Genomic DNA, 144,179 nt, shown 5'->3' with positions numbered 1-144,179 from the left:
AACTGATCATAAAGGACTCTCCATAAGGCCATAGATGCAGACTGGTAGATGGAAGGTAATGTGACAGGAGTGGAGACCATGGGCTTTGGGTCACTTCCTCATGCAACTTACTTGTGCCTTCAGGTCCTGCTCAGGCCCAATGGTATATACCACTTCCAATTTATTATGGGTGTTGCTGTGCATGTCCAGCTTTATGGCTCTGTGGGTCAGACAACAGCCAGTGCATTATGGGCAGTTCAGGCCTCATGGTGACTTGGTGGCCTATGGTTAAACATTCAGTAACAAGTCAAAAGCTGTTTCTCAAAAGGAGAGTAGTTATCTATAGAGGTTGGCAGGGCTTTGTTCTAAAATCCTAAGGGTCTGCACTGTGATTTCCTAATAGGGGCCTGCCAAAAACTCCAAACAGTATCTCTACCTGCCACTGACACTTCAAGCACCACTGGATCAGCCGGATCATATGCTCAAGTGGCAGAGCTGCTTGCACTGCAATCTGAACCTATTGCAGAGCCCCACTAAAAACTAGCAGCTTTTGAGTCACTTGATAAATGGGCCGGAGTTGCCACACCCAAATGATGGATATGTTGCCTCAAAAATCCAAAGAGACCCACGAGAGGTTGTTGCCTTCTTTTTAGTTGTGGGAGGGGCCAGACACAATAACTTATTCTTCACTTTAGAAGGAATATCGCAACATGGCCCACATCACTGGACCCCTAGAAATTTCACTGGGGTGAAGACATCTGAATTTTTGTGAGATTAATTTTCCACCCTCTAGCACAAAAATGTTTTACCAATAAATCCAGAGTCACTAACACTTCTTCCTTACTAGGTCCAATCAGAATAATGTCATCAGTGTAATGGACCAGTGTGACATCTTGTGGAAGGAAAAGGTGATCAAGCTCCCTTTAGACTAAATTATGACATAGGGCTGGAGAGTTGAAATAGCTCTGAGGTAGAACACTGAAAGTGTATCGCTCACCTTGCCATCTGAGTGCAAACTGCTTCTGGTGGTTCTTTGAAAGAGGCATGGAGAAAAAGGCATTTGCCAGATCAACAGCTGCATACCAGGTACCAGGAGATGTATTAATTTGCTCAAGCAATGTAACTACATCTGGAACAGGAGCTGCAATTGGAGTCACCACCTGGTTGAGTTTTTGATACTCTACTGCCATCCTCCAAGGTCCATCTGTTTTTTGCACAGACCAAATAGGTGACTTGAATGGGGATGTGATGGGAATCACCACCCCTGTATCCTTCAAGTCCTTGATTTTGGCAATAATCTCTGCAGTTCCTCTGGGAATGCAATACTGCTTTTCGTTTACTATTTTCCTAGGTAGGGGCAGTTTTAATGGCTTCCACTTGGCTTTTCCTACCATAAGAGCCCTTACTCCACTTGTCAGGAATCCAGTGTGGGGATTCTTCCAGTTGCTGAGTATATCTCCTCCAATTATCCATTCCTAAACTGGGTAAATCACTACAGGGTAGGTTTAGGGGCCCACTGGACATACTGAGAGATGGATACGAGCCAAGCCCCCATTAATAACCTGACCCTCCATATGCCCCCACTCTGACTGGTGGGCCACAGTGACCTTTTGAGTCTTCTGGAATTAGTTCAGAGCCAGAATCCAGTAATCTCCCAAAATTCTAATTCCCTTTTCCCCAGTGAACAGTCACTCTTGTAAAAGGCCATTGATCCCTTTGGGGAAGGCAGGAGAAAGATTAACAGTATAAGTTTTTGGCAGTGTACTGGAGCCCTTCCTCAAAGGAACCTGGACCCCCCTTCATTCAAGGGGTTGTGGGTCTTTAAACTCACTCAAGTCTGTGAATTGATTGAAAGGCCATGACTCTCTATTCTGTGATTCAAGTTAGAATGCTGTTCACTTGATCTAGAATTCTTACGCTTGTACAGATCAGGTAAATATTTAGTAGATTTCCCATCTATTTTACTCCTAGGGACACCATGACTAAGAAGCCAATGCCATAAGTCCATATGAATCAGACTATTCTAATTATTGCATTGACTCCACTGTCCATTATAATAACCACGCCCATCTTGTCTTTGTCAGTTGAGTGCCACCACTTGGCCCCTACCACCACAGGGTCCAATCAGCCCATTGTAGTTAGGTCTTAATTCAGTTAGGGCAGCTTCCATTGTCAAATTTGACTTACATAAAATAGCAGTCACATCAGCCTTCAAGGATGTTGAGGCTCCCTTCACAAATTTCCTCCACACCATTGTGGTCAAAACGTGTCCTCTGAGCATTCCATGTGTGGGTCTGTGGTTCTAACCTGATAAATCCACTCTTAACATACCAATTTTCCTAAGCCTTTAGATACCTTCTTCTACAGTATACTAAGACAGGTCTGGTACTTAAGCTTGATTTAGAGTAGGCCACCACATAATCCATGCCTCAGTGACCCAACCAAATTAACTATTATTCCTTTCCTATCCTCTTGAGCTGAAACATTGAAGGTAGACTCTATTATTAGTGGGCTCAAATAATTAAACTCAGTCTGATCTAAGTTTATGTCCCTTGCACCACTATCCCACACCCTCGGTAGCTATTCCCACACATATTCCCCAGGTTTCTGTTTGTACATATTAGAAGTCAAGCAGTTCTTTTGGAGTGTAGTGTACCCCTGGGTGATACTTTGTACTTCACTTTTTGGGGCTTACTGGGACTTAAGTCTAGTTATAGGTCTAGAAACCAAAATCTGTGTTGGGGAAGTATTTTGAAAACTTTCAGCATTGTCTTGTAAAGCATCTGCCTCAGGAAATGCCGCAGGCAATGACTCAGACAAAGAGTCTTTAGAGACAGCTGGGTTAATTAAGCTCACTAGATGGGGTGGAGGGGTTAATGGTTTTACTGGGGAGGGTGGTTTAGCAGACGAACATGGAGTAATCACTTCAGATGGGAATGAGAGAGCTGGTTATGTTGGCAGGAGTGATTCAATGGACTTTAGGGGCTCATCATCTCCAGCTTTCTGGTTATCCACCCATATGTCCTCATTTAAAGTTTCAGGGTCCCTTTTCTTCCCAATCGATGTGCTCACTTTAACTTCAGACACCTCTCAAGTTTGACAATTGAGTTGAGGTTGTAGTTCAGCCACTCTTATGATAAGACTCTGGGTTTGGTTTTCAGCAATATCAGCTTTGTTACTGCAAGAAATAAGGCTTTCTTTCAAGGCACAAGTGGAAACATTGAGATCATTTATGCAGCACTTGAGCTTTTATTCTGAAGCCCTGAGCTCATCTCTTTCACCACCATGTCTATCGAAAGTAGGACCAACTAACCAGTTTACTTATACTTCTCATTATGAAAAACTGTGGAAACGTATCACATGCAATCATGAGCACCTCACCTTTCACCAATACCTGATCTATTGGTGTTGATATTTTGCATATTTGTATTGCTACCTCACTTCATGGATTAAGTGCCCTCTTTACTACTGGAAGTGGAGTCATCAGCATCTTTAAGACTAACCAGACTTAGGAACTAATTTAGAAAACTCATCCTTACAATTTTATTTCTCTAGAACCACTCATGGTACCAAATATCTTAGGCTGGGCTCTCTAGAGAAGTAAAAGCAGTAAAATGTATAAATAAATATACAGATTTATATCAAGGAAATGTCTTACACAGTTGTAGAGGCTGGCATGTCCCAAGTCCATGGATCAGGGTAGAGGCTTCTCCTGATTCATGTAGCCACAGGGACTGGTGAACCCAAGATCAGCAGGTCAGAAAACAGGGTTTTTGCTCACAGGCTGCTAAGATAGATGAATCCCAAGCTCAGTAGGCAAGGCCACAGGTAAGCTGCTAGCTCAAGCTCAAGTCCCAAGAACCAGAAGTCAGTTGAACAGGAGCCAGCTGCAAGATTCAGAGTGAGCAAAAGCCCATGAGCCTTGCCAGAATTTCCACTTATATTTGATACAGGCCACATGCCCAAGAAAACTCCCTTTCAACTGATTGGCTACTCACAGCAGATTCCATCATGGAGGTGATCACATTATATCAAATCTCATCGTGGAAGTGATCACATCATACAACTGCCAAACTACATCATCATAACTGCCAAACCTCTGAGAATCATGGCACAGCCAAGTTGACACACAACCCTAATCATCACAAAATCAAAAAAAAACTCAGTGCCATCGAGTTGATTCTGACTCATAGAGTAGAACTGCCTCATAGAGTTTCCAAGGAGCACCTGGTGGATTTGAACTGCCGACCCTTTGGTTAGCAGCCATAGCACTTAACCACTGCACCACCAGGGTTTCCTTAACCATCACAATGACCTACAAATTGGAAGAAAATTTTGGGAAGCTTATATCTGATAAGAATCTAATTTCTAAAACATATATAAAATTTCTACAACTTAAGAATAAAGAAAAATAACTCAATCAAAAATAGTCAAAGGACTTGAATAGACATTTCACCAAAGAGGATATTCAAGTTGCCAACAAATGCATGAAAAGATACTGAACATCTTTAGCCATCAGAAAAATGGAAACCAAAACCACAATGAGATACTGCTTCACTCCTACTAGTATGGCTAAGATAAAAATAATTGAAAATAAAAAACATTGGCAAGAATATGGGTAAATTAAAACCTTTATCCATAGCTAGTGGAAACACAAAATGGCACAGCCATTGTGGAATACAATGTGTCAGTTCCTTAAAAAATTGAATGGAAAACTACCATATAACCTTGAAATGCTATCTCTAAAGTGCTGAAAGAAAAGAACTAACAACCCCAAAAGTTAACACCAGTGAAAATATTTATGAAAGATGAAAGCTATCCTTGCTTTCTCTCCGACAGAAGCAACAGCTTATACCCCATAACAACAAAAAATGATGTGCAATAATGCTCATCATAGCTTTATTCCAAATAGCCAAAAATGAAAAGCAGCTCAACTGTCCATCGATGGTTAAGGATAAATAAATTGTAACATATTGATCAATGGAATACTATGTGACAATGAACTACTATTAGGCATAACAATGTGGATGAATACCACGGACATAAGGTTGAGTAAAAGAAGCCAGTAAAAAAAAAAAAAAGTACATATTGTATGATTCCATTTACATGAATAACAGTAATAAGTAACTCAAAACAGGCAAAAAAAAAAATTAAGAAGAAAAAAGCAAAAGATAAATAAAAAACATTTTCATACAAGCAAACGAAAAGCTCTGAAAAAATTTGTTGTTAACAGAACTGCATTAAAAGAAATGCTGAATGTTGTGTTCTAAAGAATTATCTATATGTGATCAAATTGACAGCAGCAACTCAGAGATTAGAAGAGAACTTTAAGGAGCAGTGAGTTGGTGTTAACAATGGGTGGCACAATTTGAAGAAAGTAACCAAAGTCACTGTATTGTACCTGCAAAAATTGTTGAATTGGTTTATGTTTTGTTATGTACATCTTGACCAAAAAAAAAAAAAAGTAAATGTCAAAAAAAGCTAAATGTAGTTCTTCAGACAGAAGGGAAATAATCCTATAGAATAAAACCAAAATCCAAGAAGGAATGAATGAAATGAAAAAGACACATAAATAGATAAATTTGAGTGAATATTGTCTGTATAAAATAATAATCATGTCTTATAAGATCAAAATGTACATATTATACTGCTTGACATTAATAACAAAAAATCAGGAAGAGAGTAAATGGAGTATAAATATTCTAAATCCTAGCAATGTGTAGGAAGTGGTAAAAGATCTAATTTACATTACATTGTAATTAGTTAAGAATGCATGTTGCGATTTCTAGGATAACCACTAAAAGTAAGGTAAAAGAATGTATGATTAGTAAGTTAATAGAGGGGAAATAAAATAAGAGACATGATAAAGAAGATAGAAAACACAAATTTACTAGTAAATATATTAAATATAAAGGGACTAAATGCCTTAATTAGTAACAAAGATCATCAGACTGGATAACACAAAATATAACAACCCATTCCTTATAAGAGACATTCTTTAAATACAAGGACATAGAAATGTTGTAAGAAAAAGCATAACTTCTTAGGCTGGAATTCCACAGAAGCAGACCCTGAGACAAGAATTTGACTGCAAATAATTTAGTATTAGGTGATGCCAGGAATCATATGTAGAGGAGTGGAAAAATAAAACAGGGAAAAGAAGGCATTCAGTGTATATTAATGAACAGATTAATTCTGGTGGTAACTGAAGCTGAATTCGGCAATGGACTGCTCGGAGGTGATGGAAAATATCTATCATATTCCATTTGTCCCACCTGAGGAGTGAGGAAGCTTAGGTGTTTATCCTTAAACTCCCATTCCTTACTGGTGGAGGGATGCTCAGGGAGGACTACTAACTTCCTCATACTTCTTGCCTGTCCCAAGAGTCGGTTAAGAGAAAATTGTCACGCAGAGTGTTGAAGGTGCCTTCAGAAGGACTCAGTAGGATGCTTCGTTATGTCCTGGAACAATGAATGCTGAAGAGGTATGAGAAGGACATCAACAGTTTATACCACAAATGAAAAAATATGTATACTGGAAACACTAGTAATTAAAAACAAACAAAACTAGTGTAGCGGTACTATATTAACACCAGACAATGTAGGCTTTAAGGCAAGACGCATTACTAGAAGTACAGAATATTTCATATACTAAAAATACCAACCTCTTCCTCCACCTCAGGAAGATTTAGCCTTTAATAATTAATACGAATCCAAACACATAGCTTCAAATATATGAAATAAAATTGATAGAATTAAAAGAGAAAAAAAATCTATAATCATAGTGGGAAATATTATTGTGCCTTTCTCAATAACTGATGAATTAGCAGATGAAAATATCAGTAAGAATAAAAAAGATATGAATAACACAAGTTATGAAATAACACCTTACTTAACTGACAAACATAGAACACTTAAAGTGAAAACAGCAGTAACAGAACACACATTATTTTAGGTGTGTATAGAATATTTATCAAAATTGACTATATGCTAGATCACAAAACAAGTCTCAACAAATTAAAAATGACTGAAGCCATAGAGTATGACCTCTGACCACAGTGGTTTATAGCTATAAATCAATAACGAAAAGCTAAAAAGAAAATCCCCAAAATTGGAGTTGAAGCAAAATATTTCTAAAAGGACGATGAATCAAGGAATAAATCATGATGGAAACTAGAAAATATTTTGAACTGAATTATAATAAAATTGTAATATACCAAAACTTGCAAAGATGCTACAGAAGTAGACTAGAGGAAAATGTGTAGCCTTAAATGTATATATTAGAAAAAAAAAGTAAAAAAATCAAGATTCTGCATAAGTAAGAAAGTAAAAAGAAGAAAATAAAAAAGAGTAGAAAATAATAAAATGGAAAAAACACACACACAACAGAGGAAATGAACAAAGCAAAAGTGACCATTGGAATAATAAAATGTGTAACGCCTAGCAAGATTGCTCAGGACAAGAGGAAGAGTGAGAGACAGAGAGAATGAATGGATAAACAATCAGGTATGAAAAAGAACATATCGCAACATACCCTATACAAAAAAAAAAAAAACACATCCTATAGATATTTAAAAACAAGATGATAGTATGTTATGGATAACTTAATGCCAATAAATTTTTTAAATTTAATGAAATATCAAATTTCTAAAAAACAAAACTTGCCTGAACTGACACAAGAATAAGCAGAAAATCTGAATGATCTATATTCATTTAAAAAGTTAAATCTTTAATGAAAAATATTCCCCCAAACAAGTCTCCAGACTCAAATGGCTTCCCTGGTAAATTCCTCCATATATTTAAGGGGGAAATATCAATCTTGCACAAATCTTTCCAGACAGCAGAAAAGGAAAACTCATTTTCTGATGCTAACACACCTTCATACAATGATCTTACAAAGATATGACAAAGAAGAAAAATGTCAGAGCACTCTCTCCCAAGAACATGCAAAAAATCCTAAATGAAATACTAATAAGTCAAATCCAGCATTATGTAAAAAAGTTAATACACCATGATCAAGATGGGTTTATTCAAAAAATAAAAATCCCTGGTTGGTTTAGAGCTCAAAGACCAATCCATGTAATTCAGCACATTAACAGAACAAAGAATAAAAATTATATGATAATTATATGATAAAAGCTATGATAAAGTTCAGCATCCTTTGTTTTAAAACTCTTAGGAAACTCAGAATACAATGAACTTTCTTAATTTGATAAATATTATAATTTAAAAACTTACTACATACAATGATATGGATGGATCTCACAAACATAATTGAGTGAAATAAGCCACACATAAAAGAGTATGTAATATATGATTCCACCTAATAACGTTCAAAAAAGGGGAAAAGTAAAGCGTTAGTGGTCAGAACAGCAGCTACCTTTGACTAGGAAGAGGCTTTGGGGGAACGTCTGAGGTACTGGAAATGCTCTTTTTCTTGATCTGGGTGCTGGTTATATAGGTGCATGAACTTTGTAAAATACTCAACAATCAATATGATTTGTACACTTTTATGTATATGTGTTATATGTAAATAATGTAGTAAAATAAAATGCATCTGCATGAAAGTACTTTGTAAATTAGTTTTAATTACTCTGCTGAATGAATACGATAAATGCTCAACAGACTTGGAAAAGATAAACAGGAAGTAAAAAAGAAATATAAAAGGTGGACTGAAAGACAGGTGGAAGTGACAGAGGAAGAGGCAGTCACGCCAATATAGCCAAGGGTATAAGCACTTGTGAGGAAAACAAAAATCCTCACAACTGGACCAATGAGCAACATCATGATAAACAGAGAAAAGATTGAAGTTGTCAAGGATTTCATTTTACTTGGATCCACAATCAACAGCCATGGAAGCAGCAGTCAAGAAATCAAAGATGCATTGCATTGGGTAAATCTGCTGCAAAGGACCTCTTTAAAGTGTTGAAAATCAAAGATGTCACCTTGAAGACTAAGGTGTGCCTGACCCAAGCCATGGTATTTTCAATCACGTCATATGCATGTGAAAGCTGGACAATGAATAAGGAAGACCAAAGAAGAATTGACGCCTTTGAATTGTGGTGTTGGTGAAGAATATTGAATATACCACGGACTGCCAAAAGAACGAACAAATCTGTCATAGAAGAAGTACAACCAGAATGCTTCTTAGAAGCAAGGATGGCAAGACTGTGTCTTACATACTTCGGACATGTTGTCAAGAGGGATCAGTCCCTGGAGAAGGACATCATGCGTGACAGAGTACAGGGTCAGCGGAAAAGAGGAAGACCCTCAACGAGGCAGGTTGACACAGTGGCTGCAACAATGAGCTCAAGCATGGCAACGATTGTGAGGATGGCACAGGACCGGGCGGTGTTTCGTTCTGTTGTGCATAGGGTCGCTATGAGTCAGAACCGACTGGACGGCACCTAACAACGACAACAATAACATAAGCACCTGTGGGACCTCTGCCCTGCTGGCTATCTGATTCTCTGATATAACATGGGTCTAAACAAAGAATATACAATGATAACAGTCAAATGACTCCTGAGTACCAAGCTCTGGGCTTTTCCTCAATCCTGCTAGATAAATATTTTTGTGTCCCTTGTATAGGTGAGAATAATTAAGTTTAAAGAGGTAGTTAACTTTTTGTATAGTCACAGAGCTAGCAAAAGCCGAAGCAAGGTCTTGAATTCATGTCTATATGACTTTGGAGACCACATTCTTAAATGCCGTCCTTTACTACTAACATAATAGTGAGTAGTTACTTATTTAGATATATGTTTGAAAACCTAAATAAATAACAAGGCCTAAGGTGCACCCGACCCAAGCCATAGCCTTTTCAATCACCTCACATGCATGCAAAATCTGGGCAATGAAAAAGGAAGACAGAAGAAGAATCGAGCATTTGAATTGTGGTGTTGGCAAAGAACATTGACTGTGCTATGGACTGTCAGAAGAACAAACAGATCAGTCTTAGAAAAAAATACAATCAGAATGCTCCTTAGAAACAAGGATGGAGACACTTTGGCTCTCTTACTTTGGACACATCATCAGGAAAGACCAAGTACTAGAGTGTGAGTTTGGTAAAGCAGAGAGAGAAAAGGAGAAGCCTCAATGAGATAGATTGACACAATAGCAACAATGATGGACTCAAATCAATGCTCATGAAGGTGGCACAGGACTGGGCAACGCTTCATTCTGTTATATATAAGGTCACCATGAGTAGGGCAAGGATCTTCCACTTCCTAAACTGTTTTCATTCAGGAAGTGAAAACAATAAGGCAGAGCAACAACTTGATTTCCTACACAACTGTCTGAAATTAGGTCACCAGAAGAAGTGTTTTCAGGGTTTCCACTTGTAGGTAGAAAAGAGAGTGAGGCTGTAAAATAACACATGTGTTGAGAAAGCCACTCACTAGAGAAAAATATTCCTTTGCTCTTGAATCACTCAAAACGTTCTCCTTCCTCTCAACCTGGCGCTGGACTCAGGCTGATATGACATCCACATCTGACACCAAGACCACACTGAAAGCCTTCTTAAACATTCCCTTTCCTCTCTGTGCTTCTTTCGTTTAGAAACTTAAGTGACTCAAGCTTTCCCTCACATCATCCTCCTGGTCTAAAAATTCTTATTAAAAAGATGTTTGTTGTTCACCTACTGGGTGATTTATATGGCCTTACCTCAATTAATCTTCATCGCACCTGTATGGGGAGCTCCTTGAATTCTCATTTTGCAGATGAGAAGACAGAGGGTCAGAAATGTTAAGGGATGTGTTCAAGGTCGCACAGGTATTAAAAAGCAGAGCCAGGATCTCCCAGATACCAGAGACTATACTCTGCCTAAATCAGGTCCACAGTCATAGGCTGCCGTGAATATCTGGAGTCTTATAGAGAGAGAGGAACATGAGAAACTATAAGAGGCAGACAGAAACATAAAATGCTTAGCTGTCTGGGTGAATTGAAGGGCCAATTATATGTACGTCAGTCGTCTCTTAAATATTAGTGATTAAATTACAATTATTCAGGTCTATTTTACAATGGTTCAGGTGCATTTACAAATACATTCATTAATATGTTGTTAGTTAGCAACTATTAGATGTCAGACACTGGGCTAAGAACTGGAAATTCAGAAGGGATTATTTTTATTACACCACGATATCTATCCTCATGGACCTTACAATCTAATGGGAAAGATAAACAATTAGGTCAGCAACCCAATAAAATGTGTATCTTTTATGACAGGGGAAATTATGACCCAGGTCTTCAAACCATGATCAGAATCATGTCAAGAAGGCATGAAAGTATAAAATATATTTTAGATTTACATCAATGTCTTAATACATTTAGTACTCTTGTATGTATGTGTCTTAATAACTAGAAAATATATTAGTGAAGAATATTTTTCTTTGGATGATGCAGAATAAACAAAAGATTATTCTAATATGACTTGTCATCTGCCCTTGTTTTAGAGTTTTAAAGTAAAATCGAAGCTTACTAGAATGGCTGTAAAAGATCCTTCTGGTCTGGTTCCACTTTCCCTAGCTAACAGGTTATTATGCAAAGAAAAATGTTTTTTGGAAGCACAGGCACTGAGTGTGAGTATCTAAAATTGTATTTTATTTCTTTTTTTAAAAAGTCATTGGAAAGAATACAGGGCACAGAGTTGTCATGAGAATGTAGTAAGGCAACATATATAACCCGACTTTGTTGTTGTTTTTAGGTGCCGTCAAGTCGGTTCCGAGTCATAGAGATCTTACGTACTACAGAATGAAACACCGCCTGGTCCTGTGCCATCCTTACAATCATTGTTATGCTTGAGTCCACTGTTGCAGCCACTGTGTCAATCCACCTCATTGAGGGTCTTGCTCTTCTGCTGATCTGTACTTTACGAAGCATGATGTCCTTCTCCAGGAACTGATCCCTCCTGACAGCATGTCTGAAGTATGTAAGACTTAGTCTCGCCATCCTTGTTTCTAAAGAGCATTCTGGTTATATATCTTCCAAGACAGATTCGTTTGTTCTTTTGGCAGTCCATGGTATATTCAACATTCTTCACAAACACTACAATTCAAAAGCATCAATTCTTCGGTCTTCCTTATTCATTGTCCAACTTTCACACGCATATGATGCAATTGAAAATACCATGGCTTGGGTCAGGCACACCTTAGCCTTCAAGGTGACATCTTTGCTTTTCAACACTTTAAAGAGATCCTTTGCAGCAGGTTTGCCCAATGCAATGCATCTTTGGTTTCTTGACTGCTGCTTCCATGGATGTTGATGTGGATCCAAGTAAAATGAAATCCTTGACAACTTCAATCTTTTCTCTGTTTATCATGACGTGGCTTATGGTCCAGTTGTGAGGATTTTTTTTTTTTAATTTCTTTATGTTGAAGTGTAATCCATACTGAAGGCTGTGGTCTTTGATCTTCATTAGTAAGTGCTTCAAGTCCTCTTCACTTTCAGCAAGCAAGGTTGTGTCATCTACATAAAGCAGGTTGCTAATGAGTCTTCCTCTAATCCTGATGCCCCTTCTTCTTCATATAGTCCAGCTTCTCGGATTATTTGCTCAGCATACAAAACCTACTTGTTACTAATTATATTAACCAGGAATTTTTTGGTTGCAAGTGCCCAAAAATCTAACTCAAATTTGTTTTTAAAATGGTATTTACTGAAGCCAATGACCAGGAAGGGTGAGACCAAACTCACTGCTGGGTCTAAAGGCTTACATGGTGCAGTCTAAATGCTTGCCATCTCTTGGCTTTCATATTCTTTTACCTTTATGATTTCTTACTACTATAAATGCTACAGGAAAGGGAGCAAGCCTCCTTCTCCACTTTTCAAAAAAAAAAAAACCTAACCCATTGCCATCGAGTGGATTCCAATTCATAGCGACCCTGTAGGACAGAGTAGAACTGCCCCATAGGTTTTCAAAGGAGTGGCTGGTAGGTTCCAACTGCCATCGTTTTGGTTAGCAGCCATAGCTCGCAGTGGCTCTTAACCATTGTGCTGCCAGTTTAGTCTATATAAATCCCATGGATTCTGATTGGCCAGGCTTCCCTCCTGTGTCCACCGCTTGGGTCAATCAATGGGCTCACTGTGACTGGATGAAACATTGCCCCTTCCCACTAGTATTCTTCGTGATCATTGGTACATTTAAATCCATTGTTGTGCCTTCCAACCTGAGGGGCTCGTCTTCCAGCACTATATCAAGCAATATTCTGTTGTTATCCAGGTTTTCCACTAGCTGATTTTCAGAAGTAGATTACCAGGCCTTTCTTCCTGGCCTGTCTTAGTCGAGAAGCTCCACTAAAACCTGCCCACCATGGGTGACCCTACCAGTGGCATAGCTTCTGGCATGATAGCAACACACAAGCCACCCCTGTACGACAAACTGACTCCAATTACAGATGGGTGGTGGCCTGTAAATGGTAGTCATTTACACATCTCAGAAAAAAGTCACATCTCAAAAAAAAGGATCAGAGAGGCTATACTGCATCCTGGGTCACATCCATTGAACTCTCCAATGGAAAAATCATAATAAGTACAGAGCTTGGAGGCCTGCAGAAATCCTTTACACTCTGGAAATTATAGAAATGATTTATCAATAATGACACTTGGTACTGAGAGAGATAGAGGCCCGCTATTAGCTGCTTAAGGACAATTGTGTAGCAATCATAATATCTTGTGCTGCATGGTGCTTTTATTTTTCTGTTTCCTCTAAATTACATCATTTTACCCTTAAATATCCCTATGAGTCAGGGAAGATATTATCACTATTTGTCGTTGTTCTTATTATTGATTAAAAAAAAATGCATTGCTTGTTATAGAACAAACACAACCATTTCCATTTTAAAACTGTTTCTAATATTTTTTCAATGAATTCTGGTGCTTAGGTTTCTCTGACTTGAGATGTTGTCTCTAAATAGAAATGGCAAATTTCTTTGACAAATGCTCAGCAAGATGGCTTAGGAAAAGACTCCCACTAAGAAGCAGGAGAGCTGGAAAATACATTTGTAAGTGCAAACAAATGGATTACAAAATCTGTGTTTCCCAAGTCTGAACTTCTGCAGCATCTCAGGTCAGGAGAACCAAGGGATCTGTGAACTAGTGAATGCCACAAGTTACCGGCTGTTCTCACGGGGTCCCGGCAGTTGCCAAATGAATGCATTTCTCAGCGTAAACAGAACCAACAGAAAGTCAGGGCCTCTTGAAATCTGCCAGATTACTCCAGCTGCATGAGAATGAGTTCTTAGCTTCTTTTCTCCCTGTACAGAGTAGAAATTGGGATGCAGGACGGAGTGTTCTCACTTACGCAAATGTCAGAAGTCCCAGATTCTACAACTCTGCTCTTGACCTATTCACATTAAGAAAGTTACTCAGGCCCTGTCTGCCCTACACATTTGTGGAGAGTGGGAATGTCATGAACTTCTGAAGGCGGTATGGTTTGTGTGTGCATCCAGCTTCCCTACATTCTGACTGCTGAACAAGCTATTTAATTTTCCAAATGTTAATTACATCATTTGAAGATGAAATAATATTTTAAAAGGCCTAATACAGTACATGGCACACAGCAAGGGATCAAAATTGTTATTTTTTATTTCCCTAGAGCCAAACAATTAAGTCTGTATATACAATCTGCTAACCAAAAAGCTGGTTGGTTTGAGTCCAGCCCAGAGGTGCTTATGAAAAAATGTCTGGCTATCTACTTCTGAAAAAATCAGCCTTTGAAAATTCTGTGAAACACAGTTCTACTCTGACATGCATGGGTTGGCATGAGTTGGAATCGACTTGACAGCAAATGGTTTGTACTTGATAGATACTCTCTTAGGGTTCTTTAGAGAAACAGAACTGGTAAGATATATATAGAGAGAGAGAGAGTGAGAGAAGGAGAGATTTATGAAGAGGAATTGGCGTACACAGTTGTGGGGGCTGGCAAGTCCAAAATCCTTGGGTCGGGTTATTTACAGCCTGGAAACAGAATTCTTATCCCTTTGTGAAATGGCAAGTTTTGCTCTTAAGGGCTTCAACTGATTGGATGAGGCCCACCCACATTATGGAGGGTATTCTGTTCAGCTTAGGGTCAACTGATCTAAATATCAATCACATATTTAGTTTTGGGTCAGCTGATTTAAATGCCAATCACAAATACCTTCATAGCAAAGCCTAGATAGTATTTGAGCAAACAATCAGGCACTATACAGCTTAGTCAAGTTGACATAAAAATTTAATCATCAAAGATATATAAATACACAGACGATATTATATACTGTTAAATATGTAAATATATGTAACTATGGAGATACTTCTTAAAAATAAAAACTTCATTTCTTTTAAATGATGATAAATATATATAATACATAAGATGCATTATACACTAAACATTTTATACTGTGTATTATTTCAAATTCTTGAAAAAATATTCCCTTTTCAAAAAAAGGTACCATTTTGTGAAGGCAGGGGGTAGGATCATTCCATTTTTTCATATAATAAGTGTTTGTTGAGGATCTCTTACATGCCAAGCACTTCCCTGTGTACAACTCTTAACCAAACAGACGTGGTCCCTGCCATGTATCTAATGGAATTTCAGGTAATTGTAAGACAAGGTTGTTCCTTCCTGGAGAAAGTACCTAGGTAGGGTATTTAGGGAACACATAGGAGGGCCACCAAACCCAGCCTCAACAGAATTTAGCCAGGTGAAAACAGGAGGCAGAGGATTCTAGGTAGAGAAAAGGACATGTGTGCACCAGCTTTGAGGAAGAAGCTGGAAGACTCTCTTTTAGGCAGAATCTGTGGAAAGTGATTGGCAAGAGATGAGATTGGAGATAGATGCCACCACCAGATGATAAAGATTGTTTTTTCCAATGAATTTCATCTTTTTTTCTAAAATGTTCAGCATGTGTATTTACAAAAACAAAGCAGAGAGGGGTTTACATTCTCAACTTGATTTGATAGCCAAAAATACTTGACTTGATCTTAGAAAGTAATCAGTTCCACAGGCCATCCAACAACTGGTGGAAAATCTGGTTTCAAAGTCCAGCTAGGCCACTCACCATTCAGATGTTACCGGGCAAGTCACTTAACAGCCAGGCCTCAGTTTCCCCATTGTTAAATAAATGATAACTGTTATAAACCAGTTAAGCTTTCTATTCAACGAACCACATGAGACAAACATTTTGATGAAAGAAGTGTTTTGATGTCACCTTCTGCACTGTGATTTTATTCATTTATCCTGAAGTCTTGATTCTATCATTATGCTTGTTAACCTGTAGCTATTGAGTCGATTCCTACTCATAGCAACCCGACCCTATAGAACAGAGTACAACTGCCCCATAGGGTTTCCCAGGCTATAATCTTTACAGACGCAGACTGCCACATCTTTCTCCCATGGAGTGGCTGATGGGTTCCAACCATCGACCTTTTGGTTAGCGGCCACCAGGGTTACTCTATCATCAAGTGGTAACAACTTATTAAAAAGATGCAAACCTCTCTGCATAATGCAACTCTTGTCGGAATGGTGAGGGAATTGGAACTCACATATAAGAATCAAGTAGCAAGATGATTTTTGCTGCTGGTTAACTCCAGCCTGGGCTGTGCTTTGCACGGGAAATGAGCTCAGCTTTGAATCCAGCAGATTCTGCTTGTTTGGGTAGTGCTTCTAATCGAGGCATATATATTTTCCTTCAATCACAGGAAAACAAATTGGCAGTGGCATATTGCTTTGATATTCCAACCATTTGCTGGATTTTCAGTGCTCTAAAATGTCTTAAACAGAAGCATGAGGCATGAATAGGCCAAACTAGGGAACCCAGCATTTATGAGATTATTCGAACCTTGTAAAGATTTGATCAGCAAATATGCCAATTGATACACCATAATGTTTTACAACTGCAGTTGTCTTGGTCTATAAAACTTATTATAATTCTAAAGGGATTTTTGCTATCTTTGCAGACATTTCTGTTTTACTGCCACCAAGTGGTCTAGATTAGAACTGGCAGTTTGGCTGGTGAAGTTTCAGAAGGCAGAAGAAAGGTGTTTTTATTAAGCATAGGAAGCAAAGGAAGGATCCTGATAGGCATCATCCTCTCCTGACCCACCCAAAACCTCCAGCATAAACACACACACACACGTGCGCACGCGCGCACACACACACACACACACAATATTCCAACTTGAATCCATAATGCCCTAGAACAGAGTAAGGCCTATGATACCGAAGGGCCATTCTAGTTGTGTGACTTCGAATAATTCTACTTCTCGGGACTTCGGTTTTCTTCTCCCTAAAAGAGGAAATTTGGTGAAACTATATAAGGGTTTTCTAGCTCTAATGAGCCCTCCCCTTCCCCTCCTGGGTGGTATTTCTTGTATTTTAACACCATCTTACCTCAATAAAAGATATTAAAAATATGTATATAATGTATGTAATTTGAAGCAATCAACTGGCATCTTATTAACGAGCCTGTGGCATGAAATTGCATTCCCAGTCCCAAGAGAACTCAAGAAGATTGAAAACTAAAAACTACAACCGTATAACTGAACTAAAAAAACCAGAGAAATATATATGCGTGTGTTCAAATCCACTCAGAGCATCTCAGAAGAAAGACCTGGGGGTCTACTTCTGCAAAATCAGCCATTAAAAACCCTATAGAGCACAGCTCTACTCTGATACACATGAAGCTGCCCTGAGTTAGTTGATTGAATGGCAACTGGTTTATTGGTTATATGTATATGTGTGCCTGCGTGCGTGTGTGCATGTATGTGTGTGTGTGGAGAGGGATTTTTTTGAGAGTCAGTCAAACTTGAGTTTAAATCCAAGCTCTATCACTAGGTGACTTGGCAAGATACTTCTTTCACTTAGACCCTGGGACTGTTTTGTAATTATAATTTAAGAAAATAATAAGAAGTGATGATATAACAAAGCCATAAATAAAGCATTATAGAGCAGAATCCTTTTTCTCTTTAACCTGTACTTATACCTCAATTCCTGGAGGAAAGAATTTCCATCTTTCTCTTTCTACCCCTTACTTAGACCTCCCCAAGGGAGCAACAGTTAATGGGAATGGTGAAACCTGGCATACCTTGGGCCACGTTTTTGGCTAGAAAAGAGAACACATCTTTGAAAGGGAAACTCTCTTTCATACATTGTATTCTGCTGGTGACTTAGCCTGTAATCCTCCAAGTCTCTGACTGAGTACATGAGCACAGAGTTGGCTCTGTAGACTAAACTCTCCTGAGAGGCAGAGCCTAATTTCAATTTGGGGATGGTAAAAAAGGTCCCAAAACTACTTTTGATTTTTAGTATCTACTGCATCGTTAATGTTGTGGTTAGGTACCATCAGGTAGGTTCTGACTCACAGTGACCCTATCTATGCACAACAGAACGAAACACTGCCTGGTCTTGCACCATCCTCGCAATCATTGCTATGTTTGAGCCCATTGTTGCAGCCACTGTGCCAATGGGTCTCCTTGACGGTCTTCCACTTTTTCACTGACCCTCTACTTTACCAAGCATGATGTCCTTCTCCAGGGAGTGATCCCTCCTGATAACATGTCCACAGTATGTGAGACATAGTCTCACCATCCTTGGTTCTAAGAAGCACTCTGGTTGCACTTCTTTCAAGACAGATTTGTTCATATTTTTGGCAGTCCATGGTATATTCAATATTCTTCGCCAGCACCATAATTCAAAGGCGTCAATTCTTCTTCAGTTTTCCTTACTCATCATCCAGATTTTGAATGCATATGAGGAGATTGAAAGCACCACGGCTTGGGTCAGGTGCATCTTAGTGTTCAAGGTGACATCTTTGCTTTTCAGGGCATAGTGGTTAAGAGCTACAGCTGCTAACCAAAAGATCAGCATTTCCATTCTACCAGGTGCTCCTTGGAAACCACATGGGACAGTTTTACTCTGTCTTATAGGGTCGCTATGAGTTGGAATTGACTCGATGGCAAAGGGTTTGGATTTTGGGTTTTTTGCAGCAGATTTGCCCAATGCAATGCATCTTTTGATTTCTCAACAACTGTTTCCACGGGTGTTGATTGTGGATCCAAGTAAATGAAATCTGTCTTAGTCACCTAGTGCTGCTATAAAAAAATACCACAAGTGGATGGCTTTAACAAGGAGAAATTTATTCTCTCACAGTCAGGTAAGCTATGAGTCCAAATTCAGGGTGTCAGCTCCAGGGGAAGACTTTCTTTCTCTGCCGGCTCTGGAGGAAGGTCCTTGTCATCAGTCTTCTCTTGGTCTGGGAGCATCTCAGAGCAGGAACCTCAGGTCCAAAGGACACACTCTGCTCCCTGCACTGCTTTCTTTTTGGTATGAGGTCCCCCTGTCTCTCTGCTTGCTTCTCTCTTTCGTATCTCAAAAGAGATTGGCTTAAGACACTACCTAATCTTGTAGACTTCATCAGTATAATTGCCGCTAATCCATCTTATTACACCATAGTAATAGGATTTACAACAAATAAGGAAATCACATCAGAACATAAAAAATGGTAGACAATCATACAAGGGAATCATGACCCAGCCAAGCTGACATATTTTGGGGGGACACAATTCAATCCATGACAAAAATCTTTGACAACTTCAATCTTTTTTCCATTTATCATTGTGTTGTTTATTGGTCCAGTTGTGAGGATTTTTGTTTTACATTAAGGCTGTGATCTTTGATCTTAGTAAGTGCTTCAAGTCCTCTTAACTTTCAGCAAGCAAGGTTGTGTCATCTTCATATCACAGGTTGTTAATAAGTCTTCCACCAATCCTGCTGCCCCCTTCTTCTTCACATAGTCCAACTTCTCAGATTATTTGCTCAGCATACAGATTGAATAGGTATGGTGAAAAGATACAACCCTGACACACACCTTTCCTGACTTTAAACCACGCAATATAACTTTGTTATAACTGCCTCTTGATCTATGTACAGGTTTCTCACGAGCACAATTAAGTGTTCTGAAAGTCCCATTCTTTGCAAGGTTACCCATAATTTATTATGATCCACACAGTCAAATGCCTTTGCATAGTCAATAAAACACAGGTAAACGTCTTTCTGGTATTCTCTGCTTTCAGCCAGGATCCATCTGACATCAGCAATGATATCCCTGGTTCCATCCTCTTCTGAATCCAGTTTCAATTTCTGGCAGTTCCTTGTTGATACACTGCTGCAGCTGCTTTTGAATGATCTTGAGCAAAATCTTACTTGTGTGTGGTCTTATGATATTGTACCGTAATTTCCACATTCGGTTGGATCACCTTTCTCGGGAATAGGCATGAATATGGATCTCTTCCAGTCTGTTGGCCAGATAGCTGTCTTCCAAATTTCTTGGCATAGATGTGTGAGCACTTCCACAGTAAGACAAATTGACAGGCACTTAGGGGGCACCATTAACAAAACATATTTTGATCCCCATTTGACTCCTTGTATTTAAATTGAAACCCAACGGAGGGAAGTTTACAGTCTTCTGACAAAAGGGACCAAGAAGCTGATGCTGCTAAGAAGCAAGAATCACTTCTGCAGGAGAATACTGGGCTGACCTTGGCAGAGACACATTACCCTGGTAAGTGCACTGGGATGTCAAGTGGAGCTCCTTTCTAGGAGTTTTCTAGAGCCCTGTTATCCCAGCCATAACATACTGAGCTTACAGAGAGGGGGGAAGGTCCCATTCTACAGAGGCTCTATGGATTCCCAGAAATCATAACTACCATACAAAGTATTGGTTCTAAGACAACGAAGTAATGTTGAGCTCCATTAAATTAATGATATTTATCCAATGGGAGTACCATCCCCACAGTGGGCATTTGCTATGTGAAAATGCACCTTTTTATTGCCACAATGGCTGAAGTACACTCCTGGCATCTAGTTCTTGGGAGTTAACCAACCCAAAACCCACTGCCATCGAGTCGATTCCAATTCATAGCGACCCTATAGGACAGAGTAGAACTGCGCCATAGAGTTTCCAAGGAGCACCTGGCGGATTTGAACTGCTGACATTTTGGTTACCAGCCGTAGCACCTAACCACTATGCCACCAGGGTTTCCTCTTGGGGGTTAGGGTTACTAAATTCCCTAAAACTCTCAGGACAGTCCTGTATGATGAAAAATGTCCCACCCAGAATGCCAGTGCTGCTCCACTAACACAGCATTAACTTGGGAATTGCAACAATTATCCACTATTATTTTCATTCTTTGATAAAGCGTTTTCTGAGCACCTTCATGTCAAATTCTGAGTTAGAATCTATGAATCTGGCATTGAAGATACAGCTCCTAGAAATGTTTTAGAAATCGCCTAGAAAAAAGCTCTGCTTTTCATCCCAGTATGCATGTCCAGGGCAATGAGTCTCTCATGAATTTCAGAGAATTCCAGCAGAAATTCCATGAATTCTCACCAACACACCAACACTGTCCATGTGTTGATTTTCTTTTTTCTTCCCTCAAGTATATGGTAACTGCCCTGAGAGCTACTTGAGGATAGGAATTTATCATAGGCACAGATGATGGTGTCCTCTAGGAGGATGTTCATTACCTAACAAGGATGTTATCTATGGTCCAGAGCCTCAAAGGATCAAACCCTCAAGAGACTGTAGTAAACCTGCATTCCTTATGATTTTCCCAGTGTTGAAGCTAAGCTCAGATTCTTGAGGAAGTAGAGGAAAATAGCTTGTATTGTCCCTTTTGTGTTACACTTTGTCATTTGTTCACCAGACAAGTACAGCTTGAATTCCTGTCTCAGTGTCTCCTCAAATCATCTCCTTTGTCATCTACTTCTAGCTGTGTATAGACTTGAGTACATTCTCAAAAACCCTAAATTTCAGATAGATACTGTAGTGTCTGTCCCATTTTAGGTTCAGACCTAGATACACACACAAAATCACTTTATTATTCTCCTTCAGTCACCCCTCTCCACTCCTGGAAAAAAATCCTTATACAAACCCACTCCTTGAGGCCCCTACCCACCAGTTCAGCTCATCAGATACATCTAAATCTCAGTATGGACTCAAGCTAGAACACCTCCTGCCACAACAGATGAACTGAACTGATCTACTGTATTTCCTTAAATACGTTGATTCACCACTACCAGTTGTCAAGCCTTCAATTCTGACTCCTGGTGGCCCCGTGTATGTGTGTCAGAGTAGAACTGTGCTCCACAGGGTTTTCAATAGATAATTTTTTGGAGTTAGAGCACCAAGACTTTCTTCTGAGGTACCTCTGGGTGAACTCAAACTTCTAATCTTTTCACTAGTACCCAAGCATTTAACTGTTTGTGCCACCCAAGGACTCCAAATATGTTGATAGATCATCAACTAATTGCCGTCAGATTGACTCTGACTCATCCTGACCCCACGTGTGTCAGAGAAGAACTGAGTTCCATAGGGCATTCAGTGGCTGATTTTTTGGAAGTAAGTACCCAGAACTTTCTTTTCAGGCACCTCAGGGTGGACTCAAACTTCCAACCTCTCAGTTAGCAGCAGAGTGCATTAACTGTTTGCGCCACACAGGAATTCCTGTTAATAAATAGTAGATATTTATATACATTGGTGGATGGAAGGAAGGAAAGAAGGAAGATGAGTGGGTGGGCAGTGGGCAGGCAGGCCGGCGGGTGCATGTAAAATGCCTCCCAGGTTCTTAATTAATTTTAATTATTATCTTAATACATTTTTCAACAACTTTATTAGTATTAATGAATCCCTGTTTTGTAAAAAAAAGAAACTGATGCTCAAAGTCACAGAAAAATTAGTTTATAGAGTTGGGATTCTAACTCACCTCTGTCTGACTCCAAAGCTCAGGTACTTTTGATTAAGCCAGGCTAGTTCTGCATTCTACCCTAGGAAAAAGTAAAATATTTGCAGGCCATATAAGATGGCATCACATATAGGAGACTATGTACACACATAGTTCTTAATTCCCTAAGTGTGAGTTTCTCCCTCGTCACATTCTGACAAGGAGGCGTCCCTCTGGAGGCTGTGGTTTATAATGGTTAGATGCAGCTTACAGCTGAAGCCAAATGAGGTGTCAGCTGCGTGTCGACAAAGCCTACATCACATGCAATGTACACAAATTTATGCCACTCTAGAGATAATAACAGGCAGATTACAGAAATAAGTAGGTATCTTTCTTTGATTATGTGATGTGGGTAGATAAACTGTAAACACCATTTCCTTCATTTGAAAGTGGTAAATGCAACAGATGGGAAAATTTCAGTTAATACTATATTAGGAATCTTATATCTATATTTTGTTGGTAAATACAATCTTGTTCTGAATCACAGTGATTTTTCTGCAAGTATGAGTGCAGTACGTTCCTAGGGCTTATCATTATCCAATCCCCTATTCCCAGGCACACAGAGGCAGTGCTTCCCAACCCACTTTTGTATTAGATAGAGTCACATGACTCGCTCTGGCCAGTTGGCTGTAAGCAAAATGATGGGCAGGGGAGGGAGGCAGGCAGGGGGGCAGAGAGAGATAGTTGCTTCTAGGACAAAACACTTACTTTCAGGTGGGTAACCTTCTAGCACTTCCTTCCCTTGCCACAGCAATCATGGAAGCATGTGTTAAGATGGAGGTGCCATAGGGTCCCTGTAGACCAGATTGCTGAGCCAACACATGAAGGATAATTGTCCTGGAAAGTTGCCCAAATCCAAAGCAGAATTTGTGTGAATCAAAAATAAACTTTTGCTTTGTGAAGACACTGAGATTTAAGTGTTGTTTATTACCACAGCATAATTTGGCCTCTCCTGAATGACACTGTGGGTGAGGTAATTTCATTCATGCTGTAAAACAGCACATACATCTCTCTGTCCTAACAAAAATAATATATGCATTTTTATCTGGTATTCACCATCTTCTAAACTCTGGTCCAAACCTACCTTCCCAATTTTGTTTTCCACTATTCTCCCAATGGAACTAGACATTTTTCTCTGACTACATCTCACAATTTCTTGCTTTTTATGCCTCCACTTAATGTTATTCCTTCTGCTTAACATGTATGCTACTTCTTTTTCACATGTCAAATTGCTACCTATTTTTAAAGACTCAACTCATTGTTATATGAATGAGTTAAAAATGGCCTCGGTATATTGGACCAACTTGCTTATTTCTTCATAGTAACCTGAGGCCTATTAGCTCAAAAAAATGCCCTCTGGCGCCAAACAACTTTGTTCGCATCCAATTGCTTTTTTAAAAAAATAGATCAAATAAGCAGAATTTTAGACACTTAGAGCCTGTCTGCTTTACATGCCCCAGGAAAATGCATCCAACATCTGCTATCCCTAAAAAAAAAAAAAAAAAAAAATCCCTAGATAAGATAAACCCTAGTTATAAAGACCTTCAGATGCTACTGCCTTTGGAGCTCTCTGACCCAGAGACTCCACACCTTCTTGGCGGAGACATCAACTAAGGTGCACATAAGCTTCTCCTCTCCCCTGGTGTTTTATTAAGCCTTCTTCCACTTCTAGCGGCTCCCTTCATTACTTGCTTCTGGAAGACCTCCTGTTGTAGGGCACCACCATGCATGTACCTGCACACAGCTATCAATGACTGAGCTTCAAAAAAATAGCTTGTTGTACGATGCTCTCTAGTAGTCATATCTCTGTTCTTGATCAGCCCCCAATTCCCTCAAACTCATTACTCTCATACGCTAACGCTTTCAGGAAGTCTTCCCTAATCCCACTATTCTGAGTCATTTTTCTTTCTCTCACACTTCCATATGTGCTTTCTGATACCCTTTCTTACTTTTATCCTGTGTTATGATTACGCTCATGTTTTATCCCTTCAGTTGGTAATCTCAAAATGGGCATTCAAGCCTGATTCATCATTGTATCCTCAACAATTTACCATGGTGCCTTAAAATTACCCTCAATAAATATTTAATAGATATATCAGTGATATCACTACAGTACATTTTATCCTAAAATCAATTTAGGCCACTTCAGGGTGGGATCAAGAAGTATTCCTCCTCTCAACCACTTTCTTAGGTCTCCCAAAGAGGAAAGACTATTACCTAATTACCAACCAAAACCCATTTATGTCGTCGATTCCAACTCATAGCGACCCTATAACACAGAGTAGAACTGCCCCATCGTTTCCAAGGAGCACCTGCTGGATTCAAACTGCAGACCTTTTGGTTAGTAACCGTGGCTCTTAACCACTACAGCACCAGGATTTCCACTGTCCTAATTTTTTTTTTTTTTTTAATTAAGAATGTTTATTAGTAGGTAGCGATGTTTGTCATTGAAAGTTCTACCTATATCCGGGACCCCTCTCCCTCTTCCATGTCACCAAGCATTATCAGGAAATGGCGCAGTTTCCTTCTTCTCCCACAAGCATTCAGGAACTAGGGAGTTTATGCCACTTCAGGCTTGATGGCTAGTAATAACAAGACTGGAACTGGGAGGAGAGTGGCAGCAGCAGCTGCATTAAAACTTACTGAGTGCATAGGGTGTGCCAGAACTGAGCTAAGTCCTTTTATATGTTAAAACTTGCTCTTCCCAAGAACAGTAGAGAGATGGTATGACATGGTGGATAATGCATAATAAGATCTGTAGCCAGGCTGCATGTGTTTGAATCCCAGCCTTATCACTAATTAACCTCATGACCTCGGGCAAGGTACATAACTTCTCCCTGCATCAGTTTCCAGAATTGAAAATAATATGACTTACTTCATAGGATTATTAGGAGTCCCTAGGTGGTGCAAATGGTTAATGTGTTCAGCTGCTAACTTAAAGGCTGGAGGTTTGAGTTCACTATGAGTCACCTCTGAAAATCAGCCATTGAAAACTCTATGAAGCACATTTCTACTCCGATATATGTGAGGTGGCCGAGTTGGAATTGACTTGAAGGCAACTGTTTATTTTTGTTTTTATTTTCCCATAATATTGTTACGATGATAAACCTGTTGATAAATATAAGACCATTAAAATAATGCTCGGTTCATAATAAGTGCACAATCAACATTGCTTTGGTAAAAGAAAGGAGAGAATTACTGTTATTATCCCTCCTTTACAGATTAAGATGCTGAATGTTAAGCCCGTTAACCAAAGACGCACAGGTGGTAAGTGGCAGAGCCTAGTATTGAATCCAACCTTCTGGCCTCAGAGTCAATGCTCTCAAATATGCTATCACACAGCTCTCTGCAGCCTTCAGAAACATTGGGCAGAATATTGTAAAGAATATTTATGCTCCATCTGGCTGGATGTTGGAAAGAATGGACAAGATAACTCGTGAGGTTACTTTCAGCGTTGAGATTGTGTGATTCCATTTTGTTCTTGTAGTTGTATGCCGTTGAGTCAACTCCTACTGTAGTGACCATGTAAGGACAGAGTAGAAATGCCCCCATAGGATTTCCTAGACTAGAAACTTTAAGGAAGCAGACTGCCAGGTCTTTTCTCCCGAAGAGTCACTTGGTGGGTTCGAATCCCTGACCTTTCGGTTAGCAGACAAGAGCTTAGCTGTTGTGTAACCAGGGCTCCTGTGATTCTATTCATAGTTGTTAAAATTTAAAAGCAGATAAAGTTTCTAACAATCCAGGGGAGGGTAAGTTAATGGCTGAGACGATCAGAATTATATTGTCTTGTGTTCTTTCTGTGGTTTAGAACTTCCTACTCTATAGTCATTTTCCAGAGCCATTTATTCTAACTACATTTTCCCAAGCCTCTTTTATTATAAAGGTTAAAAACATGAGCTCCAGGAAAAAAGTACAATGCATTAGAGTCAGACATTCGTGAGTTTGAATCATTGCTCTGCTATTTAGCTGCTGCATGACCTTGGACAAATTATTCAACCTCATATCATGTTAATCTCTATCAGATTCCTGCAGCTTATAATTTTCTGGACACTCTCTCTTCCTTATAACTCAGGCCTCCTAACAACTGTTTTGTAAGTGTATCTGCCACCATCTCCCCTCCCCCAATGCAATAATTGATTGTTCAGATATCTCCTGATCAATCACATTTTCTCCTAGGATCTTGAAAATGGGAGTAAGAAATTCTAGGTTGTGCTGACCTCTTGAATGGAAAGAATGTAAATTCTTGAATTAATATTGGTGACTTTCTTTCCCTTCTCAGGTGAATCAGAAAACACCAATGGGTAGCAGAGAGAATAAACAAAGCTGATGCACAGAGAGGTGCAGAGACAAGAATCAGAAGAACATCCTATTCCATGGTTCCTGACTATGGCAGAAGCCAGAGTAAATTTCTGCACTTGAGTTTCATGAGAAATTCCCATTTTGCTAGAACTAGCTCTAGTGGAGTTTCTCCTGGTTCTGGCTAATCCAGAACTCTGGAATCAGATTCCTCATCAATAGATTAAAGAAAATAAATCAATCCTTGTACGATTGTTACTAAAATTAACTGAGGTAAACACCAAAATTAAATGAGGTACTACACATAAAATGCCTCGCCTAGTGACTGGCACATAGTAAACCTTTCATAAGAGTCGCTATTATCCTAAGCTAAATTGAGCTTGCTTATCCTACTACTATACTATTACAAATTATGCCACGTATAGTTATTTAATTTATTTAATATACATTTATGATCACATACCATGTGCCAGCACTATGCTTGTAATGGGCTATATGATAAACATTGTTGTTAGTTGCCATCGAGTCGATTTTGACTCATAGCAACCCCATGTGACAGGGTAGAATCACCCCATAGGGCTTTCTAGGCTGTAGTCTTGACAGGAGCAGATTGCCAGGTCTTTCTTCTGTGGAGCCACTGGGTGGGTTCGTATGATGAATAAGACATGGTATTTACCATCAATAGGGGCAATTAAGCAAGAGAGAAACTAAGTAAACCAGTAATTACAATTGAGTGGTAGGTGCTGAAACTGTTGGTTTACTAAAGAGAGAGGACCTATCTGTCTGAGGACTTTGGAAATAGAGAGCTTTACAGAGTCTGTCGCGTTGGAGCTGAACTTTAGAGTTAGAAACAGGACCATAAGGAAAACATTTCAAGCAGAAAACAAAAAAGACTACTCAAAGGCATGTAAGAATGAAACTCCATGGAAAGTCTGGGGAACTTCAAGGAACTTGGTGTGGCTGGACTAGTAGGTGGGGAGAGAAGGAGTAGGAAATGTGACTGGAGAAGTTAGCAAGGGCAGAGCCAAGGAGGCATAATAATATGTACATTATTCTCAGGAGGTAACACTAGTAGCGGGGAACACATTCCATGTACCAAATATTACTAAAGCATTTTACATCTGTTAACTCATTTTATCCTTATATTAGAGTAGGTATTGGTATCATCCATGAGGATAATAAAAGTAACAGAAAGACCAAGTAGCTTGCCTAAAGTAACACAACGCTAAGTGCAAAGCCAGGCTTTGGACTCAAACATCAGGTTCCAAAGTTGGCTCATCTAACCACTGTGTTAAACAGTCTTGTTTTTATACAGCCCTGGAGAATGTTTTAGAGAGGAAAGTAGCTTGATCATATTTGCATTCTACTCTAACATTAGGCTGTCCTTGCTCATCCCTTGCTAACCAAAGGGTCGGCAGTTCGAATCCGCCAGGCACTCCTTGGAAACTCTGTGGGGCAGCTCTACTCTGTCCTATAGGGTCGCTATGAGTCGGAATCAACTCGATGGCACTGGGTTGCTCATCCCTTTACCTGCAGTTTCCCATTAGCCATAAATATCACTGGCTTGGGTCCTGTATTTTTCTTGGGGAAAAAAAGTGTAATACTCCATATTCTTTGCAACACAGTTCAGTCTAACATGGTAGAACAGACACTTCTCTGCAAAATGTCTCCTTTAAATAGATATGACTAAACCGTTCAAAAGAGCAGTTCTTTATTGCTTCCTGTTCATAAACTCATTCTACTTTAACCTATTTGGGCAAAAACAAAACATTGGAGACATTCCTCTTCCTTACTGATGGTAAACGTAAAGTCATGAAATTTTAGGGGGCATTCTTTGGTTCTCTTATTACAGCTATTCATCTTTTCTTTGGGGAAAAAAAGACATAGAGAGTTGGCTCTATTGGATGTAAATGTTTCTGTAGAATCTTTCTCTGGTGACTCATAATCTAAAGCTTTTGACTCCAAAGAAGGCAGTTTTAACCACAGTATTTAATCTTATGGAGACATTTATTGCATAGATTTTTGTTTTGCCTTGTTTAATATAAACCACTGGAGAGATGTTTCGTGGTTATGTCATTTCATAAAGCAGAGTGTGAAGTAGACAATTCTAGATAAGAAAAGGCCTTTCCTCTTTAAGAATTCTATCATAAAATCTGCATTCTGTAAGAAACCTAGAGCCTTAAAACAATGACAGTAAAAACATTACTAGTAATAACAATGGCAAACCAACATTCACAGACACACTATAGGGTAGTAACTATGAAGGCTACCTCCAGAGTCAGCCAAACATGGGTTTGTGTTTTGTTTTTTTTTTTCTGTAGCTCTGACTCTTTATAGTAATGTTTCCTTGAGAAAGTTATTTATCATCTCTAAGCCTCAGGCTCCTCATCTCTAAAATGAGGATATAAATACCCTTTATTTCATGATGCTGTTGTGAAGATTAAATGGGTGTTGAATGAAAAGCTCTTAGCACTGTGTCTGGCACATAATAAATATTCACTAAATGTTAAATGGTTTAAAATCAGGAAAGCTGTGCATCAGGTTGTATCCTTTCACCATATTTATTCAGTCTGCACGCTGAGCAAATGATCTGAGAAGCTGGACTATATGAAGAAGAACATGTCATCAGGATTGGGGGAAGACTCCGTAACAACTGCAATATGCAGATTGACACAACCTTATTTGCTGAAACCAAGGAGGACTCTAAGCACTTGCTGATGAAGATCGAAGACTAGTGCCTTCAGTATGGATTATACCTCAACATAAAACAAAAATCCTCACAACTGGACCAATAAGCAACATCATGATAAACAGAAAAAATATTGAAGTTGTCAAGGATTTCATTTTACTTGAACCCACAATCAATGCCCATGGAAGCAGCAGTCAAGAAATCATATGACGAATTACATTGGATAAAAGGCCTCTTTAAAGTGTTGAAAAGCAAAGATGTCACTTTAAGGACTAAGGAATGCCTGATCCTAGCCATGTTATTTTCAATCACCTCATATGTATGCAAAGGCTGGACAATGAATAAGGAAGACCGAAGAATGATGCCTTTGAATTGTGGTGTTGGCAAAGAATATTGAATATACCATGGACTGCCAGAAGAGTGAGCAAAATTGTCTTGGAAGAAGTACAACCAAAATGCTCTTTAGAAGCAAAGATGGTGTGACTTCATCTCACATATTTGGACATGTTATCAGGAGGGACCAGTCTGGAGAAGGACATTATGCTTGGTAAAGTAGAGGGTCATCGAAAAAGAGGAAGACCTTCAATGAGATGGATTGACACAGTGGTTGCAACAATGGACTCAAACATAGCAACAATTTTAAGGATGGATCAGGACCAGACAGTGTTTCATTCTGTTGTACACAGGATTGCCATGAGTCCAAACCAACATGATGGCACCTAACAATAACATCAACAAATGTTAGCTACTGTTGTTATAAATAAGAATACAATTTGTTGAAACCTATTAATGTCAGGGGCTCTGAATACATTATCTCTAAACCTGACAACAATCGTATAGGGTAATTATTGTTGTCTCCACCTTATAGGTACAAGAGTTAGATTATTTGTTTAAGGTCACTTGGTTAGTAAGTTGCTATGAGTCAGAATCAACTGGACGGCAACAGGTTCGTTTTTTTTTTTTTTTGTGGTTAGTAAGTGGCAAAGCAGAGGCACCCTTCAGTCTGAAAAATGTATCAAATTTCACCTGAATACTTTCAGACAGATAGAAGAACTGCCCAACAGAAAGCCTTTCTCCAATGTAATACGTTTCAAGTTGGCATTTATAGACATGTGAATTCAAGGCAAGGTCAAAGAACAGCTTTATTACAATATCTTATTTGATGAAAATGAATTTACTCCTTCAAGTTTTATGACAGAATTTACAGCAAAGCTTGAAATGCCATCCAGTCAATTAACTGCATCCCATATATAAACCTTAACAACCTGAAGTTTAAGATTTTCTGTAATAGGACTTACGGCAACCCCATGTGTGCAGAGAAAAACTACACTCCACATGGAGTCGCCATGAATCAGAAACAACTCGAAGGCAACTGATTTGGTTTATTTTTTGATATTAGTCAAGAATCTGGGTAAAGTTTAATGAAGCCTGTCTCAAAATATCTTAAGCAAAAAGAGAATTTTTTAGGTCCTGTGTTTGAGAAGCCTGAAATCTAGTTTTGGGCATAGCTGGATCTCGGCTCTTTGCTCTCCTATGCCCCTCCGCAAATGGCTTCATTTCCAGCTCTGCTTCCTTCTTTTTGGTGTCAATGGACTCAACACCTTATCCTCATAGCTTAAAACCCCAGAAGACAGAAAATATCTTCTTCCAGAAAACGTCTGTGTTATTGGTCATAAATAAGAAATATTTAAGTCATGGAATGTGACCTGTTCTATGAAGAAGTGGGATGAGAGTGACACTTTGATTGACGGCCCCCACAAAGACTTCTTGGAATGGGAAAGAGGTTCCCAATGGAAAGAGTTCTATTCACAGAAAAGAAGGATGGGAAACTGCATTGAGTTGACAAAATTCCAGTAAGTGCCATACTCACAGAAAGAAATTTCAATGTTTAATTTTTGTTCTGTTCTCTTTCATTTAATTCATAAAATTTTGCAGAACACTTACATTATGGGTTGAATTGTGTCCCCCCAAAATATGTGTTGTAAATCCTAACCTCTGTGCCTGTAGTTGTAATCTCATTTGGGAAGGATTAGTGTAGGATATGTCTTGAGTCAATCTCTTACAAAATATAAAATGAGCAAATTAAGCAAGGAGAGATGTGGGAAGACTAATGCCAAGCCCCACGAAGATCTCCAAAGCACCAGGAAACAGAAACTGAAGAGACAAAGACCTCCCCCCAAAGCTAACAGAGAGAGAAAGACTTCCCCTAGAGCCAGCATACTGAATTCAGACTTCTAGTCTCCTGAACTGTGAGAAAATTAATTTCTGTTTGTTAAAGCCACCCAATTCTGGTATTTCTGTTATAGTATACTATAATCTAAATTTTGTGCTGGGTGTTTAAGAAATACCAAAAAGAAGAAGGAGGGGAAGAAAATAAAGGGTCCGTCGGTAGCACTGTATTGGTTTCCGATGGCTGCTGTAACAAATAACCACAAACTCAGTGGTTTAAAACAACACAAATTTACTCTCTGACATTTCCGTGGATCAAAGTCCAAAATAAGCTTCAATGGGCTAAATTCAAGGGGTAGGCAGGCGGGTGCCTTCTGAAGGCTCCAGGGGACAATCTATTTCCTTGCCTTTTCCAGCTTCTGGAAGCCTTCTGCATTCCTTTACTTACAATCCCTTATGGGCATAACTCCAAAGTCTTGCTTCTGCTTCACAACTCCTAGCTCCTCCTCTGTAGTCAAATATCCCTCTACTTCTTTCTTAAAAAGATACTTGTGATTGCTTTTAAGGCCCACCAAAACAATCCAGGATAATATCCTCATCCCAAAATCCTTAATTTAATCATACCTGCAAAATCCCTTTAGCTGTTAAGGTAATATTCACAGGTTCTGGGGATTGAGTAAAGATTATCAGCCTACCACAAGCATGGTCCAGGAAGGTGTGACAACCAAAAGGAAACAAATAGCCATTCTATCAGGCAAAGAATGACTCATTTTATAACAAACCACAAATGATATAGAGAGTGAAGAAACCACTTTCAGCATCTAGGTTCTGGTTTGGCTTCTTGAAAGGTAATGATAATAATGTTAAGAGAAAACTTTTATATTGCTTATTATTTATGAGACATTGTTCTAAGTGTTTTACTTATATTTACTCTCTTGTTGTTGTTGTTAGCTGCCATCAAGTCATTCCCCAGCACATGGGGATCCCATGCACAGCAGAACAAAACATGGCCCAGTCCTGCACTTAGTTTTCACAATAAGTCATCCTCATATTACACAAGAGGAAACTGAGGGACACAAATTCTCAGTAACTTGCCCAACAGCACTTTGCACTGGCGGAGCTAGGATTTGAACCCGGGCATCTGATTCCGAGGTAGATAAGCCAGCTGACAGAACAGAGCGATGAAAGAGTATTATATGTGGAGAGAACAGAATAAAAAAAAGGCACAAGGCAGGAAAATGAGAACAGATTCAGACTGGTGAATAGACTGGATTGGATGGAGCATAACAACTCTGGGAGAAGTAGTGAGAAACCAAGCTAGTGATTTAGCTTGAGGCCTGAGCATGAAAGATCTTGAAACCATTAACACCCTCCATGGCAGCTAGGAAGCTTTTTCAGACACTTGAGCAGAGGAGGGGCATGTCAGAGCTGAGCTTGGGAAGACTGGGTGGCAACAATGTGAAGGGAGCTATCCTTCTCCTCCACTCTTGTGGCATTTTGCATATTTAGAAAGCACCCATGTGTTTGTCCCCTGGAGAGGGAGCCCTTGCGGGGCAGCGGAGTGTCTGCTCCACCTCTGGATGCACTTATCCATAGATGGTTTAGTAAACCACAAAGCACAGCGCAGCTGGAGGGCAGGTGTCAGCAGGCATGGGTGCTGGAGCTACAACTGCTCCTGCTGCTGCTGCTGATGATGATAATGATGACGGAAAATATATCACTTTGGAGGCAATTTAAAATGCCTTTAACCGCATTTGCTGAAGTCCTTTAGCATAATAAACAGTGCCTGGGAATTTGGGATACGCAGCTGAACATTCAAATCTTAGCTGTGCCACTTGCACCTTAAAACCTGGGGTATTTTTTTAATATTCCATGTCTTCTTTTCTTCATCTTTCAAAAAGGAATAAATTTATCTTATGGTAACTGTTATCTGACTGAAATAAGTGTGCATCTTTAAAGAGTCTGACATACGAATGACATTAAAAAGTGGTTCTAATTATTATATTTTTATTTGAGTCCATCACCAACTCGTTTTTAGGCCTGTTATTATTTTCCTCTATTTTACAGACGAGGAAACTGAATCTGAAGGAAAGGAAGTGATTTGTCCAAAATTACACAGTGAAGGAGGTTGGATTGAAAAGATGGGGTGTGTGCAAATGTTACAAAGGGAAATGAAGCTTAAGAGAAAGAGGGCGACAAGCGTGACCACACAGTGAGCGAGGTGAGTTTCAAGGAAGATGCTCCCAACTCCTGAGGAAGGGCCAAGGCGGAAATTTAAAAACCAGACTTCGTTGGCAGCCTCGCCCTGGGGCATCGGGTCAGGAGGCCCCGCCTGCCTCCCAGAGGTAGGAGGAAACCTGGACCTGCCCAGCAACAGCCCTTGCGTCGTTAGCGACCCGGCGGGAGCAGCCGCCTTCTTCTCGGCCGGCCCTGTGATTGGCCCGGCTCCGGGCTCCCAATCCCTCCACCCCATCCCGGCAGGTCTTGGTGTGTCGGGTTCCCCGGGAGAAGCACCGACCGCACTCCTCTGAGCTGCCTGGGTGGGGAAACGCCGCCTTAGCGGTAAGGCCGCCCCCGCTCTTCTTCTCTCAGGAAAGGTCTCAGGGCTCACGTGCAGCTGCTGTGCAGGGAAAGGACTTGACAACCACAGATTTCCATACAGCTTCAAAGCGATCGCAGGTCCGGCTGGATGGGGTTACCATTGCAGAGCCCCACACACGCTAAGTGAAACTGTGGTAGTATTGGGAAGAACTGTGGTCTAGTTGTCTGACCAGAGTGCTGGAAACAGCTCTGCCCCTCACTCACTCTGTGACCTTTCCCAGTTTGTAAAGTAAGGGTTTGGATTAGATTCTAACCAGATTCCTTCCAGGTCAAACCCCTGCAGATAATTTGAATTTCTAACAGATTGCCTGGCGATTCTAAATGGTGCTGCTTAGGGACCAAGTCTGAGAACCACTAGTAGAGCCACAAACCAAACTCATTGCCTTGGAGTCAATTCCGACTCACAGTCACCCTACAGGATAGAGTAGAACTGCCCCATAGGGTTTCCAAGGTGCGCCTGGTGGATTTGAACTGATGACCTTTTGGTTGGCAGCAGAGCTCCTAACAACTATGCAATCAAGGTTTCCATGTAGAGCAGTGGTTCTTAAAATTTCTTATATATAAAGATTACCTGGGGATCTTGTTATAATGTAGATTCTGATTCAGTATACCTGGGATGGAAATGCAAATTCTCATCAGGGGTTCGAACTGGAAGGAACTGGTTTGAAGCCCTGGATTAGAATGATTTCTAAAGGTTTTCAATCTCTGATAGGCTCTGAAAGGGAGTAGTCAGCTGAGGCTGAGTTTACAGAACTCCTGTTTCCCTCGGCATCAGAACTGTTCAAACACCCATTGCTTATCTCATATAGGATCTCAGTTTCAGATTTAATGGGTTGTTGCAGAAACAGAGGAGGAATAGCAACAAAAATTCCACCTTGCAAAGTACAGAACTCCTTCAGGCACATGGTCTCATTGGACTCACCCTTAATCCCTGAGAACAGGAATGGGATTATCCTGATTTTATAAATGGGGAAACTGAGGATCAGAGCTGAATATAGATTGTTCACTTAAGTCCTGGTTTCCTTTCTCACCTCACAAGTATCCTGTCTGATGTAATACAGGAAGGTAGGATCACCTGTTTCTGTACATTGGCTTTGCAGACATCTTAGGTGTAATTCCCAAACCTGCTAATTACTGGCTATGTGACATTGAGTAAATTACATAACTATATTATGCCTGGTCTCTCAACTATAAAACAAGAAGGGTAGTAGTAAACACGAGTATCTTCTGCAGGCCTTTATTAAAGTGTTAAGTGAATTCCCATCTGTAAAGTGCTCGTTCCTGGTAATGTTGTCATTATCAGTGTGGATGGCACAGTTGCCTAGTGGTAACCAAGAGGAATGATCTGTTTGTTTTCCATCTGCAAGGATTTGAAGGGGTTTTGTGAAGAACCATGTCTTCGGTTTGGAAGACTCCCTATGGATCAGATGCAATGCCTGAGACGGTAGTAAAAATCATTGGAAGCAAACACTTTCGATACCTTGTGGAGAAGCCAAAGATGTAAGTTTGCCATTTGAAAAATATCTGTGTTGCATGGATAGTAATGAAGTTTTCTTTTCTTTTAACAGAGAAATTTACGTTTTAAAAATGCTACCCATGGAAAATTAAGTCATTAAGATGTAACAGTAGAAGTAAAATAGTGTCGATAACTTCCATGTGTGCTGTTTTCCTTATATTTTTCATCTTTGTAATTCCCCACACTCCTTAATTACTTCAGCTGATTTTCCAAATAGATGGGAAATATGAGCATTGTGACATTCATAAATATTAACAGAGTATTGCTGCCCCTTCTCATCGGGTTTGTAATCTACCATATGTAGTAATTTTGGGGGGGTAGGGAAGGAGGGCTGTTAGTCAATTTGTTTTGAATAAAAGGAATGAGATTAATAATGAATCACTAATTGTAAGATTTTCACTTACTCTCGTTAGTGTATTCAGTAATCCTCCAAGCAGGGCTTCTCAGGGCATAGTTAAGAGATCTTTCGTCCCTTCAAAGCTCATGACAGTTACATTCAAGGGAGGTAACTCACATATTATCTCTGAAATTCGTTAGGTGTTTAGTACAGAAGAATACAACAAGCCTTTCTCTTCCAGCTTTTTGGTGGTTCACAAAAATAAAAGAAGGTAGTATACCTGTCTTTCAGATAGTAGACATCCCATAAATATTACCAAGTCAATAGTTGCCTTTCCCTCCTAAGGCTGTTTCGTCAAGTCTTTCCTCTATTTCTAACAAGAAACTCACAGAGCAAACAAACAGGCAAACGTAAAGGACCTAGCATCATTGAACACAGGCACATAAAACAGTGGTTACTAAACCTGGAGATCATCTGAATCACCTGGGAAGCCCTTAAAAATAAAGATTGGAGGTCCAGCCCTAGACATGTTGAATCAGAATCACTGAAGATGAGGTTATTAGAACTACTGTTACAGCATATAAGCTTTAGAAGGGCAAAATGTTTTTACCATTTGTAGCACCCACCAAGAGAGATCCAAAGCCAGTGCCATAATCGATTAGTAATGTCTGCCATAGCAGAGGAACTGCGTTTTGTAGCTCATGAGTCATGCATGTGGAATCTTTATAGAACTGAGTGATATGAGTTTGAATTCTAGCTCTGTGCCTTCCTGGCTTGTTAACATTGGGAAAGTTAACATCTCTGGCCTCAGGTTCTACATCTGTAAAGCGGAGATAAAACAACACCTATCTAGTAGAGTTGTTGTAAGGATCAAATGAGAAAATATATGCAATGCATTTTTCCAATACCTCGTATATTCTGCTAGTGTCAATAAAGCATATATTTCCAAGGATATAAGACATTTAATAAAAAATTGAATCTTTCTCTTTGAAATGCTTATCATCCCTTTTATATTCTATACCTAGGAGACGGGTCATCTCTGTTTCCTAGATGAGGAAACTAAGAAACGGTGATGAGATAAGTGATTATTTCAAGATCTCCTTGTAAACCCCTCTCACTGTCAAGAAAGGTAAACAGTGTTAGTTTGGACTCCCCGCTCAGTTCTTCTTCTACCTGGAAGACTACATTACTACTTTAGTAATCCCATTCATTCCTAAAGTTGTTCCTATAACCCTTCTATCCCAAACCCATTCATTTTTCCAGGCGTTTCGGAATTTAATGTGTTCGTAACAGTGGGGATGCAGCAGTGAGGAGTGGAAAGATCCTTGGCCTTTTAAATAGGAAGAAGGAGCCCTGGTGGCTCAATGGTTAAACACTTGGCTGCTACCCGAAAGGACAGAGGTTTTAGAGGTTTGAACCCATCAGGAGAGAAAAGACCTGGGGATCTCCTTCCATAAAGATTACAGCCTAGGAGACCCTATGAGGCAGCTCTACTCTGTCCTATACAGTCGCTGTGAGTCAGAATCGACTTGACAGCACACAACAACAATCTTATAAGAAAGTTCCTTTTTCCGTTTAATTTTTAAACGTCAGGAACCAGGAAATATATAAAATGAGCTACATTCACTGGGAATAAAGGTCACAATTCTGTTGCTTCCATGACATTGTGAAGAACAGGATATACATATACAAAAAAAACCCAAACCAAACCCATTGCCACCAAACTGCCTCATACGATTCCAAGGAGCAGCTGGTGGATTCAAACAGCTGACCTTTTGGTTTGCAACCATCTCTTAACCACTGGGCCACTAGGGCTCCATATATATATATATATATATATATATATATATATGTGTGTGTGTGTGTGTGTGTGCGCGCGTATGTGTGTGTATCCATACCCATTGCCGGAAACCCTGGTGGCGTAGTGGTTAAGTGCTACCGCTGCTAACCAAAGGGTCAGCAGTTCAAATCCTCCAGGCACTCCTTGGAAACTCTGTGGGGCAGTTCTACTCTGTCCTATAGGGTCACTATGAGTCGGAATCAACTCGATGGGCTTTTTTTTTTTTTTATACCCATTGCCATCAAGTCGATTTTCTGACTCATAGCGACCATGCAGAACAGAGGAAACTGCCTTGTAGGGTCTCAAAGGGGCTGGTGAATTTGAACCACGGGCATTTTGGATAGCAGCTGAGCTCTTAACCACTGCACTTATAGGGCTATGTATGTGTGTGTATGTGTGGTGTGTGTGTGATCTAAAAGTAAGCCACGCTCTTTCTGGTAACCAAAGTTGGCTCAGAAGAACAAGAAAAGTTTACCTTCTTGATACAGATACTTATGAAAAGCATATTGTATTGGAACTGAAAGTGACCTTAAAGGTGTAGAGCATTTCACAGATGAAATGAGGTAACTGAGGCCTTAGTAGACTTAAAGAGAGCTGCTCAAGTTCCCAGCCAGTTGTTAAGAACTAAGATCAGAGTCAAACTCTCCCTAAGTCTTTCCTTATACAGCATGTAAAATAATTGACAGATGACAGATAAATTCTGAACACCTATTGAGTATTTTGCATGAAGGAGGTCCTTCTAGAGGCTTCAAACAGTGTGTTAATCATCCCATAGTTTGTACCATCATAATTTCCCTCCTGGATTAGCCTGCCTCTTATCTTCTCACTCCCAAACCTCTCTCTAAAGCCTTGCTACTCAAAGTCTAGTCCGTGGACCACGAGCACCAGCCTCACTTGTTAGAAATGTGACTCTCAGCCCCTCCCCAGACTTAGTCAGAATCTTCACTTTAGTCAGATCTCCAGACGTTCATACATTATGGTTTGAGAAACCCTATCCTCAAGTAGCTATCATGACTTTTCTAAAACACAAATCCCATTATGTCACTGCCCTGCCTAAAACCCTCAATAGCTTCTCATTGCTCTAAGCATATTGTCCCAACTCCTTGTTTGAATTTATCTAGCCTAGCCTCTTTAATTTAAAAAAAAAAAAAAGTTGCTGTCGAGTCTATTCTGACTCATAGTGACCCTATAGAACGGAGCGGAGCTCCCCCATAGGGTTTCCAAGGTGTACCTGGTGGATTCGAACTGCCAACCTTTTGGTTAGCAGCCGTAGCTCTTAACCATTATCCACCAGGGCTGTTGTTTCTTTACCTCTTCATCTTCATCTCCTGAAATTGGAAATACAGGGCTGTTTTCCTACCACCACCAGATTTACCCATCGCACCTATAGGATCCTAGGGCTCATTTAGGGATTATTATACTCTATGGTTATTTTCTATGTGTTTGTCTGTTTCCCCCGCTTAAGTGCAAATTCTGTGTGCACAACTATATTCTCGGCACTGAGTACAAAGTCTTCTGCATATTCAAAGCCTATTTAATGAATTGGATGCCAAGAAAAGTGAAGATCTAGACAGACAAGACATAGTTGCTTCAAATACATCCAAGTTGAAAGCTCTATGCTGCTGAAACAGGAAGCAAATGTTACCACAGAACCCTGCTGATAATCTCTGATAGCTCATGGAGGAAGATTTGCCAGGTGACAGGAGACAAACATTCTTATCAAAAAGGAGATAAGAGTGGGTAATAAAACCACAGAGCCAGAGACTTGTAGACAATCCCTGGCAAAATTGCAAGCCCAGGGATTATTAGTCATGAAATATATTAGTTGTGGAAACTTAAAAAACAAAAGTGATGATCACTAAGGGTTGGCATGTGTTGGCTAAAAACAGATTATGCTAAACTGGTCCCATTCCCTTTTTTGATGGGGTTACTACATCGCTGTCTAAATTAAGGGAATGATAAAGGTGTGGTATTTGTTGATTTCAGTGAGTCATTTGACATGTTTTTCTCACGAATTTCTGAAATAAGGCAGAGACTTCTGGATTGCATAGTATTGAGAGGGGTGAATTTTCATTGGGGACCATACAGAAGGATTGGTGATTAAAAACTTGATATAAACACAAAGTGTTGGGGGGCAGGGATGGGTTGAGAATATTTGTATGTGACTATGTTCTTATTCAACTTTTTTAAATCTGCAAATGAAGGAAGGCAGTCAAATCATATCATGGTGGTAGAATGCTGAGAAGTCCTGTCAAGAAAATAGGCTAAAACCAACAAGATGAAATTTAACAGAGCTTTTTTTTTTTTTTTTTAATATGCGAAGTCTGTCTTTAGATAAGAGTGTATGCAAATGGTTATATGGATTATATGGTTGGTTTTATTTATGTTCAGGCTTAGCATGAGCCAAAGGTATCCAAGCAGAGGGATGTGCCTCATTCTAGTACGCTACATTTTAGGAGGGACAGCGGTACACTGTAGGATGTCCAGTGGAGGACATTATGAAAGATCCAGGGTTTGAAATGGTGTCCTATGAAGAACATTTATAGACTTTTGGGATTTAATTGTTAAACAGGAGAGAGATTGGATCTATTTCAAGAAACTCCTGTGAGTAGAGATGCTTCCAATGAATAAAGGTGGACTTGGGTTTGCCATAAGGAAAATCTTTGTAGTGATTAGAAATTATAATAATTGAGAGTAGGTGCCTGTCTGTTTTATTAGTACCATATCCCCATAGTCCTAAGCATATACTAAGTATTCAGAAAATATTTGCCGAAATAATTTTTTAAAGGCAATGGATCTCTTGACAAAGCAGCAAGTTCTGACGTATGAGAAATGATCAAGCAAAGCTGGAACAGCTTCCGTCAGGGAGGCTACTGGTAGATCTTTTGCAGTGGCAGAGAATGGACTAGTTGACCTGTATGGTTCCAAGTCAGTGGCCCAAAGCACTTCATTCCATAGATGTGTTACTGTTTGATATAGTGTTGTTAAGGATGGTGGAAGCTGCCTGCAGCTTGTTATGGGGAGGATAGTAAATACTGGAACATATCTAAATATAATTTACAGTTGATGTTTATAACCAAGAAATGCAAATTTCTGGATTTTCCCACGACTCTCCTGAAGCCCATGTGCTGTCATTTGTTATTCTCTCAAAGCCCTTTTAATGACAAATTGTTTTTGGCTTTTGTGAACTCTTTTTAAGTGTTAATGTTAAACATTTTAGAAGTGAAAGCGTATGTATGGAATTCCATCAACATCCTTTCCACAAACATGTACTGAGTGCCTACAGAGTGTCAGGCCTTGAGGATACAGCATTCTGCCCAAGTTCTATTTCTAGGAGACTCACAGCAGATAGCAATGGCTATTCAACTGGGGGAAATGCAGTGGGAAAAGTAGAGGAGGATCATAAGAGTGTATTGAGTCACAAGGGATATTTCCAGAAGACATCTCTGAGTAAGTGGCATTTGAACAGAGACTAAGTGGAGACAAGCAGTGAAAATTACCCAACTCAAAGAGAGTCCTTAACCAGAGTTGGCTGACAGTGAGCTGGCTGAGACTGGACCAACCTTTATCTCCTTGAGGAGGGTTTTGCCAGATTCCAGCTTTCCATAGAACTGGTAGTTTGTTCTTTGCTCTCCTCTCCCAGCAGAAGAGGCTGCAACTTCCCACATGTTCCAAAATCTCCAAATATTGGACATCTGGCTTTCTTAACAACTACTACAAACAGTTGGCACCTGGGTCGGCACCTGGGTTGACCTTCTGTAGCCCAAGCAGATTTTTTTATTCAAGGCTCTCTTATGCTTGCCTCCCAATGAGTGGGACATCATCCCTTTCCTGGAGCACAGTACCCATCTAGAGATGAGGGCACCACATAGCGGCTGCTTTTCTGTCCCTGAGGTCCAGCCTGCACCAAGTGACCTCACAGATGTTTACCTCAAGACCTACAGAGAGAGTAAATCATGCACATATCTGAAGAAAGAGCTTTCCACAGAGAGGCAATATAAAGCCTTTTGGCATATTTAAGGAAGAACAAATAAGCTTATGTTGGTGGAACACATTGAGAAAAGGGGAGAGAGGTTGGAAATGAAGTCAGAGAGGCCGGCATGGTTCAGATCATGTAGGACTGTATGGCTGCATGGGCCATGGTAGGAATATGGGATTCTGTTCTATACAGGATGGGAAGCCATTGAACATTTGAGAGCAGCAGAGGACATAGTCTAATTTATGTTGTCTAAGAATGGCTCTGGCTGCTGTGTGGAGGATAAACTGAAATATGAGCGAAGAGAGGAATTCATTTAGGAAGTCATTACGGCAACCCAGGCAAGAGATGGCAGCAGTGACCAATTATAGTCCCTACATAAACCCTGGGTAAACTTGGTGATTTAAAAAATCCAAGTATCCTACTTCTTCCTCTTCTTTTTTTAGACATAACTGACCATAATACTTTATCTGTGTTTATTGTTTTTCTCACTGTATATTACTTTAATATCCATGGACTCAATATCTCCTTAAAACTGAACAATAATATCAGAGCAGACACTATTACCGCTCTTTTCACAGAAGTTCAAAGTAATGAATATCTTATCATCATACTTCTGTTATGCCTTTCCACTGCATTAAACTGCTTCCTTATTAATCTTCTACAATGGATTAATTATTATTCTAGTCACTGTGGGGACAATAAAGAAGCAGTAGGTATTGTTTTGGACATATGTCTCTAGCACCAGAAATAGCCATAAAACTTTAAATAAGAGTATGTGATAGTATATGAGTAAATAGCAAATGAATGTCACAGAAAATTAAAGAAAATTGCTGCCAATTAATCCCAAATATTGAGACTATGAGACAAAAGTTATTTTACCATTTGAAATTCAATATTTCAAAAAAATCATAAATTTAAAAAACAAAACCAAAAAGAACCCCAAAAAGTAGTCACAACATACACGACAAGAAATTCATCCTGTTAGTGCCTAAAGAGCTTTTACCAATCAATAGGAAAAAAGATGAGCAGCACAATTTCAAAACTTAGTAAAGGAACTAGACAGGCAATTCACAAAAGAAGAAATAAGAATGAGCAATAGATACGTGGGGGGGGGGAAAAATCTACCCGACTGGTAAAAAAAGCCATCTAAACAGCAATGGTATATTTTTTTTTTACAAATCAGACTGGAAATATTTTTACTGTGGAAATATCCAGTGTTAACAAGAGTTTAGAGAAAAAGAATACCTATAGGCTACTGGTTTTTTAAGTATGCTTGTCAAACACCTTAAAAGTACATGTACTTTGGTATAAAACCTGCATCTATGAATCAATTCTGTAGAAACAATTATGGATGGATGGAATGGTTTAGTATCAAAGATATTCACTAGAGTATATAAGTCTGGGTCCAGTAGGAAAAAAATGGCACACTCAAGTTAGAAAAATCCCAGGAGAGTTTGTTTACAAAAGACTAGTTTCAGAGTACAGTGCCACAAACTTGGGCTAACAGTCTCAAACTTGTTACCTCCCCTAGGCCTGAAGGCATGAGAAGAATGGAATGCTACAGAATTTAAATAGAGGGAGAATTCTGTAGCTCTGACTACCTTGAAAAACTTAGTGGCCTTTGGTTAAGAGTCACAGGTAGCCTGAGGCAAGCCGGCAGGGAGGGAGCCACCTGCCAGGGTTACCCTTTGGGTAAAACCAACCAGAATTAGACTACAAGGAAAATCTTGGTAAGAGGTTACACAGGCCAGCTTCCTGAAGTGGAGAAGGGTGCCAAGGATCCAGATTGGGAAAAGGAACATACTTACCAGGGCAGCAGTATTAAAACTGGTAAAAAAAAAAAAAAAAAATTGTAAACAACATAAAAGTTAAATAACACAGGATGAATTAAATAAACGATTGTATATCCATATAATGGAGTTAAGAGCTTGGCTGCTAAACAAAATGTCGGCAGTTCAAATCAACCAGCTGCTCCTTAGAAATGCTATAGGGCAGTTCTACTCTGTCCTATAGGGTCGCTATGAGTCAAAAAAAACTCAACAGCAAAGGGTATTTAGGCATTTAAAATGATGTTATAGAGGCATAAGTGTTGATGTGTAAAGAGACCCATATTATAATATTGTCAACTGAAAAAAAAAAGGATTCTAAAATTATATACTCCTGGTTTTATTTAAAAACAAAACAAAAATGTGTCTGTATATGGAAAATTTCCATAAAGAGGTAATATAATACCTTGCCACATGTCATTTATTCATTTATAATTTTGAGAAAACACAGATTATATTTGTATAGTCAATTTTTTAAATCGATGTCTCTTTACATATGCTTGGTTTAGTTCAATCCCATTAAACAAAATAACATAGCAATAATTATTGGTTACTATTTTTTTTTAATATTCCAATAGACCATGTGGATTCACTCAGGAAGCAAGAAGTGTTATGCAGCATTCTCTCAGAGTATATGGATAGAAGACCTGGCTCAGAAAATGTGCCTTAAAGCACTGAGATAACTTATAAAGAGGCCAGGCAGTTGCACAATCATTTTGCTTAGACTCGCAAAAGCAAAACAGGAGAGAACGCAAATATAAAAGACATTGGATTTCAAACCGGTAAAAATTGGTGCAAAGATTTAAAAGTGGCACAAATTTACAAAGCTCCTGGGTGCAATCCACCTGAGAACCTCCTGGTGCAACAATGTTTTGCTTTTTCTATGAAAATTGAGCCAAGTGATTGGGAAGAATGATACTCTATCAGAGAGGATTTTTGATATTAATTAAAATTAGTATGTGTCCTAAAAATGGGGGATTTCTAGAGCTTGTATTTTACTGTGACTGGGAAATACCAAGATTGGTCAGATAGACTACAAGCCAGTTTTGGAGTCCCTGAGTGGTGCAAAGGGGTAAAGCACTGGGTTGCTAACCAAAAGGTCGGAGGCTTGAGTTCACCCAGGGTCACCTGATGGTCTACTTCCGAAAACTCAGCTATTGAAAACCCTGTGGGGTACAGTTCTATTCTCACACATGTGGGGTCACCGTGAGTTGGCCTTGACTCAAAGGCAACTGGTTTCTCTATGTTTACTTACTTAAATAGATTTTCCTTTATTCCTATTCGTTGCAATACCTTGATCTTTTGAACTGTATAGTTTGGCCTATCAATAAAGAAAATTTGGGAGTTAAGAGTAGGGAGTATTGCTTCTGTATCTGGGTAATAAGGGAGATGTTTATAAAGGGCAGTGAGATAGTGCTTCAATGTACCATAAAATTATCATTTGTCAAGGAAGTGCTATGCACCAGGCTTTATGCTAAATATTTTATATATCTTATCTTGAGAAGTATTATTTTTCACATCTCACAGATGAGAAACTTAACAGGAGAGATGTAAAATAATTTGCCAAAAGTTCCACTGGTTACATTTCACGCTGAATCAAATCCAGGACTGCTGGATATAAGGTCCATACACTTAACCACCATATTGTACTGCCTTAAATTATGGGTAAATTTTGCAAAATTTTGGGAAAGGCCTTCCTTTTTCATTCTCTGTGCTGTTGTTTCTCAAACTTTAAAGTACAGAGGAACCACTTGAGATATTTTCTAAGAACATTTTCTTGTCCTGTTCTCAGAAATTCTGATTCGGTAGGTTCAGAGTGAGCTAAAGATTCTGTTTTATTATCCAGTACCCTGCATTATTCTGATTGATACAGGTGGTCTGAGGTTCAAGTACTGGGAATCTCTGCCATTTTCCCCACAAACAAGCCCTTCTTCCTATTTGCAATGTTCTTCCACCTATTTTCCCTTTTAACTACTATTTTATATGTCTATTCCTTCAGGAGGGAAACCCTGGTGGCATGGTGGTTAAAAACTATGGCTGCTAACCAAAAAGTCGGCAGTTCAAATCCCCCAGGTGCTCCTTGGAAACGCTATTGGGCAGTTCTACTTTGTCCTATAAGGTCACTGTAAGTCAGAATCGACTCGACTTGACAGCAGTGGGTTTGGTTTTTTGGTTTGATTCCTTCATGAAGCCCTGGTGGCACAGTGGTTAAACACTAGGCTGCTAATCAAAAGTCGGCAGTTTGAATCCACCAGCTGCCCCTTGGAAACCCTATGGGATAATTCTATTCTGTCCTATAGGGTTGCTATGAGTCAGAATTGACTTAAAGACAATGAGTTTATTCCTTCATAGAATCATTTCCATTTCCTTTAGGCAAATTTGGTTTCAAGGTCCTCTGTGTTCCCATATCTTTTAAAATATTTCTAATTTTTTCACTTTTCACACTATATTATGGTTCTCCCTTCAAATGTCTGCTTCCCCCACTTAATTCTGAGCTCTTTGAAGACAGCACCATCTGAAGACTATGGTTAGACTGGATGCAGACTAAAACCTATACTAAGAAAGCTAAAAGATAAGACAGATGTAAGAAAACAGTCCAAAGCCGTGATATGAATGTATCCAGTGGTGTAAAATTGCATATAAGTAAAGAAAGAAGGTTACAGAATAGTAGGCATGTTGGGATACTACTTTTTGAAAAATGACAATAAATCATACCAAATCACACTTGCTGATTGAGTGATATCCCCAATTTGAAAACTAATTTTTTTCTGTGAAATATTGTAGTGTGAATGCCATGACAAATAAACTTTGATTATTTTTATTGATTTCGGAGGTTGGCTCAATGTTACGCAGAATGAAATGGGCTACTTGGGGAATTACTTTAGGAATGTAATGAATTTCCTGTCTCTGGAAGTGTACAAACCAAGACTGCATGGCCAGCCACCTAGGTGCTCTATACAGGCACTTTAGGTCCAGACTGGAAGATGGACTGAATGCTTTTATACATGTTGTCTTTAACGTTTTAAAAAAGAAAGCAAAACCCTGTTGTTTTTTAAATCAAAGAGGATCAAAACCCGGTTGTTAAATGATAGTTTGTATATCAAGGAGCCGTGGTAGCACAAGGGTTAGGTGCTTGGCTGCTGAGAGGTTAGCAGTTCAAACCCACCCAGAGGCTCCAAGGGAGAAAGATCTGATGATCTGCTTCTGTAAAGATTAAACCAAAAAACCAAACCAAACCCACTGCTGTCAAGTCGATTCCAACTCATAGCGACCCTAAAGGACAGAGTAGAGCTGCCCCATAGAGTTTCTGTAAAGATTGCAACCGAGAAAATCCTATGAGACAGTTCTTCTGTGTCACATGGTGTAGCTATGAGTTGGAATCGACTTGACCGCAGCCAACAAAACAATTTGTATATTACTGCTATAAAACTGAGAAGCAATATGGAGGAAGGGAAGATCTGGTGGCACAGAGGTTAAGAGCTCAGCTGCTAACCAAACGATTGGTGGTTCGAATCCAGCAACTGCTTCTTGGAAACCCTATGGGGCAGTTCTACTCTGTCGTGTAGTATAGCTAGGAGTTGGAATAGACTTGATGGCAACAGATTTGTTTTTGGTTTTTTTGTTTTGTTCTGTTTTTGGTTTTTTTATAGAGGAAGGAGCACAGGCTTTTAGCCATACAGACCTGATACGAATCCTAGACCCCTTATTAGCAAAGTGACCTTGGGCAATTTAGTTAACCTCTTTGATCATCCATTTCCTCATCTGTACCATAGTAATCATAAGACCTATTCTGCACAATTATTAGAGATAACATGGACCAATTTATGATGGTTGACACATTAGGAGCCATGGTGGAGCAGTGGTTCAGCGCTCAGCTGCTAAGCTAAAGGTTCTACTCTGTCCTATAAGGTTATATTGAGTTTTGGTTCGTTGACATATACAAGCATTTAACATGTTAACTAATATAATTACAATGCTGAAGAAATGATTCTGGCATAGGTTTGGAGTTGGATTAAAAGACTTTTAAGGTCTTTCTGAGAACTAAAATTCTATGACAACAATGATAGGGCTTTGTGGCATAATTAAAAAAAAAACTCACACTTTTTCACAATAGCATTTGCTACATTAGCACAAGCCAAAAAAAAATTTTTTTTTTTTTTTTTTCACATTTCAGCTTCCCCATGGAGTTTGGTGAGATTTTCAGCCAACCCCCCCCCCCCAGTTTCATTTTATGTTTTATTATGCTGTCGTCTTTTTGAAAAAGAAAAGTCTGATTGTGTGGATTCTCTCTTACTACTTCCAAATAAGAACCTACTTTCATTTACTGAAATTAGATCCCCATTCGCTGCTTTGGCACACTCTGGACTGTCTCCTCCAGAGGGCTTGGGGCCTGTTAGGTGGTGCACAGTTGGAAATTGGTGGCATTGAGTCGCTGCCAAGGCTGGCAGACCTTTAAGATGGCATCTGGTGACCTTTTAGCTGAGCCCCCTGGGTCCTCCGTTTGAGATTTTATGTTCTCAGTAGGGGTGTAATCCAAAGCAAATGTGAGATCTGGTGAGTCTGAGTTGCATGGAAGGCGGGGCCAATGGAGGATCCCTATATTGCTTTGGGCAGAGGAAGCTACTAGATGCCCTTGCAATGTTTCTGTCTAACCCTGAGACTCTGAGCCCTAATGGAGGGTGGTACTAAAAGGCTGGTTTGCAGGAAGAGCCCACTGTGAGAGAAGGAACAATTCGACACCTTTCTCCACATTTATTTTTCATCCAGCAGCACAGTAATCCTCTCTAATTGCTCTAGTTCCTGGATGACACTAAACTGTTCGTGGCACCCCAGGGTGCAGCAGCTGAGGTCAGAAGTACATATGCAGGCGCTAGCTGTGTCTTGCTTCCAAGATAGCATTTTTTTCCTTCTTTTGAAGTGGCAGATTTTTATTCTCAGTAATGTAGGTAGGTAGCATACAAGCATAGAAGAAAGAACTGTGAGTTTGTGAACAACATAACAACCAATGTGTGTTGACGAATTGTTTGTGCTAACGACAGACACATGCCGTTTCTCAGCTGGGTAGTCATTTTCATGATAATTTTTAAAGTGTTATGTATTTTTTTTTTTTAGCAGCTTTTACTTTGAACAGATTTAACAGGTTATTTTGGGTTTTGCATCTACTGGGGCTGTTTTAACAGACAGGCAGATACATTTCACATTTCTTAGGCAATTCTGTCTTGAGACTACCCACAAAAGGACTTTGTTTTTAAATTGGTAAATATATATGTAACATAACATTTACCATCTCAACGATCTTCACAGGTATAATTCAGTCACATTAATTGTGTTCATCACGTTGTGCACCCATCACCATTACCTGCCTCCAGAAAAGAATTTTGAAGGTGATTAAAGGAGTCCCTGGGTATTGCAATCGGTTAACGTGCTTGGCTGTTGACCAAGAGGCTGGAGGCTTGAGTCCATCCAGAAGCACCTGGGAACAAAGTTCTGGCTACCTACTTCAGAAAAAAATCAGCCATCGGAAACCCTAAGGAGTACAGCTCTACTCTGACACACAGGGCCTTGCCATGAGCCGGAATCAACTCAACACAACAACTGTTTTTTGTTTGTTTGTTTTTAATTGTAAAAAGATATATTACACAATGTTTGCCAATTCGACGTTTTTTTTCATGTGTACAGTTTAGTGCTGTCAGTTGCATTAATCATGTGTGCAATCATCAGGCAACTAGTTTTTTTTTTTTAAGTAAAGATGATATCACCCCTTGCCTTCCTCCAGAAAAAGTTAACTCTCGGCCCCATGGCCATTTTTGCCTTCACATCCTACATTTTCTGCTACCATTGACGTCTCTACTTTCTGCTCTTCGTATAATTACAAATCCCGTGGATCCTCCCCTGGCTCTAAGTGCAGTAGGATGAGTGATTAGGATCTGAGTTTCTGCAACAAGTTGGACTTAGGTGTAATCCTGGCCCCACTACTAAAAAGCTGTGCATTTGGACAAATCACATCAACTCGCTCAGCCTTAGTGTCCTCGTCCTAAAATAAGAATATGAGCACCTGCCTATAGGATTGATCTGAGGAGTAAATAAACTAATGTATGCAAACAGATTATTGTGTGGTCGTCACGTAGTTAAATGCTCAATAATGCTATCATTTTTGTAACCCTTAAAGTTATTTCTCTTTCACATGAACTCCAAATAGCACTGGTTCTCTGAAATAGCCATTTGGCATTTATCTATATGCTAGCTATGTATGTTTTATATTATTGATATAAATTTCGTATCAGTTTCCAACATCGTATAGAAATATATCTATAAAAGTACACAAATCATAAGTGCACAGCTCACTGAATTTTCACAAATGGGATACATCCATGCAACAAACAGCCACAGCAAGGAACAGAATAGCACCAAAACCCTCAGAAGCCCCCTCACTCTCCTTTCTGACTCTACCCCACCAAAGGTCACCACTGGCCTGACTTATAGAAGCAAGTTTATACTAGAAAATTGTAACTTTATTATTTGTGTTATTTCAGACAGCCAAATGAAATTTAAGTGTCTTAATTGCAGAGACTATTTGTTTTATCTCTTTTCTTTTTATCAGGAACTATTTGTTAAATATACACTGTCATTCTAATATTCTCATCTTTTTCTGTTGTCACTGACTACACCTGTCTGACAGACCCAGTCCTGGATGGGGGCCCCCTCTCTGCTTTCTTTGCAGCTCCATCAGCACTGTGGGTACTCCTGGAGGAGAGCAGCACTCTCTCAGGCTGATGCCGCAAAAACTTGTTGTCTCCAACCATACCTGGCCACTTAGTTATGCTCAGCCAACCCCTCTTATTTTTCTGGTCAGTTCTTTCTTCCATTCTTCACGGCAGCTATTTCAAGCCATTGCCCTTAATTCAGACTTCCTACCCCATCACTTTCCGCATGAGCCCCAACAGGTAACCATACCTTGTATATCAGAGAAATTTCAAGCTGTCAGCAATTTGATTAAGTTCCTTTCATCAAATGTACAAATTTGCCTCTATCCTCACCTATCTCGCTAGGACCCTACCCTGAGTCTTCATTTCTGAATCTGCACTTTCAATGACATCCCATCTCACTTTGTCAAGGTTCATCTTACTTCATTACTTACGTCCTCTCCTTTTCTCCAGCTCAGCTGGCTCTTCACTGTTGGCATTGAAATGTGTTAAAGTCTCTCCTATCTTCAAGCCCAGTAATAATTAAGCCCTATCTGAAATGCCATGTTTCACCCCAGTCAATTCATCTCTCTCTCCTCTTGCAGCCAAACTTCCTCACAGAGGCCTTTATACTTCCTCTTCCATTTCTTGTCCCCTCCTCTTTCCTCAGCCCACATCACTGTAGTGTTTACCTCTGTTACAGCATCGAAACTGTACTTACCAAGATTTCTAATGATATTTTATGCCTAAATCCAATGGACACTTTTCAGGGCCTTCCTTTCTCAACAACATTTGACATCATTGACCATACCTTCTATCAGTGAAAAAGAGGAAGACCCTCAATGAGATAGACTAACACAGTGGCTGCAACAACGGGCTCAAACACAGCAACAATAGTGAGGATGGTACTATGAGTCAGAGCTGACTCAATGACACCTAACAACATCATCATACATAAATACAAACATTACATACGTGGATTTTACATAGTTGAGATAATCATATTTTCCACTTATTTTTATGACGACATTTTATTGTGTCACTAAAATTATTCTTAATGGCTCCATAACCATCCCATCATATGAACATAAAATGAGATCTCCAATCAATCTACCTATGACTAAATATTTAGCATTTCATTCTCAGGAATTCATTTAATAAATCAAATAATTTGAACTTTCTGACTCTTAATATGTCTTGTTAGGTCACCTACTATAAATTTTATCTATTGATATGACCATCAGCACTTGAGTTTTTTTTTTTTTCAAAGAAGTTTGCTGTGTGTAAATATTGCCTTGTTATTACTTTGATTTACATCTTCGTCATTAAGCAAGTTTGAACAATTTTTAGAATTTTCTTTCCTATTTGTGTTTCTTTGAATAATTCCTATGGAGGATTTTTTTTTTTAATTTTCTTTCTTTCTTTTTTTTTTTGTTTTTTCCTTTTTCTCTATTTAATATTAAACCTAAATGGAGGACTGCTAAGACGGAAAAATCTAAAGGTGACGCAATTGAGAGACAAAACACAACTGGCGCTGGCAGCTTGCTTCAACTTTCTTCCTTTTCTAGTTGAAGAAAGAAAATATATATATTTGAAAGTGCTTGTTAGAGTTGTTATTAAGAAATGTGGTAACTGATAGAGTTTATTTTTGACACTGCCCAGTAAAGGCTTTGGAGCAGATGAATAGGTTGTTTTTAGGAGTATGGGGAAGGGGAAAAGGAAAAGATAAAGCCTGAGAAGGTAATAACGTGGCCTCTCCATGGTAAACGATCCACAGACAAATAACCAACGTTTACTTCTACCTTCCTCCAGGCTGGGTTGCCGCTGCTCACTCCACCAAACTAACACCTTCCTTTTCTTGGACCAGCCCAGTGCAATCATAGTCTGCCCTGTGAGTAACAAAGTGCAAAACTGTTTCTTCACAGCAAGGAGAATGAAAACTTGAATGAAACTCAAACAGCACTCCGGAAATCAGTGACTGGTCATGCAAAGCAGATGAACAGAGAATCCCCAGCTTCCGTTAAACCCGCTGCTCAGCAAGTCAGTTGTAACCCAGATGACGTGGAAGAGATCGCGGACCCAGAGAACAACCAGAAATGCATCCTAACAGAAGCTCACAATAGCAGATTTCTGGACAGCAAAGTGAGTAATAATACTGAAGCCTTTCTTGGTAATTTGCTAGGAAAATTCAATGAGGATAGAAACATAAGCTCATACAAACACACACTTTTACAAATGGTAATGAATATATTCTGCATGAAATAGAAATTACAATCATTTGGCTCCTGATCTGACAATGAATTTTGAGGTCATTTTGTATATTGCATCTTTGTTGACCACCAATTCATTTGATTGGTTCATTCTACTTGTGACTGCATCACTGTAGAAAAATAACTCAGTGATATAATGAGGGGTCACTGTACATGCAAATTTGGAATGTGTTTAGGGGTTTTGTCACTTTAACATTATAGGAAGAGATAAAGCATTTTCAAAATCTAATGGAACCATGTCTAGATATTAGAAAATTCCAGCCCTAAACTCTCTTGATAGAAATACATATCACTCATTCTGTTAAGAATCAACCAAATAATGCACAACAAAATAATCTGATAATAATTCATCTAAATCATTTTAAATTTGTAATTAAAAAAGGAAGAATAGCAGCAATTGAAAACTATATCCAAATCAAGACAAAACTAATGATTCATTGATAACAAAGTACCATTTCTAAATATTGCTGGAATTGCAGTTAAACAGATACGTAGAGTAGGAGTTTTGCAGTGTTGCCAAGCATTAAGTGACAGCCAGATATTTTAGCAGAATACTGAATTAGAGTCTGCAGTAAACTCTAACATAACTTCTTTTAGTTTATGATTTTAATAAAAATTTAGCCCTTATTAAATCACTCAGACACCAGCCAGTCTTTAGTCATACGAGAAAATGAAACCCTATGGATTTGTGATCTTTTGCCCATAAGACCCGTGGAAAGGATCACAATTTTGGAACAGTTAGCAAACCCAGAAATGACCTTAGACTGTACTCTGCAAGGTCTAGTTGAGCCCTGAGGTTCAGAAATAAGAGACTTTCCCAATATGATAGTGGCACAGCCTGTGCTGAAACTTAGGCCCCTTAATCCCTAGTGTTGTTTTGGCTTCCCGTAATGAATCCTTGATCTTACAGCCTGGTTGGAACAGGAGGTACTTATCCAGCAGAAGTGAAATAATCTATTATGAACGTCTAAAGACTGAATTTTTTTTTCCTTAATTGTAACCTTGATACTACAGTCATGTGCCACATAATACTGGTTCAGGCAACGTCCAGCCACATATATGTCCATGGTCCCATAAGGTTGTAATAGAGTTCAGAAATTCTGATTGGAGAACAGGACACAGTGGACATAACTGGACATAGGGAGCACAACAGCTTACTGCCCACAACACGACAACACGTGTATCTCATGTCTCTTACATACAAAGTGATTACACTGCCAGGTTTATAAAGGTACAGTACATATATAACCTATAACACATATGTCTTGATCCAAAAAAAGAACCAATCCCATTGCTGTCAAATCAATTCCAACTCACAGCAACCCTATAGGACAGGGTAGAACTGCCCCATAGGGCTTCCAAGGAGCAGCTGGTGGATTTGAACTGCTGACTAATTGCCTTCAAATAAGTATCATCATTTGCTCCTTGGAATAAACCCTGTGAGGTAGGGGCCATTGTTGTTTCCATGATCATTTTACAGATGATTAAATTTAAAGTGTCTGAAAAGAATGGGGATAAGATGCTTACCCAGATTTTCTTTCTTTCCTTCCCCCCGCCTTATGTAGCTCATTGATCTTTCTAATTTTAAAACAGTATATGTAAAAAAATGGAGGAGAATATAAATAAGAAAAAAAACACCAAAAAATACTGTTATCATTAAAAAAAAAAAAAACAAACTCATTGCCATCGAGTTGATTCTGACTCATAACGACCCTATAGGAAACAATAGAACTGCCCCATAGGGTTTCCAGGGAGCACCTGGTGGATTCAAACTGTCAGCCTTTTGATTAGCTGCCATAGCTCTTAACCACTAAACCACCAGGGTTTTCTCACTATTATCATAGTGGTACATTTTCTTTCCTTCTTTTCTTCAAGCATAGACATGCTGAATGAGAATCACTATGTATATACCCTTGTATTCCTGCTCAATTAACTTCACATCAAGAATCCCTCCCCGCCTTTGGCATTAAAAAGTCATCCTAGATATTATCTTTATGGCTCTATGAGAATAATACTCAGAGCTAACACTTAAGTAGCATTTACTATGTGCCAGGCACTGTTCTAAGCACTTTGCATGTATTAACTAATAAACTACTTGCAAGCACCCAATGAGGTAAGAACTCTTACTAGCTTCCATTCATGGATGAAGAAACTAAGAAACATAGAGGTCAAATGCCCCGCCCAGGTCATAAGGCTGGGAAGCAGTAGAGTTACAATTTAAGCCCAAATCTAGATGCTAAATCACCAAACTGTATCCATTCCTTTATTGGGATATAACATGTTTCTTTTAACAAATTCCTTATTTCCAGTTTTTCTCTTATACATAGAAATCTGTTTCTTAATGCTCCTTCAGCCACATCAAGCGGCCCATTCCTGCCATGGACTCTGCCATTGTAATAATAGATAGTGTATTTGTTCCACCCATTATAATGGCTAGCATGTTCAGTGGATAAGGTGTTCTTGGGCCTCCATGACAAAGCTGGCTTCTGTGCTAATTCTGTGGTTCCAAGGGGAGATGATTTGCCCCTCCCGCCCCAGAATGCAACAGGATTTCTTAAGGGAGGCTCAGCGGGACTAACACCCAGCCACAAAACACAGGAAGGCCTCATGGGAAGTGTGGGGACCGACTAATTGGTTCTGTCTGCTGGGTGTATGGTGCCTGCCTGCCAGATGGCAGCCACAGTTGCCTGGTACAGAGACCCTCATTACCACCTTGACTAAGTGGTAAATGGAATCCTGCTGCAGTTAAAGAAGACAGGAATCGGCACTTCTTCTAGATCCTTATCCCTCACACATAGATGAAAATAAGCTTTCCTGCCTGGGACCTAACAGGCAATCTGGACTGGCTGAACTTATTCCAAAAAGGAGGTTGCTGATAAAGATTGAGCTAATGCGTATAAGGACGGTGAATGTGAAACTCTTTTCCAAATTACAGCTTAAGTTTGAAGAGCATCATTAGTAGGAGGTAAGTAAAGCTGAAAATGTTAAGAGAATCAATCATTTCATTATGTGAGAACAGTAAGAGATCTTAGAAATCAACAAGTACAAACCGAGCTCACAAATGAAGAATGAGAGGCCTAGGGAGCTTGAGTAATTTGTCCACGGTCCCACAAAAAAAGACCCTGGCTCTTCTGAGTTAAAAAAAAGACCTAAAATCTTTTTGCCTCTCAAATGCACTCCTTAAGGGCAGATTTTTGAAAATGCATATATTGTTTACATTGTTGCCCAGAACCATCAGCTCTGCCTTCTCTCAGAAAATAAAAAAGAATGTGTGACTAGCAACAAACTCAGTAGCACATTTTTGAAAATAAAATTAGAGTGTGCTTTTTGCATCTGACAGCATGAAAATGAACGTGTTAGTGCTTTAATTTTAATAACTATCACAGTTGATTGACACAGTGTGTTCCTTTCAAAGGCCTTTAGCTTGTTTGACCTTGTTCTCCACAGTAGCCCTGTGAGGTAGGTGGAGACCCATGATGTTATCCCCATTTTATAGATGCACAGACAGATGTCAAAGACAATTCCTTCCACTTGATGTGCATTGGCAATTCAGATTCAACATGTTCAAAGCAGAACCTTCGATCTTGCTCTTCTTCCTGTGGTCTGTGTCTCACAGAATGACCCCACCACTCTCCCAGTTGCATCAGAAAGAAACCTTTCTCTCTCTAACTCTGATATCCAATCAATCACTGAATCCTTTAAGTTCTACCTCCTGTCTGTCCCTTAACCCTTCCATGCCTGGCAGTATGTAGAGTGACTGTGAACTTTTTCAACCTCTGATGTTTATTGGGAAGCTGCTGTACCATTGACAGTGTGTGCTGCCACAAGGCAGGGGTCTTTGTAACTGTTTGAAACTGAAGAAATGGGTTATGTGCTACAAATTACTATTTTTACAGGGTAGGGTATAGGTGCCTGAATTTTTAGTAGGAAAAATAGAAATTTTGAACATTTTTATTTGTTACACTTATGTACCAACAGACCCAGTGGGGACTCGGGGGTATAATCAGTGGTTACTTCATATGTACCACTAAACACTTAGGGTAGGCTCACGGGAGGGGGCAAGAAAAAAAAATCCATACTGTGTACCAAAACTTGAGACATATTCAATGATTCAGCATCCTTTCCATTAATGAAAACACACAGTATCAACAAAAAACACAAAACGGAAAATAACTGGATCACCAAAGCATTAAAAATGTTCTCTTCTGGAGATCAGTTTCTGACATAACAGTATGAGGAGCTCTCCAGTGAAACTGATGATAACTGTAAGAAAAAAAGAAAATTAGAGCCTCTGAAAATGGTCCTATGGGTGAACAGTATATGAAGAAAAAACTATTCAAGAACATCTATGAAAATTCTGTAAGAAAGATGAGAGTTTATGGTATTTGGACCAATCTGCTTCCCTCCCTCAGCTCAGTGAGGTGGAAGACTCCACTCCAGACTGCTGCAGCCAAGAACACAAAAGCAGGATGTCAGCTTTTCCCATACTGCCCCCTGCTACCTGATGCCGAGGCTAAATCCTCTCAGGATGTAGTTGAGAGGTAGAATCTCTCTTTTTCCTTACAGCCCACTGCCCCCATTCATGGAATGGAGGCTCTATTTGAGTACAGCATGATAAGAATACTGGGGCCCTAATCATTATTGCACTGGCTAGGGAGGTGTTCGATTCTGTGCCGGGGAGGCAAGCCAAAAAGACCCTAAACTGCTGCCCTCCACCCTGCTTTCTGCTCCTCACCAAGTGTTCAGCTCCTGGAGTAGTGGGAATATCACTCAGAAAGAAGTTTGTCATTGTCTGCCCTCCCGTGTCTAGAGCCCTGGCTCAGACATTTTGCCTGGGGAGAGAAAGAGGCAATACAACAGAAAGTTTCTAAACTCTTCCCAAAAGAACTGACTTTAAGCCTAAAAGGTGTCAAGAATAGTGGAGGTTGTGGTGAAAGGCAATTGAGAGATAAAGAGAGAACCAGGGAGTAAGAAAGCTGAGAGGAGCCCTTCTGTGACTGGAACAGAAATCCAACACTGACCTCAGTTTATAGAGCAATTCATACTCCAGGACATTATTGCAAACAACAGAGCAATCAGCTGGCAGTTGGTATAGTTTAACAGCTAAGTGAGGTCAAGAAAACAGTGAAGGGAGCCCTGCCAAAGCCACTGTCATCCCAGGGTGACCGTGGAAGTATCCAATTTCTTCTCCCCTAGGAACAATATCAGAGGTTGAGCACCCACCCAAAAACCCATTGCCTTCAAGTTGATTCTGACTCATAGCGACCCTACTGGACAGAGTAGAATTGCCCCAAGGCTATAAGCTTTACAGAAGCAGACTGCCACCTCTTTCTCCCAGTGGAACAGCCGGTGATTTGAACCACGAGCCTTTCCATTAGCAGCTGAGTGCTTAACCACTGCACCACCAGAGCTTCTTGAGGTTGAACACAGTGGGAGTAAAATAGACTTCACTGAAATAATCCAGTCAGTCACTAAAGAAAGAAACTAGTAAATAACAATAGCAAGGCCTGAAGAAGAAAGAACAGTACCCAGATTTGCTATAATGTATTATCTAAAATATCTGGTTTCCAACAAGAAAAAATTATAAGGCATGCAAAGAAACTGGAAAGTGTGATCAATACACCGGGGAGGTGGGGGTAGGGGGCTGGGGAAGAAGCAGCAAAAAAATTCTGCCTGTGATAGGGATCAGATGTCTATCAGAAAAAGACTTTAAAGTAGCCATTGTAAGTATGCTCACAGAACTAAAGGAAAGCATGTTTAAGGAAGTCAGAAAGGTATGATGACAATATTGCATCAGATAGAAAGTATCAATAAAAACGTAGAAATTATTTTTTAAATACCAACTGGAATTTCTGGAGTTGAAAAGCACAATAATGGAAATGAAAAATTCACTACAAGAGCTCAACAGTAGATTTGAACCGGCAGAAGAAAGAATAGAGAGCTTGAAGATAGATCTTGACTATAACTCAAAAACCAAATACGATAAGAAAAACAGTAACAATTTTTGACTATACAAATATGGCCAAAACCATTGCAGGCAAAGTACATAAACACATGGCAAACGGGGGGAAAAAATCTGCCATTTCTATCATAGGCAAATATATCCCTAACATAAGAAATTCTTTTTTCTAAAAATTAAGAAGTAAAATGATAATAAACTATTAGAAAAACGGGCAGAATGTATTAATTAACAGTTCATAGAAAAAGAAATGTAAATGTCCCTTAAATGTATCAAAAGATGTAACCTTAGAACAAGGTTACCTGCAAATAAACACTAATCTAAGGTATGATTTCTCTCCTATTAGACTGGAAAAAATCCAGAAAACTGGCAGCATATTTTGTGGTAAGGCTATGGGGAAATAGATACTCTCCTACACTGCTAGAGGAAATTTAAAAATAAACAATTATTTTGGAAGGGAATTTAGCAATAATAAAATTCCATACACATTTATTTTTTGGCATGAAATTTCTTATAGATTTTCAGAAATCTAACCCAGAGATACACTGGCAAATGTCAAAAGATTTAGGTGGAAGTAGTTCATTGTGATATTACTTATAATATCAGAAGACAGGAAACAACCTCAATGCCCACCAAAAAGGAACTGGTTCAATAAATTAAGGTACATCCACACAATGAAGTACTATAAAACTATAAAAAGAAATGAAGAATATTGCTACATAGATAGATAGATGATAGATAGATAGATAGATAGATAGATAGATAGATAGATAGATAGATAGATAGATAGATAGATAGATGATAGATAGGCAGGCAGATGATAGATAGATAGATAGATAGATAGATAGATAGATAGATAGATAGATAGATAGATAGATAGATAGGCAGGCAGATGATAGATAGATAGATAGATAGATAGGCAGGCAGATGATAGATAGATAGATAGATAGATAGATAGATAGATAGATAGATAGGCAGGCAGATGATAGATAGATGATAGACAGATTAGATAGATTAGATAATGATAGGTAGATAGAGAGATAGATGGATAGACAGATAGACAGACAGATTAGATAGATAGATGGACAGACGGACAGGTAGACAGATAGATTAGATAATGATAGGTAGATAGAGAGATAGATGGATAGACAGACGGATAGACGGATAGACAGATAGACAGATGATAGATAGATAGACAGACAGACAGATAGATAACCTCTGCTGTCAAGTCAACTCTGACTCTCAGCGACCTTGTGTATGCACAACTAAAACAGAAGCTACAATGTCCTTTAGAACCTAATCTCCAAAGTGGCATACCCTCTCTTCTACAATAATCTATTGGTCACCTAGAAAACCCAACCCAGTGCCGTCGAGTCAATCGGTCACCTAGACAAACCCTAATAGAATGGGGGAGGAGACCACACAAGTAGTAAGAATACCAGGAGGCAGGGATCACCAGAACCACATGAACCTAACTGTGTATCAATTGACAGTAAAACCAACAGAGTGGAGCTACTTTAAATAACTTTAAAACATAATGACTTCACTGTATGTCCCTAATGGGATATATTATATACTTTTTAAAAAATATATTTTAAATGTTTTCAGTAACCATTATGTTGATACTGTTATTCTGTATGTATACTGGAAGATAAAGCAAATGAATGGTTATTCTGGTATCGTTTTGACTTTGGATTTGGAGTATGGGAGAAATGAGATGTAGATATAATATTGATGAGATTATGTAAACTCCCTAATGTCCTACATTTAAGTTGGAAATGTGAGCATGAACTTGTTATAAATACTGTATTTCCTAGTCTGTCCACCGGAAAAAACCTAGAAACAAATGACAAACCCGGTAGTAATGAGCACTCTAGCACCCGTGTTCTAGTCCATAAATTCTGAAGGCTGACTCCAGGTTTGACCTCGACCTCAAATGCCTGCTTATACTAGAAGCAACAAAGATATCAAAGACCTTCCAAGACCTGTCCAAAAAGAAAAAAAAAAAAACACTCAGGATCTAACACTTCCACTAGCCAAAGATGGAACAATTTGGGCATCAATAAAAGCAATAATTGCAATATATTGAACTATCTAATATATTTAAATCTATGAGTTCTTAGTGATTAAAAACAAACAAACAAAAACTTCATTGTTCCCTCTGAAGAATGCTAGGAAACAAATTATACACTCATTATTTTGAATATAAACCCAGTGCCATTGAGTCAATTCTGACTCATACAGGGTCGCTATGATGAATTTTGAATATAGTAAATAAAAAAAGAATCAAGCATTTATTCAGTCTGACTTTCGTATGCAAACGGTATCTTAGATAACCAAATAGTTGATGAGTGAAAGTTTCTGTTTATAGAAGTATTCCTATTAATAAATGAAGAAGTAATGACAGAATAAGAATATTGTCTTTTTTTTTAAATGAAACAATAGACTTAAGCAATCAATATCAGTGCCTGCTGACATCATATAAAAAAAGGCAACCAAAGAACGTTTGTTTCCATGGGGGAGTGCGCCACCTATGAAATAATCTTTCTAAAAAAAAATTGAACTTGAGTATGATAAAGACATTTGATCTGAATACTATTTTACAGGTAATATAAGGGAAAGAGGAAAACGCTAAATACAGTGAGATGTAATCAACAAAATCCAGATTGTGGAAAACTCTATGGGGCAGAAAATAGCTTCTTCAGCAAATTCATTGCAAGTAAAAATTGAAAAAAAAGAGAGGAGAGGAGAGGAGAAAGGAAAGGGAAAGAAAGGAAGAATTAAAAATTTTAAAAAACAGGCAATACTAATCAATCGCAATACGTGAATCTTACCTGGTTTCTGTTTTGAATAAACAACTATAAAAATAAGATTTATCAGATATTTGAAGGAATTTGAACACTGACTGTATATTTGATGATATTAAGGAATTATTGTTAATAAAAAATTTTTTTTAGTGTGATATTATTGCAGTTGTATTTAAAAAGAGTCCTTATCCTTAGGCCAGTGGTTCTCAACTTTAATACGCATCAGAAATACTAGGGGAAAAAAAAAAGAAAACCTGTTTCTGTTGAGGCAATTCTGACTCATAGTGACCCAATAGGACAGAGTAGTACGGCTCCTTAGGGTTTCCGAGGAGTGCCTGGTGTATTCAAACTACCGACCTGTTTGTTGGTCAGCAGACATAGCTCTTAACCATTACACCACCTAGAGTGTTTATTAAAACTTAGATTTCTGAGCCCAACGCTCAGAGATCTTTATTCAGTCAATCCAGAGCGGGTCTCAGCAATTGGCATTCCTAACAAGTTCCCAGGTGATGCCGAGGCATTTGGCCCAAGGGACACATTTTGAGAATACTGTTTTATAGATAAAAATGAAAACCAAACCCAGTGCTGTCGAGTCGGTTCCGACTCATAGCAACCCTATAGGACAGAGTAGAACTGCCCCATAGAGTTTCCAAGGAGCGCCTGGCAGATTTGAACTGCCAACCCTTTGGTTAGCAGCCTGTCAGTTGACAATTGCTGAAGTTGGGCAATGAGTATATGGAGTTTCATTATACTATTCTCTCTACAGGTGCCTGTATTTGAAGTTTTACATAATAAAAAGTTAAAATATAAGTTTCTACAAATGTAAATAAAACATTCAAATAATTACTTATAATATTTATTATGTTAATTTGTTGAAACTTTAAATCACATGTTATACATAGAATCGATTTGGAAATACTAACTTTTTCTAATTCTACATTTCTTAAACAATCCTTTTCAAACTTTTCACATTCATCTTTTCCATTGTTTTCTTCATTATCACTGGAGCTCCTTTTTGAGTCACTTAACGCTTTCTAGAATACAATAAGACCTTGGTCTAAGCTGTTTGAGAAACAGAACTTTTCAATTTTTTTTTTTTTTTTTTGCTGTCTCTGGAAATTCTCTCTCAAGCCTCAGCTATTCATTGCCCAATAAGACAGTTTGTTGTGTACACTTGCCTTGTACAAGAGTATTCATCATTTCCACTTAAAGTCATTTTATTTATAAGCAATCTCTAAAAGACTTGTTTACACTTCCAGCACTTGCAAATTTCAACACCCCAAGAAGAGTTACTAAATCTGTGTTAAATTTCTATGCTTCATTTGTGCCAATTCTTTTAGGTAAACATCGCAAAACTTGCATTGATTGAAGTCATTTCAGGATATTGTGTCTTCACCAAGCAGTATTTTGTGATTCCAAAGCAAAGCGAATGAGAGAAACCTATAGTATCAGAGGCTGTAGACACTCTGGAAACTCAAGAGATCATAGACAGGGTGATCCGTAAGCAATATTTACACATTTTACCTTCTTTGACACTTTAGGGACACTCTTTGCTTTTGAACAGCAAAAGCCAATGATTATATCAGCAAAAGGAGAAATCTAAAGCCCAGCATGTACTTGGCCTGAACAAGACATTATCAACATCTATGACTCTCAGTGCCTTTATTCGCTCCACAGATTCAGCTATGTTCTCCATGCTGTGAGTCAGCCATATACAAGACAGAGTCATGGCCCACATGGAGTTCATATTCTATAGGAAGGAGACACACAAAAATAACAAATATATAGTACACTTTTAGAATTTATAAAATATTTTAAATACATTATAACACGCATTCTTCACAGCATTCCTAGGAAGACAATAAATATACTGTATTTTTCCCGTTCTTTAGATGAGGACATAAAATTTAGTCTGTGACGTCAAGGCCAGAAACACTCTGAGAGCAGGAATCATAATTGTTCACCTCTGTATGTAGTGCTGAGGAAAAAGGAACTCAGTAACTTTTGGTGTTTAAATTAAAGTGGGCTAAAGAACACATTGACTATTGTAATGATGAAGTATTGATGAGTGCTTCTTTAGAACACCATTATCTAGAAATGTATCAGTTCTCAAAGGCAGAAAATTATTTACAGATATCTGAAAATAGAAATGTTTTACATTCCAAATAACTTGCCAAGAAATATATTCTTCTGATAACAGTGTATCAGAAGTACATGTAAAACACTTAAGCAAATATTTTTTCACAGTGAAATTGCTCTGTGGACAAAATGTTCAATCTCTCTCATCCTAGGGGAACAGTGAAAAGCAAAGTTTGAATCTTGTCTGCACAAATTATAGGAAGTAAATTTTGAATAGTCTGATTGTCTTAGTTAATCTACTGCTGCTGCAGCAAAAACACCACTGGTGGGTGGCTTTAAAGAACAGAAATTTATTGTCTTACAGTTTTGGAAGCTAGGAGCCGAAATTCAGTATGTCAGCAGGTCAGTGCTCTCTCTGTCCACTGTAGAAGAACACTTCTTGTAACTTCCAGTTTTTGGCAGACCCGAGCTTTTCTTGGCATTCCTTGGCTTATAGATGGATCTTCATGGTGTCTCCCATTGCGTGTGTGACTCTCAGTGTCTGTTTTCCCTTTTTATAATGCACCACTCAAAATACATTAGGCTGAAGACCCATCCTGTGCTGTTATGGCTGCATTAACAAAAGAAAACCCTGTTTCCAAATAGGGTCACATTCACAGGTACAGAGATTAGGACTCAACATATCTTTTTTTGGTTGAGGGGACACAACTAAATGCATAACACCGATATACTTGATACTCTGTGAAAAACATTTCCACGGCTCCCCATTGCCCTCAGTATAAAGCATAGACACTAACAAGATTACAAGACCCTTCACCATCTTTTCCTGCCTCCCTCTCTAGTCTTATTTTTTGCTCTTCCCACCACTTAAAGTACAAGCTACTTTTAGTTTTCTGAAACCATCCATCTCTCTCCTATATGCACACACCTTTGGGATTATCTAAATCTAGTTCCCTTTTTCTTCAGTCTTCTTTTTTCTCTTTTCCTTCTTCCTCCCCACTCCTTAGCCTATCAAATCTAAATCTAACTCATCTTTCACGTCTGGACTTAGATATCACCTCTTCCAGCAGGCCTTCCCCACCACCAATTTCAGGTTAGGTGGCCCCATAGCTATTTCAGTAGTGGCCCTTATCTCCCCCACCCCACCTCCCATATTGTATGGTCACGGTCACTTGTTGTGCCTCCCACTATCGGCAAGCTCTGTGAGAGCAGGGACAGGGTCTATTTGGTTCAGTGTGTGACATAGTGTAGTGTCTGGCCCAGACCAGGCAAACCATAAATACGTGTTAAATAAAGGAATAAAATTACTTAACTTCTGTAAACCTTAGTTTTCCAGATGTAAAAGTGTGCTAATATTCTCTACCTCATGGGGTTTTCTAAGGATTAAGTTAAATGACGTGAGCAAAATCCTATATGGCGCCTCATATAGAGTATGTGGCCAATAAATAACTCTTCTTATTCTTATGCCTATTCTAGAGTTCTCTGTCGCTCCTACCCACTCTCTGCCCACTCTAGAGGGCCTCTTGATTTTTCTTTAAAATGTTTCTTGATTACAAAGCCGCTGTAGTTGCTATCCATCCTGATGGACTATTCAACATGACTATAGATAGTGTACAGACACTCAGTTTTCAGTGAGTCCTTCTGATGGTGTCTCCTTTCAGTTACCTGATATTAAAAACGACCATGGACACAGCAAGAGAAAAATGGGATTTTTCTCATTGATCCTTGTTTCATTGTTCATTCTCTCAAGAAAAAAAAAAAAAAAATCCAACCCACTGCCATCGAATTGATTCCAACCCGTAGTGACCTTACATGACAGAGTAGAACAGCCCCATAGGGTTTCCAAGGCTATAAATCTTTACAGAAGCAGACTGTCACATCCTTCTCCCGTGGAATCTCTGGTAGCTTGGAACCACCAACCTTTCAGTTGGCAGCCAAGTGCTTTAACCACTGTGCCACCAGTGTGCCACCAGTGTTGTTTCATTCTCTTATAAACTTTAATAGCATTGCTCTTGGGATGTAATATTCTAGCATTTAAATCTCTTTTATTCCGTTATTGATGAGGCTCACAATTGCCTTTTTTTCCCTCCCTGAACCTGCTAATTAAATCAGCCTAAGGATGGATGGCCTTGGAGCCCTGGTGGCTCAGCAGTTAAGGGATTGGCTGCTAACCAAAATGTCAGCACTTCAAATCCACCAGCCTTTCCTTGGAAAACTTACGGGGCAGTTGTACTCTGTCTTACAGGGTTGATATGAATTGGAATTGGCTGAATGCCAATTTTAAGGATGCCCTTATTTCTAATAAGAACCTTATATTTGCCTTTAAACATCTTATTTTTTTTTCTGTCACAGATAACTTCTTTTTTGCATAAACTAAACAGTATCTAATTGTTAAATTTTTTTTTGCCAGACGTGTTAATCACATAATACTGAAATTGGTTTTGAAAGAAGCTTTCTTCTTTGGGGACACAAAGGCCCCATTAAGTGGGCTGAGGTTTATTTGGAACTGAGAATATGTTTTAGGAAATTGGTTGGATCACTCATATTCTTCCTTCAATCCCCCTCCTTCCGCCTTCTGCTTCTTGCTCTAATTTGTCTCGATCTCTTAACCATTCCCAATCAGGTAAATCTCCACTGCAGCTCTGTGCCAACTGGAGACCAGTCCCTATCCTACATCCATGGCCTTCCCAGGAGAAGCCTTAGAGTCTGGTCCTTGGAACAGATGGGAAGGGACAGCTCTGACCAACCTGAGGTATGTATACTAAGAGCTGTTGGGTTGTTTCTCTTGTGGATGAAGAGGTATTATTTGTTGACTATATATTTTGATGTGGAGAGAATGATGTCACAGTCTGAGGATGGGCTGATGGACAACAAATTCCTCTCATGACTTTAGACCCATCTATCTGGCCGACTTTCCAGGAAGCTTCCCCTGAAGAGCCCACAGGCAAACTCCACGTGTCTTACTCAAACTCCTCACCTTTCTCTCACCCTTCTTTTTTCAAGGCTTCCTACACACAGGAAAGACCTCTGTGCTCCCAGTTACCTCAGCAAGGATCTGGGCATCATCCTTGATCTGCCTTCTCCACCTCCAGCCCTAAATACCCAGGCTAATGCTTCTCTAAGACCTGTTATCCCAAATTCTCATAAAGTCATAAACGTTACTTTTAAAAACACAGGTAATGTAACAGCCTTCTAGCAGTATATCGGTCCACTTGCCATTGAGTCAACTCCAGTTCATGGCAACCCCATGTGTATCAGTGTGGAACTATGTTCCAGGCGGTTTTTAATGGCTGGTTTTTTGGAGATAGATCACGAGGCCTTTCTTCCACTATGCCCATAATTGGTTGCAGATCAGACCACTGTGGTCCTGTAAAACCAAAAAAAAAAAGAAAACAAACAAACAAACAAAAAACCCATTGCAGTTTGCAACCCTATAAAACAGAGTAGAACTGCCTCATAGGGTTTCCAAGGAGTGGCTGGAAGATTTGAACTGCCAGCTTTTTGGTTAGCAGCCAAGCTCTTAACCAGTGTACCACTAGAGCTTCAGTAGATACTCTGAAATGGTTTGCTTCCTTTCTTCTCCTGAAGGAAAAGTCTGAGGCATTGTAAACTATTGAACAGACCCAGAATGAATACTTACTTCAGGTGTTACCAACTTGCCCTGTTCCAGGTCAGGCCTGAATGTGGACACTCAGATTCCAGCCCTGCTGCACCTCTGCTCTTTGCATTGGCCTTCAGCTATCTCATTTTAGAGCCAGCTGTGTTGATTTTTTTTGTACATTTGTTTTGTTTTATTCACTGTTTGTGTCAGGATATTATCCAGTGGCCAAGTAGAACAACAAGAGAAGACACTTTTCTTCTTTCCCTGGTCAGAAGAGAACTCAAGTCATGTGCTTTGAGTTCCAGCTTATTAGACAAGATTCAGAAAGAGCTGAAGATCCTGGACCCTACCTCTTCAGGACATCTTCTCCAGTCTCAGCTAAGCCACCTCTTATTGAGGCATGAAGTCCCTCTGAAGTTACCAACAATCAAGATCCTTTGCCAGAGATTTTCAGGGAGGGGCTCTCCTGAAATGGTATGGCCATCATGCTGTTTTATGTGTGGGTTCCATTTATCTCATTTGTACAGAATTGAGAGGTTGGTTCCTTTCTTAAAAATAACCTTTGCTATTTACTCCTAAGGTGAAAAGCCCATTTATATCCACATATGGAAATTTCTAGATAGAATAGACCAGAATAAAAAGTAGATTTGGATCGCCTGTTTAATTTCTCTTTTAAGGCTTTCCTGTATCAACTTTCATTTTTTATTCTTAACACTATTGGGTCAGTTACAAATTCATGGTAATGGGCACACATGAGTTCATTCACAAGCTGACTCAGCCTGAAGGCCCCAAAGTAAGAATGGAGTACTTGACCGAGATTTTGTGTGTGTCATGAAAATTTCCTAGAGAGCTAGAGGTGAGAAGTATCTTCAAAATATAATTTACCACCACCATTTTACCAGTTAGGAAACTGAGGCCCAGAGGGGTTGAGGAACTTGCTCAGGGCATCCAGGAATTAATGGCAGAGCCAGGACTGAGACACAGGCCCGCCAACAACAAAGCCAGAGTTCTCTAGGCACTAGGTTTCCTAGAGCTCACACCTGGGGGCGAATGTGAAGCATGGTTCCAAATTTAACCAAGTTCAGGAAGCTAGAGGAACATATCCTAAAATAGGAAGAAGGAATGGCAGTGGCCAAATCATTAGTGGACATGTGTGAATAGCAAGGCAATAAACAAAGAACACAGTCCTCAAAAATGGAGGCCTGTGTTTTATTCCTAAATCCACCATCATTAACTCTCTGATACCAGCCATGCTACTTAATTTCTCTGATGCCTCATAAAGGTATTCTGAGGATTTAGTAATACGACAAACACAAATGACCTCTTCCTGTACCCAGCATTTAGTAGGTACTCTAAAGTTAGCTCTCTGTCCTGCCATAACAATGTTTCCTTTAGCAATACAGCATCAACTTATTGGTGCAACCTGTATCAACCATCAGTTCAATGGAGCTATCCAGCCTGAACCATAATTTATCTCTCTAGCTTCACTCACCCACTGCAACCTCTTCCATTACCCTGGAATTGTTTGCCCACCAGAGTCCCCAGGATGTAATCCAGCCCAGCAATGGAAATTGATTATATTTCTTTAGTCCTTTCCTACATAGAAAAAAGGTCTAATAAGGCCTTGTTTACACATAATACAAATATATGTGCTGAATATATCTAATCTATCTAATACATATGTTTGGATCTACCAGTTGCTCCTTGGAAACCCTATGGGGCAATTCTCCTCTGTTCTATAGGGTCACTATGCATCAGAATAGACTTGGTGGCAACAGGTTGGTTTTTTAATATATATTATATATATATTACCATATATTTTACATATATATGTATATTATATAGATACATAGGCACCCTGGTGGTGCCGTGGTTAAGTGCTTGCCTTTCAACCAAAAAGTCAGTGGTTGGAACCCACTAACCACCACATGGGAGAAAAGATCTGACAATCTGTTCCTGTAAAGATTACAGCCTATGAAACCCTCTGGGGCAGTTCTCCTCTACCCTATAAGTCAGAACTGACTCGATGGTACACATTAACATATCAATATATAATATGTATTACATATTAATACCTATAATTTCATAGATACATAAAATAAATTTATAATATGTCTTAACATATATATGGAGCCCTGGTGTGCAATGCTTTAATACTTGGCTGCTAATGGAAAAGCTGGCAGTTCAAACCCACCCAGTGGCTCCATGGGAGAAAGACCCAGTGATTTGCTCCCGTAAAGATTACAGCCTAACAAACCCTATAGGACAGTTCTACTCTGTCACATGCGGTCACTATGAGTTGTAGTTGATGGCACCTAACAACAATAACATTACATATATATATATGTTTCAAAGGCTGTAAATCTCTGCAGAAGCAGACTGCCAGATCTTTCCCCCTCGGAGCCTCTGCTGGTTTCAAACCTCCAACCTTTAGGTTAGCAGTTGATTGCTTTAATCACCAGGCAAATCAGGGCTGCATTATTTGGATAGATAGAATATACATCTGATAAATAGTACACACACACAGGCACACACATGCACCATTTGCTATCGAGTCAGTTCTAAGTCATGGTGGCCCCGTGTGTGTCAGAGCAGACCTGTGCTCCGTTGGGTTTTCAGTGGCAGATTTTTTGGCCGTGGATTACCAGACCTTTCTTCTGAGGTGCCTCTGGGTGGATTCAAACCACCAACATTTTAGTTAGTAGCAGAACACTTTAACCCTTTGTGCCACTCAGGAACTCCACATAATATATAGATATATACCACATAAAACAAATAGACTATATATGTAATAATATGTTTGCTAGCTAGATAGATGATAAAGACTAAATTATGCTGTACTAACAACCCTAAAGTCTCAATGGCTTAAAACAACCAAAGTTTATTTTTCATTTACATTATATGTCCATAAGAAATCAGTTGTGGGCCCTTCTCAACTCTGTCATTGTCTTAGCTCCAGGGCCCAGGAGCTAAGATAAAGCAGCCACTCTGGAATATTTTTGGTCATGATGGCAGAGGGGAAAAAAAGAGAACTCTGGGGGGTCTCACATCAGCCCAGAAGAAGCACACACTGCCTCTGCTCACAAGTCATTGGCCAGAACTGGTCACATGGACCTAACCACAAGGCAGCCAAGAAGTACAATCCATTTGTACTTCCATTTGTCCAGAAGGAAGAATGAGTATTTAGTAAATGGCACTCATAATGACCATGTTATATTTTTAAGTGGTTTTAAAACTTTTAATGTTAAAAATGTTTCAAATGCACTTTACCTCAGTAGATTTCTTTCCCTTGCACTTAAGTTAAATGAGAATGCTCTGTTTTGTATTAATTTTCAGGTAAATTATGAAAAGCTACTTTGTTTTTTAAAAGTTGCAGCTTCAAATGACCCACAGCCAAGCAGAACAGTTTTGGACAGTGACCTGAGGAAAACCCAGAGTCCTACCAATCAGAACCAAAGGTATTTTTCCCCCTTTCGGGGACCACATTGTTCCTAGACTTCTAAGGCTGCTAGGGATCTTGGAGGCCATTTGCTATAAAACCTTGCCCAAGGAGGGGAGGGAGGGAGGGTGGGAGAGGGTTATTTACTGATTAGTTAGTAGATAAGAACTACTTTAGGTAAAGGGAAGGACAATACTCAATACAGGGAAGGTCAGCTCAACTGGACTGGACCAAAAGCAAAGAAGTTTCCGGGATAAACGGAATGCTTCAAAGGTCAGCGGAGCAAGGGCGGGGTTTGGGGACTGTGGCTTAAGAGGACTTCTAAGTCAATTGGCAAAATAATACTATTATGAAAACATTCTGCATCCCACTGTGAAATGTGGTGTCTGGGGTCTTAAATGCTAACAAGCAGCCATCTAAGATGCATCAATTGGTCTCAACCCACCTGGATCAAAGAAGAATGAAGAACACCAAGGTCACACGATAACTATGAGCCCAAGAGATGGAAAGGGCCACATGAACCAGAGACTTACATCATCCTGAGACCAGAAGAACTGATGGTGCCCAGCCACAACTGATGACTGCCCTGACAGGGAGCACAACAGAGAACCCCTGAGGGAGCAGGAGAATAGTGGGATGCAGACCCCAAATTCTCATAAAAAGACCAGACTTAATGGTCTGACTGAGACTGGAGGAATCCTGGCGGTCATGGTTCCCAAACCTTCTGTTGGCCCAGGACAGGAACCATTCCCGAAGGCAACTCATCAGACATGGAAGGGACTGGACAATGGGTTGGAAAGAGATGCTGATGAAGAGTGAGCTACTTGTATCAGGTGGACACTTGAGACTGTGTTGGCATCTCTTGTCTGGAGGGGAGATAGGAGAGTAGAGAGGGTTAGAAACTGGCAAAATTGTCATGAAAGGAGAGACTGGAAGGGCTGACTCATTAGGGGGAGAGTAAGTGGGAGTATGGAGTAAGGTGTATATAAGCTTATATGTGACAGACTCACTTGATTTGTAAATATTCACTTAAAGCTCAATAAAAATTATTAAAAAAAAAAAAACTTGCCCAATACAGAATCACTGTGCTCTTCACCAAGACTTGGTTTATGCTTTTAGTTTTCTCTTTGTCATGTGCAGCCCTGCATCAAAAGTTATTCGCTGTGATTGCATATGTTTCTTAACACTGAGCATGTGTGTGTGTGTGTGTGTTAAATAATACATTATTGTGTTTTCAGTGAAGGTGTATACAGCAGTTTAGGTTCCCATTCAATGATTTCTACACACATTGTTCAGTGACATTGCTTACATTCTTTACTATGCATGAACGTTCTCATTATTTTCTTTCTGGTTGTTCTGTTGAGAGTGTGCGTTTTTATGAAGTTGCAATGTGAAAATTGAAAACTTCATTATAAAATAGGACATGATTGTGTGCTGCTGCAGAGCCCATCTATAAAGTATGTTTGCAGAGACACATCCTGAGTCAGTGCACTCCTGGGTTACAGGCACTAACAGAGAAAATTTGAGGTACAGGAAACAATTATCCCTTCACATAAAGACTCCAACTAAAAATAGGATGTGAGAGATATCATTCGAGATGAGGCAGAGTAAAGCATGACATTATTTGCTGAGAGAAGTAACAAAGTACGGTGGTTAGGAACATAGCCTCCTTGCCAGATGCCTGGGCTCAACTTCTGTCTCTGCCACTTAGTGGCTGTGTGACATTGGGCATGTTATTTAACCTTTCTATGGCTCCATTCTCTAACTGTAAAATGGGCATAATAACAGACTTCACTTCATAGATTTGTTTGTGACAGTAATTGGGTTAATAAATGCAAAGATCTTAAAAACAGTATCTGGGACATAGTAAGTGCTATATAACTGTTATTATTTTTAAACTATCCTTTCAAAAGAAACTTTTCAATTACAAATAGTAATGTCACATGATATTGGAGTAATTGCTTCACTCTAGGAAATAGCCAGAATTTCCTGTAAAAATGTCCCTGAGCCAAATGTTGGACTTGATCCCCTTCTACAATGTACCCTTTTGATGATGATACTTCATTCAACAAACATTCACTGAATACCAGCTGTTTGCCAGGCACACTTTATTGAACAGAATGAATTCAGAGGTTGGCAAGGCCCAGTCTCTCCCTCCAGGGGTCAGAGTCCAAAGAAAATGGTACTGCCATGTGGGTATGCTAGCCAAATGTTACTGTAGAAACAATTGTCCTACAAGAGCCATAAACCCTAGAAAATTTTAATAATCAGCAACCAGCTTTCGTGTAATACAAATAGTGAAATTGTGGACCTGAGAGGTGATAGAATATGCACTAAAGCACATGGCCACTGTCACAGATTGAATTATGTCCCCCAAAAGATGTGTGTATCAACTTGGTTAGGCCACGATTCCCAGTATTGTGTGGTTGTCCTCCATTTTGTGATTGTAATTTTATGCTGAGAGGATTAGGGTAGGATTGTAACACCACGCTTATGCAAGTCACCTCCCTGATCTGAGGTAAAGGGAGTTTCCCTGGGCTGTGGCCTGCACCACCTTTTATCTCTCAAGAGATAAAAGGACAGGGAGGCAAACAGAGAGTTGGGGAACTCATACCGCCAAGAAAGCAGCACCAGGAGCAGAGCGCGTCCTTTGGACATAGGGTCCCTGTGCCTTAGAAGCTCTTCGACCACGGGAAGATTGAGGACAGAGCCGACAGAGAGAGAAAGCCTTCAGCTGGAGCTGACACCCTGAATTTGGACTTGTAACCTACTGGGCTGTGAGAAAATTAATTTCTCTTTGTTAAAGCCATCCGCTTGTGGTATTTCTGTTATGGATGCACTAGATGTCTAAGACAGCTACTCATTGGCAGATGTTAGCCTTATGAGTCCAAGACAGGCAGCCTTTTCTGACCCCTCAACTAGGTTAAATGCCTTTGCGATATGGTCCCATAGTTTTGTTGTTCCACCCCGCCCTTCAAAACAGTCACTGCACTTGCAATTACTTATTTGACGCTTGGGGTTAAGAGCATTGGCTATCCTGGCCAACTCTCTGTCTAATATAGTTCTAAAATAATTCCTGGCTCATAGGAGATGCACGATAAATATTTGTTGAATTTAATCAGCACCTCCAGTGATCTAATAGAACTTGCTTCACTTCACCTGCAGGGACACCTGGGTATCTGTTTAACAACAACAACAAAAAAGGTGCATAACAAAGTCATTTTGAGCTCATCAGAGGTGGTGTTGCTTTATACAAACCAAACAGTGAGTTTGTGGAAGTGCAGGGCTGATGGTCTGTAATGAATTCAGACTCTTTCATAATGAATGTGCTGCTCAGGAAAATGCCTCCCTCACGTTCTGCCAGGTAGGGCCTTTAATGGGGCAGCTCTGTGATGTTTAAAAAGATTCCAGCATCGCCAGTGGCAGCAGGGGTGGCAACAGCTCTCATCTTCTAAGTTGGACCAGATGAACTAAACTCTTGCAGCAGGCCTTCTGAGAAACCTCCCCAGCTGCAGTAAATGGGTTCCGTACAACAGCTGCCCATTCGGTATTCAGTGTACTGAGCCGGGGCCGAAGGCTAATGGATTCCTACCCCCAGGAACTGGTGTTGCAAGAAAAGAGGGAAAGCTTCTGATTCAAATCCAGAACAGATATATCTGATCAGCAGGGGCTGGGTCATGTGCCTTAGCAGAAAAGAGAGGCAGGTAAAGCAAATAGCTGGCATTTTCCTCTGCTTGAGTGGGAGGTAGACTCTACCGCATGAGCAGGGACCTATCTATGGAAAATAGTGCCTATGGCAATTACTTTCAAATTGCTGCATGATCTCTCACAGCTGGTAGTGGAAATTGTGATGGTCCATAGAAACTGCTCATTAATGCCCCTCCTCAGGCAGCATCCAGGGCATAGGCCCTACCTGCCATACCTTCGTTACCCCCCTGCCCTAGCTGGGGGATTCCCTTAGCAAGGGAAAGAGGGTGCAGGAGAATCTTGGTGACCAAAACAAAGACAAATACCCACTACTCCCCTCCTGTACCAAACTTTTGGAAAACATTATGTGTTATTAACTAGTTCAGAATAGTATGATTTTTGGCCAAAGCTAGAGTAAAAGTCAAAAGCAAAAAGAAAATACGATATGACCTTCAGGAAAAGTTATCATCAGTCACCACTGAGTCAACTTGAACTCATGGCAACCTTATGTTTCCCTTATAACATCTTACATTAGTATGGTATGTTTATTACAATTCGTGAACCAATGGAGTCCCTGAGTGATGCAAACGGTTAATGCGCTCGGCTGCTAATCAGAAGATTGAAGATTTGAGTCCACCCAGAGATGCCTCAGAAGAAAAACCTGTGGATCTACTTCCAAAAAAGCAGCCATTGAAAACTCTATGAGCACAGCTCTACTATGACACACATAGGGTTACCCGGAAAAGTTATACACATCTAAAAATAATCAATTCCAGGTATCACACATGATCCCTGGGAAACTGTGAGGAACAAAACAGACATGATCTGTGTTTCATAGAGCAGTCTATTAGGAAAGCCAAACTTTAAACAATAACTAAGGAAATATATATGCAATTGCAATTGAGGGAGACTTCTTGAGGAAAAGAACAAAGTACTATGAAAGAATCCATCGGGCAGCGCTATCCTGGAGCCTGCTTGTCGTTCAGGGATGTCACGTTAGTAGCTCAAAATTGGCCATAGTGGGAATATTTTCACCATAAAAATTGGTAATGCTACAAATTAAGGCTTTTGGTAGGACAGCCAGTTGTTAACGATTTACTAGCACACCACAGAAAGGAAGTTGACACATGTATGAAGACTAGAGGATGTCAGACAAGGCCTTCAGGGGAGGTGGCATTTAAATTGAGACAGCAGAAATCAGAAAAAGCTTCACAGAGAAGACTTTTCAGTGGGACAAATAAATTTGAATGTTAAATGAGTAAACATCTCAAGTTAGTTGGTAAAATAAGTGATTACAACACTTACCATCCTGTAGTTTTTCACCTGTTATTTAAAGTATGTCCCGTGATGTGAAGAATCTTAATAATTATGTTTATTTGCATGCCAGATGGTAAGTAAATAATTACTCCCAAAACTCATTTGGATTTTCCAGATATAAAGAGCAGGAAGTTCATCTGTTTCAGGACCTCCACCAGTATAGGTTTGCGGGTTACAGAGGTCTGGCAGAATCTGCTTTACTGCATGGCAATGGATATAGTTTGGAAATTTGATTTGCTGTAAGGAATTATCTAGGCTTAAAAAAAATTAGATCAAGCAGATAAAGTAAACTACTACGATCACTTCTAATTCTTTCAACCTGAAAAACAAGAAAAGAAGACTAGATAGATGGAGTATCAGTTTTGCTCTGTCTCGAATAAATTGGTTAGTGCCTTCTAAAGAAGAGACTGTAGAGCTTAGCAGAATGGAGCAGCTCTGAGTTAGTCCATGAAATCTCCAAATACAGTCTCTTGACCAGGTTACAGAGATATAGAAGGCCTTGTTAGGTGGGTTCTCAGGTCACAAGCTGTGTACAGGGGTGAAGGACATGGCATGAAGATGCGTAGCTGCTTTGTGTGAATTGTCTTTTCATAGCCTTTCTTCTCCCCTATAAAAAAAAAATTTTTTTTTTTTTTTTTATCCAACCCCAGCACTTCACCCCAAGACCCTAATTCGCAGTCAGAAGTGAACAAGAGCTTGTTAGAGATTTTGAAGATAGCACTAAGGACAGCCAATGGCAAACTCAACACAGACTGCCTAAATTTGAGTTTTCGAAAAGAAGATCGCTCATTCTCCGGGTGCCTTCCGCCACCCAAGGTAACCAAAATTAGATTTCAGATTTGTTCATCTCTAAAAAGCTACTTCAGGGCATTGAGCCCAGACTAATAAGATAGTAATGATTTGTGTTCTGCCTGTAGATTACATTACACAATTCTTTGTTTTCGTGCTCTCAAAAAGTAAAACAAAGTAAATAAGGAATTGTGAAATGTGCAGAATTGATCCAGGAATCATTTACATTCAACTATGTTCTATGTGTTAACGATAGGGAATATGACAAGACCCAAATAATATTTCACAATTTATTTTTCCAAGGCCAAATGTTCATTTCTGACATCCTCTCCCAGCTTCCGTGAGGTCAACATGTAATGCCCCATTCATTAGGAAGACCATTGTAGGGACTGATGAATTTATTTCTGATAAAGAGTAGCATGATGTTTGGAGTATTAATGGTCAGTGCAGATGTGTTTCATAGAAGAGAATCCAGAACCGTATTAATTCATGTGTCTTCTTTAGCTAACACACCCCAATCATGAGGCTACTTCAGATACAAGTGAAACAATAATTACCACTATTACCACAGCTCCATTAACACTTTGCCACTATCTCCCTTTATTGGGTTCTTCCAGTGTGTCAAGCACTGTGCTAAATACTTAAATTATTTCATTTAATTCTTGAAAAGTTAATACTTACAAAATATAGGTAGGTATTATCATCCCCATTTAACAAATGAACAACAACAACAACAAAAAAAAAAAACGATATGACAAAGGCGGACTTGAATTACCCAAGAGCAACAGCTACTAAATAGCAGAGGCAGGATTTAAAGCAAAGAAAAGTAGTAGAAATTGAGAGCCAGAATTGGAACTCCATTTAGGTAGAAGATATCGGGAAGATTCCATTCAGTCCAGTATAAACAAGTTAAAGTTCTAGAAAAGTAAGAAGAAATGGAAAATACAGGCAAAATTAAAAATATATATATGCTGTAGGAAAAATTAGAAAACACCTTTTATCTGGGTAGACAGGAATTGGAGTTGATGTCAGAGAATTTAGAAAAAAAAGTGATGTGTTACTAAGGAAACGAGGACAGGATATGCTGAAAGTGGTCTCATTCTAGGGCAAAAACAGCCTTCTCAATGACTTTGTTTATAAGACCACTGTGCAAAGCCATAGCTCATATTATTGTGTGTGTTCATGTTTAACTAGAAAGATAAATAGAACACTACAGGAAAGTCCACTTATCATAAGTGGCTTTTACTCTGGTCATGAAAAGATGTAGAGACAGACCAAAAAGCAGCAATTCTGTATTAGATTAGAAACCACATAACACCATTTGTGAAGCTTGGATGTCCTCAGGTGATACTTATAGAATGCTACATAAATGACTTGAAAATTAAAATACTTTTACTTAAACTCATTGAGGCTCGGATTATTCATCTGGAAAAAACTAGGTTCCAAATATCTACCTTCTGTGGCTGTTGGAATTAAATGAGATAATTATGGGAAAGCACTTAGCACAATGTCCGATATATAAGTGCACTTATTAATTATAACTTTCTTTCCTTATTTAAAAACAAACAAGCAATGACAACAACAACAAAAAAAAACACTATTTGCATGAGATTCTTACTTCAAAACAGCCTAAGGAAGGAAGACCTTTCCCAGAGTCAAATAATGGCCACACCAACACTGACTATCTGATCAGGCCTTGAAGGTTCTTACCCACCACAGCTGGCCCTGAAAGATTAACTTTGTGGTTCATATCCAAGGAAATGGGACACATTTTCCTTGAAGCTGGTTTGGTTTTTGTGAGCCATCTGGCATCTCTTAAGACATCTGGAACTCACTCAAAGTATATTACAGTTCTGGGAGGCATGTATAACAGAATTCTGATTCCTCAGAACGTGAGGCAAATTGAGGCCCAGGGGCCTTGGATAGAGAAGCAGCAGCAGTCACGCCCCAACTTCTTTGCTGCTGGATTCAGGACTTCAGAGTAGGCTGGGGAAAAGCCACATCTGAGCTGGAAAGGTTCTCCCTTTTGACCAGAGTTCTTAATCACTTTGAGATGTGCGTATGCGTTGAGCTGGGGTGGAGGGGAAGGGGGAGACACAAATCACAGACCTCTTTGAATTTCTCATAAAATGTATGTACCTTAAAAAAAAAAAGAAAAAAATTTTTTTTTCTCCCCAGATTGGGGGTGGGGGTGGGGAGAAGGAGAACGTACATCGAAATAGTCACCATTTCAGAAGGTTTGCAGACCACTTGTACCTTTCCAGATAAATAAATGCAGTCTTAAAGGATAATTTATGAGCCTTGTCACTAAACTTAATGGAATTTTGACCACACAGAAAGAATAGTATAGAAACATCAAATATCTGTCATCATTCATCCTGTGGACTCACTTATCCTGTTCCTTCTAGCATATGTTTGGTGCAGTGATAACTTCTGGCAGGCCTTCTGAAGCAAAATGGAGCCACATACATTTATTTTAATAACTACTCTGAAGTCAGGTGTAGATTCAATTGGCCTGTAGAACCTAAGTAATCATGCAGGCTCAGTTTAGCCCTATACATAGTCCATAGTCTCCACCTCTTGAATTCATCCTCTTTATGCTTTACATCACAACCCATTGTCATCAAGTCGATTCTGAGTAGAACTGTCCCAGAGGGTTTCCAAGGCTGTGATCTTTACTGAAGCAGACTGCCACATCTTTCTTCCGTAGAGTGCAGCTGGTAGGTTCAAAGAGCTGACTTTTCAATTAGCAGCTGAGAGCTTAACCATGGTGCCATCAGGGCTCCTTTTATATCACACTCCCTTCCCCCCACCCCCCAAAAAACTATTCCCAGATCTTTCTCCCAAGAGAAGCAAACTAGAACTCAAGTTGCTCTACCTCTAGTTATTCTTTGCTTCGTTTGCATGTAGCTTCCTTTTCTGGAGGGAGTCCTGTTACTAAACTAACTAGAGTTTGTGAATGAGAAGTTCGTTCTTGACCATAACCTCAGCAGTGTGTGGCAAGACTCCAGCCATGACAGTGGCTTACCTGGTAAATCAGGATTGTAAAACATTCTACAGTTTGGTAGAGTTCTTTTTTGTATTTAGTTGCTTCTCTTCCCTAAAATTACAACATTATTTCTACTAACTTTGAATCATTTCCTTCCTTCAATACAATAGCCATCTTTCTGATCAAAATGGCATGTTTAGTCTATTGTTACCTTTGACGTAATAATCACTCGATGTGTTCTGGCCACTCCAAGACTATTATGATAGCAGTTCCTGCATTCTTCAGGAGCTCGGAGGAAAGGTGCCATTTTAAGCATGTCAACACAATACTGTGTGACAAATGCAGTGACGGCGGTAGTTTTGAATACAGAGAAAAAATACCAACCTAGTCTAGCATGAAGGCTCTTCAGAGGAAATGATACGAATACTGAATCATAGCAGACAGGCAAATGTAGGTAAAGAATGGGTGAAAGAAGCAGACAGAAAGGGATGGAAAAGGAGTTCTAGGTAAAAGGAGCAATTGGAACTGAAAAGTATTCATTAAATTTAAAATCATGGACATTATTAGTGACTTGGTGTCTTAGTTTCCTAGGGTTGTCATAACAAGGTACCACAAACTGAGTGGATGTGAAGAAAAAAAATTTATTGTCTCACAGTTCTGGAGGCTAGGAGTCCAAAATCAGGGAGTTAGCAGGACCATGCTTTCTCTGCTCTAAGGGAAAATCCTTCCTTGTCTCTTCCAGCTTCTGGTAGCCCCAAGTATTTCCGGGTATTCCTTGGCTTTTAGATGCATCTTCACATAGTCTCTTCCTGTGTGACCCTGTCTCCGTGTCTGTTCTACCCTTTTATAAGACACCACAAGAGTAAGGATCCACCTTACTCCAGTATGACCTCCTTAACTGATTACATCTTCAAACAACAACCTTATATCCAAACAAGATCACATTCACTGGTAGAGGGCTTAAGGTTTTGGAGGGGACACAATTTCATCCACAACACTTGGTAAAAGCAGGTTAAGGGTTAAGTAGAGTGCTGTGGTAAAATGCATATGGAGGTATAAATGGGAAGGGAGGAAGTTGAGACAGTGCCTGTGCACCATTCTTTCAAGGAGCATTTTAGGAAAATCAAGTATTTACTTCTCATTGATGTCCAGGTGATTCCAACTCACAGCAACCCTGTAAGACAGAGTAGAACTTCCCCATAGGGTTTCCAAGTCTGTAATCTTTATGGAAGCAGATTTCCACATCTTTCTCCCAAAGAGCCGCTGACAGGTTACCAACCACCGACCTTTCAGTTAGCAGCCAAGCTCTTAACCATTGCACCACTGGGTTTCGTTCTGTTGTACATAGGGTCGCTATGAGTCAAAACCAGCTCAATGGCACCTAACAACAACAAGTATTTACTTCACATACCATTTTTTCAGTAACAAACATCGTTTACTTTTGATTTTAAAAACTCATTTCATTATTAGACAGAAGGAACTACACATTATTTTTTTCTTTTTGACTACGTCACAACCCATTGTCATCAAGTCAATTCTGAGTAGAACTGTCCCAGACCCTTAAGGGTCGTGATTATGAATATTCATGTTTAAAAGATTTTGGTAATAATCCTGAATAATACTAAATTGCTAGACTTTTCGTGTATATGTTTCTATTGTATCCTCTACAGCTGTCAGCCGTCGTTTCTTCGCAGCTATCAATCAATCTGTTTCTAGGAACCCTGATGTACTATTTCTAACCTGCTGTTCATCTTAGCCTAGAGAAAAATTCAGTGTTACTGGGGAAATAAGTTGTTTTTAGAACAACCTCTTAATACTGTTGTTTAAAAATACATCAATATGTTCTAAGCATGAGGACAATTAGGTTCTTATTTATGGAGTAAAATGGTAAAATGTGACCAATATCTATCTTTCTCACTTAATTTTTTGCCAGCCTCCTTTCATATACATACACTCTACTCTTCAGTGACTCCAACTCTTTCATTCATCTACCCCCTCACTCACCCATGTATTCATTTATTCAACAATTATCAGCTAGGTAATGGTGATAAGAAAATGAATGAAACACAATCCTAGCCCTCAGCAAGCCACTGTCTTGTAGAGAAGCTCAACAAGTAAACACATAATGACCACCCAGTCTGATGGGTATATAAAACTACAGTAGAGTAGATAATGTCAAAACACATGCAATTTCTGAAAAGCACCATGCTCTTTCTCATCTCTTATTTGCATGTGTTTTTTTCTCATTTTGAAATTCTTCCAATCCCTTATTCTGACAAACACTTATTCATCATTCAGGTTCAAAATCAATCTTTTTTTTTTTTTTTTTCTCTTTTAGCTCCCTGACATTACACCTCAACACCTAGTAAGTAACATACGCAAGCTTCAAACCCAGATTTGTTGTCTCTTTTACCACAAAGAAAAATGAAGATGACCATCTAGTCACTATACTAAACCCATTACCATCGAGTCAATTCCAACTCATAGTGACCCTATAGGACAGAGTGGAACTGCCCCACAGGGGTTCCAAGGTTGTAATCTTTACGAAAGCAGATTGCCACATCTTTCTCCCGCACAGTGGCTGGTGAGTTCAAACTGCCGACCTTTCATTTAGCAGCCAAGCACTTATGTCATTATATTAAACTTCCTCTCAAAATTATAATAGTAGTTACTATTTAGTATAGTCCATTGAATTAGAATTAGCCAATTTTTTTTTGTTATTCCTTTCCATCTCTTTCTCTATTTGTCTCTGTCTCTCTGTCTCTGTCACCTTTCTTCTTTACGTCATTTCAACAAACAATCAAATGCCTACTAAGAGCTGGGCACTATTGTAAGCCTTATTTCGTTATGTGATCTTCACAGAATACTGGGTAATAGAAAGTACCATTCTCATTTAGTAGATAGGTAATTCGGCATAGGAAGATTTAATAACTTCCTAAAATCACACAGATCACAACCAGCAAACCTGGTATTCAAAATAAGGTTTGTTTGATTCCAAAGTCTGTATGTTTAACCACTGTGCTAAACACCCAACACATGCTATCATAGCCCTAAAAGCTAACGTATCTGAATCTAAGTATCACCAACACAACAATCTGAGAGCTGAGCTGGCTTGTTAGCCAGAATCAGAAAATGTTAAGCACTTGGGAAACTGTAATGATACTTTATTCATTCATCCAACAAATATTTATCAAACATCTGATTTCTAGAATAATCCACATCATTTATTTGCTGTGTGACACTGAGGAAGTCACTTAATCTCTCTAAGTCTTAGTTTCCTCCAAATAAAATACAGTAATATTACCAAAAAAAAAAAAAAAAAACCTTTGCCATCGAGTCGATTCAGACTCACAGCAGCCCTATAAGACAGAATAGAACTGCCCCATAGAGTTTCCAAATAGCTCCTGGTGGATTTGAATTTCTGACCTTTTTGGGTAGCAGCCTTAACACTTAACCACTATGCCACCAGGGTTTCCATAGTAGTATTAGCCCTGCTAAGACCACAGGCTTATTTTGTTAATCAAAGTAAGTGATACAAAAATACTTCGTAATTTTCCTATATAATGGATTGTAGATAATCCCTTTTCCTTGACCACCCATCTCATGATTGATAAAGATGTAAGATCAGCATTTCAAGTATCAGTGACTTCTGAGTTATGAGCTATATCTGTGTGTTAATTAAATAAAAATTTCTTATTGCTCATGATAATTCTGTTGGACATTTTTACCCTAAACAATATCCTAATGGTAGGATGCACTCCTGGATATTAATTCATTGTCTAAATCATATAGATTCTAATTATGGAAGGGACATTCAACCTAATTTCATTCTTGTGAAACTCCAAATCCTTTCTTATTTGCAGGTCAGAGCTATATGTGGGAAGCATGGGCTATATCTGACCTTGAGCTTCCTGGAAATGTTGCTTAACCATCAAGATTTGGGTTACCAAAATGAAATAAAGTAAGTTGAATTTTTATTCACATAGTGCCTTAAGGCACTGTCATGGATTCAATTATGTCCCTCAAAAATATGTGTCAACTTGGTTAGGCCATGATTCCCAGTATTGTGTGGTTGTCCTCGATTTTGTTATTGTAGTTTTTTGTTAAAGAGGATTGGGGTGGAATTGTAACACCCTTGCTGAGGTCACATCCCTGATCCAATGTAAAGGGAGTTTCCCTGGAGTGTGGCCTGCACCACCTTTTATCTTACAAGAGATAAAAGGAAAAGGAAGCAAGCAGAGGGGAGAGACCTCATACCACCAAGAAAGAAGCACCAGGAGTGGAGCAGGTCCTTTAAACCCGGGATTCCTGCATGGAGAAGCTCCTAGACTAGGGGAAGGTTGATGACAAGGACCTTCTTACAGCACCAACAGAGAGAGAAAGCCTTCCCCTGGAGCTGACGCCCTGAATTTGGACTTCTAGCCTACTAGACTGTGAGAAAATAAATTTGTCTTTGTTAAAGCCACCCACTTTGTGGTATTACTGTTATAACAGCACTAGATGACTAAGACAGGATTTGTTATGGAGAGAGTGGGGTGCTGCTCTAACAGATACTAAAATACAGAAGCAGTTTTGAAACTGTGAATGGGTAGACCAGCAGCAGCAGCAAAGTGGTAGCAGCAGAGGACCAGAAGTGGAAGAGAACTGACAGCAACAGAGAACCAGCCGCAGCAGAACCAGGAGATCAGCACTAGACAGTGCTGGAGCCAACCCGTGGAGAGAGAGAGAGAGCTGAGTGTCTTTGTGCAGGAGGCTTTTTGGCGGAGTGGGGTTACCCCGGGCACTTATTGGTGGAGCTAGGCTTGCCGCCTCACAGAGCAAGAGAGCTGGGCCTTCTGGCCAAAGTTTACTGGCAGAGTGGGGTGCCACCAGGCACTTATTGGGGGTGCTACCGAGCTTTGGAACACTTGCCCTAGCAGGGCAGATGCAGGCATGAGGCCTGAGGAGCCTAGAGGCCAAGGAACCAGGAAGCAGAGGCTAAAGAGACAAGGAACACAGGAAGCTGAGCTGCCTCAGTCTTGAAAGGCATGGCCAAAACCTCTGGGGTTTCAAAGCGTGGAACCATGGCCTCTGGTGTTTTTAACGGTGGTCACCACTCAAATGGACTAGGAGAATGGTACACCTAAAGCCAAGGGAGAAGAGTTGCCATCCCAGTGGGCCTGGAATGCAGAGCTGAAGCCCAGAGCTGTGAGTCCTCCACTAAGAATCTGGAGAGTATCGCCAATACCTAGAGCCTGGAGGGCAGGGTCTTTGTGTAAATGGTCTCAGAGAACAGAGGATTACTCGCAAAGCCGTGAGGGCAAATGTAATGTGTTCTGCCGACTTGCTTGGTGCCTATTATACCTTCTTTCCCTCCAATTTCTCGCATTTATAATGGAAATGTCTAGCTTGTGCCTGTTCTACTGTTATATTTCAGAATCAGATAGCTTATATTCTAGATTTCAGAGATGAAGAGGAATTTTTGGATTTTGGACTTGGACTTGATTTAATGCTTTTGCAATGATATGATGGGGTGAATGGTGTCTTAAATGTAGCAAGGATGAGAATTTTGGGGGGTCAAAGGGTGGAATATCATGGATTGAATTGTGTCCCCCCAAAATATTTGTCAACTTGGTCAGGCTATGATTCCCAGTATTGTGTGATTGTCCTCCACTTTGTGATTGTAATTTTATGTTAAAGAGGATTAGGATGGGATTGTAACACCCCTACTAAGGTCACATCCATGATCCAATGTAAAGGGAGTTTTCCTGGGGTGTGGCCTGCACAACCTTTTATCTTAAAAGAGATAAAAGGAAAAGGAAGTGAGCAGAGAGGGGCAGGACCTCATACCACCAAAAAAGAAGCACCAGGAGCAGAGTGGGTCCTTTGGACCCAGGGTTCCTGCTCAGAGAAGCTCCCAGACCAGGGGAAGACTGATGACAAGGACCTTCTTCCAGAGCCCACAGAGACAGAAAGCCTTCCCCTGGAGCTGGCACCTTGAATTTGGACTTCTAGCCTACCAGACTGTAAGAAAATAAATTTCTCTTCGTTAAAGCCATCCACTTGTGGTATTTCTGCTATAGCACAGTAGATGACTAAGACAGGTACCATAGAACTCTGACTTTAAGACACTGTTAGAAGTTTGATATGGGAAGCAATTTATTGCATCTCTTGAAGATGGATTACATAATGTTTGATTTTCTTAAGGCCAAAGGGTTTCTATGACCATAGAGAAATAAGACAAGAAATTCCCACTTCCAGCCATTAGGGCCTATCAGCAACCAGATTTACTTACCCTCTCACTTTAAACTAACAACAACAAAAAAAAAGGACAAAATATGTTAAACAATGTTTTTTAGACATTGGACATCAGACAGCACATAACAGTGACCCCTGAGAGAAGGAAAACAAACAAAGTGAATACTACAATTTTCCCAACTTATTACACAGTGAGGAGGAATCAAAACAAAGCCCAGCAGTCTTCCTGAGTTAAGGAGACAGAGGTTGGAGTTCAGGGAGACCAAGGAAGCTAGAATTAGCAGTAGCAGAAAGATTTCTGTGGAAATCTGCAAAGAGTTGCCCTCGAGTCTTCATGTTAATACTGTCTAATATATTTTTTTTAGTAAACTACCCAAATCCAAGGAAAGAAGCACACACATACAAAAACAATTGTCAGATCTCACACCAGCCTATAAGTGAAGGTGCAGTGTTTGACAACAATAGCATAAAGTCTAGGAGGGGAAAATGAAAATATACTGTGATAAGGTTCTTACACTATTAGTGAAGTATAATTTTATTTGAAAGAGGATGGAAATGAGAAAAAAAAAAGATGAGACAAATAGAAAATAAATACCAGAATGTTAGATTTATATCCAACCTTATCAATAATTATGTTAAGTATCAATGGTCCAAATACACCAGTTAAAAGGCAGAGATTGTTAGATTTCCTTTAAAAAAAAAAAAAAAGCCCCGATTAAATGCTGTCTTCTGTACTGGGTACTACAATAAACCTATTTTAAATATAAAGACTTAAACAGGCTAAAAGTAAAATATGGAAGAATATATGCCATGCTAACCCTAATAGAAAAAAAAAAAAAAAAAAGCTGGATTGGTTACATTAATATCAATTAAAGTATGTTCCAAAGCAAGGGATAGTGCCAGAAAGTTAATCAAGAGGACATGACAGTCCTAAAAGTTCAGTCCATTAACAACTGAGATTCAAAGTACATGAAGCAAAAACAGAACCGAAAGGAGAAGTAGACAAATATACAATTATAGTTGAGAATTCAACACCTTTATCTGAAATGGAGCCCTGGTGGTGCAATGGTTATGTGCTTGGCTGCTAACCAAAAGGTTGGCAGTTCAAATCCACCAGCCACTCCTTGGAAACACTGTGGGGTGATTCTACTCTGTCCTGTAGGGTTGCTATGAGTCAGAATTAACTTGATGGCAATGGGCTATCTGTAATTAATATAGCAAAAAAAAAATCAGGAAGAATATAGAAGATTTGAACTACACTATCAACAAACTTAACCTAAGTGACAATTATAGAACACTCAACCCAACCAGAGCAGAATACAGATTATTTTTAAATGAACACAGAATATTTAAATGGTAAACCAAATTCTGGGACATGAAACAAAGTCTCAGTAAATTTTAAAAGAATGAAATCAAACAAAGTATGTTCTCTTGCTACCATAGAATTAAATTAAAATCAATAATAAAAGAATCTTGGAAATCTTGAAATATTTGGAAATTAAACAACATACTCTAAATAAGCTATGATCAAAGGAAAATTATAAGGTAAATTAGAAAATACTTTGAACTGAATAAAAGTAAAAACAACATACCTGTCATCCTTGGCTTCTTTATTTTTTCTATACAGTCCAGTAGTAAAATCTATTAGCTCTACCTTCAGAATGTATCCAGAATCTGATCACTTTGTCACCACCTCTATTGTTACTACCTTAGTCCAAGGTACCATTTATCTTTTTTTCTGTATTACTGCAGTAGCATCCCAACTGGATCCTGCTTCTACCTTTGTCCTACTAGTTTATCCTCAATAGAGCAGCTACTTATTTATATACAGTGAGCTATTATAACCTAAACCAGATCATATCACTGCTCGGCACAAAACACTGCAGGAATCCCCCAAAGGGCAGCTCGAGAAGACAAAGTAAAGTATTATGATGACATGCGCAAAGACCTGGAGATAGAAAACCAAAAGGGAAGAACGCTCTCAGCATTTCTCAAGCTGAAACAACTGAAAAAAAAATTTAAGCCTTGAGTTGCAGTTCTGAAGTATTCTACGGGGAAAAAATTAAACAACTCAGCAAGTATCAAAAGAAGATGGAAAGAATACACAGTTATTATACCAAAAAGAATTGGTCAACATTTCAACCATTTCAGGAGGTAACATATGATCAGGAACTGATGGTACTGAAGGGAGAAGTCCAAGCTGCACTGAAGGTGTTTTGGTGACAAATAAGGCTCTGGGAATTGACTGAATACCAGTTGAAGATGTTTCAACAAACAGATGCAGCGCTGGAAGTGCTCGCTCCTCTATGCCAAGAAATTTGGAAGACAGCTACCTCGCCAACCAACTGGAAGAGATCCGTATTTATGCCTATTCCCCAGAAAGATGATCCAATCTAATGTGGAAATTATGGAACAATATCATTAATATCACATGCAAGTAAAATTTTGGTGAAGATCATTCAAAAGCAGCCGCAGCAGTATATCAACAGGGAACTGCCAGAATTCAAGCCGTATTTAGAAGAGGACGTGGAACCAGGGATATCATTGCTGATGTCAGATGGATCCTGGCTGAAAGCAAAGAATACCAGAAAGATGTCTACCTGTATTTTATTGACTATGCTAAGGCATTCGACTGTGCGGATCATAACAAATTATGCATAGTATTGTGGAAAATGGGAATTCCAGAACACTTAACTGTGCTCATGAGGAATCTGTACATGGATCAAGAGGCAGTTGTTTGAACAGAACAAGGGGATACTACATGGTTTAAAGTCAGGAAAGGTGTGTTCCAGCATTCTATCCTGTCACCATACCTATTCAATCTGTATGCTGAGCAAATAATCTGAGAACCTGGGGTATATGAAGAAGAACGGGGCATCAGGAGAAGGAAGACTCATTAACAACCTGCATTATGCAGATGACACAACCTTGCTTGCTGAAAGTGAAGAGGACTTGATGCACTTCCTGATGAAGATCAAAGACCATAACCTTCAGTAAGGATTACACCTCAACACAAAGAAAACAAAAATCCTCAATAAGCAACATCATGATAAACGGAGAAAAGATCGAAGTCGTCAAGGATTTCATTTTACTTGGATCCACAATCAACACTCATGGAAGCAGCAGTCAAGAAATCAAAAGATGCATTGCATTGGGCAAATCAGCTGTAAAAGACCTCTTTAAAGTGTTGAAAAGCACAGATGTCACCTTGAGGATTAATGTTCACCTGACCCAAAACATAGTGTTTTCAATCTCCTCATGCATGAGAAAGCTGGACGATGAATAAGGAAGGCCAAAGAAGAACTGATGCCTTTGAATTGTGGTGTTGGTGAAGAATATTAAATACGCCATGGACTGCCGAAAGAATGAACGAATCTGTCTTGGAAGAAGTACAGCCAGAATGCTCCTTAGAAGCAACGATGGCAAAACTATGTCTCACATACTTTGGACATGTCAGGAGGGATCAGTCCATGGAGAAGGACATCATGCTTGGTAAAGTAGAGGGTCAGTGAAAGAGAGGAAGACCCTCAAGGAGATGGATTGACACAGTGGCTTCATCAATGGGCTCAAGCATGGCAACAATTGTGCAAATGGCTCAGGACCGGGCAGTGTTTTCGTTCTGTTGTGCACAGGGTTGCTATGAGTCGAAACCGACTGGATGGCACCTAACAAGAACACGTGATCTGTTCCCAAATCACTTCCTTACCTCCATCTACTACTCCTTTCGTTCATTCTGTTCCAGCTACACTGAGTTCCTTGCTTGTCCTCAAACACAGTAGACACACTTTGACTTTAGTGCCCGTGTTCTGCATATTTTTCCTACCAGGAATGCTCTTTCCCCAGATACCTCATGCCAACTCCCTTCTTGAGGTTGTTGCTCAAATATCTTTCTCAATGAGGCCTACATTAACCACCCTATTTAAAGCTGTAACCCCTCCACTCATTCACCCCTCTTCTTTACCTATTCTCCTTTTGCTTTCTTCTATACACTTATCAACTTCTAATTATATAATTTATAAATTTATTATGCTTGTTGTTACTGTCTGTGTTTGTCTTTCCGATAGACTATACTCTCTAATGCCATGGCAGTGGGAGTTAAGGTCTTTATTTTATTCACTGATGTATTCCAAATATCTAGAGCAGTGTTTAGCACATATAGATGCTCAATAAATATTTATGGAGTTGGACTGAATTCGGGGAGGAATCGAGTATCAGAATACTCTCAGGGATGCAAACATCTAAATTCTGCTTAGGCCCTGTCTCATGGCAGAACTGAAGGAGGCCTTAACTAAACACCTCATCAAAATCAGGTTCCATGTGCTATGCTTTCTCATACAACCCAGCAATTTTCTTTCCCAGCAACTTACCACTATTTATATTTTTATTTGTGTGATTTATTAGCTTAATATCTAGATAGTGACTTCATGCTGGCAAGAACCATGACTTTCTTTCTAACATTATATTCCCCCAAAATTGCCTAATACTTGGCACATGGTGGGTATATGAGAAATATTTGATGAATTCATTTAACAAACATTTATTGAGTGCCTATTCAAGCACTATTCTAGGCACTGAGATTATCAGGCATAAATAAAGCAAAGCCCTTTCCCCATGGAGCTTGCATTCTAGTGGCGAAGAAAGACAACGTGGTGATAAGCGTAACAGAGAAAAGTAAAGAAGAGTAAGGATTATGAGGAGGACCAGTTGATGAATACATGAAGTTAATGGGTTGAGCCTAGCCAGTGAATTTTTACCAGACCAGGACTAGACATATGATTTCCCTTACCTGAAACTTGGAGGTGGGAAAGATGAATAGAATGAGTAACAAAAGCAGAAAAGTAAGCTAGGACCTGAGTAGGAAACCTAGAAGCCAAAATTGAGAATCCCAAAGACGTACCCATCTAGAGGGGGAAATAGAAAGTATCAAAGCTAACATTATACCTGGCACATAGTAGAGGTTCATTAGATATTTGTAGATTAAAAGTTGGTGTCCAGAACCAAGATTCCAGGAATAAGTGATATGGGAATAAGAGTGAATGGGGAGTAGATGAAGTTAGTCTAAATATTACTGTACCAATATTCTCAATTCCCCACTGCTTTATGTGCTAATCAGAGAGGCAAACGATTTCTATATTCACCTATCTTTGACCTTTGAATGTTCAAGGTGTTTGCCTTTCCGATACACTATACTCTCATCAAAACCATGAGAGCCAGTGAAGAATTGTACTGATAAAAGATAAACCTGTTTCATCCTTAAATAGCTATTGGCTGAATCATCTTCTTTTGAATTAAACCCATTCCGTTAAGGGCTTTGTATACAAACCTATATCCTTAAGAGATTAAAAATGCAATTTAGACACACATTTTAGGAGCTGAATGTGCGAATCATTATTTTAGTACATATTGTCCATTAATCTGCTGTTCAATTGGGAACCCATTTGGAATGTGGCTGCTTGCTAATTAGCAGGATTCTAGTGCCGAGCTGCTTCCTGATTAAATGTCCTTTAGAATCAATAAAACATCAGGAGGGATTATGGCGATGTGGGATTAGCCCCATCTAACCAAATAAAATGAGTTGTGTTCCCTTCTTAAAACTGTCACATTGCAAGAGCTTGATGAGAGGAGCAATTTTGGGAACGCTGTTGCAAAGTTGTTTTTTTTTTGGATGTGGGGATGTAGTTTAACACTGACTTGGTTTTGTTTTTGTTTTTTGCCATTTTCCTACCAATTAGCAGAGACGTTAGTGAATGACTGCCAGGGTAAGGCGATTTTGAGAAAGACTTGATTACGATTTCAAATCTCTACTCTGAATCACTCTTATGTAAAATGAATTCAGGTTGTGTTGGATGGAAATTATTATCCCTGTTCTTGGCCAGGAACATGTAAGTCAGAATTAGCATTTAATGTTTCTGTGTGACTTTGCAATAAGTGGTAATTAAAAAGGGCAGAGAGAGAACAGGAGGCAAACTAATACTCTAAAATTGTGTTGGCTAAATTAAATGCTTCAAACCCAGTTTAAAACACGTGCACACAAGCCAGATTGTGTTGGGGAAGGGGATAAATAATGAAGCCTCTATGGAAGCTTCCTGAATAGAGTGGAACACTTGACACAGCCACAAGTAGGACTTATCATACACATCTGGCCCATTATTGAGAGTGCAATTAAGTTGAAAAAGACTGGTTTGCTAATCCCAGGAACGACCAGAGGATTTTAGGAGATAAAGGAAACATGAGGTGTTCGATTCAGCAATTACTTTTTAATGGGAATAGGAAAATTGTTAGGTAGCAAGCAAGCTCTTAGAGATGTGGCATTAGAACCCAAACCTGGCTTTTAAGAGTTTGTTAATTACAGTCCTCTCTTCCTGAATCCCATAACTCACAAAGAATGCAGATTCTAGCAATAATAATGCTATCGTTGTTGTTAGAAATCATTGCCATTACTAGCCAACGTTTATACTTCAGGCAGTGTTCTAAGGGCTTTATAAATGTTAGCTCCTTTAATCCTTGTATCTGCCCCATGAGGGAGGCGCTATTATTTTTCAAATGAGGACACTGAGGCACAGAGGTAGCTAAAACCAATAAGTAACTTGCAGAGCCAGGATTCAAATGTAGGCTCTCTGGCTCCAGGGTGTTGACTCTTAATTACTACACTATACCACTTCTCCTGCAAGTCCTCCAGAACTCAGCTGAGAAGAGTATGGGGTAATAGTAGGCACAAGGACTTTGGACAGACTGCCTGAGTTCCAGGGCTGGCTCCATCCTTGGACTTGGCGCTTATTTAGTTTCCTAGGCTGTTGTAACAGAAATAGCACAAGTGGGTGGCTTTAAAAAAAAAAAATTTTTTTTTCTCACAGTTTAGGAGGCTAAAAGTCTGGACACCAGCTCTAGGGAAAGGCCCTGTCCCTCTGTTGACCCTGGGGGAAGATTCTTATCTCAGCATCTGTAACCCTGGCATTCCTAGCTTCCTTGGCAAGGATCTGTCTTTCCCAGTTTGTACTTGCTTGTCCCTGGGTCTGTGCTGCTCCTTATAACTCAGAAGTGTTTAGAATTAGGAGCACCCGACACTGAAATGGCCTCATTAACGTAACAAAGAAAACCCTTTTTTCAAAACAAATTATATCAACAGATGTTTTGAGAGGACACAGTTCATTCCATATCAGTGCTGAGCATAGTTTCGGATTTAAGCAATTTAGTATCACTTGCCCTCTCCTCCAAAACCCCAGGAGAGGTGTAGGTACAGATACAGAAAAGAGAGGATCCAAGGGTAGGTATGATCCAAAGAAGCCCAGGGCCTGGGGGCAACTTTCCCTCACCGTGTTAACCCCTCTACCATCACTTGAGCCCTCATCTGTGGGGAAGGCAGCATGGCCTCTGGAATCACATAGGCCTAGGGGAAAACCTTGGCTCTGAAATACACTGGCTTTGGGAACTTGGGTAAGTTAACTAAGTTCTTTCATCTGGCAAATGAGAGAAAGAATCCTTTTGTCTGGACTTGAGAGTTTATCCTCTCTGCCTCAAGAAGGTGTTGCGCTTTTCAGTTGACAGAAAAACATGAGGAATACAACTTAGGCTACATGGACATGAAGGAGAAAGCACAGGAAGATGGTCCATTTCAATGAATGTATCAGCAGCTGAGTTAAATAATATTACCAAAATAAACTACTAATTCAATGGGGTACGGGAATTAATACATGTGCAACGAATACATCCCAGGCACTGAGTTTTTTTTTTTTTTTAGTTGTGATTTCGGTGAAAGTTTACAGAGCAAAGTCATTCCTTGTGGCATTGGTTGCCAACCCCACGTTTTGTCGACACTCTCACCTTCTCCATCCCAGTTCCCTGTTTCCATTCATCCAGTTTTCATGCCCCTTTACATGGGTTTTATCATTTTATACACCCAAAACACCAGAAGTTTGTTTTTTTATAACCATTCGACAGATGAGTAAACTGAGGTTCAAAGGTGTTAAGTAAGTTGCCCAAAATTTGGACTTTTTTGAATCTTCATTGTCCTTAAAGGCTAATAGTCTCCTCCTTATAGTATATTCTCTATTCCTCAGTTAAATTACAAGATTACAGAATTCTGGAGAAACAGCTGTAATTATGAAACTCTTCAAATCCAGAAGTCTATCTGGGACTGAGCCCATGATTCTGGCAATCTGAACAGAGCTAATACTCTTCAGCTGTCTTCTATGTTGTGTCTCAGCTGAGCTTGGTGGGACTTGAAGGAATTAATTAGGAGAGAGATAGGGGAAGTGTAAGTAACAAGACAAAGGGAAGAGAAAGCTTAGCAAATCTGGAGAACTACAAACTCTTCATTATGGCTGAAGTATACATTTTGTAAGGTGAAGAAAGATAGCAAATAAGCTTGGGAGGTAAACACAGGCATACCTTTTGATTTAAGTCTATATGAAGCTCTTAGAATAACATGACACCTTCATCAAGATTAGAAGGGTGATTCAATAAAGTAGTCCCACAGTCTGAGTGTTTAAGGTTTTTGTTGATGTTTTGTTTTTCATATATAGAGATTTTTTTGTATAAAATGTCTTCTGCTGAACAGCCCCTGACTAAAATCCCTATGAACAAAGAAAGAGACAAAAATTACACCAGTAACAAAAGCTAATAGGCACTCTAGTGTGAAGATATAGACGGCATCTCCACTGATTATGAGTAAACTGAATTTTGGAAAATCCATGAGTTGCCTGCCCCAAGCTTTGCCTTGCCTGCCTATAGTAAGTGTAAAGACCACAGTCTTCTTGATTTACAGACTTCAAGTCTTTACCAAAAAATTAAATAAGTACTGCTTTCTTTAGTAGCCTCTATACTGTTCCCCACCTTGTCTTCCCTTCCTCCCCACCACAAGGATGCAAACATGTGTACTTACCACACACCATTTGCTTTACCTATTCAGAGAGTTCATCCTTTACGAGTGACAGAGAAGAAAGTTGGAGTGAGGGAGATGGGAAGGGGAAAACCTGTCTATGGTGTTTGCATCTAGTGAGATCTAATTTTTGAAAATAAAGTAGTGTGGTTGGGTCAAAGAGAGGGAGACCAATGGTAGTTGCATATGCTAAGAAGTATATAGATTATGACATATTACACAATTTAGGTTATCTGAAAGCCCTGGTGGTGCAGTGGTTAAGACCTCAGTTGCTAACCAAAAGGTCAGCAGTTCGAATCTACCAGCTACTCCTTGGAAACCCTATGGGGAAGTTCTGCTCTATCCTATAGGGTTGCTATGCATTGGAATTGACTCATTGGCAATGGGTTTGGTTTTTTGTTTTGTTTTTGGTTTGGTTTGATATTCAGCAAATGTGGAAACAAGATCCCACTACCACCAAGCCCCTGAGAGGCACTGGGAATTGGTTAGAGTTGAAACCCTGCTCTTTGACTGCACATCTAAATGAAACATGAGTAGGGTCAAGGGAAATCTATGTGACTCACCTGCTGGGTTGTACTGAGTCTGAACAGGTTCTCATTTAAAGCTTAGTAAAAGAAAAAAAAATATATACATATATACACACACACACACATATATATTAGGCCTAATTTAAAAAAAAATACTGCAGAACATAGAAAAGGAATCATAGTCCTGCAGACTCTAAAGAAAAATAAACCTTTGAATATCATTTACTCTAGAAACTAGAAAAAAAAAAGGAAAATCACTAGTGTTCTTTGTGGGATATAAGATGTCTTATCTTCTATTGAAATGAATTGGAAAGTACTAAACATAATGAGATTAAAAAAAAGATATAAGAATAAAATTTAAAGGCACAAAAATGAACAAGAAATGAGAAAGAACTTGAGGAAGTATGAATGATCTCAAGGAAATTAAAAAATTTATAGAAGAATTAGGAGATAATCAGGAACCCATAAGAAGCAACATTAATGTCAGAGAAAATCTAATACATAATGTAAAACTTGAGAGGCTCCAATAAAATCTAGAGGGAAAGAGCAGAGAAGAAAATGAGGGTGGATAAAAAATACAGACGAATAAGAGCAGATATTATTATCTCATTGGTACTGTAGAAAAAAACTGAAATAGAAATTAAAAAAAAAAGTCACAACTGAAGAAACTTCCTAGGGGTGGGGGAAAAAAGAGGATTTCTCAAGTTGAAAAACTGAAAAAAAAAATTTGTTTCAAGCCTCAAGTTGCAATATTGAAGGATTCCACAGACAAAATATTGAATGACACAGGAAGCATCAAAAGAAGATGGAAGGAACACACAGAATCACTGTACCAAAAAGTTCAAACATTTCAGGAGGTAGCATATAATCAAGAACTGATGGTACTGAAGGAAGAAGTCCAAGCTGCACTGAAGGCATTGGCTAAAAACAAGGCTGCAGGAACTGACAGAATACCAATTGAGATGTTTCAACAAACAGATGCAATGCTGGAAGCACTCACTTGTCTATGCCAAGAAATCTGGATGACAGCTACCTGGTGAACCAACTGGAAAAGATCTATATTTGTGCCCATTCCAAACAAAGGCGATCCAACAGAATGCAGAATTACTGAACAATATCATCAATATTATACTCAAGTAAAATTTTCCTGAAGATAATTCAAAAATGATTGCAGCAGTACATCAACCAGGAACTGTCAGAAATTCAAGCCAGATTCAGAAGAGGATGGGGAACGAGGTATATCATTGCTGATGTGAGATGGATCTTGGCTGAAATCAGAAAATACCAGGAAAATATTTACCTATGTTTTATTGTCTATGCAAAGGTATCCAACTGCGTGGATCACAACGAATTATGGATAATATTGCAAAGAATGAGAATTCCAGAACACTTAATCGTGCTTACGTGGAACCTGTACATAGACCAAGAGGCAGTTGTTTCAGCAGAACAAGGGAATACTGCATGGCTTAAAATCAGGAAAGGTATGAGTCAGAGTTGTATCCTTTCACCTTACTTATCCAATCTGTATGCTGAGCAAATAATCTGAGAATCTGGACTATATGAAGAAAAATGTGGCATCAGGATTGGAAGAAGATTAATTAACAACCTGCGATGTGCAGCTGAAACAGTCTTGCTTGCTGAAAGTGAAGAGGCCTTGAAGCACTTAGTGATGAAGATCAAAGACTACAGCCTTCAGTATGGATTACACCTCAACATAAAGAAAACGAAAATCCTCACAACTGGACCAGTAAGAAACACCATGATAAATGGAGAAAATATTGAAGTTGTCAAGGAGTTCATTTTTCTTGGATCCACAATCAATGCCCATGGAAACAGCAGTCAAGAAATCAATCGACTTATTGCATTGGGCAAATCTGCTGCAAAAGAACTCTTTAAAGTGTTAAAAAACACAGATGTCAACTTATGGACTAAGGTACACTTGACTCAAGCCATGATATTTTCAATCACCTCATATGCATGTGAAAGCTGGAAGATGAATAAGGAAGACCAAAGAAGAATTAATGCATTCAAATTACAGTGTTGGCAAAGAATATTGAATATACCATGGGTTGCCAAAACAATGAATAAATCTGTCTTGGAAAAAGTACAGCCAGGATGCTCCTTAGAAACAAGGATGGCAAGACTTTGTCTCACATACTTTGGGCATGTTATCAGGAGGCATCGGTCCCTGGAAAAGGACATCATGCTTGGTAAATTAGAGGGTCAGCAAAAAAGAGGAAGACCCTCAATGAAATGGATTGGCACAGTGGCTGCAACAGTGGACTCTAACATAGCGAAGATTGAGAGGATGGTGCAGGAACAAGCAGTGTTTCGTTCTATTGTATGAACCAGAGCTGACTCAGTGGCACCGAAAAACAACAACAATACTTGTTTGCATATTGAAAGGATAAAATATGTATATGTGTCTATCCTGACAAACCTTTTTGCATTGTAAAGCCAAAAAAATTATTCAAGGATCCAGGCCAAAAACAAAATAAAACTGAACCAAACCAAAGAAAGAAAGACGAATTATAGATCAAAAATCAGACTTACCCCAGACTTATGCAATAATAAATCTCAGAAGACACTGGAGCTGAGTCTATGGAATTTCAAAGGTGAAAAAAAATGTAACTGAAGCCAAATTACATTCATGTGTAAAGCCATATAACATAATGGTTAAGGGTGCAGGATTTGCCTAGAGAAATAAGAGCAATCACACGAATAGATATATGCACACCCGTGTTCGTTGCAGCACTGCTCACAATAGCAAAAAGATGGAAACAACCTAGGTGCCCATCAACAGCCAAACGGATAAACAAATTATGGTACATACAGACAATGGAATACTACGCAACGATAAAGAACAACGATGAATCCGTGATATATCTCACAACGTGGATGAATCTGGAAGGCATTATGCTGAGTGAAATTAGTCAATCACAAAAGGACAAATATTGTATGAGACCACTATTATAAGAACTCAAGAAAAGGTTTAAACACAGAAGAAAACATTCTTTGATGGTTAGGAGGGTGGGGAGGGAGGAAGAAGGGAATTCCCTAACTAGATAGTAGACAAGAATCATGTTAGGTGATGGGAAGGACAACACACAATACAGGGGAAGTCAGCACAACTGGGCTAAACCAAAAACTAAGAAGTTTCCTGAATACAACCAAATACTTCGAGAGACAGATTAGCAGGGGCTGGGGTCTGGGGACCATGGTTTCGGGGAACATCTGGGTCAACTGGCATAAAAAAGCTTATTAAGAAAATACTCTGCGTCCCACTTTGGTGAGTGGCATCTGGGATTTTAAAAGATTGCAAGTGGCCTTCTAAGATGCATCAATTGGTCCCAACCCACTTGGAGTGAAGGAGAATGAAGAACACCAAAGACATAAAGATAATATTAGCCTGGGAGACAAAAGGGCCACATAAACCAGAGACTACATCAGCCTGAGACTAGAAGAATTAGATGGTGCCCAACTACCACCAGTCCCTGCCGGAACTCAAATTCACTTAAAAAGACCAGACTTAATGGTCTGACTGAGACTGGAGGAACGCTGGACGCCATGGCCCCAGATGCTCTGTTAACTCAGAATTAAGACCATTCCCAAAGCCGGCTCTTCAGACAAAGGTTAGACTCTACTGTAAAACATAAAATAATACTCATGAAGCCTGTGCTTCTTAGTTCAAGCAGATACACAAGACCAAATGGGCAACTCCTGTCCAGAGGCAGGAGGAGAAGGCCAAATGGGACAGGAGCTGGTTGGATAGACATGGGAAACCCGGGATGGAAAGGGGGAATGTGCTGTCACATTACAGGAATTACAACTAGTGTCACATAACAATATGTATATAAATTTTTGTACGAGAAATTAACTTGAGCTGTAAACTTTCACCTAAATCGCAGTTAAAAAAGAGTGCATTATTTGGACTCGAACAGCCAGGGATTGAGTCCTGACTTTTCCATTGATCTGTGTGTCCTTGGGCAAGTCATTTATATGTCTCATAGGATGATTGTCTCCATTAAATAAGATAATGTCCACAAAGTACTCAGCAGACTCACTAAAGAAGTTTTAACTGGATAAATTCAATTGAAGTTAAAATTTGAACTCAGGTCTACTTGAGTCTGAATCAGACTCACAAACCCTGTCTTCCAGTCCTGACTTCTTGACTTCAATTTGACTTTGGCAATTTGGAACCCGTTTTTTTTCTGATTAGAATTACGGTGCCTATTATAGCAACTAGAAGCTATTCTGACATTTAACTTGTCATGGTTCTTTCAATGTCCTAGGGTAACATTACAGAATATAGGAGAAGAAAACCTTTTACTAGAAGGCTTTTAAGGATTTAATCAGTCACATAAGTTCTATATGCTAGTCACATTACACAATGCCCCAGTTCAAACTTTTCCCATAGTCTCCTTCTGCTACTATTAGCACATAATCAAACAGGCGCAGGAGAGTTTCTGATGACATTTTTTTCCAGGGCTCTTATCTCATATTGTATATTCCAAATTTCTGATAAGTCTTAATTCTGTTTTGAAAAATAAATGTTATGTAATGAATACATATCAATGGATATGAGTTTTTGTTATTATTTTTTTGTTTTTAATCAAAGGGTCAAAAAATGCTCTAGGCATAAACTTTCTAAAAGACCCTGGAAAGAAATTGTAAGAAGTGTAGAAGACAGAAATAAGTTCTATTGCAGTTCATTTCTAGATTTGTGCTAATATCAGATCTTCATATGATTATTAATATCCCTTGTGGACTGATAAACAACATTTCAATAAATGTTTTACAGTCACGTCACTAAATATTGTTGATTGCTGCTTGGTGCCCTCATCTACCCCTTTTATCTCCTTTTCTGTGATGCAATACTTCCCATGCTTAAAAAAGTCACATGAAAATACAACTCTTCTAGAAAACCCAGAATATATCCCACAACTTGCTCTTTATTTTTGCTTGAATTTTGATGGGCAAGAAGGAGAAAAAAATCTTATCACAATTATGTTGCTAGCAACAGAAACTGCATTTGGCTAATATAGCAAATATGTGTATATATATACACACACTTTTTCTTTTAAGGATATGATGTACTTTATTTGGGAAAAATAAAACTTCGGAAAGGACCAATTTTTTTGTTCCCAAATTAAAAGAGTACATTTCCCAGGCTTCTTTGGCATTGAGGGTCTGATATTGATTTAAGTTCTATCAACGAGATGCAATGCATGAGATTTGGAAGGCAGAGTGGGCGAGAGGGAGATTTCATTTATGGTTTGTCTATTTTGCAGTAGTATAGTGACTCCTTACCCTAGCAGACATTAGTGTTTGTACTGCCTAGTCACTAGCTTCACAATTAAGGGCAAGTGAGACATCAGCCAGATGCCTGAAAGTCCCTGATCTCTAGACCACATTTGTGGAGGTCTGAATATGAACCTAGCAACAGCCCCCAGCCTCCATCCCTTCAGCCCTTGCAATAATTTTGTGTGAACTTAATTCCCTACATTAAGATCCTTTCTAATAGAAATACCTGAAGTAGTTTCTGTTTCCCACACTGAACCCAGAATGACACAGGTATCAAAAATCTCTCTTAATATAAACTTCTTGGTATAAACTTAAAGATTCATTGCACATCCTTCTAAGGCAATGATATTGATGATCAATATTGTTATGTGTTTGTCATTAAAACTACTGTTTCCTTTTCTTGGACAGGTGGCAGAATTTTGTTGAGTTGCTGAGCAGAGCTTCCTCTGATATGTTGTGTGATTTGCCTGCAGGTGAGTTCAGTTATTTTGTTGTTCAAGGCATCTCTGCAAGACACGGAAAATGGTTAGCGAAGAAATCCTCTTATAAAACCGCAGATTCCTGAGACAACTTCCATTTCCTGGAGCTGTTGTTTGTTAAGCTCTTTAGCTTCAATAGTTTGCTTGTTGGGTTTCATATTATTCCTCCTGATTTGTAAACAGCTTACCAGTGAAGAAAAACTAGGAGTGAGAATTGCTTTAATGGCTATTCTTTGCCAGTTGGGTCATTTTTGTTGTTTTTAATTGCTGTAGAGTCAATTCTGACTTATGGAGACCCCGTGTGTTGGTAGAACTGCTTCATAAGATTTTCTTGGCTGTGATCTTAACGGAAACAGATTCACCAGGCCTATCTTCTGTGGTACCACTGGGTGGGTTCGAACCACCAACCTCTCGGTTAACAGTCGAGGGCAAACCATTTCCACCACTTAGGGACCTCATTTGGGACATAAAAACATGTAATTGTCCAAGTTTTATTTTGTCATGACTCATTCTCTAGTGGTAGCCCCTTAAGACTAATGGAAAAGACAGAAAAAAAAAAAAAAGGAAGAATTCAGGGAAAAAAAATAGGAACAAAATGTCAAAATAAACTCACAACTAGAAATCATACAAAAACAGCAATTAGAAATCCAAAAGATAAACACAAGACTTCAGAACTGGACGGTGTGATAGAAGGGCTGAGGAGCAGGTTTGGAACAATGGAAGACAGGATAAGAGAAATTGAAGACAAATTCCCAGATATGACTTTTTTTCAAGGAAAAATCAGAAAAAACAACAAAGAAAAATGAAGAAACCTTGAGAATTATGTGGGATACAATCAAAAGCAAAAACTTGTGAGTGATTGGGGTTCCAGGACAGGAGGAGAAAATGGAAAACACAGAGAGGATCATTGAAGAACCACTGACAGAAAATTTCCCTAATATCATAAAAGATGAAAAGCTGACCATACAAGAAGCTCAACAAACTCCATATAGGCTAGTCCCCAAAAGTAAATCACCAAAAAAAAAAAAAAAACTCAGTGCCCAAAAGTAAATCACCAAGGCATATCATAATCACACTTGCTAAAACCAAAAACAAAGAATCCTGAGAGCAGCTCAAAAAAACAAAGTCACATACAGAGGGGAAACAATAAGACTAAGCTCTGATTACTCAGCAGAAACATGCAGGCAAGAAGGCAATGGGATGACATGTATAAAACCTTGAAAGAAAAAAAATTGCCAACCAAGAATAATATATCCTTCAAAACTCTCACTCAAATATGATGGTGAAATTAGGACATTTCCAGATAAACACAAATTAAGGGAATACGTAAAAACCAAACTGAATTTAAAAAATTACTAAGGGGAGTACTTCAGTTGTAGAACCAAAAACATCAGACAACAGCCTGAATCTGGGACTCAAGACCGCATCAGCCAGATACCAACCTAGATAATGAACTCTCAAGAAGAAAACAAAACTAAAAGATTTACAACAGGGAACCAGAGAGGTTAATCTGTAAATGACAACAATGTCAGAACAATAAAAGAAGGAATAAATGGTGTAGGTATAGAACTTTCAAATGAAGAGGAACTCAAGGTGATAACAAGTAATAAAAGACTGGTTCAAACTTAGAAAGATAAGAGTAAACTTCAAGATAACCACAAAGAAAGTTAGCAAACTTACTCATCAAAATAAAGAAGAAAAAAACATACATTCTCAGTAAATACAATATCTACAAAAAAAAAAAAAAAATTCACAAACAAAAAGAATTCAGCACAGGAGAGTAAGAGGAACAAAGAAAATGTCAGCACCAAAAAAAAAAAAAAAAAAAAAGTTCTACAATATGACAGCAAAAAACTCACACCAATCAATAATTACATTGAACATAAATATCCTAAACGCACCTATAAAGAGAGTGACAGAATGTATAGAAAAAAACAGGATCCACCAATATGCTGTCTATAAGAGACACACCTTAGAAATAAAGACCTAAATTTATTAAAAATCAAAGGATGGAAAAAATACACCAAGCAAACAGCTACTAAAAAATAGCAGAAGTGGCAATACTAATCCCAGATAAAATAGACTTTAAAACAAAATTCACCATAAAAGACAAGGAAGGGCATTATATAATTATTAAAGGGACAATCCGTCATGAAGACGTAACCATAATAAATATCTAGGCATACAGTGACAGGGATCCAAAATACATAAAACAAACTCTAACAGGACTGAAAGAGAAATTGACAATTTCACAATGATAGTAGAAGACTTCAACACACCCCTCTCGGTAAAGGACAGAACACCTAGAAAGAAACTCAGAGAGATACAGAAGATCTAAAGGCCACAGTCAGCAAACTTGACCTAATAGATACATATAGAACACTACACCCAACAACTGCAAAGTACACATTCTTTCCCAATGCACATGGAACGTTCTCCCAAATAGATCACATCTTAGGCCGCAGAGCAAGCCTCAACAAAATCCAAAACATTGAGATAATACAAAGTGTCTTCTCTGACCACACCACCATCAAAGTAGAAGTTAACAACAGGAAGAACAAGAAAAAAAAAATCAATTACATGGAAACTGAATAACACCCTGCTTAATAACCACTGAGGAATAGAAGAAATCAGAGATGGAATCAAAAGATACCTAGAATCAAATGAGAATGAAAACACATCGTACCAAAATCTTTTGAACACAGCAAAGGCGGTGCTCAGAGGTCAATTTATAGCAACAGATGCACACAGCAAAAAAGAAGAAAGAGACAAAATCAAAACATTAGCTGCACAACTTGAACAAATAGAAAGAGAAAAGCAAAAGAAGCCCACAGCCACCAGAAGAAAGGAAATAGTAAAGATCAGAGCTGAAATAATGAAATAGAGAGAAGAGAAAAACGATAGAAAGAATGAACAAAACCAAAAGTTGATTCTTTGAAAGCAATAACAAAATCGACAAACCACCAACCAAATTGACAAAAGAAAAACACGAGAGGATGCAAATTACCCAAATAAGAAATGAAATGAGGGACATTACAACACACCCAACTGAAATAAAAAGGGTCATATCAGAGTATTGTGAAAAACTATAACAAATTTGAAATCCTAGAAGAAATGGACAGATTTCTAGAAACACGCTACCTACCCAAACTAACACAAAATGATGTTGAACATCTGAACAGACCCATATTAAGAAAAGGGATTGAAAAGGTGAAGAAAGAAAAAAAAAACAAAAACTCCCAACCAAAGAAAAAAAAAGCCCTGGCCCAGATGGCTTTACTGGAGAATTCTAAGAAACATTCAGAGAAGAGCTTACACCAGTACTACTCAAACTATTTCAGAACATAGAAAAGGAAGCAATACTGCTGAATTCATTTTATGAGCCAGCATAACCCTGATACCAAAACCAGGCAAAGACACCACAAAAAAAGAAAATTACAGACCAATATCTCTCATGAATACAGATGCAAAAATTCCCAACAAAATTCTAGCCAATAGAATTAAAAACCATATCAAAAAAATAATACACCATGACCAAATGGATTCACACCAGGTATGCAAGGGTGGTTCAACATTAGAAAATCAGTCACTGTAATCCACCACATAAATAAAATAAAAGAATCACATGATCACTGCAATTGAGGTAGAAAAGGCATTCGACAAAGTCCAACACCCATTCCTGATAAAAACTCTCAATAAAATAGGTCTAGAAGGAAAATTCCTCAACATAATAAAGGACATATATTCAAAACCAACAGCAAACATCATTCTTCACGGAGAGAGGCTGAAAACATTCCCCTTGAGAACAGGAACAAGACAAGAATGCCCTTTACCACCACTCCTATTTAACATTGTACTGAAAGTCCTAGCTGGAGCAATAAGGTAAGAAAAAGAAATAAAGGGCATCCAAACTGGTAATGAAGAAGTAAAACTGACCCTATTTGTGGATGATAGGTACTATACATAGAAAACCCAAAAGGCTCCATGAGAAAACTACTGCAACTAATAGAAAGCTTCAGCAGAGTAGGAGGATACAAGATAAACATACAACAATCAGTTGGATTCTAGTAAACCAACAAAGAGAACTATGAAAAGGAAATCGGGAAAACAATACCATTTGTAACAGCCCCTAAAAAAATAAAATACTTAGGAATAAATCTAACCAGGGATGTAAAAGACCTATACAAATAAAACTACAAAACACTGCTGCAAGAAACCAAAACAGATCTACATAAAGGGAAAAACATACTATGCTAACTGATAGGTAGACTCAACATTGTGAAAATATTATTACTACCCAAAGCAATCTACAAATCCTGATCCAAATACCAACAGCATTCTTTAAAGAGTTGGAAAAACTAATCATTAATTTTATATAGAAAGGGAAGAGGCCCTGGATAAGTAAAGCATAATTGAAGAAAAAGAATAAAGTGGGAGGCCTCCCACCACCTGACGTCAGAACCTACTATGCAGCTACAGTAGTCAAAACAGCCTGGTACTGGTACAATGACAGATACATTGACCAATAGAACAGAATTGAGAACCCAGATGTAAATCCATCCACCTTCAGTCATGTGATCTTCAACAAGGGTCCAAAGCCCATCAAATGGGGAAAAGAGAGTCATTTTAACAAATGGTGCTGGCAAAACTGGATGTCCATCTGGCAAAAAAAAAAAGAAACAGGACCCATACCTCACAGCAAACACAAAAACTAATTGAAAATTGATCAAAGGCCTAAATATATAAAACCAAAAATAGTAAAGATCATAGAACAAAAAAATAGGATCAACACTAATACATGGCATTAACAGGATACAAACCATAACAAACAACACACAATCTCCAGAAGATAATTATGTAACTGGGACTTCTAAAAATTAAACACTTATGCTCATCAAAAGACTTCACCAAAAGAGAACTTACAGACGGGGAAAAAAAAATTTGGCTGTGACAAATCTGACAAAGGTCTAATGTCTAAAATCTGTAGGAAAATACAACACTTCCACAAAAAAAAAAAAAAAAAAACAACAAATAATCCATTTAAAAAAAAAAAAAACGGGCAAAGGATATAAACAGTCACTTCACCAAAGAACACATTTAAGCAGCCAACAGACACAAAAGGAAATTCTTTCCATCACTAGCCATTAGAGAAATGCAGATCAAAACCAAGATGAGGTACCATCTCACCCCACCATTACTGGCATGAATCAAAAAAACTGAAAGTAATAAATGGTGTAGAGGCTGTGGGGAGATTGGAACTCTTATGCACTGCTGGTGGGAATGCAAAATGGTACAACCATTTTGGAAAATGATATGTTGCTTCCTTAAAAAGCAAGAAATAGAAATACTGTACGATCCAGCAACTCCATTCCTAGGAATATATCCTACAGAATTAAGAGCCATCACACGAATAGACATATGCACACCCATGTTCACTGCAGCATTGTTCACAATAGCAAAAAGATGGAAACAACCTAGATGCCCATCAACAGATGAATGGATAAACAACTATGGTTCGTATACACAATGGAATGATGAATCTGTGAAGCATCTCATGACATGGATGAATCTGGAGGACATTATGCTGACTGAAATAAGTCAATCACAGAAGGACAAATACTGTATGACACCACTACTATGAAAACTCATGAAAAACTTTACACAGAAAAAGAAAAAACCTTTGATGGTTAGGAGGGAGGGAAGGAGTAGGAATGGAAAAACACTAAATAGACAACAGATAAGTGGTAATTTTGGTGAAGTGTAAGACAGTAAACAATAACTGGGAAATCCAGCACAACTCGTACAAGCCAAGGTCATAAAAGCTCCATAGAAACACCCAAACTCCCTGAGGGACCGAATTTCTGGGCCGAGGGCCGTGGGGACCACAGTCTCAGGGAACATCTGGTTCAACCGGCATAACGCAGTTCGTAAAGAAAATGTTTTACATTCTACTTTGGTGAGTAGCGCCTGAGGTCTTAAAAGCTTGTTAGTGGCCATCTAAGATACTTCTCTGCTCTCACCCTATCTGGAGCAAGTGAGAATGAAGAAAACCAAAGGCACAAGGGAAAGATTTGTCCGAATGACTGATGGACCGCAAGTACTGCAGCCTCCACCAGACAGAGTCCGGCACAACTAGATGGTGCCTAGCTACCACCACTGACTGCTCTGACAGGGATCACAATAAAGGCTCCTGGACAGATCTGGAGAAAAGTATAGAACAAAATTCTAACTCCCCCTGCTCCCCAAAAAAGACTAGACTTACTGGTCTGATAGAGACTGGAGAAACCCTGGGAGTATAGCCCCAGACACCCTTTCTTTCAGCTCGGTAATGAAGTCACTCCTGAGGTTCACCCTTCAGCCAAAGATTAGATAGGTCCATAAAACAAAGCAAGACTAAATGGACACAATAGCCCAGGGCAAGGACAAGAAGGCGAGGGAAGAGGGGCACAAGAAAACTGGTAATAGGGAACACAAGGTCGAGACGGGGAGAGTGTTGACATGTTGTGGGTTTGGCAACCAATGTAACAAAACAATATGTGTACTAATAGTTTAATAAGAAGCTAGTTTGTTCTGTAAACCTTCATCTAAAGTACAATAGGAAGCCCTGGTGGTATAGTGGTAAGAGCTCCAGCTGCTAACCAAAAAGTCGGCAGCTCGAATCCACCAGGTACCCCTTGGAGACCACATGAGGCAGTTCTACTCTATCCTATAGGGTCACTATGAGTTAGAATCAACTCAATGGCAATGGAAAGTATGATAAAAATAAATAATAAAATCTCTAAGATTTATATATAAGTATGTTTATTGCAGATTTTTTTTCTGGTAATTTTTTTTTTAATGGAAACAATGAAAGCGTTCTTCAGAAATCATTTAATTAAATTACAGTACACCCAACTGATAAAGTTTTATGCAGCTGTAAAATAACATGGATGGACTGCTACAGGAAGATTTCCAAGGCATATTATTAAGTGAAAGTATAAAAATGAATTGGGCAAAATATTTAGTAATTAGTACATTTTAAATATGACAGGTGAAAAAATATGCATTGATATTAATCTGCTATCGCAATTACTCTATTTACTACATCCGTCAACCATTTACTGATTACTCTTTGGATCAAAATACAAGGTACTGAGAGAGTAGCGGTAGAGCGGAATCCCATATCGGTCTGTATCCAGGCAGAAAAACAGAAACCTTGCTAGGCATTTCAAATAGAGGGGATTTACTACAGGGGATTGGTTATAGAAGTGTTAGGAAGCTGAAAAGGGAATAGTGAGGTAACCCAGATATTACTAACTGTAGGATGCAGCTTCCAAACCTAGGCCCGGGGAGACATAGGGAAAGGAATACTATTCTCAGAATCTAGACCATGGTGCTGCTACCCAGCTGGTGCTAAGATCCCCAAGAAGATGCCAAGCAACTGTGGAAAGGATTTCTGAAGGGATGCCACATGGTTCTTGAACCTCAAAGGGAGCACCACATAGGTGGAGCAGACCCCCTAGGTGAGGCTCAGACCTCTAAGGAAGTAGTTGGTGCTTGGATTCCTGACAGAGCACCATGTGGCCAGTGCTGGGATGACTGAAAGGGTGTCATGTGGCTGTTCACCTGAGCTCTGATGCTTCACATATGGCTGGTGCTAAGAGTGTTGAAAAACATAACAGTAGCACTTCCCAGATGTTGGAGAAATGCTCACAAAATCCAAAAACAAGAAGAGAGTATGTCTGCCCTCTCTCCACATTTTAATATCCTTTCAAGTATCTCCCATTGGGAGACTTTAGCCTGAAGCCAGTTGGCAAAAAAATCTGGAAAACATAGCTGTAGATTCCCAGCCCCAGTGTTACAAAGTATAGAAGGGTGGGATGGGGATAGGAGAAAATAGGATAGCAACAACTCAGGGTTCAAGTTTTTGTGACATGACGTATACCTTTAAAGAACTCACAGCCTTGTTGAAAGACAGGACAAATACATCAAAAGATGATAACAATAAATATTTTAACCAAATATTTTCTCTAACTCTCTTATATAAATGAGGTAATATGGTATAAGAGAAAAATACCTGAAAATAAGGGTTGAAGTCTCACTTCTGCAACTAAATAACTACCTATGTTGGAACATTTTACTTCTCTCTGACTCACTTTTCTCATCTGTACAGTGGGCAAGAATAATGAGAAAAAAATAAAGAAAGGGAGAGAGAGAGGGAGGCAGGGAGGGAGAGAGAGAGAGAAAAAAAACCTTCCCTTTTGATCTCATAGGGCGATTTCAAGTCTGACAATTTTTTTAGACAATATAGTGCTCTACAAAGGAAGAGGGTTGTGCTGGTTGCATTGCTGTGGTTGTATTATTATTGTGACAGCCTGCTAATTACTGACAAAGGAATGACTCGATCTCTTCCCATTTCTGTATTGCTGGATCTATGATGATTAAATGCTCTTAAGCACAGCACTGAGTGAGCCATTTTGTCTGATCTATAGCCCTATATGTAGATACTATAAAAGTGAAGAGGATACATTACACAGAAATTCAAGAAAGCTACTCATTATGTGTGTGTAGAACTGTAACATTTTCTCATTCCTGGGGTCTCTTTGTACTCAAATATTTCAGGATAACCTGATTACTGTACTTTTACGCAAGTACTCTCACCTTCTGTGTTTGTTTGCCAACTGCGCCCTCCCTCTGAAAAGTATTTTCGTAAATATGCTGCATTAATTTTTTTTACAGCAACGTGTAAAAAAAATTGGCACAATGGCATTTATGAAAATTCTTCACAGGGGGAGGGCACAGTTGACAAACAAACATAGAGGGCGTGTGTCATTTCCATAAAATACAGTAAAAGGACACATATTTGCATTTATATATACTACCTTGAATAAGGAAGACTAAAGAACTGATGCCTTTGAATTATGGTGTTGGCAAAGAATAATGAGTATACCAAAGACTGCCAGAAGAACAGACAAATTTGTTTTGGAAGAAGTACAGCAGGAATGCTCCTTGGAAGCAAGGATGGAGAGACTTCCTGTCACTTTTTTTGAACATGTTATCAGGAGGAACCAGTTCCTGGAGAAGGACATCATGCTTCGTAAGGTAGAGGGTCAGCAAAAAGAGGAACACCCTCAATGGAATGGATTGACACGGTGGCTACAACTATGGGCTCAAGCATAACAATGATTGTGAGGATGGCACAGGACCAGGCAGTCTTTTGTTCTGTTGTACGTAGTAGGATCATTATGAGTTGGAACCTACTTGATGGCACCTAACAACAGCAATGATTATTAGATAAAGGCTTTAAACTATCTGTGAATACGATTAATGACAAGAATGGACTAGCTTATAGCACACCAAACTTCCTGGTAAGAACAATTAGAAGACTAGATAAAATACAAAAAAAATTGCTGAAGGCTCTGTTAAGCAATTTGGAATTCAGACAGAAGGCGGGAACCCCCTCTGGAGGAAGATAACATCATACAAACTCTCTAGAGTTTTTCATACACAACGCCTAGCATTCATGAAAAAAAAAAAACAGGAATGATGCAAAAGAGTTCATGGATTTTGAAATAACTGTATGGATGACAAGATGGAGAATTTCAGCAATGAATTTGAATCTATATAAGAAGTCAAATGGAATTTCTAGAACTGAAAAATACAATAACTATACTTTTAAAACTCACTAGACATGTTTAATAGAAGATTGGATAAGCTGAAGAGTGTGTTAGTGAACAGGAAGATCATTAAGTAGAAAATATCCAGATTGAAGCATGAATGAGAAAAGAGATTGGTATATACAGAGAAGTATATGAGACATAGAGGAAATGGTCACAATTTCCAACATGCATGCAACTAAAATCCCAGAAGGATAAGAGCAAAAAAAAATAGAGGTGAAGCAATTATGATTGGGAAGTTTATAAAAATGATGAAAGACACCAAGCCACCTATTCAAGAACTGCTATGAGCTCCCACAAGGACAAATACAAATCAAACATACCTAGGCATGAAGTGGCAAAACTGCTGAAAATCAGAGTCAAAGAAAATTCTAAAAGCAACAGTGGGGAAAACAAAGCACATTACCTTAAGTGGATCAGTAGTAAGACTGATGGCTAACTTTTCAATAGAAAACAAAGAAATGATATGTTTAAAGTACTTAAAAAAACTGCCAACCCCAAATTCTATACCTAGTACAAATATACTTCAAAAGTTAACACAAAATAAACTCGTTTTGACAAATAAACTGAAAGTTTTTGTTATCATTAGACCCATAGTAAATATGTATATATATATATATGTGTATGTAAATAGAAGCTCTTTATAGTGAAGGAAAATGATTCTAGATGAAAGCACAGAAATACAGAAAAGGCTGAAGAGACAAGGAAGGAGCCCTGGCAGTACAGTGATTAAGCACTTGCAAGGTTGGTGGTTGGAACCCATCAGCTGCTTCACAGGAGAAAGATGTGGCAGTCTGCTTCTGTAAAGATATAAAAAAAATACAGCCCTGGAAATTCTATGGGGGCAGTTGTACTCTGTCCTGCAGGGCTGCTAGGAGTCAGAATTGACTCAACAGCAGTGAGTTTGGTAAAGAGACAAGGAAATGGTAAATCTGAATGTATATTGACTGAAAAAAAATAATAATAGTAATAATATTACAGTGCATTACGGGATTTAAAATGTAAATGGAATTAAAACGCAGATAATTTTTTTAAAAAACTGGAAGGGTGAATAGCATTCAAGTATTCTAAAAAAAAAAAAATTTTTTTTTTTTTTAAAGACCCTGCTTTTTTCAGAAAGTGTTAAAGGTACTAAATTGTATTAAACTCTAATGAGTCCAAGATGCTTGGCTTTATTTCTAGGTTAATCCTAAAAGAATATTAAAAGAATGTATAACTAACAAGGCAATAGAGGAAAGGAAATGGAATTTAAAAAATATCTTATTCATCCAAAAGAAGTCCAGAAAGTAGGGGAAAAAGAGTAAAATAGAATAAGGGGGATAAAGAGAAAAATAGTAAGATGATCCAACTATATCAAAAGTTACATTAAATAGAAAATGTTACATAAAATGTTACATTAGTTACATAAAATAGAAAATGATCTAATTAAAAAAAAAACTAATTGCTATACCAAAAAGAATTGGTCGATGTTCAACCATTTCAGGAGGTAGCATATGATCAGGAACTGATGGTACTGAAGGATGAAGTCCAAGCTGTGCTGAAGGCATTGGCAAAAAACGAGGCTCCAGGAATTGACAGAATAACAACTGAGATGTTTTAACAAATGCATGCAGCGCTTGAAGTCTATGCCAAGGAATTTGGAAGACAGCTATCCGGCCAACTGAGCAGAAAAGATCCATATATATGACTATTCCAAAGAAAGGTGATTCAATCAAACGTGGAAATTATTGAAAAACATCATTAATATCAGTAAAATTTTGCTGAAGATCATTCAAAAGCAGCTGCAGCAGTACATCGACAGGGAACTGCCAGAAATTCAAGCCAGATTCAGAAGAAGCTGTGGAACAAGGGATATCATTGCTGATGTCAGATGTATCCTGGATAAAAGCAGAGAATACCAGAAAGACGTTTACCTGTGTTTTATTGACTATGCAAAGGCATTTGACTGTGTGGATCATAACAAATTATGGATAACATTGCGAAGAATGGGAATTCCAGAACACTTAGTTGTGCTCCTGAGGAACCTGTACATAGATCAAGAGGCAGTTGTTCAAACAGAACAAGGGGATACTGCGTGGTTGAAGGTCAGGAAAGGTGCGTGTCAGAGTTGAATCCTTTGACCATACTTCTTTAGTCTGTATGCTGAGGAAATAATCCGAGAAACTGGACTATATGAAGAAGAACAGGGCATCAGGGCTGGAGGAAGACTCATTAACAACCTGCATTATGCAGATGGCACAGCCTTGCTTGATGAAACTGAAGAGACTTGAAGTACTTACTAATGAAGATTAAAGGCTGCAGTCTTCAGTATGGATTACACCTCAACATAAACAAAACAAAAATCTTCACAACTGGACCAATAAGCAACATCATAATAAATGGAGAAAAGATTGAAGTCAAGGATTTCATTTTACTTGAATCCACAATCAACACCCATGGAAAGCAGCAGTCAAGAAATCAAATGACACATTGCATTGGGCGAGGGTGCTGCAAAAGACCTCTTTGGAGTGTTGAGGAACAAGGATATCACCTTGAAGACTAAGGTGCACCTGGCCCAAGCTATGGTGTTTTCAGTCACCTTGCATGCATGCAAAAGCTGGACGATGAATAAGGAAGACCAAAGAAGAATTGATGCCTTTGAATTACGGTATTGGTGAAGAATATTGAATATACCATGGACTACGAAAGGAACGAAAAACCTGTCTTGGAAGAAGTACAGCCAGAATGGTTCTTAGAAGCAAGGATGGCGAGACTACGTCTCACATACTTTGGACATGTTATCAGGAGGGATCAGTCCCTGGAGAAGGACATCTTGCTTGGTAAGGTAGAGGATCAGGGAAAAAGAGGAAGACCCTCAATGAAGTGGATCGACACAGTGGCTACAAAGATGGGCTCAGGCAACAATGATTGTAAGGATGGCACAGGACTGGGCGGTGTTTTGTTCTGTGGTACGCAGGGTCGCTACGAGTCAGAACCAACAGGACAGCACCTAACAACAACAGCAGTTGCTAGAAAGGATAGGAAAACAAAAGCCATATTTATGTTGCTGACAAAGGTACACTTTAAATGTAAGGATGCCAACAAGTTGAAAGCAAAAGGAGTAAAAACGTATACCATGCAAACAACTAACCAAAAGAAAGCTGGTATAAGGATATTGCCATCAGATCAAGTAGATTTTAAGGAGCATTATTAAAGGTAAAAAAGAATAATGATAAAAAAGAGTCAATTCTCCAGAAAATCATAGCAGTTCTAAATTTGCATCACCTGATAACATAACCTCAACATATATAACGCAAAACTGGCAGAACCAAATCCTGAACCTTGCTGGGAGATTAGTGTTCCTTACTAAGTAACTGATAGAACAACAGTAACAGCAAAAAAAAAAGAAAACAGTTGTGGTTGAGTTGATAACGACTCATGGTGGTGACCCCATGTGTTTCAGAGGAGAACTGTACTTCATAGGCCAGGCCTTTCTTCTGAGGCACCTCTGGGTAGATTTGAACTGTAAATCTTTTGGTTAGTAGGTAAGTGCTTTACTGTATGTGCCACTCAGGGATCAGAAAATGAGTTAGGATATAGGAGACATGAACAACATAGTTACAAGATATTATAGGCCATTCTCTCTAAAGAACATAAATCCAGAAATTCTAAACAAAATAAGAGCAAAAGATGTCTTATAATAAATATTTGCAAGAATGCTAAACTCCATTTGTCATCGGGGAAATGCAGATTAAAACAACAATGAACCTAAATATAGTTGGCACTGAACAAACATTGGGACCCCTAGTGGCACAGTGGTTAAGAGCTCAGGCTGCTAACCAAAAGGTCAGCAGCTTGAATCCACCAGCCGCTCCTTGGAAATCGTATGGGGTAGTTTTACTCTGTTCTACAGGGTCACTATGAGTTAAAATCAACTCGATGGCACAGAACAACAATAACAAATGTTTGCTAAATTAATGAATGAAAGAGTGCTTCACACCTGAGAATACTATTGGAATTTGCTTGGGACCATTCCTAGCTGAGGCATCCCTGGATGACACAAGGGATAAGCACTTAACTACTGGCCAAAAGGTTGGTGGTTTGAACACAGAGGTCCCTCAGAAAACAGGCCTGGCGATCTGCTTCTGAAATGTCACAGCCTTGAAAGCTCTGTGGAGCAGCTCTAGCCGGCGCACGTGGGGTTGCCATGATTCAGAATCGACCTGACCACAACTAACAAAAATCAATTCCTTACTGAGTTAGAATGCCAAAGCTGCCGCAGCTTTTGTTGTCTTAAGCAAGTAACTGAACCTCTTGTTGCCTCAGTTTCCTCTTCTGTCAAAAACAGGTCATTTCTGCCTCACAGGGTTATTTCTTAGATTAAGGACAAAACATGCAGAAAATGTCTAGCATATAATGATAGATAGTTAACAGATATTCATTCCCTTCTCACAAAAGCTTCATTCAGTCGGCCCCAGAAGGCCAGAAGCTTTTATTTAAATCAGCTTTTCTGTACTCTGGCTTCACTTTAAAATTACCTAGGGAATTGTTTAAAAGTACTGGCTGGGTTTCTACCCCTGGAGATTCTGATTTAATTGGTCTGGTGTGAGGCCTGAGTGATGGTAATTTTTAAAGCTCCCCAGGTGGGTCTAATGTGCAACCAGCACTGAAGACCACTGATTTCAAGTCATTAGCCGGAGTGAAGGAGAGGGCTGGCTGTGTCACCATCAGTCCACTGGAAGCCCTATAAAACCTGGCCCTTCCAACACCTGGAAAACTCTAGAAGCCAGGTTGGCTTATTTCCTCCAGTACACATCTTCAACTGGCAGACTAGACAGATGGTTATTATTTATCCTTCCTGCTACGTTAGAAAGAAAAAAAAAATTAGCTCTGCCTGAGTTGGGGTTTTCAAACAATTTTTACATGTGCAAACAATTACCATTTATATGTTTATAGGTATTAGGAAGGAGAAAGGGAAGTTTAAAAGAGACCAGGTGGACTAGCGTGCCTTTTCTCCTAATGGAGCTTTTTGAAGTTCAGACAGTAAAGAGGAACTGGGCTGGGACAAGGTCTAGGTTCTAGATCTTATTCTAAAAGGGATAAGGCATGTGAACAGTGCCCAGCAACATGCCTGGCACATCGTAATTAATGTCAGTCCACTCCTGTGGGGGAAGGTAGAGTTGCTTAATATCATGTAATAGTAATAACACAACAACAGATAATAAGACTTTGTACTGAGCATCTTCTCTGTGTATTACGTTATGTAGGCAATTTTATTTTATCCCCACAACATTACTGTGAATCGCTGGTATCATCCCCTTTTCACAAATGACAAAACTAGGGTCTGAAAGCTTGCAGCAGGTAAAGGGAAGAGTCAAGATTAACTTTCAGGTCTGTCTGGCACCAAAGTTCATCTTCTTGCCCTTCTGCCAACCACTGCTTCTAGAATCCCTTTAGCTCTCCAACGCTTTGGCTCTGAGTAATTTGAGTCTTTTTTCGCCTAAAATAAACAACAAAAAAAAAATTTTTTTTAACATACTGGGTTAAATAAGTAGGGATCAGTGCTACTCGGTGATAATCCGTTCCCATGACAACTTAGATTCCAGCTGATTCAATGAGCTCAGCCTTCAAGGGGGCTACTGGAACTGGCTGCCATCATAACAATCATGAGCATCTATTATGGTTTATCCCGTGTAGCATCTGTGGTAGGCATGGGAAGATTAAAGAAAAAAAAAAAATGCAGAGAGAAGTCCTTCCTCTCCAAGGGCCTGAAAGGGAACTGGGAGAGCAACTTTCATTAAAAAAAAAAAAAAAAAAAAAAAAATTTTTTTTTTTTTTTTCATAGGCAGTGCCTTTATTTATCAAACTCCAAATGAGGGCACACATCATTCAGTTCTTCAACCAGCATACACTGGGCACTTACTCTGTGCTGGGTGCTGCGGCTTCAGAGAAGATTATGAAATCACACTGCCTTATCTCTCAAGAAACTGAGGGAGAAAATTCATAAAGATTCATAGGTGCCATGTTAAAAGTCATCTAGCAAGAGGCTTTTTAATCTGATGTGAATGTACTTACATGAACATGCTTACATAGATAATACTATTAGATAACATATACTAAGCGTTTGCTGTGTTCCAGGTACTTGCTCTGCATTTTCTGACTTATTTAGCCCTCACAACAACCTAGAGGTGTGATTTTCTCCATTTTACAGGTAAGGAAACTGAGGCACAGAGAGGGCACTTAACTTCCCAAGGTCATGCAGCTAATAAGGAAAGGAGCCAAGATGAGACATCAAACCCAAAACATCTGGCTTCAGAGCCTGTACTCCCAACTACTGTGTTACCCTACCTATATCTTGTAGATACCCTTATATCTTTTGTTTAAAATTATTGACTGAACCATGTTCATTGAAAATAGTGAGACCAAATTCAGAAATAATATATATTATAATTGCATATTTGAAGTATTCGCTGAATATTTAGCTGAGACTCCCAGCAATCTGTGCTGTGTGGTTGTTACGAGGATTTGTAAAATAAATAAGGAGCCAAGTCTGATGAAAAGTGTGGAATGATGAAAGCAGAGACCAGCAATAAGTCTTAGCGGATTTCAGCAGAAGGTCTCCGTGTCTTTTTCCTGCATGCTATGAAAACCTCTTTTATTCACAGAGGCAGTTACTGGGTGGTACAAACAGTTCATGTACTTCACTACTTACCAAAAGGTTTGAGGTTTGAGTCCCTCCAGTGGTGCCTCAGAAGAAGGACCTGGCAATCTACATCCAAAAACTAATCCTTTGAAAACCCTATTAGGAACAGTCCTACTCTGACCCACATGGGGTCACCATGAATCGGAACCAATCCCATGGAAACTAGTGGTTGTGGTAGGTTCACAGAGGCAGTGGCCTGCTGCAGGTAGCACCTGGGTAACAGAATTCCCTGGTTTGGGAATGCTGCTCATACCTCTTTTCCTCCAGCATCTCAGACCATTGAAAGGAGCAAGGAAGGAAGAAGAAAGGGGTTGTGCCTGCCTGCATGGAGAGAGGGGCAGAAGTGCTTGCTTCTCTGTTAAGAGGCAGGACAATGGGAAGCCCCCCTGATTTCAGGGCCTTTCTATCGGCCACTATCTCTGCTTCTCTGCAACTCTCTTCTCCACACCCACCCACCACCACCACCTTTGCCTGGAGAAACTCCTATTCATCCTCAGGTCACCAGTTTAGGTGCCACCACATTCATTCAAGAAGCCATCCCTGATCGGCTACCACTCCCACCCGTGCCACAGAAAAGGTTTAAATACTTTCATATTTCCCCATATTTTTCCTTTGTAGTATTTATGTTTGGTGTGGTTGTTCATTGCCATCAACTTGGCTCTTACTCATGGTGACCTTATGTATAACAGAACGAAATGTTGCATGGTTCTGTGCCATCTTCATGGTCATTGTAGGTTTGAATCCGTTGTTGTGGCTATTGTGTAATCCATCTCACTGAGGGTTTCCCTCATCTCACTGAACTTCTACTTTACCAAATATTATATCCTTTTCTAGGGATTGGTCTTTTCTGATGATGTGTCTAAAGTAAGTGAGCCAAAGTCTCACCATCCTCATTTTCAAAGAGCTTATGTTATTTATGGTAGTTTGTAAATAATAATGTTTCATAATTAAGTTCTACTCTGTCCTATAGGGTCGCTATGAGTCGGAATCGACTCGACGGCACTGGGTTTAATTATTTAACCTCAGCCTCTACTATGTGGGCTCAGTCAGGGCAGGAACCATGTCTTTCTTCTTCAGCAGTGTGTCCTCATCACCTAACACAATGCCAACCATATAGCAGAGTCTCAATGTTTTCTTTGCCTGGATGTATAAGAAAAGACCGTACTAAACCATTCCATTTTTTTCTCTTTTACTCAGGAAAGAATGAAAAGGAAGTTGCTGCCACTCCAGTGGAGCCTGAAGTTCCCAAGATGTCTCAAAGCAAAACTGAACATATGGTATGCACCTGGATAAATGGGGCTCAGGCAAAGTCTTCACAGATCCTTGGCCTGCTATTCTCTGATGCTGGGTGGGGTCCTCCCCTCTGAGTTTTTGGTTCCTACCCAAGCCCTCTATGTCAGACTGATTTTGATTTCAAGGCTCTCTCCAGGCACAGAGCTGAGGCAGAGGAAGCCTAGAGTGTGGGTTGGTTCCTGTCCTAGTTAGCTTGCCATTACTTGGTGAAGGGCTTGCCACCTGCCCCAGTAAACTGAACAGGCAGCATCTACATGGGTGTCCTTCCAAATTCTGTGACCAATCCACCAACTGCCATCAAAATAAGGCTGGTATGAGGCCTATTTTGACATCTTAAGTTCAGCTTCCAGAAACTGAGGGTGACCTTTTCCCCAGACATCACACTTTTAAATGTAATGGGCTCTTTGATTAAAAAAAAAAAAAAAAAAATCTGGCAAGCATTTGAAATATGTTTTAATATTCCCAGCACTTAGCCAGGAGAAGATGCAGACAGAATTGAAAAACAGCCTGAGTTTCTCTGTTGTTGTTTTTTAAATACCCGGATTAGAACATAATTAATCTCAAAATGATGGGAAGCCTCTTCATGCACTTCACACTTTGAAATATTTTAGAAAATAGTATCCATTTCGGCAGGCCTCTTGCCATGCAGGAAACAACAGCAAATGCTTTTCTCCTTGAGTGTTAAGTCTGTTGTGAATAAGATTATAAATAAATAAATACTTTGCTCTTTTATTTTGCTCGTTGTTGGAGGATTTTACTGTATCTCTGCAAGAACTGATTCTTCTCATATTCCTTGCCCCACTTTTTTAGAAAGGGGTATTGAACTGAAGCACAGGGTTGGTAAAGCAACTGTCCTGTGGTCCAATAGAAAATCATTCACTCATTTACTTATTCATTTAGTAAACATGTCTTGAGAACCAACTATATGTCAGTCATTAACCACATTCTGGGGATACATCAAAGATACTCCCACAGGCCAAGCCCTCCAGGTCTCTGGTGGAGGAAACAGATCATCAAACAGACAATTATAAAATCCAGGGATAAGTGCTTTGATAGATAAAGGGCCTACAAAGAATCACCCTTTGCCCACCTTGAGGCTGTCAGGGAAGGCTTCACACAAGAAGTAAAATATGAGCTGGGTTTTAAAGCATGTGTAGTAGTTTAACTAATCAAGGAATAGGTGGCAAAAAAAAAAAAAAAAAGATGTTTTATGATAGAGGGAACAACACTATGAAGTCATAAAACAGCTTTTTTTTTCCTCCCCCCCCGAAAATTGCATGGTTTTACATGGCTAGAGAAAAAGATGTATATGCAAGACTTAAAGAATATAACGGTGGGGAGATAAGCAAGAATGAGAATATGAGTGGTCTTATTTGCCAAGCAATGAATTTGGACTTCATTCTGACACAACGGGAACGAAATGTCATAGGGTGCTTTAGTTTGTTAGATGAACCTAATTCAGGTCCATACCAACCCCCTTTCATTTGTTTTTAGTGGTTAAAGAAAGTGGTATACTGTCTGCAGAAATATAAAGCTATTTCAAATTAATTTCTCGGGACCAAGGGCATTTTCCTTTGTAGTATTTATAGCAGCGGTTGTTGTTAGTTGCCAAAATTATACACCAAAATTTGCGGAAATGTACACTTATCTAGAATATCTAAAGCTTTCAACAGATTTTTCAAAGTGGTCCAAAGCTCTAAAAAGTGTAAGAACCACTATTCTAATTTACTTTATGATAACTACCCATTTTTCCCCTAGTTGATTTACCAAAGTAGAATTATTTTATATTAATCCCTTAAAACTCACTGGTTGTTGGTTATCCATGTGGGTACAATTTCCTATAGCATTTGATTGTTTCAAACAAAAGAAATTTGTTCTTCACGTTTGCCAGCAGCAGCTTAATCCATGTTTGTAAACAAGCTCAAATTTGGCTTAGTACAATTACTATTCTTTAGAGCCATGGGATTTTCACAGTTTATGCATAAGAAGTTGATGACAAAGATACAGAGTTGGAGAAATTCAGGCAGTTTAAGTTAGAGGAGCACAGATAATGTACAAAATTAGAGGCAGGATTTTATGGTGTGTTTTTGGTTTGTGGGTGGGTAGCTGGTATAGTTGGGTTGCAGTTGCTCTTAGTTAACAGAATCAACTCTACTAGCTAATTTGTTGCAGGTTACCATCCAGTTGACTCTGATTTATGGCAACCCCATGTGTTTCAGAGTAGAATGGCACCCCTGGAGTTCTCAGTGGTTGTGATGTTCTTGAAATAGGTCACCAGGCCTTTCTCCAAAGGTACCTCTGAGTGGGTTGGATCCGCCAGCCTTTCAGTTAGTAGCTGAGTACTTGAGCACTTGAATATTTGCACCACCCATAGAGGAGTATTTTATAATACCTAAGGGCAGAAACGCAAGAATGAACTAAAATTAGGGACTCAGGCATCATCCCAGCTTCCTATATGTCTTGTCTCTTCATTCCGTTGTCAGCTTTGTGTCCTCTCTCTCAATCTCTCTTACCAGGCCAGCGTTTTCTCATTTCCAGTACACAAAATAGAAAACCTGTTAGACTTCCAACCTCTCACACAGAGAATGATTTCCATTTCTCTATTTCTTTGGCTTTATTTCTCATGAATAAGTCCAAAATTCCTGGACAATGGACTTATTGACTCATTCTACCTAGATGTCCAGCTTTGAAATATGTATTCAGGGACAGATTGCCCAATAAGCAAGGTACACATAGGTCTACTTGCCCTTACTTACTAATCTATAGTGTACAACTTCACCTGTTTCTCACCACATCAAATTGTGAACTACAGATTAGTAAGTAAGCACAAGCAACCCCATGTGTACCTTGCTTATTGTAAGCCTGTGCTTATCTTGTTTATCAGCTACTCCTCCCCTAGCTGTATTTAGAACATGGCAGTTCCCTCCACAAACTGGACCATTGGCAGGAGGGAATTCCTGGAAAAGTGAGGCTGGGCATATCAAACAATAGATGTCCACTCTTTACAGGGTATGTGGCAGAATTCTTTATATGGCATCCAGCAGAGGCTCATTTGTGTATTCTAAGAAAAACACTTATTGCACCTCATATTACATACCGGCCAAGATGAGCTGGATATACCCCCTGTGTTGTGTCTTCCATTTACTGTGTGATGTGTAAGTTGCTTCCACTCTCTGGGCCTCAACTTCTTCTGTTAAATGAACAGGTCCAACAGAACTAAAGATGCTGAATGATGCTCTATACTAGGCCCATGAGCCGAGGATAACATTACTATTGTTCAGCCACTCTTTGGAAAGAATTTCACACTCATGATCCACAAATTTCCCTAACAAGAGGTTATAAGCATCACCTGGAGCCTAACCCCTATGAGTCCCACTAGTACAAAACAGAGTGGATCATTATGAAATGTCCCCATCAGTTATAGAACTCCTTGGCTTGTGCAAGTCAGAAATGAAAACTAAATAAATGTCATGATTTCAACCTTTCCTTTAAAACAAACTCAACATAATAGTTTATATCCAGCAACACTTGGCAGATAGGTCCTATTGCCCTGTGGATTTGAAACGCATCCTCTTAGCTTTACAAAGCCAGACCTTGCAATAACTCTTGCTAGCTGTGTGGTCTCATCGTTGGCCAAAAGACTGGAGAAGCTCTGGGTGGTGAATGTGTTGCCAGTGAGGTGTTTGTGTTGTTTTGGTAGAAAACGCCAGAAGAGGAGCCGCAGCCAGAAAGCCCTCCTGCTGATACTTTGGCCCGGGAAGATCCTCTGAGCTCTTTGAAGATCAGACCAGTGTCCCAGCCTTTTGTGGATCTCGACATGAAGAATGACCCTGAAGAATGTGAGGCGTGGATAGACAGGTTCAGGAAACTGGAAAATGCACTCTACTTGTGTGATCTGAGTAACACAGGTGAAGTATGAACTTTAAAGCAGACATACCTTTCTATTTGTGTTCTAGTTTAAAAGTAGACAGCTCACTTTTTTTTTTCACTTATTGAATAAATATAAACTGTATATAAGGCATGTGCCTGGCACTGTGCTAAGTGAAATCAGGAAATTAAAAAGTTGAATCAGACACAAATCCTCCCACCAGGTTGCTTATGGTCTTTTCATGTTTTTGATCCTCCCTTCACTCTACTTTTTTTTTTCACTCTACTGCCAGAGACTAGTTCACAATTCATTCTTCTAATTCGGCTGATTAAGATACTTCAGGGACCCCCTGCTGCTAACAGGATAAACTCCAAACTTCTTTGCAAGGCAAAATCTGGTTCCTGTCCTGTCTCTTCTCTTACCATTGCTATTCTCTTGACATATCCTACCCAGTCATAATGAATTACTTGCCTTCCTACACCTGTACTTTGCTTTCTCATGTGTCTGTGCCTTTTCTTACCCTGAGCTCTCCACCTAATTGGTCAGTCTTTCCTCTACCTAACCCAGTCCCTGCCAACTCCCCATTTTGCCCACCTGTCTAATTAATGCCTAAGCATCTTTTAAGCTTGAACTCAAGCACTGCTCCTCTGAGATCCCCTGATTACCCTAGACAGATCTATGCCAACCTTCATGTGGCTTCTAATGGTTCTTTAACTTCCATTATCATATTTGACGTATTTTTTTATTTGGAAGTTTATTACTGTCTCACCAGTAGACCATATTCCTTTTTTTTTTTTAATCTCAAATACCTTGAACAATTCTGTTCAACATTTTTGATGGAATGAATAAACAAATGAATGTAGATGAGTAACAAATCCAAGATGAAAGATGATAAATGCAATTAGAGTGTACATGCTATGTGGGCATTCAGAGAAAGGAGAATTTGTTCCTGGTAGAGTGATCTGGGAAGGCTATATTAATGTTAAATTGATCATTACAGATAAAATGCAGTTTGCACACAAGAAATGAAATAGAGGGGCCTTTCGGGTAAAGGTGCAAGGTTAGTTAAGCAGGGTTTTATGTGTAAAGCTCAACGCAAGGAGTTCTGTTTGGATAGAATATAGGGGCTGTTCAGAAAAATATTAAATGCTGAAGGTGGGAATATAGAATGGGTCTAGATCTTGGGAGATCTGAAATGCCAGATCAGAGAACTTGGACTTAACTGAGAGTTTCTAAGGAGGAGTGTGCCATGACAAATCATACTGCAGAAAAATTCTTGAACGACTGTGGTGAGAATGAAGGAGAAACTGGAGGCAGTGAAAGAGAAAAGTGTCTATTGCAATGTTCATGTGAGGGAGAACAAAGTCCAGAACTAGGTCAGAGACCTGGAGAATAAAGAACAAGGGGAAGATACAAAAGTAGATGGACTGAAGCTGTTGTATTTAATCAGATCGTGTGGTTCATGAACAGTTATCCTACCCACTCTCTCTTTTAGTTCCCTCCAGAAGAAGTAAACATACAGCAATAGTAACATCCATCTGGTCATTCTCTGCATAGGCGTGCTTGTTTTTCTTTTTACTTTGTTTTTAATTGCTTTGGATTTCCAAAGAAACTCAATTCTAGACCACATGATGTATACTACTGTATAAGATCAAAGGACTTTTGATAATTATACCAAAGAAAGAAAAAAAAAAAACTACAATTTTAAATGAAAAATTCATCTAGCTGAATTAGAAAAGTTTTTGTTAAATATGTGTTATGAGCCCAGCACTGTTCTAAGGCTGGATCAGGAGGAAAACCAGAAAGGATGAGACATGGTCTGTGGCCTCCAAAAAACTTACAGTCACTTTTAGATAAGACAATAGTTCAATGCCAGTTTTTAAAACAAAAAGGCAGCATATGATAAAGTTTTATAATTGAAGGCACAAATGAGTATCAGAGTCCAGAGGAAGCTTACCATCTAATATGGGCTGGGATATTCAAAGAGCACTTGATGAAGAGGGAGAACTTGAGCTGACCCTTGAGGAGACAGTTGGATAGTTGGGTAGGGCATTCTGGATTGGAAAACATCTGCAAAGATTTGAAGGTGGGAACGAGTATGATGAGGAAGAGAATGAACACAGACTAGAAGCTTATGTCGTATTAGATAGTAAAGCTGAGACCCTCCTGTGACTCCTGAGGGCTAGGGTGGGGCTCTGTTCTCTGCTAGGTATCCATCAAACATTCAACCAGAGGAGAACACAATGAAAGCTGAGGTGGATTGTTTAGAGGAGAGACTGGAGAAGAGATCAACAGGTTATTGAAATAATCCTGTGTCTAGATATTTAGATCAAGCCTATGAGATATGAGAGTGGTGATAGGGTTACCAAAAAAAAAAAAAGGAGATAGAAAAGACATGAAATGATGAGTTGTGATGATAGATGATGGATCATAAATTTCATTGCTGAGACACTCCCTAAAGACTCGGACCTCTCTCATACTTGTGAACTGTTCTGGGGAAGAACGGAGTTTTGTTGACTTTGGAGCCGGATTCCATTAGACTCGGAATGACTTTCCCATGACCTCCTCGCTATTTATGCCTGTTTTCTCTGTTTCTATGAAATTCATTAGTTCCTTAACAGCCAAGGAATGTGTTAGCCAGATCTGGGAACATCTACAACTGTCTTTAAAGAGGAAAAAGGATTAACTGAGGTCATTTTGTTGGTTTATTAACCACAGTATTTAGCAAATCACCATGGCCCCATTCTAGTGCTGAGCAGATGATACCTACTTTGCCCACTGATGAATCACTCCTCTTTATTATGTGAGAGGAAATATGTAGGCCAGGGTGTTCTTCATCCAGGGTGAAGGCAGATCATCCATCATCAAATCAGCGTTTCTGGGAAACTGTTTTGTGCATATTCTCTAATGGAGGTTGTCAAGTAAATATCCTTGGGGAGAGGGAAAAGGAATGGCAACCAGGGGCAGATTATTCAATAGGCAAGGGAAGCATTTCACGTGTAAAATTGTGCACTAAGATTAGTAAGTAAGCACAAGTAAGCCCGTGCTTACCTTGCTTTCTGAGTCATCTGCCCCCATCAGGGGTTGTACATTTGAAAAGAAGTTTCAATTCTGTAGGAATGTGCTGTGGAGTTGGAAGAGAGACAGATGCTAACCATACCTAGAAGCAAAATCTTTGATGTGGTGAACAAATGTGAAATTGTTAGCTACAGATGATCTAGTAAGCAGGGTAAGTACTGTGCTTACCTTGCCTATTGGATAATCCTCCCCTGGTGGCAATGAATAACTGGTCATGTTTTCTAAAGAAAGAAGAATGATTGGGATAAATATTGGGGCAATTGGTGGATTTGGAATTTTCTCAGTGAACTAAAGTCTAGATAGAAAATATTTTAGAGTTCGAGGAGACTCCACCAGTTGCAGAATCCTAAAGGCCAGTAGCTTATAGTCTCTAGCCTGTTTCCCCACCTATAATATAGGATAATAATAAAATGTACTTCCCAGATTTAAGAAAGGATCAAATGAGATAAGAGATTTGAAGTTTTTTGTAAACTGTAAAATGAAGTGGATGTTAAAGACATTCATATTATCATTGCTTTTATTTTGATTTTGATGGCAAAGTGAAGGGCTTTATAACACTAAGATGGATTGTAAGGGTAATTTTATGCAGCTTTTCTGGGCCCCCCCAATGACAAAGTAAATTGGACAGATACAAATTTTAGTCAGTGGTCTTACATTTGACGCTAGGAAGCTCTACTAATGGTAAAGCTTAGAAATTAATAGAAAATACCCCACAGTGGTGATTCTTAGATGTATTTTGTAACAATACTCTTAACTTTTAATTAACATACAGCTAAATTTCATTAATGTAATAATTTATTAAATTATTAATAAATACATGATTATTAAAATATAGTCTTATATATTTTAAATAATATTTATGATATAATTATTATAAATATCCTATAATAATACCTGGCATCAGTGACTGCTTACTAGTACTGGACACTGTGCTAAGCAGTTAATATTTTTTTAATTTTCCCTGTTTTGCAGTTGAGGAAACTGAGGCTCAGAAAGTTAAAGTAACGTCCCTGAGGTCTTACAGTCAGAAACTTAACTCCAAAGCCCATGATTTATGTTTCCAGAGGCAGGGTATGGGAGAATGTCCAGAAGGATCACACCCAGGCGGGGCTGAGGGCAGTCACCCAATCCAAAGAACTTGAAAGATGCACTTGGCCAACTTGAAAGAAAGAATTATGTGGAAGAAAGGATCAACATTTTAGTAGGAGAGATAGACAAACCAAACAGGATAAGATAGGATAGGGTAGGATAGGGTCCGGACAGGGTCGGGATAGGATAGACATTAGGACCCCACCTGTATATAGCAAATTGTTAAGAGCATCCATTAAAGAGTAGTTCTCAGGGGAGCATCACACCCAAGCCTTTGCACATTTAAATACAAATAGTTCTTAGTAGCTTGAACAGAGATGGCAAGAATCTACCAGAGCATCACCTCAAATGAACTAGTAGTGGCTTTCTACAAAATGGACAAGGGACCACCTCTGGATTCTTTGAGAAAAAAATGTTACAATCACTATTGTGGTTTGTATGGGTACAGGAGAGTAGAAGAGCAACATGCCAGCAATACATCTTTCATTTCTTTAAAAGATATTCAAAAGATTTTATTGGCTCCTGTGAAAACCCTGGTGGTGTAGTGGTTAAGAGCTACAGCTGCTAACCAAAAGGTCAGCAGTTTGAATCCACCAGGGCTCCTTGGAAACCTTATGGGGCAGTTTTACACTGTCCTATAGGGTCGTGTTAGACGGCAGTGGCTACAGGGTCGTTATGAGTTGGAATCAACTAGACGGCAATGGGTTTTGGTCTGATTGACTCCTGTGGTATAAACCATATCAAACCCACTGCCATCAAATCATCAAGTCAACACTGACTCATGGAGACCCTGTAAGACAGAGTAGAACTGCCCCCATAGGGTTCCCAAGGCTGTAATCTTTATGGAAGCAGACTGCTTCTCCCACAAAGCAGCTGGTGGGTTCAAACTGCTGGCCTTTTGGTTAGCAGCCAAGCTCTTAACCACTTCGCCACCAAGGCCCCTTCTCCTGTATCATAAACCTTCATAATTCAAGGAACATATTTGGGAAACAATATGACCCCTATTTTTAGCAATCTCTTCCTCCTCATTCTATAATGTGAGTAGTGGTTAAATGCATGGACTTGAGCAACCCTGAGCATGTGACTTACCATCTCTATGCATCAGTTTCTTCCTCTGTAAAATGGATTGCTGTAGGATTAACTAAGTTAATATTGGTAAAATGCTTGGAGCAGAGCCTTGAGCATAGTAAATTTTATATAAGTATCAGTCATTATTGTTATTTTTATTGCACTATAGTTAATTCTCTGTATACCTCATCTCTCCAATTGGTCGGGGAGCTTCCTGCGGTGACAGTCCACTTCTCTGAATTTCTCTATATTCCCAAGTGCAGTATGTGACACATATAAGCCCACAATTTGGGGCTTATGGATGAGTTATTGATCTTTGCGATGCTGTACACCTTGTTTAAACTCTTCTCACCGACCATTGAAATCTAACCTCAACATGGGAAAAAGCAATGTTTTCAAGCAGACTGGCATTGGTATTGGTATACAGAATGGGTAGGTACCAAAGAAGATCCTTTGATGATAAGGACCACCATCTACATTATACAGATTCAGGCTCTGAGCCGCGAGAAGCTATGCGATTTACCTATGATCACACAGCAAGCTGGAGAGAGTCACAGTAAACAGCTTTCCAGAAATGCATTAAAATGAGCCATTTAAATCTCGCATGTTTAGCAACATGTTTGCATACTTCAACAAGATAAAAATAAACCAGAACAATTAGAAATTGTTTTTAGCAGGCACCCACCTCTTAAAAAAAAAATTAGCCTCTGAAGTTTTATGCCTGCAAAGAACAAGCTTAAATAGCTTTCGAATTTATCTGCGGGTTTTATTGGACCCCATCTCCTCTCTCCCCTAAAATCACCCCCAAGTTTCCCCTGAAATGTAAAATGTATATCCAGCACTGTAAATATGATTTTTAGGGTGTCATCTGATTTTTAAGAAACTTAAATTTTCAAAATATTACCATTTTAGTGTTTACTTGGCAGCCATTCAAGCTCATATGTTTTCTCTTTTTTGTTTTCTCCTTCTTCTTTAAAAACCTTCCACCCACCCAACCCCATCATAGGAGCCCTGGAGAAGGAACGAGCCAGACGCCTCATTCACAACTACAATCTCATTTACAACCTGTCCCTGAGCCCTCGGAAAATCGACCAGGCCTTGCGGAGATTTCGTTCAGGAGAAAATATGCTCTTGGAGCCAGCACTTCGGTACTTAAAGGAACTGTGATAACAAGCCCATATTGTGCGGACAGATGTTCCCCTTATCTCCCTTTTCGCCCAGACACGTGTCTCTCCGGCCTGAGCATAGCGGTGGAGGCATTGTCAGAGTGGACGCTTCTGACTTGAACTTGGTTTCTGGCTATGAGGCTGGATCATAAGCAGCTCAAAGTGATCAGAGGAAACCAGGTTTTCTCTTCCGATGTGCAAGAATCCAATTACTTTAAAATCCCCTTCTATTTCAATCAGGTTTATTATCATGATAATTACATTTTTTTTTTCTACATTGCTGATCAAACTGTGTTTCTGCAAACCCGCAACTCCATATGGTAAAAAATGTGCTAGATGTTGTCAGCTCCCAAAACTGTCTGGCACATAGTAGGCCTAAATACACTGTTTCTGGCTGAGTAAGTCAGTCCTGTCCCTAGTTGCCATTCTAGGAGGGCTCTCCCATTATAAGGAAAATAAACGTATTAGCAAAATATCACCTTAATGCTAAGCAGTAGAAGCAGAATCCCAAATGAGGTTTTCTGAACAAGCCCAGTGTTTTCTCCAATACAAAACTAGCCTGTGTTACACTGTCTCCAGGGATATTTTCCAAGAGTACTGGGTAGAAGATTTGAAGGAGTATTTGCTCCCTCAGGGCAGGGAAATCTGGTGCAACCTTCTACCAGTTCCCATGGTTCTTCTATCCTTAACCTGCTCCCCGACTTTGTACCTCCCACACAACACACACAAGCACATCACACCACACAGGTAATGTGAGCTTATGGAAGGAGCATTGGCCTGGGGCTTCAGAGGCAAAGGTGTTCCCAGCACCATCACTAACACTGGATGACCTAGATACTGACTTTCAAACTGGTGTGGGAGACAAGATAAAGGAGTCAGGTCAAGGGAAAAATCAAACAGAAAGGACAATCATTTTATATAGTAAGGTGCCTCATGAAATCATATGAACAAAACCTTAAGAACAAAATAGTTTGAATCCATAAATCATCTTTAAGGGCCTTCTAGGAGCCCTGGTTGTGCAATGGTTAAGCACTCAGCAGTTAACCAAAAAGTTGGCAGTTTGAACCCACCCAGTGACCACGTGGAAGAAAGACCCAGTGATCCATTTCCATAAAGATTACTGCCTAGAAAACCCTATGAGGCAGTTCTACTCTGTCACCTGGGGTCACTATGAGTTGAAAATTGACTTGACAGCACTTAACAAAACAAAAAAACAAACCAAAACCCCTTGCTGTCAAGTTGATTCTAACTCATCGCGACCCTATAAGACAGAGAAGAATTGTCCCATAAGGTTTCCACGGAATGGCTGATCGATTCCAACTACTAACCTTTTGGTTAGCAGCCAAGCTCTTAAACCACTGCACCACCATGGCTCCTAACAACAACAAGGCCTCTTAATCCTGACATGCTTTAGTTTATGATCCTTGAGTTACCAAGAAAAATGCCCCTTGAGGCAGAAGGACCACCCCTTTATCATCCTAGAACTCTTAAACCTGCTAAACATGAGCGTAGTAAGACATGGAAAGTCAGAAATGGATTTCTCATGCCAACAAAAAACCAAGTGAGGAAAATTGGAATATTAGATCAAAAACGTAATATGCATTGGGCAACTACTGTGTTGCTGAGAATTTGACATATTTGCTTCATCCAACTGTGAGAATTCTATAATGCAGGTTTTACAGGTCCGTTTCACAGATGAGAAAACAGAGGTTCAGAGAAGGGAAGTGTAAGAAAGCTGTTGGGTTGTTCCAGTTAATAATTGGCAAGAGGGCTAGGGCCTCAGAAGGTCCTGGTCAGTTGGATGTAAGACCTAAGCATGTCTCAGTGGCTGCAAGTGGGTTGCAGAGGGAGTCCGGGTAACAGGAGACCCTAGACATGAAGATGAGTTTATTAGAATAAATTATGAGGCCCTGAATTTTACCTTGCCAATTTCTTTATATCCACATCAGTATGGTTCCTGATACACAGCTTTAGCACCCACAGTTATACAAGTGGGGGGGGGCGCACCATTTGCATAGAACAGAGCATGAAAATTGCCCCAGGAGCTGTGTGACTACAGACCACGTATAGCCTGTGCTCACACAGTGTTGATTGAATGAATACATCTGTAGTGGGGTAACCATGGCTAAATCTAAATCCACAGTCACCCCCACCCACACACGCACCCACTACTTCTATGGAGAGTAGAACAAGAACAGGCTGGAAGAGTAGCCAAAATCCAGCTCTGGCACTTAGTAGGTTGTAGCCTTGGAAAGTTGCCTAATCTCCTTAAGCTTCAATTTCCTCATCTGTAAAATGGGAGTAACTGGATCTATTTCACAGGAAAGTTACAAATACTGAAAGCAGTGCCATTTGCATGTAACAGAAATGTATTGTACGTAATAGAAACGTATTTTTCTTATGCCCCTTCCCCTAGCTGCTGAGCATGCAGGAAGCTTCAAAAAAAAAAAAACACTTTGAACAATGGTCTGTGTGAAATGACATAGGGAGGTCGGGCTGCTACTACAGCAAAAACAAATTTTAAGATGTATCTGCCTTCTACAGCAAAATGACAATTGCCTTTGGATCATCTCCTGTCTGGAATTCTCTACTACTTTCCCCCCAAAAGTCTGTGTATGTGGCGGGGAAGGGGGGAGTGATGTTCCTTTGCAAGCCTAGCACATGGCTAAATACTCATCAGTTTTTCTCTGAGTGAATATTAAAAGAACCAAACTTCAACTTGAGTCACAGAGAAGAACTTAGCTATCAATGTGACAATGAGGAAAACCACTGGACAGAAACAGGAAAATAGTATGAAGTCATTAGTACCTGTACTTCAGATTATTGTTATGACCTCTATGCTAGGATTTCACCATGGTTTGCTTATGGAAAATCTGTAACTTTTCTTTCAAATCAATGGTGTTCTGTGTGCTCCCCATGGCTTGTCATTGTGAACTAATAAACACTGCATCAAGAAAGCATGGCGTCCATGATCTTAAAGAGTTTTTTTTCCAGCAAAACCTTTCTAAATAGGTGTTTACATGTAGTTGACTGGTCAACCTCCAGTATGCCCTGGAGAGATTTGATGTGAACTGTGGCTGCCCCAACTTTCCTAAAAGTCTCAGCCTTTAAAGATAGAAAGAACACTAAAGACATAACCAAGACTGGATCTCATCGGCTGGGTAGGTTCCTTCCCAGCTGTGTGATCCTGAACAATTCACTTAACCTTTCTGCACTAATACTACCTACCTCATGGGGTCATTCATATAAAACGAGATAACGTGTGCAAGTTGTCCAGTACTACGCATGGCATAGACATGCTCCATAGGGGAACTAGTTTGTTATTTTGTTCTTACATAGTATTTCACTTTACCCTATTCATTGGGCTAAATCTTTAAGTGCCTTCGCCAGGTATAGGCACCTTTAAAGCCAACAGTTGGCTCAAGTGTGAGGTCCTGGAAGGCAGAAACCAAGTCTTCCACATTCCTGTTCCTCATTCTCTCACGTGCACTTACTCCTCATACAAGCCAACTAGGTTGGCGTTACTTCCTCCATTGTACAGATTAGAAATTGAAGCTCAGGGAGTGACAGCAAACCCACAGAATTCTCTTTAGTATGTATGGTCTGTCTCCTCCACGAGTCTGGAGTTAACTCCAAGCCACAGCCACGGTCTTTCTCATCTTTGTCTTCAAAACAGAGCCCAGATTCACCACCAAGTGGGCACCTGGTAAATGTCTGTTGAATGGAGCCCCCACACGAACATTTTGAAAACCCAGCAGCTTTCTGCCTCTTCTAGCTCCCTAAACTTCATCACAGCCTTTGGGGACTGAAATAAAGGATGTTTTCAGGGCTCTTTGGCATGGGGTGTTCACACAACCAGAAGCACAACTGTAGAGATGGTGCCATCCAAAGAGTTTGCTAAGTGCTTGCTGACTCTTCAGAGGAATTTCCCAAGATCATTAAGAGAAACAATAACAGGGTTTGATATTCTAATTGGGATCAGAAATTGGACAGCTTTGGAGCTGGCTAGAGAACCGTGAAGGTCTGAAAACAAATGCTTGCCTTTCTTCTCTCCCTCTCTTTCCTCCCGCCTCTTGTAAGAGCCTCTCAGCTACAGTTCCAACCTTCCTTAGCAACAAAGGCAGGGTTCCCAGAGCCAGGGTGCCTCTGGAATGCCAGCCGTTCCCCTCATTAGCATCCAGGGGCCCTCATCTGCCCACACAGTTGGTTGCAGGACTGTGCAAAAAGGCAAAGTGTTTTGGGGAGGCCCAGCATTTAGCGTGGCTTGTTGGGAAATGGGAAGCCTCCACAAACAGTTTCCAAACAAAAGTATCAATATTATTTGTGGAGCCATCAGACTGACTGGGGCACAATATGGCCCTGGTTCGGTCAAATGCTCTCTTCCCGGTTTAGTGCGAAGGCTTTGTGGGGGTCTCACCAGGCAGCTCTTGGCCCTGAATGCCAGTATGTTGGCTATTCTCCCTCCTCCTCCCTCTCCTGTCCAGTCTCAAACTCAGTTTATCCACGTTGGACAATGGGTGTACTCCAAGTGGCAGTGGCGAGAGGGTGCACAGAGGAGGGGGTTGACAGAGGGTAAATGTCAGATGGCAGGAAAATCAGGAACAGATGGTGCTGCTGGAAATGGATTCCAGATGAATTCAAAAGCAGATTGTGCTCTGACAAAGGCCTACTGAGACTTATCTGGTGGAGAGCAACTGGTGCTTTGTATAAAACTTGCCAAAACACACACCCCGTTCTCCTATGCCATCTTCCACAGTTATATGAGAGAGACACCTATTCAGGTTCTGTTTCACCACAATTCCAAAACACTGATCAATAGGCCAATCCCTGGAAGATTCCAAACAGCAAAACTATTAACCAAGATACTGGCAGAGCTAACCCTAAAGAGAGTTTCCTTCAACCTCCCTGTGCTTGTATACCTTCAGGGATGGGGATCTCACTACTTGTCATCTTTTCTTCTCCAGATAGCTCCAACTTGTTCTTCTAAAATCTAACTTTTAATCCATTTTTCACCCTTGCTTGGGGTCAAGAGAATGTAAAGTTTGATCAATCATTGCAACAATAACTGCACTAACTTTGTGCCCGGTCTATCTAGGCATTAGGGCTAAAAAGAAGAAAAACTTGTTTCTCTCCTCCAGAGTTGGCTAGACTTGGGAAGAGAGTTAAAGGAGAGAAGCTGGAGAAGAAGGCACTTAAATACAGCTTGGGATGATGAATTAGATTTTTCCAGGCGAGTAGGTGTGGAAAGTGACCTTTCCAGAAAAGGGAAGAGCATGTACAAGCTACATTTAATTTCTTTTCCACCTGACAGAGTTTAATATTTGCCATTCCTTTCCCCAGCCACACACATACATATTTTAGGTTGTATGCACTCTTCCCTCATCCCCGATAAGCCAGGATTTGGAATCCTTTCCTCGTCATGGGAGTATTGAGCACAGGACCCAAGGGAGAGCAGCCCCAGGTGAGCAGTATTTTTTCCTGTGACATTTACAAGACTAGGAATTTAAATCCTCTGAGTAACTGCCAACAACTGAAGATGTGACTCCTCCCTGAAATTGTTGGGCAATTTCACAGACCTTAACAACTCCGTAACCACAAAGGGTGGTACTTCTGGGTCCCCTGTGTGGTTATTTTATATTTTTCAAAGTAATTACTATTCAAAACTTGTTTCCTCTCCTCTCCTTAGAGGATGATACTTCCCCATCTCTGTGATTTGTGATCAAACCTTCAGTGAAAGATTGTTGATACCACCCTAGTGAAGCCAGTCATTTACCTTGGTTCACAAAATTGGGTAGAAGTAATGGTAGAAGCATCAATTCTTCTTCAGGCTTCCTTATTCATTGTCCAGGTTTCTCGTGCATATGAGGGAATTTAAAACATCATGGCTTGGGGTCAGTGATATTTTTGAAGAATTGATGCCTTTGGATTGTGGTGGTAGTGAAGAATATTGAATATACCATGGACTGTCAGAAGAATGAACAAATCTGTCTTGCAAAAAGTACAGTCAGAATGCTCCTTATAAATGAGGATGGTGAGACTTCGTTTCATTTACTCTGGACATGTTATGATGAGGGACGCATCCCTGGAGAAGGACGTCAAGCTTGGTAGAATATGGCATTAGCAAAAAAGAAAGAAGCCCTAAACAAGATGGATTGACACGGTGGCTACAACAATGGGCTCAAACATAGCAATGATTCTGAGGATGGCATAGGACCAGGAAGCACTTCTTTCTGTTGTACTTAGAGTCACTATGAATGGAACAGACTCCATGGCACCTAACAACAACAACAATGGTAGAAGTAATGTTACTTTTAAACGGTGGCTTTAAAGGTTATTGTATGGTTCTTCCATGTTCTCTTTTTCCTCTACCACAAGCCAGCAATTTTTTTTTTTTTTCACAAGCCAGCAATGTCTTAGATAGCAGCCTAGGACCTGGAATAAAGACAAAATGGAGCAGAGTAGAAGCCAATACATTGTGGACAGATAACAAACAAAAAATAAACCTTTCAGCATGAACAAAAATCAAGTCATTAAGACTTTGGGATTGTTTGTTACATGACATAACTTGGCCTGAACTTACCGATACACTCTGGCAAGAAAGAGGAAGAGGGACAAAATTCTCAGCAAGAGCCATTAGAACTCAGCAGTAGGAAAATTACGTATCCAGATTCTTCTGGATTTTTTTCTCCAACTCAGCTGTGGAGCCTTCTTTTAAGATACTATGGCAGAGATAGATAGCTGTCTACTAATATTTGTTCTTCCCCACTGGTAGTTGCTGAAGAAGGAAAGTAGCTGTCCAGGCTACTTCTTGGAGTTAGATATGGCTTTTTGACCAGGTCTCACAATGAAATGTGAACTGAAGCAATATATATTCCTTTTTGACTAAACATTTTAAGAGGTGGTTGGACCTTTTTCACTATCGTTGTCCTTCTACCATGCTCTTAATAATTCTGTTTCTTCACCTGCTTTCAGGTATTGATAGGTCTGTGCTTCTCAAAGTATGTTACCTGGGGCCCTAAGACCAGGCAATGCACCTCCAGATGGGTATTTTATGTTCAAGTAAGTTTGGGGAGAACCGTAGGCTATGTCTTTCCCCTTTGGTGAATTTGAATGCACAACGCATAATGCAATTCAAACAAACAAAAAACTCCGTTATCCTTATTTAATCTAAACCTATTTATAGTACATTGTATTTTCTAATAACATTTTAATATCCCTCAGAACTAGCATTCTATGAATGACACTATGGGAGATACTGTCCTAAGTGAATTTCTAACACGTTAAGTCATCCAAGCAATCTACCATGCTCACTTTTTCAGAAAATGCACATAAAGCGTATACTATTCCCCAGGCCCTGTGCCACCAAAGTGCCATTTTTGATGAGTAAATGAAGCAAGAGTTATGAAAGACCAGTCTGTAGCTTGGCTAACATCTTGCTAGCAGTAATTATCTCACTGCATCCTTTGTCTTGACACTGCCCATCTCTCTTGCGCCATTTGCCAATATATGTCCATCTTTATTTCACCTACACTGGCCGCTCACTGTTTTCTAAAGATATTGTGCATGTTCGTAGTTTTTTGCTTTTGCACTTGCAACTTTCTCTCCTTGCAATACCCTTTTTACTCACTTGTGACCGCTGAATTCCTTTTTATTCTTCAAGATCAAAATCATATGCCCCTTACTATATAAAACTTTCTGCAACTCAAACCCTGATCTATACTCTCCACTTCTAACTGCATATGTATATACCCCTGAAAAAATAGCCCACCCAATTAAGCTGCCTCAAGCTTAGACTATTCCCTCCAGGGCTGACCTTGATTACCAACACTTCTTATTCTTTACTCAACCATGGCACCACCTGCCCTCATATTCAGCAGTTGGGAGTAATAGTGAAGGGACAGAGAGGCTGGCAAGAGGGTGTCTTAGTTGCCTAATGCTGCTATAACAGAAATACCACAAGTGGATGGCTTTAACAAACAGGAATTTATTTTCTCAAAGTTTAAGAGGCTAGAAGTCTGAATTCAGGGTGCTGGTTCCAGGGGAAGGCTTTCTGTCTCTGTTGGTTCTGGGGGAATGTCCTTGTCACCAATCTTCCCTGGGTCGAACAGTTTCTCAGAGCAGAAAACTTGGGTCCAAAGAACACACTCTACTCCCAGTTCTTCTTTGTAGGAGGCCCCTCTCTCTCAATTCACTTCTCTCTCCTTTTATCTCTCAAAAGATAAAAGGAGGCTATGCTCCAGGGAAACTTGGATCAGGGCTGTGACCACAGTGAGGATGTTGCATCCCGCCCTAATCCCATTACAACTGACTGGCTGATCACATCAGATCACATCATGGAGGATGATTTCACGATTACATAACTGCCAAACCTCCGAGAATCATGGCCCAGCTAAGTTGACACATATTTTGGGGGACACAATCCAATCCATGACAGAGGGATAGTCTACTCCTCCTTGGAGCCAAGAGTGGGAGAAAGAATAGGGGAAGTTATAGGATGGTAGACTTTGGTTTAACCAGAGAAAAGGCATATTACCGATCAGAACTGATAAACAATGAAGTGGGCTGCTTTGGTGGGAGCTTCCTGTCCTCAGAAGCAATCAAGATGAATGAAAATCTGTCAGTGATGGGAAATATGAGTGGTTCCTTCTGAGTATGGGATTCTATGAATGATAGTGTTTATTTAGGTTATAAGCTTCTGAGAAGTTGCCATATCTTAGACATCTTATCCCAATGGCAGAAAGTGAGGGGAAGACACCACTACCCCTAGACTGGACTAGTTTTCTCTACTCTTTTATAGCCATCATCACATTTGTTATCACTTATTTAACTATCATCTTTCCTGGCTGACTCAAGATCCACAAGACCCGATCTGTATTAGTTTCCTAGGGCTATCATAACAAAGTACTAAATTCTGGAGGCTAGTAGTCTGAATTCAGGGTGTTGGCTGTGTTGATTCCTTCCGAGGGTTCTGAGGGAGAATCTGTTCCAAGCCTCTCACCTAACTTCTGGTGACAGCTGGCCACCCTTGGTGTTCCTTGACTTGTACATCACACCAGCCGCTGCCTTTATCTTCACATGGCTGTACTCCCTCTCTATCTCTTTCTCTGTGCCTTTTCTCTGCTTTTATAAGGACATTGCTCATACTAGATTAGGATCCAACCTACTTCAGTGTGACCTCATGCTAACTGATAGCATCTTTAAAGACCCTATTTTCAAACAAGGTCACATATACAGGTACTTGGGGATTGCAACATAACTTTTGAGAGGACACAATTCAATCCATAACACTATCTAACTCCTATTTATCAGCCAGACCTAACGCAAAATCCAGTGCACAGTGGGAGCTTCCAGAGTCTGAGATCCAATCTACACTCTGCCTCTGGAAGGAGCATTAAAAAAAAACTAAACCCATCGTCATCGAGTTGATTCTGACTCATAGTGACCCTACAGTACGGAGTAGAACTGTCCCATAGAGTTTGCAAGGAGCACCTGGTGGATTTGAACTGCCATCCTTTTGGTTAGCAGCCATAGCTCTTAATCACTACATCTTAATCACTACATCTTAGGGGCTCATTATTCCCCCACCCCCTGAAGGGACTAATTCCTCACCAAGTTACCTATGAGAGCCTATGCATTTTCCAGGGGATACTTCCATGGGTTCCCTCTATTCTCAGAAAAACATATAAGAAGCGATTAGGGTGGGGTGAGGGGAGGCAGGTGAAACTTGAAAAGAGTGGTGACCATTGTGCAAATGAGGATGCTGGGACTCTGAAAAGTTTCATGACTTTACTCAAGGTATAGATTGAGTTGGAAACAGAGATAAGGACCTGCCTTCCCTGTGCAGTTCTCAGTGACCATTCCTTCCCAAACCTGTCCAGTCCTTCACCATCCTTGTTTATTATTCAGCTGCCAGCAGCAGGTCTTCCCCATTCCAAGAACCAGACTGACAGAATGCAAGGAAATTTGTTCCCGTGAAATGGTGCAGCTTGGAATCTGTTTCTTCTGCCTTGTGCCAAGGTTCACCGAACCCAAGGGAAGAGGAAGGAAACTCTCAATATTGAGTACATGCTGTGGGCCAAATTCTATGATATCACCTAAGCTTCTTGACAGCCGTCAGAGATGGGAATTATTTCCACTTTCTGAACGAGGAAACTGAGGCTCGGAGGCTCAGCAAAAGAGTGGTAGAGCCATGATTCAAACACAGGTCTGTCCAGTTCCAAAGCCTACGATCACTCCTACTCTTGGGCGCCTGGAGGGAACAGTAATGGCCTTTGTGCAGTTTCCCTCTGGAGCTTCTAATTACCTTGGGCCTCTTGTGTCTGGAGAGGAAAAAGAGGAACTCACCTTTGTCTGCTTTCTTTCTTTCTTTTTTCCATTCAATAAGTACTTACTGAGCACCTATTATGTGCCCTCAGTGAACAGTCTGAATGGATTTCTCAAGGTGTGTCCAGACCTCTTAGGTAATGCTCCTATCCAAAAATCACTGACCAACTGGGATTTCCTTCCAATACTGATGATCTTCTGGAATTCGTGTGTTGATAGCTTCTCTCCTTGGTACTTAGACCAAAAAACAAAACCAAACAAAACCCCTCGCCACTGAGTCAATTCCAACTCATAGCCACCCTATAGGGCAGTCTAGAGCTGCCCCATAGTGTCTCCAAAGAGTGGCTGTTGGATTTGAACTTCGACCTTTTGGTTAGCAGCTGAGCTCTTAACCACTGTGCCCATGTGGAGCCCTTGTGGCACAGTGATTAAGAGCTTGGCTGCTAACCAAAAGGATGGCAGTTGGAATCCACCAGCTGCCCCTTGGAAACCCTATAGGGGCAGTTCTACTCTGTCCCATAGGGTCGCTATGAGTCGGAATTGAATTGATGACAATTAGTTTTTGTTTTGTTTTGTTTGTTTGTTTTTGGTTAGTTCCATTTACTTCTCTCCCCAGCTTAATCCCACTCACTCTGAGAATGTCATTCAGCCAATTCCATGGTTTCCCTCAACCCTTTCTGGGAGCCTGATGAGACATTAGCAATTTATACATATACGGATAGTGTAGTTGTTGGTCTGAGGCCATCACAAATACTGCAGACATACCACACAGATGCTTTAATAGGAGGCATTTGTGTTTTTTAGCCATCTACCCATTTATTCATTCATTCACTCATCAGTTCAACAAAAGCTTTAGAGGTACTATGTTTGGTGCTGTGCTGGGTACCAGGATACAGAGATGAGCAAGGCAGAACCCACAATCTGTTAGTGAAGATAGACACAAAGCTGTTGCATTCAACAGTGTGCAGGTGCTATGTGAAAGGAAAGACATGAGAACTTGGTCACAACAGGGGAGCATGGCTCAGACCCGTGGTAGGAGTGTGGCTATTGTCAGAGAAGTTTTCCTGGAGTATTTATGACTTAGTTGAGTCTTGGCAAAGGTGAAGCAATTGGCCAAAACAGGGATGGGGTTGGGGTGGGGTATTCGGGTGGGAAGGATGAGCATTCTGGTTAAGCTGAACAAGATGAACGACTTCACTCTCTGTTCAGGGAACTGCCTATGACTGCATAAACCTGGAGCAAGATGCTCCAGGTAAAGATGGAAAGAAGAGAGGCTGGGGAAGGTAAGACAAGCTCTTGAAGGGCCTTGATGCCTTGCTAAAACATTAGATTCCATACAGAAGCAAAGGCAAGTCAATTCTTGAGGTGTGATATGCTCATATTCGTGTTTCAATTACTCAGGCACCACTTAGGGAAACAGATTAGAGAAGTAAGGCTAGACAAAGGAAAAACTCTGTTGCATACTACTTGTGTGACATGGGTAAGTCACTTAATATCATTGAGTTTCGGTTTCTTCATATGTAAAGTAGGCTTAATGTAGGATTATCATAAGGGCTATATATAAGTTATAGAAAGCCCCACACATCTTCTCTAACACTAAACAGGTCTCATAAAATGGTGGCTAAGTATTTTGTAATTTTCATGTTCCGTAATAACCTGATCACAAAGACAAAGGAGCTTGCAATGTGAACGGCGTTTCTTAGGAAGGGCATGAGGGATGATGCCATCAGCAGAAGAGCTTCAAGGGAGCCATTGACGCTGACACACACATGGGTAAATAATTTATGTGTTCGGACCATTTTTTAAAAGCCCATTATTATTCCTACTCCCTGCCTCACAGTGATGCTGGTAGTCGCAGTACATTAGTTAATTTCATGGCCCTGTTGTGAATCTTAAAATATTTCATTCTCCTAATTCAAAATATTCATTCCAAGTGGTTCCAACTTCACAAATAAATAATTCCTGTTGGAATTATTCCATCTGCCCAGCCCATTTTCCATCTGTTCCTACAAGTTCATGGCAGGACTAAGCTGGGTCTTGAGGCCCTGTTGATTAGTTCTGATTTAAGAAGAAATGACTTTCTCCCAGATGGATTGTGTATTAGTTGATAAAGATTAGTTTCCACTGTTATTAGTTACCATGTTTAGGAGACAGTTTTAAAGACCCAGAAATGGGTCAAAAAGTACATGCTTGATAGATAGAAGGAAGGAAAGAAAATTCACATTGACTGAGCTGACACCATGTGCTTGACATCCTCCTGGACATGGTACACACCATACACACATCATATCCTTTGACCATTATAACAGCCTAAGAGGTGGATGTGATTATGTCCATCTGATAGAAGAGGAGACTGAGTGTCAGAGAGCCTGCAAAACTTGCGTAAGGCCACATAAATTTGTAAATAAGTGAACTAAGGCTGATTTCAAAATCCAGGCTCTTTCCATAACACCAGAAAGATTCAAAAGGGAACTATGTTTTTTGAATGGAAAGTACATTGACTAGAAGAATTGTGATTTTTTTTTTTTTCAATATCTATGTCATGCTATAGTAGAAGAAAATCCCATGAAGTAAATGTTACTCATTTTCAGACCTTTCCAAAGACATGGGTCTGGACACAGGAGCTACATCTTGATATGATCAGAATACAGACAGAATCTTATCTCAGACAAGGCTGTGGACTATGAGTTAAGGAAACTTGGACTTATGATCTGGATTCCCAACTTATTATCTGAATAGCAAGGAAAAAAAATCACTAAACAGCCTGAACTTTGGTCTCTTCAGCTGGAAAGTGATGGTTCATGTTATGTTGCCTCTTCTGTAAACGTCAGGGGCTCTGGAACAGAACATGTAAGAATATGGAGAGAATTGTCGTTGTTGTGTCCCATCAAGTCGATTCCAACTCATTGTGACCTGTGTGACAGAGTAGAACTTCCCCTGTAGGGTTTCCTAGTTTGTAATCTTTACAGGGGCAGGTCACCAGTTCTTTTCTCCCATGGAGCCACTGTGTGGGTTCAATCCACGGACCTTTCAGTTAACAGCCAAGTGCTTACCATTGCATTACTGGCGCTCCTTATAGAGAGGATTACAGTTTGTCAATGATGAAGTTCTGAGCAAATGTTAGACGACATTTTCATTTCTATGCTACTCATAGTGTCTGCCTGCAACAAGAAAAGAAGCTTGTGCCTGAAAATAAATCTATGTGATACTTCCTTCATTGAGAAAGTCTGGCTACAAAAAAAGATCTGCTGAACTAAAGATAAATGTGTTTAGTGATGTAGTTGATTTGTTTGATCATAGACTGTGAGCAAATGGTCCACGGACTGGCACCAGTCTGTGGTGCACACCTTGAGCAGAGCTGTTCAGACCACCATGAGGAAAGCGATCAAGTGAGCAATGAAGCTAAAATGCCTGGGTGTACTGTCCCAGCTCCTCTGCTTATGAGCTGTTATTAACTTGGTCAAATTACTTAATTTCTCTGTGCCTCAGTTTTTTCTTCTATAAAATGTGGTTAACAATTACCAATCTCATACGTTGGTTGTGAAGATGAAACGAAAATACATGTGAAGTGTTAAGAGTAGGGCTTGTGACATAGTAACCAGTGGAACAAACGTTATTTCTTATTATCATTATCCTCACCAGCATCATCATTATGAGCCCAAAGCATCTTTCCTCCTGGTTTACCACAGTGTATGCATTCCCACTATTAACCAAAAACCAAACCAAACCCTTTGCCATTGTGTTGATTCTGACTCATAGTGACACTAATAGATGGAGTAGAATTGATCCATAGGGTTTCTAAAGAGCGGCTGGTGGATTTGAACTGCCAGCCTTTTGGTTAGTAGCCAAGCTCTTAATCCCTGCTTCACCAAGGCTCCATTCCCACTATTAGAGGAGTGGAATTTTGACTGTCACAACTCAGGGAAATGGGGTCGGGCTTACTGGCCTCTAGTGGGTAGATGGCCAGGGATGCTGCTAAACATCCTACAACACAAGGACAATCCCCCACAACAAAGAATTATCCATTCCAAATTGTCAACAGAACAGAGGCTGAGAAACCCTGCACTAGAGTCATCCCTTTGGTTTGAGGTCCTCCACCATCAGAACAAAATTTAATAACAGATTTGAGATATAACCTAAACTCATGGCTTCATATAATGTTAGCCCTTGAAGAAACCTTTGAGATCATCTTGTCCAAATACCCATTTTACTGGAAGTAAAGCTCACAGGAGCAGGGACTTACCTTCGCCTTCTCCCATCCTGTGGTGAAAATGGTCTTCCTGTTTCTTCTGTCCGTCAGTCTTGTCTCTTGAAAGTGCACTGCCCCAGACTGAGTAGAGAGACCCAAGGTCACCAGTTTACCAAGTGAGAGTACTAAATTTGTGATCCACACTTCCTCGTCCAGTGGCTGAGATGCTCACCTTAGGGAGAGGTCAGTGTAGCTCAGGGCACCTGCAGCACAGAGACTAGGGCTCCACATCTCAACCCCCACCCCCCCACACACACATACAGAGCCTGGCACAGGGCAGGCAGGTATGCACACGATAGTGTTATCGTAAAAAGTATTGGACTTGGACTTGGAATCTGCAAATGTGAGACTGAGTGCTGCTCTCTGACTCATTCTAACTAATCTAACTAACTAATCCAAAAATGTTCCCACTGCAAGTGTCTTTAGAAATTACCTGGGAACTTTTAGGACCCAGTGTTTCTTTGTTCTCTCTTTTCTCTCTCCTCTCTCTCTCTCTGTCTCTCTCTTCAAGTGATAAAATGCGCTTATCTCATAAGACTGTTTATGTGATTGAATGGCTATTAATGGCTAAGAGGGAGAAAGATGTGGCAGTCGGCTTCCATAAATGTTACAGCCTTGGAAACTCCATGTCCTATAGTGTGGCTATGAGTCAGAAACGACTCGACGGCAAACAACAATG

At 39.5% G+C, this 144,179-nt stretch overlaps 1 protein-coding gene across 1 annotated transcript; it reads left to right on the top strand.

The window, feature by feature from the left end:
* The first annotated feature begins 35,701 nt into the window (after positions 1–35,701).
* On the top strand, positions 35,702–128,929 carry C3H1orf87 (chromosome 3 C1orf87 homolog). The gene is made up of 11 exons (XM_003411050.3): positions 35,702–35,985; positions 52,592–52,807; positions 66,392–66,533; positions 67,593–67,856; positions 70,719–70,840; positions 76,476–76,641; positions 83,467–83,564; positions 100,958–101,022; positions 118,564–118,643; positions 122,360–122,567; positions 128,769–128,929. Exons 1-11 carry the CDS (start codon positions 35,879–35,881, stop codon positions 128,927–128,929), a joined length of 1,629 nt encoding a protein of 542 aa, XP_003411098.1. The 5' UTR covers positions 35,702–35,878.
* Positions 128,930–144,179: the final 15,250 nt, after the last annotated feature.

This window comes from Loxodonta africana, chromosome 3 (assembly GCF_030014295.1).
Source record: "Loxodonta africana isolate mLoxAfr1 chromosome 3, mLoxAfr1.hap2, whole genome shotgun sequence".
NCBI classification, from domain to species: Eukaryota; Metazoa; Chordata; class Mammalia; order Proboscidea; family Elephantidae; genus Loxodonta; species Loxodonta africana.
This window is presented reverse-complemented; position numbering and strand designations above follow the sequence as displayed.

What these genes read in the sequence shown, in the direction of transcription:
- C3H1orf87 (XM_003411050.3), top strand. Translation starts at nt 35,879, where the DNA reads ATGTCTTCGGTTTGGAAGACTCCCTATGGATCAGATGCAATGCCTGAG. An exon ending in GGAGGGGCTCTCCTGAAATG is followed by an intron (nt 67,857 to 70,718) that starts GTATGGCCATCA and finishes ATTAATTTTCAG; the next exon opens with GTAAATTATGAAAAGCTACT. An exon ending in AAAGCAAAACTGAACATATG is followed by an intron (nt 118,644 to 122,359) that starts GTATGCACCTGG and finishes TTGTTTTGGTAG; the next exon opens with AAAACGCCAGAAGAGGAGCC.